Raw genomic sequence first — 144179 nt, forward strand, 5'->3', positions numbered from 1 at the left:
ATGCTTCTCCCGAATAATGTTCTCTCTCATCGAGCAGTCAGGTATGCATAGATGTCCTCCCTTAAACAGCAATTTCTCTTGTAGATTGTAGTCCAACCATGGACTGTTATCTCTCACCAAGGGATTCTGACATGCCTTATAGGCCTCCTTAAAATCTATATCAGTCTGGTATAAGTCTTTTAAGTGCTCAAAACCCAGCACTTGCACCGTGCTTTCCTGCAGAAGTAAAGCTCTCCTACTTAGTGCATCCGCCACCTTGTTGGCCTGCCCGCTAATATGCTTCAATACGAAGTTGAAACTCTGTAAATACTCCACCCATTTGGCGTGTTTGTGGTTCAACTTGTGATGCTACATTATATACTATAGTGCAGAATTATCTGAAAACAACACAAATTTGTTTCCCAACAGATAATGCCTCCAGTGTTTTAATGCCTGTATAACAACATAAAACTCCTTATCATACGATGAATATTTCTGTCGACTTTCATTTAGCTTCTCGCTGAAAAACGCTACAGGCTTATCCTCCTGGCTGAGTACAGCTCCAATAGTCATACCGCTAGCATCACAACGAACCTGAAAAAGCTTCTTGAAATCTGGCAATCTCAGGATCGGCCTCTCAGTGATCTTCCTCTTTAATAACTAGAAACTTCTCTCCACTACATCCGTCCATCGAAAAGGCTAACTGGCCTTTTTAATGGTGTCCAACATAGGTGCACAAATTTCGCTAAAATTCCTTATGAATTTTTGGTAAAAACTCGCTAGTCCATGAAAGCTATGTACCTCGAATAAATTTTTCGGAGATGGCCAATTAACTATCACCGCAACCTTCTCCGGATCCATCTTCAGTTCATTTTCTGCTATTACAAAGCCCAAATAAATCAATTCCTTCTGCAAAAAGGTACATTTCTTCAAGTTTATTAGCAGTTTATTCTACTGTAATTTTTCCAGCACCTTCCGTACATGTTGAAGGTGTTCTTCCCTTGTCCTACTGAAAATTAGTATGTCGTCCAGGTACACTATCACAAATTTCCCGATGTACTCCTTCAGCATCTCATTCATCAACCTCATAAATGTACTGGGCGCATTGCTCAGTCCAAATGGCATGACCAGCCATTCGTACAGCCCCTCATTCGTCTTAAAGGTTGTCTTCCATTCGTCCCCCTCTCGTATCCGAATCTGATGGTACCCGCTCTTCAAGTCTATCTTAGAGAAATATGTTGCCCCGCTTAAACAATCCATCATGTCATCCATCCGTGGCAATGGGAACCTGTACCGGATGGTGATTTTGTTGATAGCCCTTGAGTCTGTGCACATCTGCCACTCTCCTCCCTTCTTGGGGGCGAGAACCGTTGGGACTGCGCAAGGGCTCAAAATTTCCCTTATCAATCCCTTGTCTAACAATTCTTGCACCTGCTTCCTAATCTCTTCATTGTCCTTGGGGTTCATTCGGTATGCCACTTTGTTCGGCAAACTGGCTCTGGGTATGAAGTCAATATGATGACTTATACTCCTTTTGGGGGGTAATTTGTCTGGCAAGTCATCCACCACTATATCTATAAATTCCTGCAACATCTGCTGGATTTCTGTAGGTAAATCTGATACCTCTATATGCAACAACACTATCCTTGCTTTCCTTACAACTGCATAACCCATCTCACTATCCCCAACTTGTTTCAGAAACTGTTTTCCACTAACCAACAATGCTCTTGGTTCACTTGTCCCTGTTGTCCCTTCTTCTTTGATGGGCACAAGCGTATTCTTGATTCCATCCTTAACAAATTTATAACAGTTCGTCAATCCATCGTGTACCACCTTCCTGTCATACTGCTAAGGCCTGCCTAGCAGTATGTGAGATACATCCATCGGCATGATGTCACAAACGACTTTATCCTTATATCTGTCTATTTGAAACTCCACCTCACACTGTTCATCCACCAGCAACTGATGGCCTTTTTGCAGCCATGAAACTCTGTAAGGGTTGGGATGCTTCAAGCACTTCAACTCCAACTTTTCTACCATCTCTATGGACACTAAGTTATCAGTACTACCGTTGTCAATAATTAACTTACAACACTTACCTCGTGACTTACAAACTGTTCTAAACAAAGCCTTCCGTTGGGTCTGTTTGGTGACTTCCTTGACTGGTTTTAACAATACCTTGTGTAGCACCAGGGCTTCCCCTGTCTCTGGAGCATTTTCTGCTTCTTGGGGAGGTGTCGCTGCTTCTTCTGGTTGTGCAACATATGCACCCCACTGTCCAGCTTGATCTACCTCTGGACATTCAAACGATCTGTGTCCCCATTTATGACACCTGTAACATTGATAACCAACCCCTCTTCCTCGGCCATTTCCCCTACCTCACTCGGATGACCTACCGCCTCTCGCATTATCACCTTTGTCTGTTGATCCAGAAGCTCTGGAACTGCTGCCTTCCTCATTACTACTAGCAGTCCGTCCCCTGCCATATGACTGGCCTTTCCCCTACCAGCTCCTCGTCCTCTCCGGGCATTCTACCTTCTAGTAATTTTCTCTTCAGCTTTCATCGCACTCTGATACGCTTCTTCAGTGTTCTTTGGAGATAAAATACTGATTTCATCTAAAATTTCTAATCTTAACCCATTTACATACTTGGTTGTTCTTTCCGCGGTATCCTCTATATACCCGGCTTGTAACTTCACTTGATAGAACTCCTCCGTGTACTCCCTCACCGTCATTCCTTTCTGTTTCAGATTCTGCACTTGCCTATGCAGTGCAATCTAATAGTCTTTCGGTAGAAATCTACGCTTCAACTTGGCCACCATCCTTGACCAGGTTTTAATCGGCAACTTGTTCAATCTCTTTCTCTTCGTCTGGACACTATCCCACCATAGGGCTGCGTGTCCCTTCAATTTCGTCGCAGTGAACCTAACTCTGCGGTCTTCGTTGACTTCCTCACACTCGAAATACTTATCCATCTCGCTGATCCAATCCAATAAAACCTCGATAGACAGGCTACCATCATAGGTTGGGAGTTCTGGTTTGGGTTTACTGCTTGCCACTAAAACAGACCTCAACAATCTCACTTCTGGGGTCTCACCTTTTGGTCCATCTGTTGCTTCTTCAGTTTCCTCTTCGCTGTCATCGCCTATCACCGGGTCTCTTCTTCTCCCTGCCTCCACTGCCTCCAAACAGGCAGCAAGAATTCTGATCTCCTCTCTTAGTCCTTCCTCCGCTATCCTTCGAACACCTCTACCACAACCTTGCCTTCCTCTTTCCATGTCTTCAATCAATTTCACCTACTCTGATACCATTTTGATGGGACCAACCCAACACTTTACAATCGGTTGTAATTAAAATGATTATGTAATGGTTATATGTTTGATTGAATCATTCAGTGGCGATTACATGTGGATGAAACGCATCGTCGGATATTTTGGGTTTTGATTTGTGTGGCATTCAATTACACGATAATGAATGGGTACTTGCCTCGGACTTTGTATTCCCACTCAACCCTATGCTTGATCCCTTTGTTCATCATTCATTTCGGTCATTTGTTGTTGGCTTGTCGAGGGTTTGCTCCACTGTGCTCTACAAGTTTAGGTGGGCAGCTTTGCTGCAAGTGTTGGGTGCGCCTCTGGCCGTTTCTGTAATGGCTCTTTGCTGTGAATGTGTTTGTTCTTAAACCTCGGTTCGTTGGCAGTTGTGGTCTGCCCTGTATCTTCTTGGGTAAGTGACCTCTGTTAAGGTTTGTTTCCCTTCTGTTGTTGATTCAAGAGGCTGCTGTATTTCAACTCATGTGTTGGTATTTCTCATTCTGGTTAGCAACTTAACGATTGGCTTGTCTCCAGGCTCAATTCGATGGCTTTCTTTTGTCCTTGGCTTAATACACAGGTAGTCTTCCTTCTCTGTTTCAATTTATGATTCTTTTTCCAAAGTTTCTGACCGGGTCCGCTCCTTCGTCTTCACAGTCAGTCGGAACTTCAGATGGAATGTCGGTCTTCGGTCTCACTGCAAATTCTCAGGTAAGCCAAATGCAACTTTCATTGTTTTCCTTCCTTTCTAGCTCTGTACTTTCACTTTTGCTACAGTATATGTTCTAACACCTATGTGTCATGGCTGTGCAGGTGTAGAGGGTTTGCGGTTGGAGGGTTTGGCCATATGTATCTCGGTCTTGTTCGGTAGGCTCTGCCTCTTCGAATTTCCTTTTGTGCTCATTCTGGTTTTTAACTTACGCCTTCTGGTCGTATGGGTTTGTCACCCACGTTGCTTGTCGTTTGGCTCACACTGTAAGTGATGTTCTGTTATGTTGGAAATCTGGGTTTCCACTATGTCTTGACTGCAATCTCCTGTTTATGGGTGCAATTTCTTCGAAACCCTCACCTAGGGTTTGTCGTTCAAGGGTCTGCGTGTTTATAGTTGTGTATGAATATGTGGTTGAAACCCTCACCTAGGGTTTGTCATTCACGGTTTGAGCATTCACGGCTTTGTTTTTATAGTACTTTTATGTAATCGTTGTACACTGGAATTTGCAATTTTGAAAGAAAAAAATCCTTCAGGAAAATATAATAAGATTTGGTTTACCTGAATGAAATTTGCTTTTGCTTTGCTCCAAACTCGTAGCCTGAACTACAGTTATGTTCCTTCAGTTTACTTGCGATTATATGAACATGCACGAACGCTGTAGATACGCTGATAATTTGTATGGTTGTCAAGTTAAATGTATGTGGAAGTTTCTGTCCGACCTGTGGGTGCTTGGCCTGTTCTGAATTCTGTTTGTGCCACTCTCTGTCTATTTTCGTTGCTTGATTCACATGAAATATAAACCCTTGTGTTATATCTATTCTTCTGTCTCGCTATGAGTACTGGTTCTTTCTCTCAGGAAAACAAAAAGAATTAATTTCAAGAATTCTGTGTACAGTAGGTTATCTGTTCAAATATTTCTCGATTGGAATACATAATAGAATACAATAAGACATACATATGGACAGAACTTAGTTTCTCTGTTATTGTTATTATTCAAGTGCGAGAGGAACTGAACCCCGTACATGACTTTTGCTTTTACATTTATATGTTTCTTGTTCTAGTTAATGAAACTGTACAGTTTCTTTTCAGTTACAGACTTTACAGTTACATGGTTATTAGTCATTCATTCTATCCTTATAACAAGTTTTTCCTTTTAGACACATTTGTCTTTTTCTTTTTAAAATAATAGGACAATCATTAATCCATGACTTATTAACAACAGACAAACAAAATAACCCTAACTGATCAAACTGCCCTTGACTAATTTAGAAATTAAGATAAAAATAAAAACCCTACCTCCTATTCTGTCAACCAATATAAAGACAAATAAAAAGTAAACTCAACTCTTTGACCTGGCAGAGACCGACACTCGGTCATGGTGCCTGAGCTAGATGCTCCTGCATCATATGGGCAAGACAAGTAATTGAAGAATCAAATAAAGATGCTACAAGAAAAGAAACAAAAGAATTGAAGAAAAATTGCAGAACAAGAACATACAAGTTGAGATTGCAAGGTTTCATGAAGCATTTAAAAGAGGTATGTTAAAAAAATCCCATAAACTTCTCAGAATATATATATATATATATATATATATGTTGAAATTCCTTATACATCCTCTTATAAAGGAAAACCTTGCAAAGTAGACCAATCCCTATGAATTCAAAATATAAAGCTCTGTCTAAAGAAGAAATTAAGGGATTACTTAAAACAGGATTGATAAAAGAATCACAGAACCCTTGGAATTGTTATGGTTTCTATGTAAATAAGCATTATGAGCATATTAGAGGTGTTCCGGGGCTATTTATAAACTATAAACCCCTAAATCAAGCCATAGCATATGACACTTATCCTATACCACATAAATCCAGCCTGGTTAACATAACTGCAGGAGGAAAAAAATTAGTTTGATTTAAAATCTGGATTTTGGCAAGTTGCAGTGAAAGAGGAGGATAAGTTCAAAGTGAATTTAACATTCTTGCATTCCATTATGAATGGAATGTGATGCCATTTGGACTAAAAAATCCACCTGAAATTTTCCAAAGAGTCGTGGATAATGTTCTTAAGTAATATTTTGATTATCTTATTGTATATATTGATGATGCTTTAGTATTTTCTGATTCCATTGAACATCACTTTAAACATTTGAAAATAATTATGCAAGTCATCAAAGATACAAGATTAGTGATATCAAAGAAGAAGATGGAGTTTTTCAAAACAAGCATCAAGTTTTTAGGGAATACTATTTCAAATGGACATATTACACTACAAGCCCATGTTGTTGAATTTGTAAACATTTTTCTAGATAAAATAACTTACAAAACACAACTTCAGAGATTTCTTAGAATTCCCAATTATGTCAATCATTTTTATAAGGATTGTGAAAATATAGGAAGGTCCTAAATGAGAGATTAAGCAAAAAGCATCCTCCTTGGACAAAAGTACACACCAAGGAAGTAAGAAGAATCAAGTCGAAAGTAAAAACCCTCCCTATTCTTCATGTTGCAAATGATGATTTTCCAAAGATAGTATAAACAAATGCAAGTGATATAGGATGGGGTGTAGTCTTGAAGAAAGCCATGAAAGAAGGAAAGAAAAGTGTTACATAAAGAAATTAATATGACAAGTGAGGCTAAATTTGCAAGGTGGCAAGCACTCTCAAATTTTGATTTTGACATCGAGCACATCAAAGGAAATAATAATAGCATCCCTGATTTTCTTAGCAGAGAACACTTGTAGCAAAAAAAAATATAAAAAGTCATCAACGGGTGAGCATTATCAAACTTCAGGTGAGTGTGATCAAAATTCAAGTGGGTTTGTGAAGAAGCCGAGCAAGTAAGAATGAAGTGAGTGTGACAGATCAACACAATGCATGGTCTTTTTCAATAAGTGGAAAGAAGGCCAAGAACAAGTCCATGAAATTCATGACAACATGTGTTGGAAAAGATATAAAGAAAATTTGAGACCTGCATTGCAACTTCGTAGAACCCAAGTGTTAGATATGAATTTATAACTGAGTATTGCATTGATTCAATTAGTACCATACATTCGTGCAAGACCTACATCAATTACAATTGTGCCCGAGATGGTTTATGCGAGATCACTAAAAAATGTGATTCAAGAAGAGTATGATTTGATTTATAAATTTCATGTAATAAATTTGGTTTGGAAGCATATAAATAAGAGACAAGGACTTGTACATCAATACTTTAGTCTAAATCTTCTAGGAACCCATGATTTGTGTCTAGGAAGGAATCAAGTCCTAAATTTTTCCAATACTGACTATGACTATAGGTAGTATACAAATTTGTGATTGTATTTTTTGTAATAAGATAATATGGGAAAAACTTATACCACACTCCTCAAATTTGGATCGATAAACACATCATTGCAAGGCCTTCACCCTAATTGGTTATTGAAGTGGTGGAAAAAATTTGGAATCAATGAGAGGATAGTGGGACCCATACATTATTGAAGATGAACATGAAGCACATGGAGTACCAATTTACAAAATACAATATCTGTGTATATTTGAATTCATGGATGAACACCAAACAATAGGTGCTTTCCTTTAATATCATCATCAATGGCTCGTAAAAATGAAATATCAATACAAAATATGCAAGATCGGCCCATTATAGTACAAGAACTATTCTCAAAGATGTGGGATACTCCACATTATAGTACTAGATTCTCGAGTACTAACATGAATTTTGACTAATGAGAGGTGTATGTCCTCCACAACAAAATCATGAAATTAATTTATTTTTTGTTTTTCCTCCATGAAATATTTGAATGGATTTACTTTAGTGAGATTTTCAGACGAATTCAATGAAAATCGAAGCACTTCTCCAATTTTTGGGGCAATTTAACCCACATTCCAGAGAAACCATGATAAATCTTACAAATATGAAATCCAGTTTTAGGACGATTCTTGCATGTATCGTCAGAAAGGATCCTAATGAGATGCTCTTGAAATTATATAAATAAGGGGGAAATCTTTCATTTGGGACATTCGATTTTGAGTAGATTGAGTCATCTAAGCTCCCCACTCTCTGATCTTTGAGTCATTATGTGTCTAGGAAGACTTCGAGCATATATCTGAGAACCTAAAGTATAAAGACTCTTGTGGGAATTATGTAAGTTAAAGTCTTCCTATTTTCATAGACAGACGAATAAAAAACGTTGGCCTAGTACCAATTTCAAATTTTAAAATTTCAATGATACGCGGATTTTCAAATTAACATTTGATAATTTAAATGCCCATGCATACATTGCATTGTAGTGTATATTGTATATGTATATGTGGTGGAAACCAAGCGAAGGCGAAGCCACAACATGCGTGTCAGTTGTCAAAATCCATGTGTGCTCATGTAGATATGGATTCCTACATGAATCCTCCACTAGAAACATAGTTACTGATCAAACGGGAACTATTACCTCAAAACGGGTACTCTAGCCCGAAAACCTAAAAAAAAAACATGAAAAACAACCCAAAAACGAAAATTGTGTATGCTAGAACGATGTTTTTTTAGGGTAAATTTTCAACATTTTTTTTAAATGGAAGTAAAAACCATTTTTTTCAAAATGGATGAAAAAACACCCTCAAAAAAATAAGTGTTGATGCTGGAACAAAAAAAAATCAGGTTACAATTTTGACACTTTTTAGCAATGGAATTAAAGATAAAATATCAGGACTTTGAAAAACTGTAAAATTCCAACAATTCTCGGACATGATGTTAAAGATAAAATATCATGTCTCAAATCATGATAATTCCAACAATTTCCATCCATTTTATTAAAGATAAAATATCTTGGCTCTAAAAAACCTTGAAATTATAATTATTTTCAACCGTAGCTTTAAAGATAAAATATCATGACTTAGAAAAAACATTAAAATCTTAACAAATTTTAAACCATGCAATTAAATCAAAGATTATGACTACAAAAAAATCTTAAGTTTTCAAAATATTTCAAGCATGACGTTATGGAAAATTTTTATGAAAAACTTTAAAAATGAACACTTGAGTTATTATACCAAGAGTAATTTATTTTTTAAATGTTAAATATATAGTGATTTTAAAATCTTAGTTTAAGACAACTTGATACATTGCGACGATAATTTAAAAATCAACCATCAAATTGACACGCAATGTAGGTGAACTCGACTCAATGTAATGAAAACTTAAAGACCAACCATGAAATTGACACATTGTGGGGGCAGACTTGATTCATTATAACAAAAATTTTAAAATCAACTATCAAGTTGCACATTATCAGATCATGTTGCTAGACGAGCATCGATAAGAACCATGCAAAAAAAAGATAATAATAATAATAATAACAAATAAATATATAAAGAAATAAAAATGAAAAATACAAAAGAAAACAAAATTTCAAATACTGATAATAAACAAAACAATAAAAGAAACACAAAAAATAATACAAAAGAAAAAAAAACAAATATTGAAAACAAAGCAATAAGAGAAACACAAAAAATAATACAAAAGAAAACAAAAATTCAAATATTGAAAAAAAATAAAAACAGTGATAAAAAAACGCACACACAAAAAATAATACAAAAGAAAACAAAAATACAATATTGAAAAAAAAAAAAAAACACATTGAAAAAACACTATTTTTTTTAAATAATAACAAGTAATAAAAAATAATTAAAAACACGACAAAAAATTCAAATATAAAAAAAAAAAGAAAAAAAATCTATAAAAAATGTTAAAAAAAAATCAAAATTAAATTGTTGAATTTAAGCTTTTGTGATCCATATCAAGTTTTTTGAGAAGAATTTTCAGCGTAAATCACATTTGAATGCATTTGTCGACGCGTTTCGAACCAACGAGTGTGGTTCATCGTCAGGACAAGTTGAAGATTCAGATCCAGGTTGCATGTTAAATAGACAGAGCAGAACACCCAACGGCTATATTTGACCAGGCAACAACGATATTGAACTGGTCAACTAGACTAGCTAACGATTATATTTGACTGGGAAACGACTAATCGAACTGGACCAAGGGACAGGGACAGGAGAACATAACTATATTTAAATAAAAATTAATCAATAGGAATTAATTAGTTACAGAAATGACCTATATTTAAGTAATATAAATAAATATTTAGTTAGTTAATTGAAAGTTAGTTTAATACCAAATATAAACTAGGTAATGTATGAACCAAAAGTATTAATATTAAATATATAAATAAGTTATATAATTAAAGTTACATAATTAAATAATTAGTAAACTAATAGTAAGTTAGTTTTACTATTATTAAATTAAAAGGGGTTAATATTAAATTTACATATAATTAAATAGTTAATGGAAAGTTAGTTTAATACCTATATAAATAAGGTAACATATTCAATTAATATGAATCAAAAGGGTTTACATTAAATTTACATAAGAGTTATATAATTAAATATTTAATATTATATTAAAATTATATAATTAAATATTTAGTTAATTAATTGTAAGTTAGTTTTTAATTTATATTTAATCAAAGGGGTTAATAAAAATAAAAAATCTAATTGTAAGTTAATATTGTTATATTTATTACCATAACCACTAATTGTTGTTAAATCTATTAATCGATCTTATTAATGAAGCTATTAAAATAAATATAAACTTAAGCCTTATCTAAAATATAATAAGAATAATTCCTTAAAGCATAACTTATTAAGGTAGTTGAATAAGGAACCAACGATATTAACTAAACCAATGGGGATAAAGATGTTTGTTTTAAAGAAGGTTAGTTCATCATAAAAATCCTTCATCAATAATTAGGAAAAGAACGTTTTTATAAAAGGAATTTTATTTCTTAAGCAAACAATAAAGTTTTCAATATTAATCAAGGGGAAGGGAAAGAGAACAAGTGAACAAAAACAAAAATCAAAGGGGCGATAAAAAAGGAAATACCGACAATCCAGAAAACAAGGGGGAAGAACAACAAAAGGAGAAGGGGCAGGGGGAAACGGCTAGGAAGAGAGGGCGGGGATCCAACAACTGCTAATTTTCCAACCGTCGTCTCTATTGAGATTGTTTAAATTTGTTTCAATCTCAATGGCTTCCCTAAATTTCCGGCGATGAAACTGAGCAACCTTAGCAATAACACGAGCCTTCTCAATACATACATGATGCTTCGTCTTTTCAGAATGCTCTGCTAAGGTGGAAGACTGAGCCCTCCCATGCTTTAAGTCAGTTGAATGCTCATTAATCCTCTGATTAATAGAACGACCAGTCTCACCAATATAAGGGGTCCCATAGGAATAGGAAATAACATAGACACCTCATGTCCTTGGGGTCGACTGGGTCTTTTACCCACCAGAGGGAGCTACGGATTGTGTTAAGGGGTCTAAAGGTAGAGGGAACATTATGCTTCCTAAGAATCCTTGCAATCTTATCAGTAGTCCCTTGGATGAAAGGGAGATGAACCCTTGAGACTCGATCTTTAGGGTTTTTCTTGACCAATGAATTCTTGTTGGCTTTAAGGAAAGCTTTTTGACCGAGGTGCCTACTGTAACCGTTCTTAACAAAGACATTAAGGAGGTGGCCTTCTCTTTATTGAGGCTCTTTTCATCAGATATTTTTAGCGCACGAGTGGCAAGTAAGTTGAGAACGCCCAACTTTTGAGTTGGGAAATGATGGGAACTGGCATGAAGATACTACTCAATGTGTGTTTTCTTCTGAAACACTTGGTGGGAGAAGGAACCATCATTATTCTTTGAAATAAGAACATCGAGGAAAGGAAGGCATCCATCAACTTCCTGTTCCATCGTGAACTTAATGGCGGGGGATTGATTGTTGAGATGCTTGAAGAAAAGATCCAATTCTTCTTGGCCATGAGGCCAGATGACATCAGTGTCGACAAATGCATTCGAATGTGATTTACGCTGAAAATTCTTCTAAAAAAACAAAATTAAATTGTAAAAAAAATAATTTAATATATATATATATATATATACACACACACACGCACACACACACACACACACACACACACATATATATATCTATATATATATATGTACATCTATATATATATATATATATATATATATATATATATATATATATATATATATATATATATATATATATATATATATATATATACATAAACACAATTAAAAAAAAATAAAAATTAAAAATTAAAACAAAACAATTATAAAAAAAGTAAAATAGAAAACAAAACGAAAAAAACCCACCTAGGAGTGACAAGGCCGATTCTTGGAATTGGCCCTGCCACCCCTGGGCAGGTTGGGTTGTGGGGTGGGTGGAGAGGCAGTGGACTGAATGGGCTAGATGCATATTGTTATGCATGCACTATGATGGTTATGGTTATCATACATGTGGTTATTATTGTAGTTTTGTGTTATCATGCATGGTGTTGATATGATGTCAATGTATATATAGATGTGTCGTATTAATCCTAGACTGATGTGTGTAGATGTTATAGACTCCCCTAAACTTCATTGAGGTATGATTTTGATTATGATTTCCATTTGGTTCATCTAACATGACATGTTTGCAGGAAAGAGAAGGTCAAAGATGAAGAGCAAGATGGTAGAGTACAATTTGCATGACTCCCCTTTCAGGACTGATGTGAATTACATGGAATGGGAAATGTTAGTTGAGTAGCAAGGAGAAGAGTATTCTCCTAATCTAGCAGACACATTGAGGAGTTTGAGGGCAAATATCAAAAATTCCAAGGTAGATAATAACAAGTTTTGTGAGGCACAGGAAATGCTTTCCAAAGCTTGGGAAAAGCAGGCTAAGGTTAATGCAGTGATTCTATAGAGTCTTTCATATTTTCAAAGATAGGAACAACCAAGGATCTGTCATGGACAGGAGAAGAAGACTAACGGGGAAGATGGTAGCAGGTCACATAGAGGACACAGGCTGAATAGGGATACAGTGAAGAGTGGCAGATTCTTTGATAAAGCTGACAAGAGGACTGGTATGTATGGGTTTTATTCTATTTCCTCTTCTAGGAGACATTATCATCATCACCGCTAGCACCATAGGAGAAGTGATTACTTTCTAGATTATATGAAATTAAACAAGAATGCAACAACTTACAGATATAATCATAAACACAGAGATGCATCAGAAAATCACTTCATTTCATTAATAGAAAAATATTGAACTATGTTTACAAAAAGGAGGGAAATAAGATAGCTCAGGTGATGGTAGCTTATCTCTAAGAAGAGATGTGGTGACTACATGTAGGTTTTAACCCTGTACAGAAATTACCTGCGTATGAATTCTAAAACATAGAAAATAAACAATGTGAGAGCATAACACATAAAACACATATACACAGAGATTTTCTACTGGATCCCCAAGCCAGGACTACCAGCTTGATTTTTCATTATGTTCCTTTCAATGTTACAACACATATTTATACATGCTAAAGCATCCAATACCATGGATCGAAAACCATCGCGTCCAAAACCATGTGCGAAAAACATGCACAAAACCATAAGTAGGTCCGCCCAACCTAATATAGGGTCCAAAAAACAAAATTTCCTGGGGCGTTGCCCCAGACCCCATAGAGGGGGGTTACTTGCACCCCTTAAATCCCCTGTGACCCCCCGCTACGCAATCAGCGCAACAAAGGGGGCGCTCCGCCCCCCCCTCTAACCCCCTGGTTAACTATGTGGGCTATTCGTGGAAAGAATATAACACATCCCAACATTCTCCCACTTGTTGTTTTCTTTCCACAAGGGGCCACAAGAGAGCTTAGTAATTTATCAACCCCTACAATGCCCATTGTTTCTCTACACCAAGAGAACTTCTCAGAGCTAATAGATTTTGTCAATGCATCTGCAGTATTCTTCAAAGTGTCCACCTTTACCAGTAACACCTTTTTTTCTTCTAACATATCCCTCACAAAGTGATATTGAACATCAATGTGCTTTGTATTTGAATGATATGTAGGGTCCTTTGCCAAGAAAATTGCACTTTGGCTGTCACAGAGTATCCTTATAGCTCCCTGTACTAACCCCATACTTCAACACAATCTCTGCAACCAAATTGCTTCCTTGCTTTCATGAGTGGCTGCCATGCATTCTGCCTCTGTAGTTGATAGTGCCACTACAGATTGTTTCTTACTCATCCAAATGACTGCACCTCCAAATAGGTTAAACTCATACCCATTTGTAGATCTTCTCTGATCCAGATCTCCAGCCTAGTCTGCATCAACAAAGCCATGAATATCCAACATTTTGTCCAATCCTGGTCTTCCTTGGTGGCACAAACCATAATCACTAGTGCCACACAAATACCTGAAAACCCGCTTCATTGTTGTCCAGTGCTCCTTCCCTGGTTTTGACATAAACCTACTCAACACTCCCACTGCATGTGCAATGTCTGGTCTAGTATAGACCATTGCATACATCAGGCTACCGACTGCACTTGCATATGGAACACGGGACATGTCCTCTTCCTCTTCTTATGTCTTGGGACACTATTTAGCAGATAACCTCACACCTACAAGAATAGGAACCTTCACCGTTTTACTATCCCCCATATTAAACCTCTGCGGTATTGTCTCGACATACTTCCTCTAGTTTAACCAGAGCTTCCTCTTTTCCAGGTCTCTTTTAATTTCCATGCCCAAAATATAGTTTGCAGCACAAATATCTTTCATGTTGAATTTGGAGGACAATTGAGTCTTCAAATCCTAGATAATTTCTTTGTCATTTCCAACCAGAAACATATCATCTACATACAAGATCAGATAAATAACACGGTCACCAATTAATTTAAAATACACACAGTGATCTTCTTTGCTTCTGGTGAAGCCAAGTCCCCATATAAATGTATCAAAATTCTGATACCACATCCTTGGTGACTGTTTTAACCCATATAGAGACTTCTTTAACTTGCATACCATTTCTTTCTTACCCTTCACCACAAAACCTTCAGGTTGCTTCATGTAGATTTCCTCTTCTAGATCCCCGTGAAGAAATGTTGTCTTCACATCCATCTATTCTACCTCAAAATCAAAAGCAGCAGCAATAGATAAAAGTAATCTAATAGAAGCTACCTAGGCAACAGGAGAAAAAATATCACCAAAATCAATTCCTGGCACCTGGGAATAACCTTTTGCTACCAATCGAGCTTTGTATTTCTCCACCTTTCCTTCTGCATTTGTCTTCTTCTTGAACACCCATTTGTTGCTAATGGGTTTCCTTCTAGCCGGCAACTCCACCAGATCCCAAACCTCATTTTTGTGCAAAGATGTCATTTCATCAACCATGGCCTCTTTCCAGAGTTTGCCATCATCTAAATCTACTGCTTCCTTCACAGTTCTGGGATCATCATCAGTAACAGATAAAGCAAAATTTGAACAGAAAGTAGATGGACTATACCTTTCCGGTTGCCTTCTTTCTTGAACTAATCTTCTCACACCTGGAGTTTGTGGCTCTTCATCTTCTGATTGCTCCTCTGTTGTATAGTTTGATTCTTCCTCCTTAAGATCAAACTGTATCTTCTCAGGTTCCTTTGGTTGGAATTCATGTTTAATAACATCTTTTACCTCTCTGAACACCACGTCTCGGTTGTACACAACCTTCCTTGTTACTGGGTTCCAAAGCTGATAACCCTTTAAACCATCCTTATACCCAATAAAGATTCACTTTTCAGATTTACTATCCAACTTGGTGCATTTTTCCTTTGGAACATGTACATATGCATCACATCCAAATACCCTCAGATGTGAAAGAGAGGGTTTCTTACTAGTGCATACCTCTTGTGGAGTCTTATCCTCCAATGTTGATGAAGGTGATATATTGACCAGGTAACATGCTGTCTCCACCACCTCTGCCCAGAATTCTTGTCCTAACCCGACACCACTGATCTTGTTTCTTTCCCTTTCCATCAACGTCTTGTTCATTCTTTCTACAACTCCATTTTTCTTGGGTGTGTATGGAGTAGTCTTCTGCCATGTTATACCACACTTCTTACAGAATTCTTCAAATCCTTACTGCAAAACTCTCCATCATTATCTGTCCTCAACAACTTTATCTTCTTCTCTGTCTGGTTTTCCACCAAAACCTTAAATTCTTTAAACCTGTCAAAGACTTCAGATTTCTTCTTAAGGAAATATATCCATGTATTCCTTGAGAAGTCATCTATAAATGATACATAGTACACAGACTTACCCGGTGATGGAACCTTCACAAGTCCAAACACATCACTGTGCACAAGTTCTAATATCTGTTTCACCCTCTTACCACCAGAGGGGAAACTCACCCGATTTTGCTTCCCATATACACAATTTTCACAAAAATCAAAATCTAGAGAGCTCATAACTTCTACCATAGCTTTACCATGAAGTATTCGAAGGCCCTTCTCTCCAATATGTCCAAGCCTTTGATGCCACAACATGGTCTTCTCTCTAGAGACCACTAGATTCCTACTCCACTTTCAAGAACCATAGAGTTGTTGCAACCATCAACAACAGTGCTACCTTGCAGCTTGTACATAGTTCCAATCCGAACTCCCTGCATCAATACTAGTGCTCCCTGAACCATCTTGCAGGTATCCTTCTTGAACACTATTTTTACACCTGCATCATCCAGCTTGCTTACAAAAATCATATTTCTGGCCAATGTAGGAATAAGCAGAACACTCGGAAGTGTTTTAACCCTTCCACCTTGCAACTTCAACTTTAATTTTTCATGACCAATGATTCTAGCCTTCCTATCATCCCCTAAGAAGACATCACCACCATCGTATTTCTTATACTCGCAAAACCACTCTCTATGGGGAGTGAAGTGAAAGGATGCACCTGAGTCAATCAACCATGCCTCATGATCTACATGTGTACTTGAAGAAGCCAAGTACACATCCCCACCTTCATCTGAGGTGGTTTTCACCTTTGCAGAAGGATCATGATCAGATCCCTTTCCTTTATCAGGAGCTTTAGATTTACAGTCCCTTTTGTAGTGCCCTTCCTTTCTGCATTTCCAGCACACCACCTTTACAGGTTTTCTTCGAGATTTAGATCTCCCACTCGATGACTTATTTTTGTTTCTGTTCTAGGATCGTCCTCGTATAGAAAAGGCATCAACGTTCTGGTTCTCCATATTTTCTCGTCTCATCTCCTCCGTCAGCAAGGATGAGACTATTTCATCAAACTGCAAGGCAGTTGTATTGCTACCTATTACAATAACCAGACTATCCTACGAATCTGGTAGAGAACACAACAAACTGATGCACTTATCTTCATCTGAAATTTTAATATCAACAGATAATAACTGACTTACCATAGTATTAAATGTGTTCAGATGCTCTCTCATCGAGTCTCCATCTTTCATCCTCAAGTTATACAACTTTTTCTGCAGGAATAGTTTATTCACCAGAGATTTAGATTGGTACAAATTCCCTAACTTGTCCCACAAAGCCTTCATTGTAGCTTCCCCTAATACATTCAGCAATACTGAATCTGAGACACACAATCGTATTGTGCTCTTTGCCTTCTGATCCAACTTCCTCCATTTTTCATCGGACACTCCCGTTGGTTTAGTGCTCGGATCTACCGCGATCCACTGATCTTTATCCACCAACGGAACCTCCATCTTGAGTTTCCACAACTCAAAACCTTGACCATTAAATTTCTCGATCTCTATCTTTCCACTGCTCGCCATTTTCTTTCACCACCAGAATCGATCTCGCAGATCTCACACTGAATAGGGTCTACCATAGGCTCGAGTGAAACCCCTCAGCAACAAAGGCGTCCCCTTGAAGCCAAAACAACTCTAATACCAAATGTAGGTTTTAACCCTGTATAGAAATTACCTGCATACGAATTCTAAAACACAGAAAATAAACAATGCGAGAGCATAACACATAAAACACATATATATACAGAGATTTTCCCTTGGATCCCAAAACCGAGACTACAAGCTTGATTTTTCATTATGTTCCTTTCAATGTTAGAATACATATTTATACATGCTGAAGAATCCAATACCATGAACCAAAAACCATCACATCCAAAACCATGGACCGAAAACCATCGCATCCAAAACCATGTGCGAAAAACATGCACAAAACCATAGGTAGGTCTGCCCAACCTAATATAAGGTCCAAAAAACAAACTTTTCTAGGGCGTTGCCCCAAACCCCATAGAGGGGGGTTAGCTACACCCCTCAAACCCCTTATGACCCCCCGCTACGCAATCGGCACAACAAAGGGGTGCTCTGCCCCCCCTCTAACCCCTCAGTTAACTACATGGGCTAGTCGTGGAAATAATATAACACAGCCAAACACTACATGCCTCTGAAATGTGTTACAATGAGTCTCAAGGGCTTATTTATTATTGGAAAACATTAGAAAACCTTAAACAACCAAAACCCTAACCCTAGGAGATGTAACACCAAGAGTTTGTGGGCCCCATTGGGGTTAGTTGGGAAGCCAACTTCCCAGGCTTGTAACTTGGTCATATTATCTTTGTTTGGCACATACGATACCTTGTTGGAAAGGTATCTCTAACTACTACAAGTTTTGCTGCATGCTCATACCTACAAATATGGACCTGTCGCGGACTCCAAAAAAATGTCGTTTAGGGGGTTAAAACTTCTCTAGAAGAGCAGGACCGGAAAAAATGCTAAAAATAGTAAATCCTAAAATGAACAAGGAAACAGATGAAACTGACTGGGGGTCTAGGTGGAATAGGCGGGTGGCCACCAATATCCACCTGGATTATTCCTCCCCCATCAGGAAGCAATGGTCCTCATTGCATGTAGAGCCTCCATGAGGTGAGGAAATTTCTGTTGAACCTGGTCCCTAGTGAATCACTTGACTTGGTGAAGGAGTTGGTCTACTTTGACAATTCGATATGGCTGTATCCTATGGTGACGAGTGTTCTTGATCTATGTGTCCATGATCTGATCAGTTGTGGCATGTTCCATGTAGTCCACATTAAGCTTTGTTGGTATGAGTTGTTCTGCAGTATTTTCTGAATCTGCCTCTTGATCTCATCGTTCTCCAGAATAGAGCGTCGATAGATTGGAAAAATTGGGCAGCTGTGCGCTCGGGGTCAGATCGATGGAGTGCTTGACCTGACAATGTAGGGGTACCCCTGTGGGTGAGGCGAAAATATCCCTGTACTCCTCCACGACCTTGTCTATCTACTACTGCTGCACAGAGGAGCCCTGCCTAGAAGCCGTGGCCACAACCTTCTTCTTGCCCTAGGGGCGAATCATTAGGAAAACAAATTTTATGGTCTGGGAAATGATCTTACTGCATTTTTTTGCAATGATCAAAGAGATGACGGTAGATGGGGCTACCTAAGGTATCTTATACAACTTATTAGCCAAAGTAATAATCACAGAGCGAGGTCTAGACTCATATAAAACATGTCGCTTCCACAAGTATGGTTTTCCTAACAATACATCACAAACTTCAAGAGGAGAAATGTCACACAATACCTCATCCATGAAGGGCTTGATGTTGTAGGGAAGGTGACACTGTTGGTTGACACGAAGATCTCATCCTTGGTGAAGCCACCCAATGGTGTACGACTATGGATGTGCTATAATTTAGGCCCAGCCGCTTCATGACCTCTACTGAAATGAGGTTCTTTTGGCTCCCGTTGTCAATAATGAACTGCAGCGAACAACCCTTCCCCCACATCTGTGAGTGGAAGATGCATTCCCCCTCCTCTGGATCTTTAGGCTCAATCTTCTGGATATTGGTGGTGGCCACGGTGGCACTGGGATCCGCATCAATGATCTTCTTCCCTTTGTCAGCTCCCTTATCGGGTTCTGATTCAAATTTGGAACCCGCGTCTGATTCAGAAGCCTTCAACTTGACCTCTAGTGACTGCTTCGCCCGACACTCACTTGTATTGTGAGTGGAGCTCTTATGGAACTCACACAATTTTCCCGTGTCCTTCTTCATCTTCGAGGTGTTTTTCTTTTCTTGCTACTTCAGTGGGTTGTCCAGGGTAGCATCACCTTGCCTTGCTCCTTTGTTCTGTGGTTTGAGGGCACCTTTTCCTCGCTTTGGATTTGCAGATCCAAAGTCCCACTTCTTTTGTTTAAACTTTTGCTCAATCTTGACAGCATACCAATACGTCGTGTCGAGCAAGGAAATGTACAAGAACTCCATCTCGTCTTGGATGTACTTGTTTAGATAGTTGTGATACTTGAGCACCAAATTACACTTAGTATCCTTGATATCCAACTTCTTACGAAGGGTATGGAGAGTAATTGTGAACTCTAGCTCATCTTGGTCCCTTCCCTGCCGTAGCGTGGTCCACTTTACGTATTTGTCTTCATAGCTCCCGACAGGGTAATATTGTTTCTTGACAGTGTCTCAGAAATAATTCCAAGTGGGTGCGCTGAAAACAACGAGGGTTCACTCTCGTCCTTTTGTTCATAGTAGGTTTCCCACCAATCCTTGATGCGTGGGGCGGCTTTAAGAAGTGCAAAAGCAATCTTTTCCCAATTGGAAAAGTCATGAATTGAAAAATATCCTTCCAATATAGTTAACCATTTATCTACGATGTCTACATCTATCAGGCCTTCAAATATGGAATATCAAAGTTAACTTGTACCTTAAAAGGAGTGGCGCCTCCAGAGTGGCTGTTGGATGAAGATGCATCGCCTGTGGGTAGTTGTCAAAGGATGTAAGAAAAGTTATCCATCATCGCATCCCTTTGTCAGTCGAGGGCCTCCTCAAGCAAAATTTTGAAAGGATCTCCTGCCCCCTCATCTTTATTTTCTTCCGCCATGGGAGGTCATTGAGTTTTGCAAGGCTGATCTTGCAATGGTTCAACCAGATTAAGCTCTAACTCCTTACACCCTGACCTCGTTGGGGACATGAAAATAAAAACAGAGAAACAAAAGACCATTCTGATACCACTGATCCAAACTTAAAAAGGAACACAAAAACTTATAGATATAATCATAAACATAGAGATGCAGCAGAAAATCACTTCATTTCATTAATAGAAAAACATTGAACTATGCTTACAAACAGAATGGAAATAAGATAGCTCGGGCAATGGTATCTTATCTATGAGAAGAGATGTGGTGGTTACATGCCTCTAAAATATGTTACAATGAGGCTCAAGGGCCTATTTATTATTGGAAAACATGAGAAAACCCTAAACAACCAAAACCATAGCCCCAGGAGATGTAACACCAAGAGTTTGTGGGCCCCGTTTGGGTTAGTTGGGTAGCGAACTTCCTGAGGTCGTAACTTGGTCATATTATCTATGTTTGGCGCATACAATACCTTGTTGGAAAGGTCTCTCTTTTACTACATGTTTCATCGCAGACCCATGTGTACAAATATGGGCTTGTCGTGGACCCCAAAAAAATGTCGTTTAGGGGGTCAAAATTGCTCTGGAAGTTCAGGACCTGAAAAACTGCTAAAAATTGTAAATGTTGAAATGAACAAGGAAATAGATGAAATTGAATGCGGGGTTTAGGTGGAATAGGTGGGCGGCCACCAATATCTACCTGGATCATCCCTCCCCCCTTAGGAAGCAATGGTCCCCATTGCATGCAAAGACTCCATGAGGTAAGGAAATTTCTGTTGAACTTGGTCCCCAATGAACCACTTGCCCTGGTGAAGGATTTGGCATGCTTTGACAATTGGATATAGCTGTATCCTCTATTGGCAAGTGTTCTTGATCTGTGTGTCTATGATATGATCAGTTGTGGCCTATTCCATGCAGTCCGAGTTGAGCTCTGTTGGTGTGAGTTGTTCTGCAATAGTTCCTGAATCTTCCTCTTGAACTCATCGTTCTCCATAATAGAGCATCGATAGATCGGTCCATTAGGCAGCGGCGCGCCCAGGGTCAGATCGGTGGAGTGCTTGACCTGACAGTGAAGAGGTACCCTTGTGGGTGAGGCAAAAATATCGTTGTGCTCCTCCACAACCTTGTCCATCTGTTACTGTTGTGCAGAGGAGCCTTGCCTGGAAGCTGTGGCCACAACTTTTTTCTTGCCCTAGGGCAAATCATATGGGAAAAAGATTTCCCGGTCTAGGAAATGATATTACTGCATTACTTTGCAGTGATCAAAGAGATGGCGGTAGGCGAGGCAACCTCTGGTATCTTGTACAACTTATTAGCCAAAGTAATAATCACAGAGCCAGGTCTAGACTCATATACAACATGTCGCTTCCACAAGTATGGTTATCCTAACAATACATCACAAACTCCAAGAAGAACAATGTCACATAGTACCACATCCGTGAAGGGCTTGATGCTGTAGGAAAGGTGTCACTGCTGGCTGAAACACAGATCTCGTCCTTGGTGAAGCCACCTGGTGGTGCACAGTTGTGGATGTGCTATAGTCTTTAGGCCCAGCCGCTTCACGACCTCTACCGAAATGAGGTTCCTTTGGATCCCGCTATCGACAATGAAATGCAGCGAAGAACCCTTCACCCACACCTTTGAATGGAAGAGGCGTTCCCCCTCCTCTGGATCTTCAGTATCAATCTTATAGATCTTGTTGGTGGCCACTGTGGCACTGGGCTCAGCACCAATGATCTTCTTCCCTTTGTCAGTTCCCTTATCGGGTTCTGATTCAAATTCGGAACCTGCGTCTGATTCGGAAGCCTTCAACTCGACCAATAGTGACTGCTTCGCCTGAAACTCACTTGTATTGTGAGTGGAGCTCTTATGGAACTCACACAATTTTCTTGTGTCCTTCTTCATCTTCAGGGTGTTGTTATTTTCTTGTGGTTTCAGTGGGCTATCCTGGGTCATGCCGCCTTGGTTTTGTCCTTTGTTCTGTGGTTTGGGGGTGCCTTTTCCTTGCTTTGGATTTGCAGATCCAAAGTATTGCTTCTTCTGTTTAAACTTCTGTTCAATCTTGACAGTGTACCGATACACCGTGGCGAGCGAGGAAATGTCCAGGAACTCCATCTCATCTTGTATGTACTTGTGTAGACAACCGCAGTACTTGAGCACCAAATGCCACTCAATATCCTTGATACCCAGCTTCGTGCGAAGGGTATGGAAAGTATTTGTGGACTCTAGAACATCTTGGTCCCTTTATGTATTTGTCTTCATATCTCCCGACAGGGTAATATTGTTCCTTGATGGCATCTCAGAAAGAATGCAAAATGGGTGCGACTAAAAACAACGAGGGTTCACTCTTGTCATTTTGTTCATAGTAGGTTTCCCATCAATCCTTAATGTGTGGAGCAGCTTTAAGAAGTGAAAAAGTAATCTTTTCCCGATTGGAAAAGCCATGAACAAAAAATATCCTTCCAATATATTTAACCATTTATCTACAACGTCTGTATCTATTAGGCCTTCGAATATGGGAACATCGAAGTTAACTTGTACCTTAAAAGTGGCACCTCCAATGTGGCTATTGGATGAAGATGCATCGCCTATGGGTAGCCGTTGAAGGATCTAGGAAAAGTTATCCATCATCGCGTCCCTTTGTCGGTCGAGGGCTTCCTCGAGCAACATTTTGAAAGGATCTCCTGCCCCCTCGTCTTTCTTTTCTTCTACCATGGAAGGCCATCGGGTTATCGAGGTTGGTCTTGAAATGGTTCAACCAAATCAAACCTTAACTCCTTATACCCTGACCTCGTTGGGGACATGCAAATAAAAATAGAGAAAGAGCAGACCGCTCTAATACCATTGATCTGAACTTAAACAAGAATGCAACAACTTATAGATATAATCATAAACACAGAGATGTAGCAGAAAATCACTTCATTTCATTAATAGAAAAACATTGAACTATTCTTACAAACAGAATGGAAATAAGATAGCTCGGGCGATGGTATCTTATCTTTGAGAAGAGATGTGGCGGATACATGCCTCTGAAGTGTGTCACAATGAGGCTCAAGGGCCTATTTATTATTGAAAAACATGAGAAAACCCTAAGCAACCAAAACCATATCCCCAAGAGATGTAACGCCATGAGTTTGTGGGCCCCGTTGGGGTTAGTTAAGCAGCCAACTTCCTGAGGTCGTAACTTGGTCATATTATCTCCATTTGGCACCTGCGATACCTTGTTGGAAAGGTCTCTCTGAGTACTACAGGTTTTTTCATAGGCCCCTGCCTATGGCTACGGGCCTGCCGCAGACCCCAAAAAAACATTGTTTATGGGGTCAAAACTTCTTTGGAAGATCAAGATCTCAAAAACTACTAAAAATATTAAATGCTAAAATGAATAAAGAAACAAATTAAACTGACTAGGGGTTCTACGTGGAATAGACAGGTGGCCACCAATATCCACCTAGATCACTAGAGGAGTTCAAGAAATTAAAACCTCCTACATTTGATGGAGAGTTGAAGAAATCAAAAGATGCAGAAGAATGGCTACTTGGGATGAAGAAGTTCTTTAGATTACATAACCACTTGGAGAACATGAAACCCAAGATAGCCACTTTCAATCTCAAAGGGAAAGTAGACATATGGTGGGAAGATATGAAGAACGTCAGAAGCATTAGAGAAGAGGAGTTGATTTGGGATGAGTTTGAGAGACTCTTCAAGAGGAAGTACTTGGATATATTTCCGAAGCATCATTCTTCAAGAAATAATTGTCTGAATGATACTATGATGACAGGGCCAAGGAATTCCATGAGCCTAGGACGGGTTCTATGGAAAATGATGACTACACTAGCAGATTCTTGGAGTTGTTGAGGTACGTGCCTTACCTAAAGGATGAGAAAGAGAAGATTCAAATGTTCATTAGTGGGTTTCCATTAGTATTTAGGGACGAGATTGAGTTTGATGAGTCTCGTTCATTGGAGGAAGCCATCGGGAAACTAAAGCATTGTTATGGACCATTGAAGTGCAAGCTTGAGAATAAGCATGATTGGAAAAATAATGAGAAGGCTCAAGGAAAATGGCCTTAGAAGTGGGGAAGACCTCAGGATGCATGTGACAAGGAGAATATGGCACCTTATAAGAACTTTAATGCAACTGAGAAAGGACATGGGTCTTAGCCTAGAGAGTAGTAAAATAAAGGTAACAATAGGGGACTAGTGTAGTGTTGGATTTGTGACAAAGACCACTGCACGAAGGATTGTCCATTGTACGAGGGTGATAAGCCTCAAATTTACAGTGCTAAGGAGGCATAGATAGTTGGGGATGTTGGTCAAAGAATTCCTTGAATCTATGCAGCTCCTAATAACAAATAGGTAGACCATCAGGAATCCATTATTGAGATGGAAGGTAAGCTTTGTGATCAATTTGTTTCCATTTTGAATGATCCTGTATCTAATTAAAGTTATGTTAGTCCTAACCTGGTGGATAAGTGTGGCTTGAGTAAAGAAGTGCATGTTGAATCTTAGTTGGTGTAGTTAGCTACAGGGACCAAGAGAAGAGTTCATCATTGAGTGAAAGCTTGTGCATTTGAGTTGAGTGGTATGCCTACATCATCACATCTAAATTTGATTCCTTTGGGATCATATAGTATGCTTTTGGGTATGGATTGATTGTTTACTCTTAAGACCAAGGTACATTGTTATGAGAAGGCTATTGAGTGCATGGATGATGATGGAGAAATGAGAATCTTGTAGGGAAAGAAGAAGCCTACATCAGTGAGAATGGTTATAGCTATGCAAACAAAACAAAATTATGGGAAAGGGTGTGTATTGTTCGCAGTGCATATTTCTAGTGACAAAGGGAAGGATGTTGAGGATGATGAAGTATTGAAGAAGTACCCTATTTTGCAGTAGTTTTAGGATGTGTTTCCCACACATATTTATTAGTTACCACCTCATAGGGAGGTGGATTTCTCTATTGAATTGGTAATAGGGCTAGCATTAGCATCTAAGGCACCTTACAATATGAATACTCCAGAGTTGGTGGAATTGAAGTTGCAACTTAAGAAAATGCTTGATAAATGGTACATAAGGCTAAGTTTGGTTCCTTGGGGTGCACCAATATTGTTTGTAAAGAAGCAGGATGGCACTCTCAGATTGTGCATTGATTACAGACAGCTGAATAAGGTGATGATAAAAAAAGGGTACCCATTTCTATGGATAGATGACTTGTCTGATCAATTGAAGGGAACAACAATGTTCTCAAATATCAATTTGAGATAAGGATATCATCAGGTGCGCATCAAAGAAGAAGATATTTACAAGACTACATTCCATACTAGATATGGTCATTATGAGTTTGTGGTGGTTCCTTTTGGTCTTACTATTGCTCCAACAACTTTCATGTGTTTGATGAACAATATGTTGTGTCTTTATCTACACAAGTTTGTGATAGTGTTTATTGAAGATATATTGATATACTCAAAGAATGAGGAGGAGCATGCAGAACACTTGGCATCAATATTGAGATTGTTGAGAGAGCATCAGTTGTATGCCAAGATTAGTAAGTGCAGTTTCTTTCAATCTCAAATTCACTACTCGAGACATGTTGTTTCCAAGGAAGGGATAACAATGTATTTGGAAAATATTAAAGCTATCATGGAGTGGCCAAATCCTAGGAATGTGGATGAGATGAGACCATTCATGGGGCTAGCAGGATATTATAAGCGGTTCATCAGGAACTTCTCAAGGATTGGCTATCATATTACATATTTTCAAAGGAAAGGAAAGAAGTTTGAATCGACAGAGTGTGCAACTAGCTTTGAGCAGTTGAAGCATTTTCTTACAAATGCTCTAGTCTTGAAGATTGTAGATCCTGATAAGGAGTTTATGGTTTGTAAAAATGCTTGCAAGAGGCACTTGGTGGACTCCTGATGTAGGAAGGACAGGTGGTATGCTATGAGTCAAGGAAGTTGAATGAGCACAAGCATAACTATGTGACTCATGATCTTAAGTTGGCAATTATAATTCATGCATTGAGGATGTGGAGACATTATCTTCTTAGCAAGAGATTTATTTTGATGAGTGATCGTAGTGGATTGAGGTACTTCTTTGACCAACCTAATATGAATGCTAGGCATGCTAGATGGTTGGCTATCCTTAGTGAGTTTGACTTTGAGATCATATATATTAAAGGCAAGGAGAACTGGGTTGTAGATGCTCTTAGTAGGAGAGTACAAGTAAATCATATTTCAGCTATGAGTTCATATATGACAAATTTGCAGTAGTGGATCTTGCATGTAAGGCAACAAGAGGACAAGTACCAATAATTGAAGTTGAGGTTGCAACAATAGGGTGAAGGTGATAGAGATGAGGAGTATCACCTCACGACAGATGGATTAGTCATATTCAGGGATAGGATTTATGTGCCAAAAAAGGTGAGTTAAAGAATCCTATCTTAAGGGAGTTTCATGTTAAGCCATATTTAGGCCACGCAAGATATCAGAATACTTTGATAGCTTTTAATATGTTCTACTATTGGATGAACTTGAAGAAGGAAGTGGTTGAGTTTGTTACTAGATGTTTGGATTATCAATAGGTAAAAGTTGAGTGTAACCATCGAGCTGGTCTATTACATCCTATTTCGATTCTAGAATGGAAATGGGAGGTCATTTCCCTGGACTTCATTACAGGTTTACTGAGGACATCAAAGCAACATGATTTCATCATGGTTGTGGTTGATAGGTTGAGCAACGTAACTCACTTCGTTCGAGTGAAGTCTATGAATTCATCTAGTGAAGTAGCTCAGATCTTCATCAGGGAGACAGTGAGGTTGCATGGAGTTCCCATGAAGATCATATCAAAGAAAGATGCCAAGTTAACTTCTAGGTTTTTGAAGGAGTTATTTGCAGGCTTGGGGATATAGTTAGCTTTCAGCACAACTTATCATCTACAGAAAGATGGACAGACAGAGAGGGTTAATAAGATTTTTGAGGATATGTTGAGGATGTATGTCATGCATCAACAGAGGAGGTAGGAGGACTATCTTCCATTGGTAGAGTTTGCATATAACAATGGGTATCAAGAATCCTTGAGGATGAGTCCATTTGAGGCTCTTTATGGGCGGAATTGTAATACTCCCATAAGCTAGAGTGATCTGGTGTACATGGTGCTAATTAGACCAGATATGTTGGCTGAGATGGATCATGAGATGCAAGTTATCAAGACGAATATAAAGGCAACATAAGATAGGCAGAATAGTTATGCAAATCAACATAGAGAATTCAAAGTGTTTCAATTTGGGGAGCATGTGTAGTTGTGCATCAATCCCAAGAGGATATCCTTAAGGATTGGGTCATGTACCAAGTTGGAATCTCAGTATTGTGGGGATTTTGAGATCCTTGAGAGGATTGGACTAGTGGTCTACAGACTTGCATTACCATCAACAATGAAAGTCCATGATGTTTTCCATGTTTCATTGCTTAAGAGATATGTATGTTGGCTGAGATGGATCATGAGATGCAAGTTATCAAGACGAATATAAAGGCAACATAAGATAGGCAGAAGAGTTATGCAAATCAACATAGAGAATTCAAAGTGTTTCAATTTGGGGAGCATGTGTAGTTGTGCATCAATCCCAAGAGGAGATCCTTAAGGATTGGGTCATGTACCAAGTTGGAATCTCAGTATTGTGGGGATTTTGAGATCCTTGAGAGGATTGGACTAGTGGTATACAGACTTGCATTACCACCAACAATGAAAGTCCATGATGTTTTCCATGTTTCATTGCTTAAGAGATATGTGCAATATGTTGATCATGTGATTGATTGGTTTTTATTGTAAGTGGAACCAGAGGGAGAGTTCCAACTAGAGCCATAATGCATTCTGCAATAGAAACAACTCATGCTTTGGAACCGTGAAATAGAGTAATTTAAGGTGTAGTGGAAGCACCTTTGGCCTAATGAAGCTACATAGGAGATGGATGATCAGGTGCGGGCTTTGTATCCTTCATTATTTTCTAATAGAGACAAATGAGTTTTTGGTATATACATATAATGGCTATTTTTGTCAATACCACAATGATTTGTGTTATAAAGCTCCAATAAGAGGTATGCTTATTTGTTTTCAACATGATGTCATTGTAAATACTGTATCGAGCTATGTTATAAAGATTCGTAGGAAGTATGTTTTGTTTTCATTGGTTTGTTGGTCAGAGGTGTAATAAAACATCGAGGACGATGTTCTCCCAAGGAGGAGGGGTCTGTAACAACCTCGGGTTAAAGTTTCATGTAATAAAGGATAATAAAGAAAAAAAAGAATAAGACCAAGGTCATAGGACATGTATTCCAAGCTGGATGGTGGGAAAACATATAGTGGGCATCACTTGTGGTTTATTAATGGTTATGGAAATTGGAAAAGTTCACAAAGGTAAAGAGGCAATAATTGACATTTAATTATGAAAATAAAGGAAAATATGGGAAAAGGGAGGTGAAGAGATGCAAGTATGCATGTAAGGGAAATTAAAGGAAAAATGAAGGAAAATGAAAGAAAAAAAGAAGCATCAATGATAAAAAGGAATTAGAGAAACAAATCATATCTTTTGGTCAAATTTGCCTTAGATCAGTTTGAGAGAGAGAGAGAGAGAGAGAGAGAGAGAGAGAGAGAGAGAGCTCCAAGAGGAGAGAACAAGCACACAAGCAAGCAAAGGACAAACAAAGGAAATCAAGGGGACGCAAGGAGAAATTTGGATCAACATCTTTAGCGGGAGGATTTTGCATCTAAAAGGTTGTAGGTGTGATTTCCTCACTAAGGTGTTAATGCATTGTACATTCATTTGTTTATTTGGTTCATTTGTTGATATTGGCATGGATTTTGATTGTATTGACAATGGTTTCAACCTTTCCTTTCCATTTCCTGGATAGTCATGGTGTGATGGTGTTCATTCTTAGTTGAGCTTTCAGTTGCCGGAAGGTTTTGGGACTGGGTGAGGTGGTCTCAAGAAAATCCCAAGGGTTGTGGGCGGAGATGCTTTTCTCTGGGTTTCTCGCTAGGTGGGTGGAGATAGGAAAATTCCTCAAGGTATGGTGAAGGAATTCTGAGGCATCTAAGCTTGGTTTGGTTTTGTGATCTCAGGACTGGTTTAGGTGAGATCACAGTAGCTTGAGGGTGGAGGTGGTTCAACCTCTAGAGTTCTTGTTTGTTTATGTCTTGGTTTATCTCATGAGATCCAACATTCATCCTTGGAATATGGCACGGGGGTGATTGGCTGAAATAAATATTTGGTTCAGCCCAATCTATGGTCGGATGGTACGTGGAAGTCCTTGACTTGGTTGACTTTTGTATATGTTAATCAGAGTTATTTTACTATTGTGATTAACGAGCACATGTACTTATTATTATGATGATTTTATGGTAGCTTGTCGTGGTTTCTATTTTGGTTATATGCATAGTTCTATGATGTTCTCTAGCTATTGCTCTTGCTCATGAATTGATAAGATATTTACTGGTTGATGAATGCATAGGCTAACAAGTGTTTTTGAAGCTAGCATGAGAGGCCATAGAGCCTTCTTTGTGATTCTCAAATGATGTTTAGAAGTTTATGATCAAATATGGATTCATGACCTATAGTTTTCATGTTTACCTTATGTTTGATGAAATGGCTATCACGTACTAGGCATATATTGGTCAATTTCTTGTTCAAACTTTGAATGGGTTGCATTGTTATCATATCGTTTATGTTTTTGGAAAGTTATAGGCATTTCTGCGCAGTGGTCTAGAGGCTAACCTGAAAAGTGGCACTGATCTTGCGACCACTGGCACGTAACTGAGGGATTTGGGTCATATCCGCATGGAGGTAGGTTTATGAGTGAAATTATAGCCTCATAACCTCATGCATAGTGTGTTAAGGGTGAAGTTATGGAGTCAAGTAAGTGAAGAAGATTTATGTATCAATGATTGATCACCAGGGGTGGTTGTCAAGTTCCTAAGTGGTATGTAGTCCCTAAGGGATGTTAGTAAGTTTTTAGTTTGTAGGCCCCACTTCCACAGCGAGAACTCGGAGGTCGGGTCATGTCATAGTGACTCTCAACTCATGTTTGCCCTGGAGGGCTTGTAAAAGTGGGTAAATGTGGGAGGAGGCGTTACACATCTCTTTTCTCTTTCCAACGAATATTAGGAAGAGGAAACTCTTGATGGAATCGACAATGCCATTGACAACTTTGTAAAAATATCAGAGGTTAATAAGAAAGAGAGGTATACATCACATGCTTGGATATGTTTTTATGTGAATATCTCCTAGCCTCTTCCAACCTCCATAGATATTTATCATTAGGATAATGTTTGGAAGTAATATCTAGATTATGAACATGTCCCATTTAGATGCAGGCATTGTCATGGATATAGACATCTTATTAGGCATAGTCTGATGAATACCAAGGAATCGCCTGAAGAACACCCTTGTTATAGAGAACAAGATGTTTTGGGAAAAGTCCCCCAAAGAAGAAGAAATTTGAGTCTTTAGGGTACCTCAAATCCTGACCAAATCCCTAGTCTAAAAATAGGTTCTAGTTTCTCTCATCTCCAAAGGAATTTCTAGAGCAAGACAACATTCAATCAAGCATGTAATTAGAAGAGGGGAAATTTCATAACTCTCTATCAAATCCTACAAATCCAGTGAAAAAGTCTGTTGAAGGGCACCAACAAAATCCATCACCACAGGAAATGGTTAGCTCCCCTTCAGAAGAAGCTAAAGTAGAAGCCCTACCAAAAGAAATGGATCTGGATAACCCACGACTAATTTCTCTTGCAGAAGAATGGCATGAAAAATATTTGAAGGACATACCAGATCATCAAGCTAAGATTTTGTATAACCCTGAAATTCGAAAGAAGGAAAGAAACCAACCAAGATTGAATTTTTCACAGTCCAGTATTGGGGTTCAAACAAAGAATTTTGAAGTGGCCTCTAGGCAAGACAAACAAGCTAAAAAATGAGGTTGCAAGAGAAATACAACATTGATCTAAGAAGATGGTGAACAATTAGTCAACTCAAGGAAATTCATGTCAATCTTAGAGGCATTTGCCCCCTTGAAATCTTGAAATTCAAAAACCTTTTTTAAATAGCCATGATTATCATAGCCAATTTCCGATTGTCTATTATTACTAGGGAATGTGCTAGTATTATTGTCCATAGAGCTTAACTTAACTTTGATTTGTTTGATTTGTTGAACAATTTATTTTCCTAATTATATGGGTTTAAAATCATTTTTTTAATTAATTTTCAATTTGTATTTTGATTAAATATTTTACATACCTTATAAAGTTTTATAATAATAAATATATTTTCATTTATTTTGAATTGTATTATAATTTATTTATTTTAATTAATTGTTAATTAATATCTAATTGTATTTATATTTTATTTTTCTATAAAATTATATAAAAAATAAATTTTAATATATGATAAAGATTAATATTTATTTTTTTATTATTTTTACGTTTATTTTGTAGTAATAATAAATTATAATTTTTATCATGATTTTTTTAAGCATTTTTATTTTTTGTTTCCTTAAAAAAAATAATTAATATATTAAAAATTAAAGAAACTTATTTCACTCATAATTTGCATCTATTATATTATATTTTTTTTTTACCGTGAGGTTTTGGATTAATGGTAAATGACTGAATGGGTGGATTGTCTCTTAAAGCCTAACTTTCAAGATGACAGTTCAGAACGTAGAAAAATCTGTTTTGGGTTTGTCCTTTTTAATAAATATAATAGTTGTTTTATAAACTATTAAGTACAGAGTGGCAGTTTCGTTTTTATCATTGATTATAATACAATGATAAAACATTCAAAGTCAACCATATGTTTATTTCTGGAATTAGTTGATCGAATTTTTTAAATCAATTAAAATCAAATTGGCTAAAATTGTAAATTTATGTTGTAAAAGAATATTTGAACATGAAAGTGATATAAAATATTCAAGATCTTCTAGATGGTATAGAAAAGTAATTTTTTTTTTTTATAAAAACATATTTAACATATTTTAATCTATATATAACATATATAACATTTTGTTGATAAAATTTTAAAAAATTAAATTTTGATTAAATAGATTTAATATTTTATTTGGAAAAATAAAACACATTTATATTTCTAAACATGTATAATAATTTTTCTCATTTTTTAATAATAAAAAGTTAAATCATTATTACATATTTTAAATAAGAAAATATTTTATTTAATTTTTCACTTTTATTTTTTTAATTTTTTATTAACTTTTGTTTTTAAGTAATAGATCTATTATTATTTATTATTATTTAGTATTATTTAGTATTGATGAATATAATTTATAAGGTTTAAATTTGAAAAATAAATATATTTTTTTTCAATATATTATTACAAAAATTATTTTTCAAACATTTGATTAAATCATAAATTTGAAGGTTTTATTGTATTTTTGTGCCATATAGATAATTACCTCAATTTTTTCTGCCATAATTTTTGGATGCAATTGCAATATCTATTTCATGAAATTTATATATTTAAGGAGTGATTTTTCATGGTTAAGTATCATAGGAAAACCAACCAAAATAACATATTCATTTAAATTAAATAAATATACTTACTAGGGTACACAATTATTTATGTGTTCACACTTTAATAATTGTTAGTAAAAATGTAAATGTGCAGATTTAGTAGTAGTTACTACCCACCAAAATTTATGCAACCCTTGCTTTTAGTTGGCAATTAATTTTTCCATTTTATATATCAATTTACAATTTTTATGAAAACATAATTTATACTTATTTGGCAGGACTACATTTCCCCGCGACACTTATTTTACAAATGCATTATGTTATAAATTCAATTTAATCCTAATTATAATTCTTTATTTTATTTGGCATCAAAAAGTGTTAATAGCCATTGGGAATTCCCTAGGGAAATTCCTAAAAATGGATGAAGACAGACACTTATTTTACAAATGCATTATGTTATAAATTCAATTTAATCCTAATTATAATTCTTTATTTTATTTGGCATCAAAAAGTGTTAATAGCCATTGGGAATTCCCTAGGGAAATTCCTAAAAATGGATGAAGACAGAGCTATCAGGGGAATATTTACATTTGCCAGAATATGTGTAGAAGTGGACTTGAGTCAGGGGCTACCTGACCACATCACGCTGAACTTCAATAATACTCAATGGATACAACAGCTTGACTACGAGAACACAGCATTCCGGTGCAGGAGCTGCATGCAAACAGGGCACCTTCAATATGACTGCCCATTTGCTCGAAAGGACCCCAGGAGAACCAAGAAACAACAAAAAAAGCCCAAAGGCTGGCAGCACACCGACCCATTGGAAGAAGAGGACATAAATGTGGAGCCCACAGAGAACCAGACAGAACCAGACTCTCAAATGAGACAGAAACAAACTCAGGAAGTGAATGCCCCATCTACTCATATGGGGCCGCACATTTCAGATCTGCATCAAGAGTTACAAATGGAAGTAAGTGGCATCAAACGAACCCATGGCTCAGAGGGCTCGGAATCTGACAAAGAACTTCAATTGATCCCAATGGAAAACCAGCTAGCTATTATTACACCCACACCTGACTCTGGAGGATGGCGTCGGGTGGAGAAGAAGAAGGGAAGAAAAGTTTAGGCTTGCTGGAACATATTATTTTTTTGTTATTCTATCTCTGTTGGTTCCTGTCATTACAGGAACAATCATCTGTTATTTTGTGTTATTTCTCTGTTTGCTGCCTGTCATTACAGGAACAGCCATCGGCATATGCCTCTGGCATCTACACAATGTAATTTTATCAATATGAATAAAATTATGACTTTTTTTCTACGGGAAAAAAAAAATTCTTTATTTTACGATAATGTTATAAATTCAATTTAATCATAATATTTACAACTTAAGTTAACTTTTAAGGTAGAGAAATTAATTTTAAAAAAATATAATGATATTTTTTTATAAAAAAAATATAAATTTATAATTAAGAATATAAATTTAATGGTTAAAAATATATATTTTTGGTCAAAAATTTTCAAATTTAAATTTAAAAGAAATAAAATATATAAATTTTCATAAATTTTAATAATCAAATTTTTAAATAAAAGAGAGAATAAGATTCTTTGTTTTACTAACAAATTTGATTCTCTTATGTATTTGATGGATTTAAAGTGGTTTATTTTTTTTAATTGTCTTAACCTATACTATGTATGCAATTAGATGTTTTTATATTGTAAGAGTGGCTTGATAAATCTAAAGATTTTTTTTTTTATTATAGATATAACATATATATTTACAATTAAATGTTATTTTATATATATATATATTAAAAGGTATATGATTTTACTAGAAGTTTTAAAAACGATTATAATGGATATTGGTTTTCCTTAAACAATATAACTCATTTTTAAACCTCTAGCAATATCTGAAACTACTTTCAATCCAATTACAAATTAATTTCTCAAAACCAAAAATTATTTAAATCATTTGGTAGGTTTTTAAGTATTTAAATCAAATGTTTTTTTTTCTTGTATGATAGTGATAAGTGTTTTTATTATTTATTAAAAAATAAATTGTATTTTTATTTAAAAAAACAAATAAAAATTAAGTGTAGATTTATTTTAATTTTTAATATACCCAGTGCATAAAGGAATCAAAGTTGTTAATATGCAAACCACATTTTGAGTGTAAAAATTGAGAAAAGGTTTACATCTAGAGAGATTTGGAGATGCAAACCATATTTTGAGTACAAATAAAAAAAAAATACACCTTGAGAGGTTTGATTCCTTTTGGATCTAAGTTGATTCTTGGTAATATTATTTATGTTGATTCTGAAATATAATGGTTATGAATATGAATCATTATTTTAATTTATAGGTGATTTTTTCATACGAAAAATTGTTTGTAATTTTATTAATACCAGGATCAAGATGCAAACTTCTTTTTGAGCATAAAACTTCTTTCAAGATGCAAACCTCTTTTTGAGCACAAAACTTAAAGAAAGGTTTGCACCTTCAAAGATTTGAGTCATTTTGGCTCTTGGTAGATCTAGAGTTAAGATGGATCTATGCTGGTTTGAGCAATACACTAATATCATTTTGGCCCTTGGTAGATCTAGAGTTAAGATGGATCCATGTTGTTTTTGAGAAATACACTAATAAAATGTTTTGACAGTAAGTTTTTTTTTTTTTTTTTTTTCTCAGTGTAAAAAAAATGTTGGCTTTGTAAATTATATAGTATATAACCAATACATAAGTCCAAATTGGATTTGGCATCATGTAAGTGCATATGCCTCCATGAATATAAAAAACATCGAGCATGTAACCCACTTGGCCATAATCCACATATGTACCACATATAAAACACATAACATAAATAAAACAAAATTAATGAGTCCATCATCTAGTCCAAAACAACAAGATAAAGAAATGTCCAAACAACAAGATAAAGAAATGTCCAAACATATGGAAGGAAAAACAAAATAAGGAAACCGTCATTGCAAAAACATAACATATATATAAGTGAAGTCGTGGAAGGTCCCCATTAGGCGAAGGGAAGAAAGTTTGCATCATAGGAACAACCCTCCATCTCCAGTGCAATATGCAGACCATCTTGTGGAGTAGAGATACCAAGCTTGGGCATACCATCAATAATGCAATTGTGTTCCCTGTGAATTGTGTTCCCGAGATAAGATCAGGTAGCATATCTTTATTTCATATTCATCGAGTTGCATTCAATGAGAACATCTGACATATCTTTATTTCATATTCATCGGGTTGGATTCAATGAGAACATCTGACATATCTTTATTTCATATTCGCCGGGTTGGATTCAATGAGAACAGTCGGCATATCTTATTTTCATATTTGTCGGGTTGGATTTATTTCATATTCCAATGAATCCCATGATGTAGGATATTTAAGATCCTTATGTATGCAGTCTAACACAATACCGTGACATAAGACCATCACCATACGTTTGCAACGAAAACTAACAAATCATATCTACAGATCTACATATTTGTATAACAGTAGAGAGAAATCCAGATCTACCTAATCACTGAAGTCAACTGAAGCTAGGATGTCAAACCCTAGATCTGAACTTGGGTCTCTCTCATCCAAACTGTCTGTGTGCGGCCGAAACTCCCAAGTCGCTCTCTCGAATACTATATGAAAGTGATTGTGACTACAAAGTCACTCTCAAGAAGCCTTCATGTGTGTGACTATGGCATAATACTGCGAAAGCCCAAAGTCACTCCCTTACTGTTGCTGTGCGAGCGACCCTGATGTCTTGGTTGTTCCCAGGACTACTCTGTGCGAGCGACCAGGGACCGGAATCTTCCGATCTGCCTCTGAACCTAGAGCTTCTCCCAAAAGCCTATGTGCCAACATCGAAGGGTCTATATTCCCTCTCATAGGCTTATGTTCAAGCAACCATGGACTAGAATGACCTATTCTGTGTTAGCGACCAAGATCTAGAAGATCATAACCGAGAGCGAACCTTTTGCTTATGATTTTGGACCCTTGAGCGAACTCCTTCCGTCGAATCTATGTGAACCATGAGATAAGAGGAGAATATGTGTCCAAATTATCTTGAGGTCTCTCTTATTTATATGCTTTCCTAAGGGTTCACTTGGGGTTAAGACTGGCCCAAGCAGTTAATCATGTAGTCTGGGCCGACCCATTCCATAATACATGTATGAATAAAATAATTTATAACTCAACTTACGATTAACCAAATTGGGTGATCTTTAGGTCGATTTTGGTACTCTTGAAAATAGGAGTCTAATGAAATCATTATATCAGTGATTTGAGCTATCCAAGGAGGAATTTTACCATAATGGAAAAAATTAAAATATCCTTTGGACAAATGACCGAATCTCTTATTCGAGCACTTGAAACATATTGACACTCCAAAAATTAGATCTACCCCACCCTGTGTCACCTTATGATTTGTTCAGTTGTAGGTGTGTTAAGGTTCTTCTACTACGAAGGGAAACTAAGGTGTTGTTCGGATTTAACAACTTGGTAGATATTATGTCAATGCCACTTATTTTAACTTGGAGGAACAAGCATACTAGTCTAGATGTGTTTACTAATCGATTAGATCATTCCTTGATCCATGAAAACCTGATTGAGCTGTTTGGTTCTTTTTCGTTCATAGGTTGCTCCATAGAGGCTTTTTTTTATCATGAACCGATTTTTCTTTAATGGTGTGTGGTTAGTGATGGGAAAGGAATTCCTTACAAATTCAATCACATGGCTTGAAGATAAGGTTTTTAAGAGTATGGTTCAGTCAATGTGGGCGAAGTAGCTCAATTTTCAAGGGGTCTTTCGGATGAATGTCGTAAGACAGAAGTTAATTGGATTAAATAAAATGGTGAGGAAATGGCCAAGGGAAAAAAAGAGATTATGTATTATGTATTAATGAATTAATTGAGATTGATAAAACTTTTGGATATGTTTGTTTTATCTTCTTTGGGTTTCTTCTCTACTGCTAAGAAGGAATTGGATTTAGCTCTTGAGAGGCATAAGAGGATGATCCTAAAATATCAAGAGGAATGGAGGTTAAAAATTTGTGTCAATTAGATTTATGGGGTGATAAAAATACAAAAAAAAAATCACTTTGCTACCAATCAAAGGAGGGAAAATACAATTTGGGAGCTCAAGGATGTCAATGGTAGCATCATTTTTTCGCAAAAGGATCTTCAAAATGAGGTTGTTCGAATTTTTGGAAATCTTTACTAGGCCAAAGAAGTGGTGGATATGGATAATCAGTTAGAGTCATTCATACTTACCCTTAAATGTTCAACAAGGAAGATAATGAGAATATTGGATGATCGATCACATTTGATGAGATGGTGTCTGCCTTAAATTCTTTTGCTAGGGACAAAAGTCCTGGTCCAAATAGTTGGCCGGTGGAATCATTCCTCCATTTCATGGATATCATGGGACATGATCTGCTCTTATTAGATGAGGAATCGAGGACATCCTATTTCATTTCTAGTGTGGTAAATTCTACATTTATTGCTTTGATTGCTAAAGGCTCAAATGCTTCTTCTTTCATGGATTTTAGGCCCATTTCTCTTTGCAACTCAGTGTATAAAAGATCATAGAAAATAGGTTAAAATAATATCAGTCTAAATTTATCTAGTTTGAGAAATTCAGGTTCTTTAAACAACAAAAAATTCAGGATGTGGTGGCTATTACACAAGAATGTTTGCATTCCATTGAGATTAAAAAGAAGGATATTTGTTTATTGAAACTTGACATGGTTAAGGCATATGATTGTGTTGGTTGGGATTTTTAATGTATGGTTCTACATAAGATAAGCCTTTATATGAGGAACGTTGATTGGATAATGGAATGATCCCGTTCGTTAATTTCGTTGTTTTTATCAATCGAGTGCCTTCTTGCATTTTTAAGGCCTCTAGAGGGTTAAGAAAGGGTTTTTCTCTTCCCCCTCTATTATTTTTGTTGGTCATAAATGGCATCAACAGAATGATATATGTGGCTCACTCATGTGGGTTTTTCTCGGGTGTGAGGATTACAAAAAGTCTTTCTATCACTCATCTAATCTTTGTGGATAATGTCCTCCTTTTTGGGAAAGTTTCTATTATTGAATGGAATACTATGCACCAAATTATAATCTCCTTTGGTGATGCTACAAGTCTCTATATGAGAAAATCTATTATCTCTGTCAATTGTTTCATCCTTGGAAGAGGCAGATGTTTTAGAAATTGCTAGTTTTTTGGCTATGTAAAAGGCATCGATGGATCGAGGATTTAAGTATATTGGTTTCATTCTGAAACCAAATAACTATAACATAAAGGATTGGTGTTAGTTGATAAGTAAATTTGAACAAATATTGCTATCACGAGCCCATAAATGATTAGCTATCAGTGATAAGTTGGTTCTCATACAGATGGTTTTACAAAACATACATCTTAAAATATAACTAATTTTATACATTTATATATAAATTTATATATATTGATTTATTTATTATTATATTTAATTTAATTTTTATCTATTTTTTACCTAATATAACTGAATTGGACCTTGCTCCCTTAGTTAGGTAACCGTTGGTGTCTCTGCTCTAGCTATTTAAACAGGCGAAGCTGGATCTGTTTTTCAACTTGTCCTGACGATGAACCACACTAGTTGGTTCGAAACGCGTCGACAAAAGATTGATTATGTGATTTTGCCGAAGATTTTCTAAACAATACATCTTAAAAATTAACATACATGTATATGTCTTAAGAGGAATCTCTACCATACATACTAAAAAAATCAGTTATTAAGATGTATGCTAATATTCCTCTTAAAAAATATGCTAATATACTAAGTCTTAAAATGTTAATATTTAAGTTGATTTCTTAAAATACATCTTAAGAAGAATCTCTAACAAAATTAAATTTATTAAAGGTGAACACTTATGTAATTAGACATATGTTTCCATTCTAAAACATTACATCAAACAAAATCTCTAACCCAATATATTTTGCAACAATAAAATTGATAGTGGATAATTAAAATATTCCAGTCTCTTTTATTTATTTTCCAAAATATAAAGACTAATCATTTTTTTAATAATAATCAAAATATTATTTTTATTTATTTTGAAAAAATATATAATAAAATATAAAAAATTCATAAAATAATCCATTTATTTTTATTTTAAATGAGTTTTATATTCATGTTTTGATTAAATATGTTACCTAACACTACAAAGTTTTATATGAATAAACAGTTTCCTAGGTTCGTCAAGTTACCAAAAGAATCTGGTAGCGCCTTCAGGTTTTCGCATCTTTCAAACCCCAAAACCTTCGGATACCTCATCTGGCAAAATTCTTCTGGCAATTTTTGGAAAGAAACATAGCTGAAGAAAATCCGTTGGAAGTGGGTCAGCTGCCCTATGGATTTTGGGATCTTGCAGAGTTTACCAAAAATCTCCAACTCCCTCAACTGAATAGGTGCCTGCAACATGCGTTCAAACTGCTGTTAAAAATATTGAAGTGGATGATTGTCATCTAGGCATCACATACAAATCCTTCCGAGTCCATTGGTGCAATATTAACTACCAGAAACAAACAAACTCCAGATTAGCTGCGATCTACCTTGCCACAATGAGGCTTAAATCGATTGTAGATTTTCAGAATATTCAGGAATCTCATAGATATAGTCGTGATCAATTTTTTAACGATAACTATTTAATACCCATGTCCATCAAATTTCCAAATATAGAGGGAATCTGCAATTGTCCGGGCATTACAATTCAACGGAAAAAACCCAATATTTCATCTCTTTTATCTTTTTATAATTATATTTCTCATTATTTTACATTTATTATCAAAATAATGCAATTTAAAGTCAACGATTTTATTTTATGAAAAACCTCCACTAAGCCCTCTAATCTCATACAAAATAAAATAATAATTTATCTCATAAAATTTATATATCAAAATAAAATAATAATTTATGTGAATAGAATTATATGACTATTCAATATTATTAATTAAGTTTATTTTCGCGTGTAAATTAGTTGATAATACAATATGTTTCTAAAATATGAATTATTAATTCCATATATATAGGTGTGCAACTTGCCCATATTTTTAAATATTATTAATTAAATTGTTTTGGTGTGTTTAATAATAAAATATGTTTTAAAATATATTTTGAATTATTAATTTTATAATATATTTATATGTATATTTATTGTTGAAGGTTTTTTATTTTAACTTAATGTGGATGGACATTTATTGACTTTTTTTTAATTGAAGGCTCAGATTGATTCTCAAGAGAATATGCTTAGCATATATTTAGTCTTAATGTTTATAGTGTATTATAGAGTTTGTTAGGTTGCATTGACTTTTAATAAATTTAAAAAATTAGATGCCCACCATTTTCCTAGAGATTTTAGATTATTCTAATTCTAATAAGTTACTCATTATTATTTATAACATTCATTTATATACAAGCAAATTTTATTTAGCAAAATGGTCAATTACTTTTAAAAAAAATTAAAAATTAGATTCTTGCCAAGTGATTCCCCACCCCACCAATTTCCTAGAGATTTCATATTATTCCAATTCTAATAAATTCCTCCCTGATAAGTCCATCATTATTATTTATAACATTCATTTATATATAAGCAAATTTTATTTAGCACAATGATGCATTTTACAATAAGATGTGTAATTCCTTTTTTTCTTAAGTTAAAGTTGACACATAATCTTTTTATACATGCTTAATTAGGTAAATGTGTGCATTGGTAAGACATTTTTCTTGTTGGAATAGTTTTTTTGGTTATATTTATGAAGTCTTAGGATATATCAACCACATTAATATTTTTAATGTCGTTGTACTAGTTGATAAGTATGTGTAACTAATTTATTTAAAAAAATTATATATATATATATATATATATATATATATATATATATATCTGTTAGAAAAACAAAGGTACGCACACACTACGAAACAATTCTACTACACACTACAAATCACATGGATACATCACATATTTATGGTGCTTGTGAGATCCAACCAATTCCAAATATGATTAGGGAGCTTGAAATATTCTCTCAACATCCACCTATAAATCTGCAACCAATTCTAAACTGAGCATGGAAGGATTATCTTCCAAGTCTCTCCCTTAATTCTTACATGCACAATTAAAATACATATTATAACAATAAAATTGATCTTTGTCTGACTGGTCTTCATCAAGAACTCTACCCACTCTGCAGTATTATGGACTCTGCTCTTTCTTTCTCCACATCTTTGAGCTTACCTTTCAACTCATTGAAAGTACACCTGCTTCAATGATGAACTTTGCGAGAGCAACAATATTGACAACTCGGCTCGTCAGGGCTTCCTCGACAAGAGCTGAAAAGTAATGAACCATCTTATGGACTAGTCACCATCTGTCAGATATTTCGCTTTCGTCTATCCATCAGTTGCTAGGCAAACGGTCTGAATACTGAATGTGTTCAAAAGCTGATCTAACAGTTTGACTTGTTTCACACACATGGATCTCATACTGTAACCTGTAGTCGTTGTTCAGGAGTTTCCAAGCGCTAAGAACAACAAACCATAACAGTATAAACACAATCAAACTAGTGATGTGTTCAAGGGTTTTCAAGCACCAAGAACCACTAATTTGAATTATGCAACATTGTTCATTAATTGGCTCTGATACCAAGTAGAAAAGCAAAGGTATGCATACACAACGGAACAATTCTATTACATACTACAAATAACATGGATACATCACATATTTATGGTGCTTGTGAGATCCAACTAATTCCAAATATGAATAGGGAGGTTGAGATGTTCTCTCAACATCCACCTACAAATCTGCAACCAATTCTAAACTGATCATGGAAAGATTATCTTCCAAGTTATATATATATAACTTGGAAGATAATCTTTCTTTCCATTATATAACTTGGAAGATAATCTTCTTTCCATGATATAACTTGGAAGATAATCTTTCCATGATATAACTTGGAAGATTATCTTGCAAGTTATATAATGGAAAGATTATCTTCCAAGTTATATAATGGAAAGAAAGATTATCTTCCAAGCTATATATATATAACTTGGAAGATAATCTTCCATGATCAGTTTAGAATTGGTTGCAGATTTGTAGGTGGATGTTGAGAGAACATCTCAACCTCCCTATATATTATTAATTAAGGTTTTAGGTGTGTATAAATTAGTTGATAATAAATTATTCTTTTAAGATATACTTTGAATTACTAATTCTATAATTTATTCAATTTGCCTCAAAAGTGTCTATTTATTAAAAAATGAAATTATAAAGATAGTATATATATAGATAAACTTGTGTGCAGCAACTAAAAATTATTTAGGTAAAGGTTAAATACTTTCCAAAATTTATATGGACGTCAATAAATATAATGCGGCTATTGGGAATCTAAAGTATTGGGAATTTGGAGTATTTAAATATGATTAAGATTATTATGGGAAAATATTCTCGATTCAAAATAGGTCCATTTTATAAAAAATAAAACGACATATGATGTGTTTGATGAGTTGAAAATATGATCATTTTTCTGGTTAATTTTAATCAAAATCTGACAAATTTGACAAATATTTTTAAAAACTTGAGTTTAAATTGTTTAATTTGTACCCAAGGGTTTTCAAGGGTGTTGAATCTATTTATGCATTCAAAAATGTATTTTAAAAAACAAAAAATCTTGAAATTGTATTGACAAATTTTGGTGAATTCCTATGAAAAAAATTATTTCATCTATAAGTTAGACTATATATATAATTTCTTTTTTTTGATGAAGTAAACGCCTTTCAAGCAAGTTGCACATAGTTATTAATAAATATAAATATATTATAAAATTAATAATTCAAAATATATCTTAAAAGCATATTTTGTTATCAACTAATTTACACACACCAAAAAACTTTATATATATATTTCTTTTTTTAATAGAGTAGACACCTTTCAGAAAAATTGCACATACTTATCAAAATATATTTTTAAGGAATATTTTATTATCAACTAATTTAAAAAAAAAAAAAATTAATAATATTCAAAAATATATGCAAGCTATACATTTATATATAGTAATTTTATTCACATAAATTATTATTTATTTTAATAATATAAATACTATTGAGATAAATTATTTTGTGTGTAATTGATAAGAAAGGTTAACTGAGGGTTTCAAATACCAAACCTAACTCTCATGTGAGGAACCTCCTCTAAACCTAGACTTATGTGAGGAACCTCCACTAAGCTCTCACACACAAAATAAAATAATAATTTATCTAGAATTTATATGATCAAAATAAAATAATAATTTATTTGAACGGAATTCATATATAATCATTGAATATTATTAATTAAGTTTATTGGTGCATATAAATAAGTTGATAATAAAATGTGTTTTTAAGATATATTTTGAATTATTAATTTTATTATATCTATATAGGGAAGTGTGTAATTTGTATATATTTTTGAATATTATTAATTAAGTTTTTTTCGTGTGTGTAAATTAGTTGATGATAAAATATGTTTTTAAGATATATTTTAAATTAGTAATTGCATAACATATTTATATTTATTGTTGAAGGTTTTTTATTTCAATTTAAGGTGGATAAAGTTTTGTTGATTTTTTTTAATTGAAGGTTTAGATTGATTCTCAAGGAAATATGCTCAGCATATGCTTAGTCTTAATGGGTATAGTGTATTATAAAGTTTGTTAGGTTGCAATGACTTTTAATAAATTTAAAAAATTATACTTGTGCCATGTGCATTATTAAGTCATTCTTCCTGTTGCATAGTTTCTTTGGTTCTATTTATGAAGCCTTAGGCTATATCAACAACATTAATATTTTTAATGTGATTGTACTAGCTGATAAGTATGTACAACTTCCTTGAAAAATATCTATTATATATATATATATATATAATTTTTTGATGTGTGTAAATTAGTTGATAAATAAAATACGCTGTTAAGATATACTTTGAATTACTAATTCTATAATATATTTTTAATTATTTTAATTTTATTGATAACTATGTGCAACTTTCCTAAAAGGTGTCTACTTTATTAAAAAATAAATTATATTAGGTAAAGGTAAAATACTTTCCAAAATTTATGTGGACATCAATAAATATAATGTGGCTGTTGGGAATCTGAAGTATTAGGAATCTCGAGTATTTAAATATGATAAAGACCATTATGGCAAAAAACTTATCGATTCAAAACAGGTCTCTTTTAACAAAAATAAAACTACATATGTGTTCGATGAGTTGAGAATTAAAATTTTGAAAATTATATATATATATATATATATATAATAAAGATTATTGTAACTCTCATTCATATATATATATATAATTTAAATATTAAAATATGTTTTGATATGAATATATTTACTTATATATTATTGAAATGTTAAATTTTAATTATAATTGTTTATAAATATATAAAATTCAAGTGTATATGACATAAATAAAAAGATTATGTATAAATAACATATCTCAACCATTTGTTTTAATCTATGTATTAATTACTTTCACTATTTATTTTATTGGTCAAAGTTAAATTCTTATAATAATTTCATTTATGATGTGGAGTTGGAAGAACATTATACTTGAGGTTCATTACCATTATGTGACTCTCAATATTTCAGACTTAGAATATATTACTAGTCTATGGTGACAATGTGACATATACACACATGTTGATTTTTTTATTATTTGTGACATAGTCCTTAAAGGAATACAACATGATTTTTATGTCTAATATGGCACACAACCATATACGATAAAATTTTGTGTTTTGACATAACATATGGTCGCATATATTATATGGATTTGAACTTTATGGCATTCGAGTGTCTGAACTATCTTGAATTCATGCCATTGCACCCTCATTTGGCAATTCATTGTCTTGGTATGAGTGGAGGTCAGATCTACGGTTCTCGTAAGCCAAGGTTTCATCAACAACAACATTTGGAGGGGGTTGGTAAGAGGGTAACCAACCTCCAGTCCCAATGTCGCATGCAACTCATTTGTTATGCTCTCTCTGTCGAAGATGGCTTTGCAATCGGTCCATAGAAATTCATATTCTGCTACCCTTGAATTGGTCGACCTAGCACTCAAACGTTTGCTCAGCTAGGTAATTGGTAGTTAGTATTATGTCAAAGATTTTTATTTGAGTATGCACAAGTGTTGTTGCATTTCTTTGAGTTGTTGCTCACTTACTTTGTTTTTCATGTTCTCATTGGAGTCTATGAGCTCAGCACTAGGATATACTATGGATATTCACGTCCTTTATCTTATCTTTCCCTGGGATTTCTGCCACGGAAACAACAGAGTTCAACGAGTTGTGGGAAATTATAAATGTTAGTGTAAATTCTTCTCTATTTTTTTCCCCTGGAAAAAGGTCATAATTTTCATTAATAAGGAAAATTACATTTTGCAGATGCCATGGCATATACTGTACTTTGGGCTAAAAATCCTATCCTGTTTGAGAAATCAAAATTTGAGGTGTACTCCACGCAGGGAGACACTACTCTGTTACTGAGATTTGCAATATAAGATATGTACTTACTCTACGCAGAGAGTATCAAAAAATAACTGTCATGTATAAGTCTGCTTCATTGTGCATATATATAAGATTATATAAACAAATAAACAAAAATATATTTCAAGCTCCTTCAGAGCTAGCTATTCTGATATGTCTATAAAAGGTCGATGATAGTACTAATGGAAGGTTCCATCCTTTTGCTCCAGTATGCTCCATGTTCCTATAGGCCTGTGCGCTGCTTCCTTGGATAGTAAATCGACAACTGTGTTCTGCTCCCTATATATATGTTGACAATTAAATGTGTCAAATAAGTTTATGAGTCTATGGATTTCTTCCATGATGTGTCTCAGAGAAAAAGCATTACAATTTGCATTTTTATTTATCCAATTGCATATTGTTTTTGAATCTCCAAAAAGTTGTAAGTTTCTGCATTGTTTTTCCAGTGCAAAATGTATGGTGTATTTTGCTGTTGTAAGCTCAACAAAATTGTTCGTCCCTCTGCCCAAGCCCATTTGTATTTTGTAATAATGAGTTGTTGTAAGATGTAGGATAACGCCCCCCCCACATCTTGTGTCTTGTGCTGAGCCGTCAAAATATGCCCAGGGATGTGTTTGGTTTATGCTTTCTGGTATGATATGCCTGGGATTGGAACTAGGTTCCTCCTCTGGGATAAGTTGATAGTCAGCTAATATTCGGGCAGTGATGGCCGGCCAGTGGGGGAGGGAGTTCTGAAAAATATATCTATTTCGGGCAATCCATATGGCCCAGCAAGTAAGTATGGGAGGTTCCTATCTTTCGTCGAGGGTACAGTAGACCACCAGAATTCCCAAGCTTCCCAAACAGTCTTGCCCTGCCAATGTGGGAGCGAGGGTATTAGAGAGTGAATAGTAGTCCATAGCTCTTTTATGGTAGGGCACATAAGGAAGAGATGGTCCCTTGTTTCGTTGTCAGATTTGCAAAGGCTGCACCAGAAGGGTCCATGAAAGGATCTTTTGATAAGATTTTCTCCTGTGGGAATTTTATATCTCAGAATGGTCCACATGAGGAGCCTCGTTCTGGGAGGTGCTTTTAGTTTCCATAAACTTCGCCACCAAAGTTCGCACAGTGGAGGTTTCATTGGGTTCATAAGGGTTATATAACCCACTTTTGGTTAGTATTTCCCATGCTTTGCATGTGCCCAGATTAACTCATCCTCCCCTTCCTGTATCTTGATGTGAGATTCCGTGAGGGCCTCCGTGTATTCTTTCCAGTGCTGTTGCCATGGTTGAGGGATCTGCAATACCCTCCCAGATTTCTAGGCTTGTTGAAAAAGTGTAGAGCGTTCATTGTCCACTATATGACTAAGATGTGTGATCCCTTTGGCAGTGAGGTGTGTTCTAAGCTCCTGTGGGAGCCTGTGTGCGTTCCCACATCCAATCCAGGGATCAATCCCTATTCTGATAGCATCTCTCGACTTTATTCTCCATGTGAGGCCTTCCCTGATAAGGGGCATTTCTTGTAGGACTGCTTTCCATATGTTTGATTTTCTAGCTTGTATCCACTGGGGTTGTCGTAGCCAATCCATGAGGTTTAAAGGAGCTATGTATTTAGAGATAGCCACCTTAGTCCATAGGCTATGTGATGTGATTAGCTTCCACCCTAGTTTTGCTGCCAGGGCTGTGGAGAAAGTGCCAAGGCTTTTGATTCCCCATCCTCCCCATTTCTTTGGGAGAGCCAGGGATTCCCAATTGGTCCAAGCAAATATCTTTCTTGATTGCTGCGCTTTCCACAAGAATCTGCAACATAGGTTTTTTATTCTGGCCAATATTCCCCTTGGTATCCATGCTAAAGACATCCAATATACTGGGGTTGCTTCCAGAACTACTTTTATGAGGATCAACCTTCCTGCTCTTGATAAGTATTTGTGGAACCAAATGTTTAGCCTTTTTTCCATTTTGGTTATAAGCCAGATCCAATCGGTGTTCTTATATCCAAGGGGCTTTAATCTATAGCCCAAATATTTGAGTCCCTCATCCAGGTGCTGGAGGGTATAAGGGAATCTTCGCATGGCATACTGAATCTCGTATGGTGAGCACCCTATAGTCGTTATAGTGGACTTTACATCATTCATCATCATTCCAGTGGCTGCTAAGAAGGTAGTGAAAGAGTTAAGAAGAGCAGTCACGTCACCAATACTCCCATTTAGGAAGAGCAGCACATCGTCTACAAAGAGAAAGTGTGTCAATGTGCATCCTTTTGTGATTTGGATCCCCATTAGCCTACCTCATCGGTGCTCCTCCTTTAAGATATGGTTGAGACCTTCCAGGATGAGTAAGAAAAGTAGCGGGGACAGTGGGCATCCTTGCCTGAGACCTCTTTCGGAGTGGAAGAAAGGGGAGGCTGCACCATTTATAAGAAAACTGAATGCTACATTAGTAATACAACACATAATGCATCTTATGAAATCATATGGAAATCCCAAGTGTGTTAATATCATTCTAATGTATAGCCAATTTACTTTGTCAAAGGCTTTCAAAAGATCAACTTTTAGGACCATACCTTTGAGCTTCTGGGTTTGTATAGAGTGTAGGATTTCTTGAGTAGTATCGACCACTTCATGGATCTGTCTATTTTGAAGGAAGGAAAATTGTTCAGCTGAGATGTGGTTTGATAAGATCGGCCGGAGGTGATTGGCTATGATCTTGGAGATGATCTTGTAGATACAGTTACACAAGGAAATGGGCCGGAAGTCATTGAAAGAGGTAGGGTTGTCCGATTTGGGTATGAGGGCGATGAAGGTTGAGTTGAAGGCCTCATACATTCTTCCACGGGATCTGCATTCTTCAATAACTTGTAGGAGGTCCCCTCCCAGAGTATCAAAGAAGGCCAGATAGAATTCCACATTCCAGCCATCCAGGCCTGGGCTTTTGTCCCGCTTAAACCATTTTAGGGTGGTTTCCAGTTCTCCCAGGGTGACTTCCTTTGCCAAATCCAAGGCTTCCTCTTGGTCAAAAAACCTTGGAAATAATTGAGCTGTCCTCATGATTTCAGCAAGGGTGGCATTTTGGGGAGTCTTGTAGATGTTTCTAAAGTGGGCTGTGGCCATAGCTGTTAATCGAGGGAAGGTGTTCACCGGTTCTCCTTGTTCATCAACAAGCTGCCAAAGAGTATTTATAGCTTTGCGCCCATTTGCATATTTATGGTAGAACTTGGTATTATCATCCCCTTCCTTAAGCCAAATGGCTCTGCTTTGCAATCTCCATCTCTCCTCCCTATCCTTAAGAATTTGGCTTCTCTTAGCCAGAAGAGAGGTTATATGATCTTTGTGTTCCCAGGAAGAGAAAATTCCCCCAAATTCATTCTCATAATCCTTTATGGCTTCTTCAGTCATTTTAAGGATATGGTCTTCCTGGATTCTCTTTTTCTGTGCCCATTTTTTAGAGAGATTTTTTAGTTCTCTTAGGTTTTTTGCAAACCCTTCCAAGATAGTCCTATATGTCGCAGGGGGATAGGCCTTCCAGAATTCAGTTACTAGTCAGATATAATCTGCGTCTCCTAGCCATGCAAAGTTGAACTTGAAGGGGCCTTTTGGTTTGTGCATACCCCGTCTGATTTCCAGATAGATTGGCCTATGATCCGATAGCTCCCCTAAGCTAGCCCACTGTCTAAATCCTTGACCCATGTTTAGCAGTTGCTCCTTTATGAGAAACCTATCTAGTCTTCTAGAGAGATTGTCGACCCATGATCCATTGTTTCTACAAGTAGGTAAGATTTTTGAGGAGGAGATATCAATGAGGTTATGATCCTCCAGTTTGTTCTCAAAAAAATCTGAGAGGTTATCTCTTTGTGCATTGTGCCCCCATGATTCCGCAAAGCCAATGGAGAAATTTAGGTCCCCCCCAAAATGAGCTTGTCATTTTGAAGGATGTGAGATTCTAATAGTCTGTTCCAGAATTCTTCCCTATTATGACAGGGGCCATATATGTTGATAATCCTAAGCTCATAATCAAATTCAGAGGAGTATATATCTGCTCCTAGGTGACCAACACTTCCCCAAGTATTACAGATTCTGATGGAACAGTTGTTTACACCCAGAGCGAGGCCCCCAGAACGCCCTGTTGCATCTAGGGTGTGAAATGTCCATCCAGGTAGCCACGATTCAAGAAGGTGGGTAATGACACAACCTTGACCTAGGGTTTCTTGTAAAAAAAAGGATATCAAAGGGTTTAGATAAGAGCAATCTACTCATGGCTAATTTTTTGTTAGGGCTAGCCAACCCTCTACAGTTGAAAGAGAGTATTTTCATGGAGGAGGGTGCTCATGGGTATTCACTGCTCTAAGTACCCAATCGATGGATTGTTGTTTGCTAGCAGCAAGATCTCTTCCCCAGCTTGTTGCTTAGCTTTTGATAGGGAGGAGGGTCTGCCTCGAGTCAGCTTTAGAGGAGGGGGAGAGGTAATCAGATCGATACCCAGGGTATCAGGAGCCTGTGATCGAAGCCGAGAGCGGATGGGGTATCTGTTGGATGGAGGGCTTGGAAGGGGGAGGGGGAGCATGGATGTGGGGGTTGGGAAGAGGTTCCTCGGGAAAAGATGGCGGGGTGCAGGAGATGGTGGGGGAGGAGGGTTTAAAAGGGCATTCCAAGGTTATGGGAGGGTTATAGGTGTGTACATGGGGTTGAACAGATATTGTAGCAAAGCAATGCGATGAAACATTAGAGTAAGCAGAGGAGGAATTTGATTTCAACATACCTGTAGAGAATGCAGCCTCAGCAGTCGCCCTTGCTCTAGTCAGAGGAGGAGAGGGTGGGCCGATAAGTGCTTTCCCCTACTTCTTCTTGATCTCCTTTGTAGGTGCTGGTACTGCATTTGAATGTGCCAAATTTTCTGTTCCTTCAGCCACTCGGGGGCAACCCTGTGCTTGTGAGATTTTCTACGGGGTTTCCTTCCCCTTAGCCCCCTCCCTCGCCTTCTTATTTAGTGGGTAGTACTTGAACAGGTGTCTCACCTTGTGGCATCATCTACAATGGAACGAGACTCCTTTGTAATCTAGAATTTGTTGACGGGAGAAGGTTCTCCATTGTAGAGTGATATGCTCCAGAAGGCCCCCCCGAGTATCCAAATGAACTAGTATCCTAGCATATGCCATCATGCAAGTGGCCAGATCTGATCTATCATGCTCTAGATAGGTTTCCAGAGTGTTGCCGATGCACCAGAGTATATCCTTCAACCAGAATTGGAGGGGTAATCCAGGGAGCCGAACCTAAATAGGCCCAACTCCTATCTGCTCTTTTTCCGGATCAAAAAGAGGGTTCCATCGGCGGAGAAGGACTAGAGCATGCTCAAAATGCCAGAAGGAAGACAAGACCCAATTTGTGTGCTCGGCTCTGGCAAAGCGCAGAGAAAACCAACCCCTAACAAAAGTTTGAACAAAGGGAAGGTCAGCCAGGTGCTGCCCCCATACCTCAGAGGTCCACAGCTTGAGCCTAGCCACTGTGTAGCTCGGCCGCGTATCCTTCCAACCAACACACGATCCGCCGTGTCCATGGTGTCGCCCCACTGAATATCCTCCCCGAGTCTGAGTATTACGTCTTCACCTCTGGCTTTGAAACACTTTCTCTTCTTGACCGGCTGAGCCGCTTCTTCAGGGCCATCCGAACAATCCTCTAGCTGGTTAGGGTTTGTAGGAGGGTTATCAGAACAGAGATGGTTGGCCGCTGGAATTGGTTCCGAAAGCGGGGGTACAACTGCGTAGCTACCAGATGGAGGCACCTCAGGTACTGTAGCTTGTGGGTTACCCAGAGTTGGGTTAAGGTGACCCACGGGGTAGCTTGTAGATCCGACAGGATTGGAGGAAAGGGGGGCTTGTGGGTTTACAGCCTCAGGGTTAGGGTGGTAGTAGGCAGATGCGAAATTAGCAGTGGAGGGTGACTGCGGTGGTGAGGGTGGAATTGGCCAGATTGGAGGGGGCTCGGAGAAGGTCACGGTGGAGCAGGAGGGTCCTGAGATCTAGGGTATACTAGCAATGGTAATCATTAGATCGCAGCAGAAGGGTAGGAGGTCATCTGCGGTGGAGCGAGGAGTTTTCCAGATATTAACGTTCTCCAACGGGTCCTCCGAATAGTCTACTAGGTCTAGCTCCATGCCTGTTCCGAGAAGTTCTCCGCCAGTTGCCTCTAGGATTATGGTAACCGTCGCCACGATAGAATGTCTGAAATCGGAAAGTATGCAGTAATTAGGGTGGAGGACGGGGTAACAACGATATTACAGATGGCCTCGACGTGTTATGGGAACCGCCACGGTGATGGTGGTCGGAGGAAGCAGAAAACGACAGCTAAGGTAGGTAGGTTGGGTAGGGTGCAGTCATGTCGCTCAGCTGCAAAAAGCCCTAACCCTTTTCATACAGGCTCTGCAGCTCCATTCTCACTCTTTAGTTCTGTAAATTCTTCTCTATTGTTTGATTGCATTCCTCTTTATATTGCATATGGTATTCTAACAATTGGGGTTTTCTTTTCTTAGAGGCATCATTGGAAGTTCTAGAGGAAGAGGACACCCATGGAGATAAACCTATTTTTTCACGATTATCAATTTGATTAATTTTCCCAGCTATGACTCACAAGTTTTACCCTATATGATATTGCTTATTTCTACCCTTTACAGGTGAGGCTCTCTCTTGCGGCCTTCTGCGAACAATTCGAGAGTTTAATGGCTTCTTACCAGGTTCTCTTTTTAATAATTTATCCTTATTTTCTCTAGGTGTTGTGGAAACTATATGGCTAGGGTTTTTATAAGAATTATATTATTTTCCCCTTTGTCGAGGGTTTGATGTTTCTAACTTTGTCTTGGATAGGGTTTAACATTTGGTCCTTTCTTGTTTATCAGATAATTTTATTACAGTATAGTCTATATATTTATATAATTTATTTTCATTTAAATTGGCCTGCAACCATTACTCTAGTTGGGAGTTAGGTACACTGTGACTCCATTGTATTCTAATTATTGTAATGCGATGTGTTTTAAAATTTTCATTTATGGAAAAATTTTGACGCTTTATTTATTGTTCTGGAACCCCTTTTTGAAGGAAAACTGGTTGATTGTTATAAATTTGCATTTCTTTACTGGACCGTTACCTCATATCCAACAGAAAGAACAAGGGCAAAATAATCATGTTTACACTTATCCAAATTGGTTGAATTTATGTGAATGTCCATTGTCCACATGCACTCATCAGAAGAGCCTTGCAACCTTTACAACCGCGGATGCCAACCATGATGAAAGAAATGGTATCCAACAATAATGGCCTCGCTTTAATGTCCACTATCATGTATGATGGGACTCCTTTGGAAAACCCCCATCAAGCACAAGCTGCCTGATTAGACTCCCTAGATGCCAACCGTGATGACTATCCACAATAAAATTAAAGTATCACCATGTTATTTATACTTTTTGACTAAATAAATAACTAAATAAAATTAATAATTAAATTTGATTTATTTAAAAAAAATTTAGCAATTCAAGCAATTTAAAAAAATTCACTAACCATTCCTTAAAAGTATTCCAATTGTATTTGTTTGCAGATATAGGAAGCATAAATAAACAACTAATTATGCGTAACAATTTATCTCTTTCACGACACTCTCAACGTTCTTTCCCTTCTCCTTTGGATTCTTAGAAAAAGTGAATGATCCAAACTGTAAGGGTTATCTTAATCTTAATTCCCACATAGGGCCTGCATTATGGGCTCCAATGGTCTTCGTCTGTAAAAACAATGAGCACAAAGAAGAAAGGATGTTTCTATCCTATAAAATCATGTGAATAAAAGGGAAGAGTGAAGTAGAATCCTACAAGTTCATAATCTAATGTTTCACGGGTATTTTGACAAAATGGTGGGGAAACCTAATCTTCATCTTCACTCATTGAGAAAATGGAAAAATAAATAGTCAGAGATGAAGGTGGTGACATTGTACATAATGAAGATAGTACTACACAAGAAAATATGGTTGGTGTATTAACCACCATGATTTTAAAACATTTATGTGGGTTGAGCAAAAAAATGTGAGATAAGTATGCACTCATTCTAATGAACATGGAATGTAAGAAGATGTTGCATTATGAAGACTTCCAAAGAGAATGGGTGCAGAGGATTTACTAAGGGAGACAATAAAAATTTGTTATGGAAACATGTATATCTTGTAGTCCTTCCTAGTACATTTGTTGAATATTTGAAAGTCTGAAATGTTTTTAAGTCTATTTATGAACTATTTACTTGGGCGAAATTTATTACATCATTACAAATGCTCTAGTTGGCTTGTGCACAAACATGAAGGTGAATAAGTCAATACAAAATATTTATAAGCTCCTAGACAACAAGTCTATCAGTGAAAAATATGGATTGCTACTAGATGAAACAATAAGAAGAGAAAAAAGAGCCAAAAATATTTTGCAAAGGATCACAAAAGGAAAATCTACAGCAAAATTTAACAGAAGGCTACCCCAGAGAAGAAAGAAGTATATGAATGTTCATAAAACACATTACTATACTCTTGAAGATATAAAATTGAAAACATTTAAGGCACGGGTCAGACAAAACTTTATATGTTGGCTATCTAAACAAAAAGGTCATACTACTGATAGATACCCGCAAGGAGAAGCCTCTAAGAAACGAAGGGGGAAAGCATCAAAAGAAAGGGCAAGACAAACCAAGGAAACGGATGGAAAATCCCATATCATAGTTGTTCACTACAACATATGTGGATCAAACAAACATGATACAAACCATTGCCCCCATCACCTTTTTAGCATAAAGAGGGAAGAAGTCCATGTCATGAATGAAGGGTATTGTTCATCTAGCACAAATACTTCTGAATTTGAATATGAATCAGAAGATATCTAAGAATTAGGGCAAGAGGCTTTATTTATTGCAAACAATTGTTCTTGTGAAAACCCATAGGAATGTAAATAAATCTCAATAGAAACAACAAGAGCAATGATGAATCAGGAGAAGCAAAAGATGAAGACTATCTATCAGTACAAAAGCTGAAGGTTTGCATGACACAAGGAAGTTCAGATGGAGGTGCAAAAATGTTGGCCTAGATCAAAGCATTGCAAGAAGGTGAGATGAAGATCACACTTCTAGATTCATTCCTCAAAACGATGGTGAAAGCACACAAGACTACAGAAGCCACTAGAGCCTCAGGTAAAAATCCTACTTTCATTGATGAATCTTTTGAAAGAAATAATAGAATTCATTGATAAAGCATGTAACGAGAATGAAAGGACACATCCCTTAAAAATAAATGACTTAGGAAAAGAGATAAATGCTTTGAAGAGAGAAGTTGCAGAGCTAAAATCAAAAGTCTCTAGAATAGAAGAAGAAAATCAAGCACAATATGCATATAGAGCTGATTTATGAGCAAGATAAAGAAATTGAAGAATCAAATAAAGATGCTACAAGCTAAGCCTCCACTATTAGAAGATGCCATGTCTTAACAAGAAAATCCTAATATCAACATGTTTGAAGCCCAACACCTAGGAGGATTGGATACTATGGGGGTAATGGTTATTCAACACCAAAAGTATCAAATCCTCATAAAGTTGAATATTCAAGGCCAGACATTCAAATTGAAAGCTTTGATTGATTCAAGTTCTGATTTGAACATTTTGTATAAAGATATAATTCTTGCAATTTATTAGCACAGATCAAACCATTCAGCAATTGGTTTAGGAAATCAATCCATGCAATTAGATTTTGAAGTTCCAAAAGTAACTTTGTGTTTTGGATATTCTTGTTCAGGAATGAAATTTTCTCTTGTAGAGATCCCAGTCTCGTGCATTCTAGGGATGCCATTTATAACTATAATGGAGTCACATGGATCCATTAGAACTCCATATCAAAAAGAAACTTATTTCATTACAGATCCTAATCTCCAAAATTCAAGAGAAGCAAAACCAGTATGAGAGTCATGTTGCCTTTCATTTTAGTACCCCAAATCTCTACCATGGTACAAGTTGCAAAAGCTATTAAAAGAAAGCAACAAAATGTTGTAGAACTAGAGCAATAAAAGTAAACAAAAGAATTGAAGAAAAGTTGCAGAACAAGAACATACAAGTTGAGATTGCAAGACTTCACGAAGCATTTAAAAGAGGTATGTTCAAAAAATCCCATAAACTTTTGGGAAATTCCTTATACATCCTCTTAAAAATGAAAACCTTGCAAAAGTAGAGCAATCCCTATGAATTCAAAATATAAATCTCTGTCTGAAGAAGAAATTGAGGGATTACTTAAAAGAGGATTGATAAGAGAATCACATAACCCTTGGAATTGTTATGGTTTCTATGTAAATAAGCATTATGAGCATATTAGAGGTGTTCCAAGTCTATTTGTAAACTATAAACCTCTAAATCAAGTAATAGCATATGGCACTTATCCTATACCACATAAATCCAGCCTGGTTAACATAACTGCAAGAGGAAAAATATTTAGTTTGATTTAAAATCAGGATTTTTGCAAGCTGCAGTGAAAGAGGAGGATAAGTTCAAAGTGAATTTATCATTCTTGCATTCCATTATGAATGGAATGTGATGCCATTTGTACTAAAAAATGCACCTGCAAAATTCCAAAGAGTCATGGATAATGTTCTTAAGTAATATTTTGATTGGCATATTGTATATATTGTTGATGCTTTAGTATTTTATGATTCCATTGAACATCACTTTAAACATTTGAAAAAAATTATGCAAATCATCAAAGATGCAAGATTAGTCATATCAAAGAAGAAGACGGAGTTGTTCAAAACAAGCATCAAGTTTTTAGGGAATACTATTTCAAATGGACATATTACACTATAAGCCCATGTTGTTGAATTTGCAAACAATTTTCTAGATAAAATAACTTACGAAACACAACTTCAGAGATTTCTCAGAAGTCCGAATTATTTCAATCATTTTTATAAGGATTGTGAAAAAGATAGGAAGGTCCTAAATGATATATTAAGTAAAAATCATCCTCCTTCGACAAAAGTACTCACCAAGGCAGTAAGAAGAATCAAGTTGAAAGTAAAAACCCTCCCTATTCTTCATGTTGCAAATGATGATTTTCCAAAGATAGTATAAACGAATTCAAGTGATATAGGATGTGTAGTCTTGAAGCAAGCCATGAAAGAAGGAAAGAAGACAAAACAAGAAATCATATAATTTGAGGATCCTAGTTCAAAGCAGAGAAAAGTTATGTTTCCGTAGACAAGGAATTAGAGCAACATTAAATGTTATTAATAAATTTGAGATCTTCCTAATAAACAATAAATTATTGTTAAGGACTGATGTTGTTTTTATGAGAAAAGTGTTACATAAATAAATTAAGATGACAAGTGAGGCTAAATTTGCAAGGTGGCAAGCACTCTCAAATTTTCATTTTAACATCGAGAACATCGAAGGAAACAATAATAGCATCCATGATTTTCTTAGCAGAGAACACTTGCAGCAAAAAAAAGATAACAACTCATCAATAGGTGAGCATTATCAAACTTCAGGTGAGTGTGATCAAAATTCAAGCGGGTTTACGAAGAAGCCAAGCCAGTAATAAATAAGTGAGTGTTACGGATCAACACAATGCATGGTCATTGTCACTAAGTGGAAAGAAAGCCAAGAACAAGTCTGGGAAATTCATGACAACATGTGTTGGAAAAGATATAAAGAGAATTGGAGACCTGCATTGCAGCTTTGTAGAACCCAAGTGTTAGATATGAATTTACAACTAGGTATTGCATTGATTCAATTAGTACCAGACATTTGTGCAAGACCTACATCAATTACAATTGTGCCGGACATGGTTTATGCGAGATCACTAAGAAAAGCGATTCAATCAAAGTATGATTTGATTTATAAATTTCATGTAATAAATTTGGTTTGGCAACATATAAATAAGAGACAAGGACTTGTACATCAATACTTTTGTCTAAATCTTCTAGGAACCCATGATTTGTGTCTAGGAAGGAATCAAGTCCTAAAATTTTCCAATACTGACTATGACTATAGGTAGTATACAAATTTGTCGTTGTATTTTTTTGTAATAAGATAATCTGGGAAAAACTTATACCTCTCTCCTCAAATTTGGATTGATAAACACATAATTGCAAGGCCTTCACCTTGATTGGTTATTGGAGTGGTGGAAAAAATTTGGAATCAATGAGAGCATAGTGGGACCCATACATTACTGAAGATGAATATGAAGCATATGGAGTACCAATTTAAAAAATAGAATATCTGCATATATTCGAAGTCATGGATGAACCCCAAACGATGGGTGCTTTCCTTTAATATCATCATCAATGGCTCGTAAAAATGAAATATCAGTAAAAAAATATGCAAGATCAGTCCATTATAGTACAAGAACTATTCTCAAAGATGTGGGATACTCCACGTTATAGTACTAGATTCTCGAGTACTAACATATATTTTGACTAGTGAGAGGGGTATGTCCTCCACAACAAAATCATGAAATTGATTTATTTTTTGTTTTTCCTCCATGAAATATTTGAATGGATTTACTTTAGTGAGCTTTCGAGACGAATCTATGAAAATCGGAACACTTCTTCGACTTTGGGGCGATTTAACCCACACTCCAGAGAAACCACGATAAATCTTACAAATATGAAATCCAATTTTATTACGATTCTTGCATGTCTCGTCAGAAAGGATTCTAATGAGATGCTATTGAAATTATATAAATAAGGAGGAAGCCTTTCATTTGGGACATTCAAATCTGAGTAGATTGAGTCATCTAAGCTCCCCATTCTATGATCTTTGAGTCATTATGTGTCTAGGAGGACTTCGAGAGTATATCTGAGAACCTAAAGTGGAAAGACTCTTGTAGGAATTATGTAAGTTAAATTCTTCCCATTTTCACAAATAAACGAATAAAAAACGTCGGCCTAGTACCAATTTCAAATTTTAAAATTTCAATGGTACGCGGATTTTCAAATTCAAATTTGATAATTTAAATGCCCATGCATACATTGCATCATATTGTATATTGTATATGTATATGCGGTGGCAACCAGGTAGAGGCTGAGCTACAACATGCACGTCACTATCAAAATCCATGTGTGTTCATCTATATATAAACTCCTACATGAATCCTCCACTAGAAACATAGTCACTGATCAAACGGGAACTATTACCTCAAAACAGGTACTCTAGCCCAAAACCCCCCCCAAAAAATGAAAAAAACCCAAAAACGAAAATTGTGTATGCCAAAACGATGTTTTTTTTAGGGTAAATTTTCAACATTTTTTTTAAACGGGACTAAAAACCAATTTTTATTTTCAAAATGGATGAAAAGACACCCTCGAAAAAATAAGTGTTGATGCTGGAACAAAAAAAAAAAAAACAGTTTACAATTTTGACATTTTTTAGCAATGTAATTAAAGATAAAATATGAGGACTTTGAAAAACTGTAAAATTCCAACAATTCTCAGACATCATGTTAAAGATAAAATATCATATCTCAAATCCTGATAATTCCAACAATTTCCATTCATGTTGTTAAAGATAAAATATCTTGACTCTAAAAAACCTTGAAATTATAATTGTTTTCAACCATAACATTAAAGATAAAATATCATCACTTAGAAAAACATCAAAATCTTGACAAATTTTAAACCATGCAATTAAATCCAAATATTATGACTACAAAAAAATCTTAAGTTTTCAAAATATTTCGAGCATGACATTATGGAAGAAATTTATGAGTGAAAAAACTTTAAAAATGAACACCTCAGTTATTATACCAAGAGTAATTTATTTTTTAAATGTTAAATATATAGTGATTTTAAAATCTTAGCCTAAGACAACTTGATACATTGCGACGATAATTTAAAAATCAACCATCAAATTGACACGCAATGTAGGTGAACTCGACTCATTGTAATGAGAACTTAAAAACCAACCATGAAATTGACACATTGTGGAGGCAGACTCTATTCATTATAACAAAAATTTTAAAATCTGGGCTCCAATGTTCTTCGTATGTAAAAACAATGAGCACAAATAAAAAAGAATGACGGAATAAATTATCGCTCATGCCACTTTCAACAGTTTTAGAAAACGTTGAATGATATCATTCATTGGATATTTATTTAATAAAAATCATGTCTTATAGATTATAACAAAAATTAAAAAAGCTAGTGGTTTTATAGACTATATTAATTTTGTGGATGTTAAAATTATATTTCATTTTTCTCCATATATCTGAGTGGTTTCTTTTTTTGTACAAACATGAAGCATAAACAAACAATTAATCAGATACATCTCCATCATCATTCTCACACAATTCCCATCAATGTACTTATTTGCTTTGTCTAAATAGGTGATAATTTAGATAGAAAAACAATAGAAATTCTAGTATTTTGAGAAAATCTGGTAGAGTCATAATTTAGCCAGTAAAACAATAGAAATTCCAATATAATTTCGAAAAATTTGATAGAATTTTTTGAAAATTCAAATTATAGCTGTCATTTTAGATTGAAATCAATACCACTAAAAAATAAATATTTATAAAAAAGTATTTTCACCAAATTCAAACAAAAAATTATTATAGCCTCGGTAAACAACACCTGACTTATTCACGCGGCATGCACAACTATCACAGCTCCGCAGTTCTATGAGATTTATTTCGGAAATGTTAATCAGACTTCTCCAATAATTTAGAGTGGTAAGTGATATATAGATTGCCCCATACCTCACCTATGCAAATTTAGTTGAAAGGTAAACAACCAGCTTGCTATAGCATTCAATGATACTTAACTGATGGATAGTTTTTGCAAATGAATATGCTTTGCAAAATGATAAATTCAAATTTTATTTACATTCCATATGGTATTAGATAAACATTCAACCAAAAATTACCTATAGATTAAGTGAACTATATATATATGTAGAGGTGTTAAATAACATTTAATTAAAATATAAAGTTAAGTAAATTTTATATTTTTAATTATATGGAAAAGGCAAGCTTCTAGATGCCTAGTTTTTAGCCGTTGATATCCTTAGTGGAATATAGATAGTTTAGTGATTAATAGGATGTTTCTATCCTATAAAATCTGATGTGCATAAAAGGTAAGAGTGAAGTAGAAGGCTATAAGTTCATAATCTAATGTTTCACTGGTTTTTTGGCAAAATGGTGGGGAAATCGAATCTTCACCTGCACTCATTGAGAAAAAGGAAAAAGAAATAGTCGGAGATGAAGTTGGTGACATAACGAAGATAGTACTACACAAAACAATATGATTGGTGTATTAACCACCATGATTTTAAAACATTTATGTGGGTTGAGCAAAAAAATGTGAGATAAGCATGCACTCATTCTAATGAACATGGAATGTAAGAAGATGTTGCATTATGAAGACTTCCATAGAGAATGGGTGTAGAGGATTTACTAAGGGAGACAATAAAAATTTGTTACAGAAACATGTATATCTTGTAGTCCTTCCTAGTACATTTGTTGAATATTTGAAAGTCCAAATTTGTTTTTAAGTCTATTTATGAACTATTTACTTGGGCGAAATTTATTGCATCATTACAAATGCTCTAGTTGGCTTGTGCACAAACATGAAGGTGAATAAGTCACAAAAGCTTTATAGGCTCCTAGACAACAAGTCTATTGGTGAAAAATATGGATTGTTACTAGATGAAACAATAAGAAGAGGAAAAAGAGCCAAAAATATTTTGAAAAGGATCATAAAAGGAAAATCTAGAGCAAAATTTAACATAAGGCTACCCCAGAGAAGAAAGAAGTATATGAATGTTCATAAAACACATTACTATACTCTTGAAGATATAAAATTGAAAACATTTAAGGCACAGGTCAGACAAAACTTTATATGTTGGCTATCTAAACAAAAAGGTCATACTACTGATAGATGCCTGCAAGGAGAAGCCTCTAAGAAACGAAGGGGGAAAGCATCAAAAGAAAGGGCAAGACAAACCAAGGAAATGGATGGAAAATCCCATATCATAGTTGTTCACTGCGACATATGTGGATCAAACAAACATGATACAAACCATTGCCCCCATCACCTTTTTAGCATAAAGAGGGAAGAAGTCCATGTCATGAATGAAGGGTGTTGTTCATCTAGCACAGATACTTCTGAATTTGAATATGAATCAGAAGATATCTAAGAATTAGAGCAAGAGGCTTTATTTATTGCAAACAATTGTTCTTGTGAAAACCCATAGGAATGTAAATGCATCTCAATAGAAACAACAAGAGCAATGATGAATCAGGAGAATCAAAAGATGAAGACTATCTATCAATACAAAAGCTGAAGGTTTGCATGACATAAGGAAGTTCAGATGGAGGTGTAAAAATTTTGGCCTAGATCAAAGCTTAACTAGAAGGTGAGATGAAGATCACACTTCTAGATTCATTCCTCAAAACGATGGTGAAAGCACACAAGACTACAGAAGCCACTATAGCCTCAGATAAAATTCCTACTTTCATTGATGAATCTTTTGAAAGAAATAATAGTAGAAGTCGTTGATAAAGCATGTAACAAGAATGAAAGGACACATCCCTTAACAACAAATGACTTAGGAAAAGAGCTAAATGCTTTGAAGAGAGAAGTAGCAGAGCTAAAATCAAAATTCTCTAGAATCGAAGAAGAAAATCAAGCGCAATATGCATATAGAGCTGATCTATGGGCAAGACAAGAAATTGAAGAATCAAATAAAGATGCTACAAGCTAAGCCTCCACTATTAAAAGATGCCATGTCCGAACAAGAAAATCCTAATATCAAATGTTTGAAGCCCAACACCTAGGAGGATTGGATACTATGGTGGTAATGGTTATTCAACACCAAAAGTATCAAATCCTCATAAAGTTGAATATTCAAGGCCAGACATTCAAATTAAAAGCTTTGATTGATTCAAGTTCTCATCTAAACATTTTGTATAAAGATATAATTCCTGCAATTTATTAGCACAGATCAAACCATTCAGCAATTGGTTTAGGAAATCAATCCATGCAATTAGATTTTGAAGTTCCAAAAGCAACTTTGTGTTTTGGATATTCTTGTCTGGATATGAAATTTTTGCTTGTAGAGATCCTAGTCTCGTGCATTCTAGGGATGCCATTTCTAACTATAGTGGAGTCACATGGATCCATATAAACTCCATATCGAAAAGAAACTTATTTCATTACAGATCCTAATCTCCAAAATTCAAGAGAAGCAAAACCAGTACGAGAGTCATGTTGCTTTTCATTTTAGTACCCCAACTCTCTACCATGGTACAAGTTGAAAAATCTATTAAAAGAAAGCAACAAAAAGTTGAAGAACTAGAGCAATAAAAGTAAACAAAAGAATTGAAGAAAAGTTGCAGAACAAGAACATACAAGTTGAGATTGCAAGACTTCACGAAGCATTTAAAAGAGGCATGTTCAAAAAATCCCATAAACTTCTAGGAAAAAAAAATATATATTTTGTTGAAATTCCTTATACATCCTCTTATAAAGGAAAACCTTACAAAAGTAGAGCAATCCCTATGAATTCAAAATATAAATCTCTGTATGAAGAAGAAATTAAGGGATTACTTAAAAGAGGATTGATAAGAGAATCACATAACCATTGGAATTGTTATGGTTTCTATGTAAATAAACATTATGAGCATATTAGAGATGTTCCAAGTCTATTTATAAACTATATACCTCTAAATCAAGCCATAGCATATGACACTTATCCTATACCACATAAATCCAGTCTGGTTAACATAACTGCAGGAGGAAAAATATTTAGTTTGATTTAAAATGAGGATTTTGGCAAGTTGCAGTGAAAGAGGAGGATAAGTTCAAAGTGAATTTAACGTTATTTCATTCCATTATGAATGGAATGTGATGACATTTGGACTAAAAAATGCACCTGCAAAATTCCAAAGAGTCGTGGATAATGTTCTTAAGTAATATTTTGATTGGCTTATTGTATATATTGATGATGCTTTAGTATTTTCTGATTCCATTGAACATCACTTTAAACATTTGAAAAAAAATATGCAAATCATCAAATATGCGAGTTTAGTCATAGCAAAGAAGAAGATGGAGTTGTTCAAAACAAGCATCAAGTTTTTAGGGAATACTATTTCAAATGGACATATTACACTACAAGCCCATGTTGTTGAATTTGCAAACAATTTTCTAGATAAAATAACTTACAAAACACAACTTCAAAGATTTCTTAAAAGTCCCAATAATGTCAATCATTTTTATAAGGATTTTGAAAAAGATAAGAAGTTCCTAAATGATAGATTAAGCAAAAATCATCCTCCTTCGACAAAAATACACACCAAGGCAATAAGAAGAATCAAGTCAAAAGTAAAAACCCTCCCTATTCTTCATGTTGCAAATGATGATTTTCCAAAGATAGTATAAACAAATGCAAGTGATATAGGATGGGGTGTAGTCTTGAAGTAAGCCATGGAAGAAGGAAAGAAGACAAAACAAGGAATCATATAATTTGCATCAGGATTCTGGTTCAAAGAAGAGAAAAATTTTGCTGCCATAGACTAGGAATTAGAGAAACATTTAATAAATTTGAGATCTTCCTAATAAACAATAAATTCTTGTTAAGGATTGATGTTGTTGTTATGAGAAAAGTGTTACATAAAGAAATTAAGATGACAAGTGAGGCTAAATTTGAAAGGTGGCAAGCACTCTCAAATTTTCATTTTGACATTGAGCACATCAAAGGAAACAATAATAGCATCCTTGATTTTCTTAGCAGAGAACACTTGCAGCAAAAAAAAGATAACATCTCATCAACAGGTGAGCATTATCAAACTTCAGGTGAGTGTGATCAAAATTCAAGTGGGTTTGTGAAGAAGCCAAGTGAGTAATAAAAAAGTGAGTGTGACGGATCAACACAATGAATGGTCATCGTCACTAAGTGGAAAGAAGGCCAAGAACAAGTTTGTGAAATTCATGACAACATGTGTTGGAAAATATATAAAGAAAAATTGGAGACCTGCATTGCAGCTTTGTAGAACCCAAGTGTTAGATATGAATTTACAACTGAGTATTGCATTGATTCAATTGGTACCAGACATTCGTGCAAGACCTACATCAATTACAATTGTGCCCGACATGGTTTATGTGAGATCACTAAGAAAAGCGATTCAAGTAGAGTATGATTTGATTTATAAATTTCATGTAATAAGTTTGGTTTGGCAACACATAAATAAGAGACATGAACTTGTACATCAATACTTTAGTCTAAATCTTCTAGGAACCCATGATTTGTGTCTACGAAGGAATCAAGTCCTAAATTTTTCCAATACTACAAATTTGTGGTTATATTTTTTGTAAGAAGATAACCTGGGAAAAAATTATACGTCACTCCTCAAATTTGGATCGATAAACACATCATTCCAAGGCCTCCACCCTGATTGGTTATTGGAGTGGTGGAAAAAATTTGGAATCAAGAAGAGCATAGTGGGACCCATACATTACTGAAGATGAACATGAAGCACATGGAGTACCAATTTACAAAATAGAATATCTGCATATATTCAAAGTCATGGATGAACAACAAATGATGGGTGCTTTCCTTTAATATCATCATCAATGGCTAATAAAAATGAAATATCAGTACAAAATATGCAAGATTGGCCCATTATAGTATAAGAACTATTCTCAAAGATGTGGGATACTCCACGTTATAGTACTAGATTCTCGAGTACTACATGAATTTTGACTAGTGAGAGGGGTATGTCCTCCACAACCAAATCATGAAATTGATTTATTTTTTGTTTTTCCTCCATGAAATATTTGAATGGATTTACTTTAGTGAGCTTTAGAGACGAATCTATGAAAATCGGAGCACTTCTTCGACTTTGGGGCGATTTAACCCACATTCCAGAGAAACCACGATAAGTCTTACAAATATGAAATCCAATTTAGGACGATTCTTGCATGTCTTGTCAGAAAGGATCCTAATGAGATGCTCTTGAAATTCTATAAATAAGGAGGAAGCCTTTCATTTGGGACATTCGAGTCTGAGTAGATTAGTAACCTAAGCTCCCCACTCTCTAATCTTTGAGTCATTATGTGTCTAGGAAGACTTCGAGAGTATATATGAGAACCTAAAGTGGAAAGACTCTTGTAGGAATTATGTAAGTTAAAGTCTTCCCATTTTCACAGACAAACGAATAAAAAACGTCAGCCTAGTACCAATTTCAAATTTTAAAATTTCAATGATACGCGGATTTTCAAATTCAAATTTGATAATTTAAATTCCCATGCATACATTGCATCGTAGTGTATATTGTATATGTATATGCGATGGCAACCAGGCAGAGGCGGAGCCACAACATGCGCTTCGGCTATCAAAATCCATGTGTGCTCATGTATGTATGAATTCCTACATGAATCCTCTGCTAGAAACATAGTTACTGATCAAACGGGAACTATTACCTCAAAACGGGCACTCTAGGCCAAAACCCCCAAAAAAACATGAAAAACATCCCAAAAACGAAAATTGTGTATGCCATAACGATGTTTTTTTTAGGGTAAATTTTCAACATTTTTTTAAATGGAAGTAAAAACCATTTTTTTTTGCAAAATGCATGAAAAAACACCCTCTAAAAAATAATTGTTGATGCTGGAACAAAAAAAAAATCAGGTTACAATTTTGACACTTTTTAGTAATGGAATTAAAGATCAAATATGAGGACTTTGAAAAACTGTAAAATTCTAACAATTCTCTGACATGATGTTACAGATAAAATATCATGTCTCAAATCTTGATAATTCCAACAATTTCCATCCATGTTGTTAAAGATAAAATATCTTAACTCTAAACAACCTCGAAATTATAATTGTTTTCAACCATAGCATTAAAGATAAAATATCATGACTTAGAAAAACATTAAAATCTTGACAAATTTTAAACCATGCAATTAAATCCAAAGATTATGACTACAAAAAAATCTTAATTTTTCAAAATATTTCAAGCATGACATTATGGAAAAATTTTATGACTAAAAAAAACCTGAGTTATTATAGCAAGAGTAATTTACTTTTTAAATGTTAAATATATAGTGAGTTTAAAATCTTAGCCTAAGACAACTTGATATATTGCGACGATAATTTAAAAATCAACCATCAAATTGACACGCAATGTCGGTGAACTCGACTCAATGTGATAAAAACTTAAAGACCAACCATGAAATTGACACATTGTGGGGGCAGACTCTATTCATTATAACGAAAATTTTAAAAGCAACTATCAAGTTTCACATTATCAGATTGGGTTGCTAGATGAGCATTGACACGAACCATGCAAAATAATAATAATAATAATAATAAATAAATAAATATATAAAGAAATAAAAATGAAAAATATAAAACAAAACAAAAATTCAAATATTGAAAAAAAACAATAAAAAAAAACCACAAAAAGTAATACCAAAGAAAACAAAAATTCAAATGATAATAAATAAAACAATAAAAGAAACACAAAAGTTAATACAAAAGAAAAAAAAAATCAAATATTGAAAAAATAAATAAAAACAATAAAAAAACACAATAATTAATACAAAAGAAAAAAAATCAAACATTGAAAACAAAACAATAAAAGAAACACAAAAAATAATACAAAAGAAAACAAAAATTCAAATATTGAGAAAACAAAAAAAAAAACCACAAAAAATAATACAAAAGAAAATAAAAATTCAAATATTGAAAAAAAAATAAAACACAATGAAAAAAAACACAATTAAAAAAAAATAAAAATTAAAACACGACAAAAAAATCAAATATAAAAAAGACAAAAAAAATCTATAAAAATGTTAAAAAAAATCAATATTAAATTGTAATATATATATATATATATATATATATATATATATAAGGAAATATTTTCAAAAATAAACATAATTTAATATAAAAAAAAATTAACAAAAAAACAAAAAGAAAAAGTTTTTTTATAAGTTCAAAAAGAAAATAAAATAAAAACTATATAATTAAAGAATTATATATAAAAAAAAACACAATTAAAAAAAAGAATAAAAAAAAAAAAAGTAAAATGAAAAATAAAACGAAAAAAACCCACCTAGGAGTGGCAAGGCGGATTTCCGAATTGGCCCTGCCACCCCTGGGTTGGTTGCGTTGTGGGGTGGATGGGCAGACAGCTGACTAAATGGGCTAGATGCATATTGTTATGCATGCACTATGATGATTATGGTTATCATGCATGTGGTTATTATTACAGTTTTGTGTTATCATGCATGGTGTTGAGATGATGTCACTATATATGTATATATATATGTATCGTGTTAATCCTAGATTGATGTGTGCAAATGTTATAGGCTCCCCTAAAATTCATTGAGGTATGATTTTGATTATGATTTCCATTTGTTTCATCTAACATGACATGTTTGCAAGAAAGAGAAGGTCAAAGATGAAGAGAAAGATGGTAGAGTACAATTTGCATGACTCTCCTTTGAAGACTGATGTGAATTCCATGGAATGAGAAATATTAGTTGAGTAGCAAGGAGAAGAGTATTCTCCTAATCTAGCAGACACATTTAGGAGTTTGAGGGTAGAGATCAGAAATTGCAAGGTAGATAATAACAAGTTTCTTGAGGCACAAGAAATGCTTTCCGGAGGTTAGGAAACGCAGGCTAAGGTTAATGCAGTGATTCTACAGAGTCTTTCAGATTTTCAGAGATAGGAACAACTGAGGATTTGTCATGTACAGGAGGAGAAGACTAATGAGACAGATGGTAGCAAGTCTCATAGAGGACACAAGCTGAATAGGAATACAGTGAAGAGTGGTAGATTCTTCGATAAAGCTAACAAGAGGACTGGTATGTATGGGTTTTATTCTAGTTCCTCTTCCAGGAGACATTATCATCATCACCGCCAACACCATAGGAGGAGTGAGTACTTTATAGATGCTATGAACTTAAATAAGAACGCAACAACTTACAGATATAATCATAAACACAGAGATGCCGCAAAAAATCACTTCATTTCATTAATAGAAAAATATTGAACTATGCTTACAAACAGAATGGAAATAAGATAGCTCGGGCGATGGTAGCTTATCTCTGAGAAGAGATGTGGCGACTACATGTCTCTGAAATGTGTTACAATGAGGCTCAAGGGCCTATTTATTATTGGAAAACATGAGAAATCCCTAAACAACCAAAACCCTAACCCCAGGAGATGTAACACCAAGAGTTTGTGGGCTCCATTGGGGTTAGTTGGGAAGCCAACTTCCGAGGGTCGTAACTTGGTCATATTATCTCTGTTTGGCGCATAAAATACCTTGTTGGAAAGGTCTCTCTAACTACCACAGGTTTCGTCGCATGCCCATACTTACAAATATGGGCATGCTGCGGACCCCAAAAAACATCATTTAGCGGGTCTAAACTTCTCCGGAAGTATGCTAAAAATAGTAAATCCTGAAATGAACAAGGAAATAGATGAAACTGACTGGGGGGTCTAGCTAAAATAGGCGGGTGGCCACCAATATCCACCTGGATCATTCCTTCCCCCTTAGGAAGCAATGGTCCTCATTGCGTGTAGAGCCTCCATGAGGTGGGGAACTTTCTGTTGAACTTGGTCCCTAATGAACTTGCCTTGGTGAAGGAGTTGGCCTGCTTTGAAAACTTTATATAGTTGTATCCTCTGTTGGTGAGTGTTCTTGATCTGCGTGTCCATGATCTGATCAGTTGTGGCATGTTCCATGTAGTCCGGGTTGAGCTCTGTTGGTATGAGTTGTTCTGCAGCAGTTCCTGAATCTGCCTCTTGTTCTCATTGTTCTCCAAAACAGAGCGTCGGTAGATCGGTCCATTGGGAAGCTGTGTGCTCAAAGTCATATCGATGGAGTGCTTAACCTGACAGTGCAAATGTACCCCTGTGGGTGAGGCGAAAATATCCCTGTACTCCTCCACGACCTTTTCTATCTGTCGCTACTGCAGAGAGGAGCCCTGCCTGGAAGCCATGGCCATAACCTTCTTCTTGCCCTAGGGGTGAATCATTAGGAAAACAAATTTTCTAGTTTGGGAAATGATCTTACTGCATTGCTTTGTAGTGATCAAAGAGATGGCTGTAGGCGGGGCTACCTACAGTATCCTGTACAACTTGTTAGCCAAATTAATAATCACAGAGCTGAGTCTAGACTCATATACAACATGTTGCTTCCACAAGTATGGTTTTCCTAACAATACATCACAAAATTCAAGAGGAGAAATGTCACATAATACCTCATCCGTGAAGGGCTTGATGTTGTAGGGAAGGTGACACTGCTGGCTAACACGAAGATCTCATCCTTGGTGAAGCCACCCGATGGTGTACAACTATGGATGTGATATACTTTAGGCCCAGCCGCTTCACGACCTCTACTGAAATGATGTTCTTTTGACTACCACTGTCGACAATGAACTGCAGCGGAGAACCCTTCACCCACATCTGTGAGTGGAAGAGGCGTTCACCCTCCTCTCGATCTTAGGCTCAATATTGTGTATCTTGGTGGTGGCCATGGTGGCACTGGGATCCGCATCAATGATCTGCTTCCCTTTGTTAGTTCCCTTATCGAGTTCTGATTCAGAGTCAGAACCTACATCTCATTCAGAAGCCTTCAGCCCAGCCACCAATGACTATTTGGCTTGACACTCACTTGTATTTTGAGTGGAGCTCTTATGGAACTCACACAATTTTACCGTGTCCTTCTTCATCTTCGGGGTGTTTTTCTTTTCTTTCTACTTCGGTGGGTTGTCTTGGGTAGCACCTCCTTGGCTTGGTCCTTTGTTCTGTGGTTTGGGGGAACCTTTTCCTTGCTTTCGATTCACAGATCCAAAGTCCCACTTATTTTGTTTTAACTTCTGCTAAATCTTGATAGCGTACCGATACACCGTGCCGAGCGAGGAAATGTCCAAGAACTCCATCTCGTCTTGGATGTACTTGTCTAGAAAACCGCAGTACTTGAGCACAAAATTCCGCTCAGTATCCTTGATACCCAGCTTGTTGCGAAGGGTATGTAAAGTATTTGTGAACTCTAGCACATCTTGGTCCCTTCCCTGCCGTAGCGTGGTCCACTTTACGTATTTGTCTTCATAGCTCCCGACAGGGTAATATTGTTCCTTGACGGCATCTCTGAAAGAATTCCAAGTGGGTGCGGCTGAAAACAACGAGGGTTCACTTTCATCCTTTTCTTCACAGTAGGTTTCCCACCAATCCTTGACACGTGGGGTGGCTTTAAGAAGTGCAAAAAAAATCTTTTCCTGATTGGAAAATTCATGAACTGAAAAATATCCTTCCAATATATTTAATCATTTATCTACGATGTCTACATCTATCAGGCCTTCAAATATGGAATATCGAAGTTAACTTGTACCTTAAAGGAGTGGCGCCTCCAGAGTGGCTACTTGATGAAGATGCATCGCCTGTGGGTAGCCGTCAAAGGATCTAAGCAAAGTTATCCATCATCGCATCCATTTGTTAGTCGAGGGCTTCCTTGAGCAAAATTTTGAAAGGATATTTTGTCCCCTCGTCTTTCTTTTCTTCCACCGTGGGAGGTCGTCGGGTTTTGCGAGGCTGATCTTGTAATGGTTCAACCAGATCAAGCTCTAACTCCTTACACCCTGACCTCGTTTGGGACATGAAAATAAAAACAGAGAAACAAAAAACCGCTATGATACCACTGATTCGAACTTAAATAGGAACGCAACAAGTTATAGATATAATCATAAACACAGAGATACAGCAGAAAATCACTTCATTTCATTAATAGAAAAATATTGAACTATGCTTACAAACAAAATGGAAATAAGATAGCTCGGGCAATGGTAGCTTATCTCTGAGAAGTGATGTGGCAGCTACATGCCTCTGAACTATGTTACAATGAGGCTCAATGGCCTATTTATTATTGGAAAACATGAGAAAACCTTAAAAAAACCAAAACCCTAACCCTAGGAGATGTAACACCAAGAGTTTGTGGGCCCCATTGGGGTTAGTTGGGCAACCAACTTCCAGAGGTTGTAACTTGGTCATATTATCTCTATTCAGCACGTACGATACCTCGTTGGAAAGGTATCTCTAAATACTACAGGTTTCGTCGCAAGCCCATGCGTATAGCTATGGGCTTGTCGTGGACCCCAAAAAAATGTCGTTTAGGGGGTCAAAATTGCTCCGGAAGTTCAAGACCCAAAAAACTGCTAAAAATTGTAAATGCTGAAATGAAAAAGGAAACAGATGAAACTGACTAGGGTGTCTAGGTGGAATAGGTGGGCGGCCACCAATATCCACCTGGATCATTCCTCCCCCATTAGGAAGAAATGGTCCCCATTACGTGTAGAGACTCGATGAGGTGAGGAAATTTCTATTGAACCTGGTCCCTGGTGAACCACTTGCCCTGGTGAAGGATTTGGCATGCTTTGACAACTCGATATAGCTGTATCCTTCGTTAGCAAGTGTTCTTGATCTGTGAGTCCATGATATGATCAGTTGTGGCTTATTCCATGTAGTCCGAGTTGAGCTATGTTGGTGTGAGCTGTTCTGCAATAGTTCCTGAATCTGCCTCTTGAACTCATCATTCTCTAGAACAAAGCATCGATAGATCGGTCCATTAGACAGCGACGCGCCCAGGGTCGGATCGATGGAGTGCTTTACCTGACAGTGCAGAGGTACCCCTGTGGGTGAGGCAAAAATATCCTTGTGCTCCTCCACGACCTTGTCCATCTATTGCTGTTGTGCAAAGGAGCCCTGCCTGGAAGCCATGGCCACAACCTTTTTCTTGCCCTGGGGGCAAATCATAAGGAAAAAAAATTCCTGGTCTGGGAAATGGTATTACTGCATTTCTTTGTAGTGATCAAAGAGATGGCGATAGGCGGGGCTACCTCTGGTATCTTGTACAACTTATTAGCCAAAGTAATAATCACATAGTTAGGTCTAGAGTCATATACAACATGTTTCTTCCATAAGTATGGTTATCCTAACAATACATCACAAACTCCAAGAGGAGAAATGTCACATAGTACCCCATCCATGAAGGGCTTGATGCTGTAGGAAAGGCGTCACTGCTCGCTAACACGAAGATCTCATCCTTGGTGAAGCCACCTGATGGTGTACAACTGTGGATGTGCTATAGTCTTTAGGCCCAACCTCTTCATGAACTCTATTGAAATGAGGTTCTTTTGGATCCCGCTATCGACAATGAACTGCAGCGGAGAACCCTTCACCTACATCTTTGAGTGGAAGAGGCGTTCTCCCTCCTCTGGATCTTCAGTCTCAATCGTCTAGATCATGCTGGTGGCAACAATGGCACTGGACTTAGCATCAATGATCTTCTTCCCTTTGTTAGTTCCCTTATCGGGTTCTGATTCAAATTCAGAACCTGCATCTGATTTGGAAGCCTTTAGCTCGACCACTAGTGACTGCTTCGTCGTCGCTCACTTGTATGATGAGTGGATCTCTTATGGAACTCACACCATTTTCCTATGTCCTTCTTCGTCTTCGGGGTGTTGTTCGTTTCTTGCGGCTTGGTGGGATATCGTGGGTAGCGTCACCTTGGCTTGGTCCTTTCTTTTGTGGATTGGGGATGCCTTTTCCTTGCTTTCGATTCGTAGATCCAAAGTATTGCTTCTTCTGTTTAAACTTATGCTCAATCTTGACAGTGTACCGATACACTATGGCAAGCGAGGAAATGTCCAGGAACTCCATCTCATCCTAGATGTACTTGTGTAGACAGTCGCAGTACTTGAGAACCAAATTCCGCTCAGTATCGTTGATACCCGGCTTTGTGTGAAGGGTATGGAAAGTATTTGTGAACTCTGGCACATCTTGGTCCTTTCCCTGTTGTAGTGTGGTCCACTTTGTGTATTTGTCTTCATAGCTCCCAACAAGGTAATATTGTTCCCTGATGGCATCTGAGAAAGAATTCAAAATGGGTGTGAAAAAAAATAACGAGGGTTCACTCTCGTCCTTTTGTTCACAGTAGGTTTCCCACCAATCCTTGACATGTGGAGCGACTTTAAGAAGTGCAAAAGTAATCTTTTCCTGATTGGAAAAGCCATGAACTGAAAAGTATCCTTTCAATATATTTAACCATTTATCTACGATGTTTGTATATATCATGCCTTCGAATATGGGAACATCGAAGTTAACTTGTACCTTAAAAGTGGCGCCTCCAGAGTGGCTGCTGGATGAAGATGCATCGCTTGTGGGTAGCCGTTGAAGTATTTGGGTAAATTTATCCATCATCGCGTCCCTCTGTCGGTCGAGGGCTTCCTCGAGCAACATTTTGAAAGGATCTCCTACCCCCTCATCTTTCGTTTCTTCCACCATGGGAGGCCATTGGGTTATCGAGGCTGATCTTGCAATGATTCAACCAAATCAAGCCTTAACTCCTTATACCCTAACCTCGTTGGGGACATGCAAATAAAAACAGAGAAAGGGCAGACCACTCTGATACCACCGATCCGAACTTAAACAGGAATGCAACAACTTACAGATATAATCATAAACAAAGAGATGTCGCAGAAAATCACTTCATTTCATTAATAGAAAAACATTGAACTATGCTTACAAACATAATGGAAATAAGATAGCTTGGGCAATGGCAACTTATCTCTGAGAATAGATGTGGTAGATACATGCCTCTGAACTGTGTCACGATGAGGCTCAAGGGCCTATTTATTATTGGAAAACATGAGAAAACCCTAAGCAACCAAAACTCTATCCCCAAGAGATGTAATGCCAAGCGTTTGTGGGCCCCGTTGGGGTTAGTTAGGCAGCCAACTTCCCGAGGTTGTAACTTGGTCATATTATCTCCCTTTGGCACCTACGATACCTTGTTGGAAAGGTCTCTCTGAGTACTACAAGTTTTTTTGTAGGCCATTGCCTATGGCTACAGGCCTACCGTAGACCCCAAAAAAATGTCGTTTATGGGGTCAAAATTGCTCTGGAAGTTCAAGACCTGAAAAACTACTAAAAATAGTAAATGCTAAAATGAATAAGGAAACAAATTAAACTAACTAGGAGATCTAGGTGGATTAGACAGGTGGCCACCAATATCCACCTGGATCACTATATGAGTTCAAGAAAGTAAAACCTCCTACATTTGATGGAGAGTGAAGAAATCAAAAGATGCAGAAGCATGGCTACTTGGGATGAAGAAGTTCTTTAGATTACATAACCACTTAGAGAACATGAAAGCCAAGATAGCCACTTTCAGTCTCAAAGGGAAAGTAGACCTATGGTGGGAAGATATGAAGAATGTCAGAAGCATTAGAGAAGAGGAGTTGATTTGGGATGAGTTTGAGATACTCTTCAAGAGGAAGTACTTGGATATATTTCCAAAGCATCATTCTTCAAGAATTAATTGTCTGAATGATACTATGATGACAGGGCCAAGGAATTCCATGAGCCTAGGACGAGTTCTATGGAAAATGAGGACTACACTAGCAAATTCTTGAAGTTGTTGAGGTACGTGCCTTACCTCAAGGATGAGAAAGATAAGATTCAAATGTTCATCAGTGGGTTTCCATTAGTATTCAGAGACCAGATTCAGTTTGATGAGCCTCGTTCATTGGAGGAAGCCATCAGGAAACTGAACCATTGTTATGGACATTTGAAGTGCAAGCTTGAGAATAAGCGTGATTGGAAAAAGAATGAGAAGGCTAAAGGAAAATGGCCTTAGAAGTGGGGAAGACCTCAGGATGCATGTGACAAGGATAATATGACACCTTATAAGAAGTTTAATGCAATTGAGAAAGGACATGGGTCTTAGCCTAGAGAGCAGTAAAATAAATGTAACAATAGGGGACTAGTGTAGTGTTGGATTTGTGGCAAAGACCATCGCAAGAAGGATTGTCCATTGTACGAGGGTGGAAAGCATCAAATTTACAGTGCTCAGGAGGTGCGAATAGTTGGGGATGTTGGTCAGAGCATTCCATGAATCTATGCAGCACTTGATAACAAACATGCAGACCATCAGGAATCCATTATTGAGATGGAAGGTAAGCTTTGTGATCAATTTGTTTCCATTTTGATTGATCCTGGATCTAATTAAAGTTATGTTAGTCCTAACTTGGTGGATAAGTGTGGCTTGAGTGAAGAAGTGCATGTTGAATCTTAGTTGGTGTAGTTAGCTATAGGGACTAAGAGGAGTTCATCATTGAGTGAGAGCTTGTGCATTTGAGTTGAGTGGTATACCTACATCATCACGTCTAAATTTGCTTCCTTTGGGATCATATAGTATGCTTTTGGGTATGGATTGATTGTTCACTCACAGGACCAAGGTACATTGCTATGAGAAGGCTATTGAGTGCATGGATGATGATGGAGAAACGAGGATCTTGCAAGGAAAGAAGAAGCCTACATCAGTGAGAATGGTTATACCTATGCAAACAAAACACAATTAAGGGAAAGGGTGTGTATTGTTCGCAGTGCATATTTCTAGTGACAAAGGGAAGGATGTTGAGGATGATGAAGTCTTGAAGAAGTACCCTATTTTGTAGTAGTTTTAGGATGTGTTTCCCACATATATTTATGAGTTACCGCCTCATAGGGAGGTGGATTTCTCTATTGAATTGGTACTAGGGCTAGCACTAGAATCTAAGGCACCTTACAAGATGAGTACTCCAAAGTTGGTGGAATTGAAGTTGCAACTTAAGCAAATGCTTGATAAATGGTACATAAGGTCAAGTTTGGTTCCTTGGGGTGCACCAATATTGTTTGTAAAGAAGCATGATGGCACTCTCAGATTGTGCATTGATTACAGATAGCTGAATAAGGTGAAGATAAAAAAAAAGGTACCCATTTCTATGGATAGATGACTTGTTTGATCAGTTGAAGGGAACAACAATGTTCTCAAAGATCGATTTGAGATCAGGACATCATCAGGTGCACATCAAAGAATAATATATTTACAAGACTACATTCCATACCAGATATGTTCATTATGAGTTTGTGGTGGTTCCTTTTGGTCTTAGTAATGCTCCAACCACTTTCATGTGTTTCATGAACAATATGTTGTGTCTTTATCTACACAAGTTTGTGATAATGTTTATTGATGATATATTGATATACTCCAAGAATGAGGAGGAGCATGCAGAACACTTGGCATCAGTATTGATATTGTTGAGAGAGCATCAGTTGTATGCCAAGATGAGTAAGTGCAGTTTCTTTCAATCTCAATTTCACTACCCGGGACATGTTGTTTCCAAGGAAGGGATAACAATATATCTGGAAAATATTAAATCTGTCATGGAATGGCCAACTCCTAGGAATGTGGATGAGGTGAGATCATTCATGGGACTAGCAGGATATTATAGGTGGTTCATCAGGAACTTTATCATATTACATATTTGCAGAGGAAAGGAAATAAGTTTGAATGGACAGAGTGTGCAACTAGCTTTGAGCAGTTGAAGCATTTTCGTACAAATTCTCCAGTCTTGAAGATTATAGATCCTGATAAGGAGTTTATGGTTTGTACAAATGCTTGCAAGAGGCACTTAGTGGAGTCCTGATGTAGGAAGGACAAGTGGTATGATATGAGTTAATGAAGTTGAATGGGCACTCGCATAACTATGTGACTCGTGATCTTAAGTTGGCAGTTATGATTCATGCATTGAGGATGTGGAGACATTATCTTCTTGGCAAGAAATTTATTTTGATGAGTGATCATAGTGGATTGAGGTACCTGTTTGACCAACCTAATAGGAATGTCAGGCATGCTAGATCGTTGGCTATCCTTAGTGAGTTTGACTTTGAGATCATATATATTGAAGGCAAGGAGAATTGAGTTGTAGATGCTCTTAGTAGGAGAGTACAGGTAAATCATATTTCAGCTATAAGTTCATATGTGACAAATTTGCAGTAGTGGATCTTGCATGTAAGGCAACAGGATGACAAGTACCAATAATTGAAGTTGAGGTTGCAACAATAGGGTGAAGGTGATAAAGATGAGGAGTATCACCTCACAACAGATGGCTTAGTCATATTCAGGGATAGGATTAATGTGCCAAAAAAGGTGAATTAAAGAAGCCTATCTTAAGGGAGTTTCATGTCAAACCATATTCAAGCCACACAAGATATCAGAACACTTTGACAACTTTTAATATGTTATATTATTGGATGAACTTGAAGAAGCAAGTGGTTTAGTTTATTACTAGATGTTTGGATTGCCAGTAGGTAAAAGTTGAGTGTAACCATTGAGCTGGTCTATTACATCCTATTCCGATTCTAGAATGGAAATGGGGGGTCATTTCCATGGACTTCATTACAGGTTTAGCGAGGACATTGAAGCAACATGATTCGATCATGGTTGTGGTTGATAGGTTGAGCAAGGTAAGTCACTTCGTTCCAGTGAAGTCTATGAATTCATCTAGTGAAGTAGCTCAGATCTTCATCAGGGAGACAGTGAGGTTGCATGGAGTTCCCAAGTAGATCATATCAGACAAAGATGCCAAGTTCACGTCTACGATTTTGAAGGTGTTGTTTGCAGTCTTGGGGATAGAGTTAGCTTTCAGCACAACTTATCATCTACAGAAAGATGGACAAACAAAGAGGGTTAATAAGATTCTTTATGATATGTTGAGGATGTATGTCATGCATCAACAGAGGAGGTAGGAGGACTATATTCCACTGATATAATTTGCATTTAACAATGGGTATCAAGATTCCTTGAGGATGAGTCCATTTGAGGCTCTTTATGCGTAGAGTTGTAATACTCCCATCAACTAGAGTGATCTAGTGTACATGGTGCTAATTAGACCAGATATGTTAGTTGAGATGGATCATGAGATGCAAGTTATCAAGAGGAATATAAAGGCAACACGGGATAGGGAAAATATTTATGCAAATCAACATAGAGCATTCAACGTGTTTCAATTTGGGGAGCATGTGTAGTTGTGCATCAATCCCAAGAGGAGATCCTTGAGGATTGGGTCATGTGCCAAGTTGGAATCTCAGTATTGTGCGGATTTTAAGATCCTTGGGAGGATTGGACTAGTGGCCTACAGACTTTCATTGCCACCAACAATGAAAGTCCATGATGTTTTCCATGTTTCATTTCTTAAGAGATATGTGCAAGATATTGATCATGTGATTGATTGGTTTTTATTGTAGGTGGAACCATAGGAAGTGTTCCAACTAGAGTCACAGTGCATTCTGCAGCAGAAACAACTCATGCTTTGGAACCGAGAAATAGAGTAATTTAAGGTGTAGTGGAAGCACCTTTGGCCTAATGAGGCTACATAGGAGATGGATGATCAGATGCGGGCTTTGTATCCCTCGTTATTTTTTGATAGAGACAAATGAGTTTTTGGTATAAACATATAATGGCTATTGTTGTAAATACCACAATGATTTGTGTTATAAAGCTCCAATAAGAGGTATGTTTATTTGTTTTCAGCGTGATGTCATTGTAAATATTGCATCGAGCTATGTTATAAAGATTCGTAGGAAGTATGTTTTGTTTTCATCGGTTTGTTGGTCAAAGGTGTAATAAAACATCGAGGACGATGTTCTCCCAAGGAGAAGCGGTCTGTAACAACCCTGGGTTAAAGTTTCATGTAATAAAGGATAATAAAGGAAAAAAAGAATAAGACCAAGGTCATAAGACATGTATTCCAAGCTGGATGGTGGGAAAACATATAGTGTGCATCACTTGTGGTTTATTAATGGTTATGGAAATTGGAAAAGTTGGCAAAGGTAAAGAGGCAATAATTGACATTTATTTATTTTAAATAAAGGAAACTATGGGAAAAGGGAGCTGAAGAGATGCAAATATGCATGTAAGGGAAATTAAAGCTAAAATGAAAGAAAAAAAGAGGCATCAGAGAAACAAATCATATATTTTGGTCAATTTTGGCTTCGATCAGTTTCAGAGAGAGACAAGGAGAACTCCAAGAGGAGAGAACAAGCAAGCAAGCAAGCAAAGGAAAGTGAAGGCCAAACAAAGGAAATCATGGGGACGCAAGGAGAAAGTTGGATCAACATCTTCAGCAGGAGGATTTTGCATCTAAAAGGTTGTATGTGTGATTTCCTTACAAAGGCGTGAATGCATTGTACATGCATTTGTTTATTTGGTTCATTTGTTGATATTGGCATGGATTTTGCTTGTATTGACAGTGGTTTCAGCCTTTTCTTTCCATTTCCTGGATAGCCATGGTGTGATGGTGTTCATTCTTGGTTGAGCTTTCGGTTGCCGAAAGGTTTTGGGACCAGGTGAGGTGGTCTCAAAAAAATCCCAAGGGTTGGGGGTGGAGATGGTTTTCTCCGGGAAGCCCTCGACAGGTGGGTGGAGATAGGAAAATTCCTCAAGGTATGGTGAAGGAATTCTGAAGCATCTAAGCTTGGTTTGGTTTTGTGATCTTGGGATCAATTTAGGTGAGATCACGGTAGCTTGAGGGTGGAGGTGGTTTAACCTCCAAGTTCCTGTTTGTTTATGTCTTGGTTTATCTCATGAGATCCAACATTCATGCTTGGAAGATGGCATGGGGGTGATTGGTTGAAAAAAATATTTGTTTCAGCCCAATCTATGGTCGGGTGGTACATGGAAGTACTTGACTTGGTTGACTTTTGTATATGTTAATCAGAGTTATTTTCCTATTGTGATTAATGAGCACGTGTACTTGTTATTATGATGACTTTATGGTAGATTTGTCATGGTTTCTATTTTGGTTATATGCATGGTTCTATGATGTGCTCTAGTTATGGCTTTTACTCATGAATTGATAAGATATTTAATGGTTGATGAATGCATGGGTTAACAAGTGTTTTTGAAGCTAGCATGAGAGGTCATAGAGCCTTCTTGGTGATTCTCAAATGATGTTTAGAAGTTTATGATCAAATATGGATTCATGACTTATAGTTTTCATGTTTACCATATGTTTGATGAAATGGCTATCACGTACTAGGCATATCTTGGTCAATTTCTTGTTCAAACTTTGAATGGATTACATTGTTATCATATTGTTTATGTTTTTGGAAAGTTATAGGTAGTTCTGGGCAGTGGTCTAGAGGCTAACCTGAAAAGTGGCACTGATCTTGCAACCACTGGCATAGAACTAAGCGATTTGGGTCATATCCGCATGGAGGCAGGCTTATAAGTGCAATTATAGCCTCATAACCTCATGCATAGTGTGTTAAGAGTGCATTTATGGAGTCAAGTAACTGAAGAAGAGTTCTATATCAATGATTGATCATCGCGGGTGGTTTTCAAGCTCTTGAGTGGTATGTAGTCCCTAAGGGATGTTAGTAAGTTTTCAGTTTGTAGGCCCCACTTCCACAACTAGAACTTGGAGGTCGGGTCATATCATAGTGACACTCAACTCATGTTTACCCTGGAGGGCTTGTAAAAGTGGGTAAATGTGGGAGGAGGCGTTACACCTCTTTTCTCTTCCCAGCGAATATTAAGAGGAGGAAACTCTTGATGGCATCGACAATGCCATTGACAACTTTGTAAAAATATCAGAGGTTGATAAGAGAGGGAGGTATACATCACATGCTTGGATATTTTTTATGTGAATATCTCTTAGCCTCTTCCAACCTTCATAGATATTCATCATCAGGATAGTGTTTGGAAGTAATATCTAGATTATGAACATGTCCCCTTTAGACACAGGCATTGTCATGGATACAGAGATCTTATTAGGCATAGTCTGATGAATACTAAGGAATCACCTGAAGAACACCCTTGTTATAGAGAACAAGATGATTTGGGAAAAGTCCCCCAAAGAAGAAGAAATTTGAGTCTTTAGGGTACTTCAAACCCTGACGAGATCCCTAGTCTAAAAATAGGTTCTAGTCTTTCTCATCTTCGAAGGAATTTCTAGAGCAAGACAACATTCAATCAAGCATGTAATTAGGAGAGGGAAAATATCATAACTCTCTATCAAATCCTACAAATCCAATGAAAAAGTCTCTTGAAGGAGACCAACAAAATCCATCACCACAGGGAATGGTTAGCTCCCTTTCAAAAGAAGCAAAAGTAGAAGCCCTACTAAAAGAAATGAATCTAGGTAAAATTATATAAAAATTAAATTTTAATATATGATAAAAATTAATATCTATTTTTATTATTTTTATGTTTATTTAGGTTTATTATTACTTAATTAATTATTATTTTTATTATGATTTTGTTTTTTAAAATCATTTTTAACGCCTACCTTCCCAACTTTCAAGATGCCAGTTCAGCGGTAGAAAAAATCGGTTTTGGGTTGTTCCTTTTATAAATATAATAGTTGTTTATTAAACTATGAAGTAGAGTGGCAGTTTCGTTTTTATCATTGATCATAATACACAGAACATTCAAAGTCAACCATATGTTTATTTCTGGAATCAATTGATCTAATTTTTTAAAACAATTAAAATCAAATTGGCTAAAATTGTAAATTTCTGTTGTAAAAGAATATTTGAACATTTTTCAAAATCTATAGAACATTAAAGTGATGTAAAATATTCAACATCTTCCGGATGTTTATTATAAAAATATATTTACCATATATTAATCTCTATAACATTTAGTTGATAAAATTTAAAAAAAATAAATTTTGATTAAATAGATTTAATATTTTATTGGAAAAATAACACACATTTATATTTCCAAACCTGTAGGAATAACTTTTCTCATTTTCTAATAATTAAAAGTTAGATCATTGTTACACATTTTAAATAAAAAAATATTTTATTTAATTTTTCACTTTTATTTTATAACTTTTTATTAGTTTTTTTTTTAAGTAATAGATTTATCTGTTGATCACTATTACTTTAGTATTGACCAATATAATTTATAATGTTTAATTTTGAAAATAAATATTTCTTTTCAATATTATTATAAAAATTATTTTTCAAACATTTGATTGAACCATAAATTTGAAAGTTTTATTGTAGCTTTTGTGCCATATAGATAACTACCTCAATTTTTTGTGCCATAATTTTTTGATACAATTGCAATATCTATTTTCATGAAATTTATATATTTATGGAGTAATTTTTCATTGTTAAGTTTCATAGGAAAACCAACCAAAATAACATTCTCATTTAAATTAAATAAATATACTTACTAGGGTACACCATTATTTATATGTTTACACTTTAATAAGTGTTAGTAAAAATGTAAATGTACAGACTTAGTAGTAGTTACTACCCACCAAAATTTATGCAGTCCTTGCTTTTAGTTGACAATTAATTTTTCCATTTTATATATCAATTTATAGTTTTTATGAAAACATAATCTATACTTATGTCGCAGTGACTACATTGTCTTGCGACACTTATTTTACAAAATACATTATGTTATAAATTCAATTTAATCCTAATTATAATTCTTTATTTTAAGAATGTTATAAATTCAATTTAATAATAATATTTACACTTAAGTTAATTTTTTATGTAGAGAAATTAATTTTTAAAAAATATAATTATAATTTTTTTATAAAAAATAGAAATTTATAATTAAGAATATAAAATTAATGATTAAAAATATATATTTTTGATCAAAATCTTTAAAATTTAAATTTAAAAGAAATAAAATATATAAATTTTCATAAATTATAATAATCAATTTTTAAATAAAGGAGAGAATAAGATTCTGTCTTACTGACTAATTTGATTCTCCTATGTATTTGATGGATTTAAAGTGGTTTATTTCTTTTAATGGTCTTAACCTATATTATGTATGCAATTAGATGTTTTTATATTGTAAGAGTGGCTTGATAAATCTAGAGGGTTTTTATTTTTTTTATTTATTAGATATAACATATATATGTACAATTAAATGTTATCACATATAGATATATATTATATTTTTTTTATTCACATATATATATATATAATCATATATTTTTATAGATGAGAGATTAAATTAGTATGATGATAATGACAATGGTTAACATCCACTGAGACCAAACTTTGGTATATTGGACCTAAAGAAACAAATTATTTAGTTTGATTTAAGATTTTATTCCTATGCTCAAAAAGCTTGGAGAGAAGTCTCCCGAGCTCACTGTAATTTTGACATCGTAAAAGGCTAGGAAGGTCAATATTGCAACAAAGATTTTGAAACCGAGATCTGATGTAGTTGTACGCGGGGCACTCTAAGAGGAAGTGATTTTCATCCTCGATGTTCATATTCTCACAGAGATGGCAGAACCTTTCCATCCATGGTGTTTTAGGCACTGCCCAACAACCTGTTTCACTATGGAGCTCATGAGAGTTCATTATAATCTTGGCTATATTAATTTTCTTCTTTGAGCTAGTTAAAATAGAGAGATACTTTTGATCTTCTAAGGTGGGGTTGATGACCTCCTTATAATATCTTAATTTTCTTTTAGCTACTAAATCTTTCTCACACCACATTTTTTCTTTAAAATTAGAAGTAACAATATTTTTAATGTTATTAATGTTTTGCAATGCAACATTCTCACTTTCAAGCCATATGCTCAACTCCCTTTCCAAAATAATACCATATAACTTGGCTAAGAAAGGGCTGATCATAGTTGTCCAATAATTAAATGGGTTATTTGTATCCCCACTTTTAAAAATAGGGATAATGAGGCTTTGAGTCAATGGTTGAGGGAACCCTTGCTTGACTGCTTGATTGAAAAGGTTGTAAATGTGGGGGATGAGGACAGGACCTCCAATTTTTAAGGTTTCCGCCTGGTAACCTTCAATGTCCTTAGCTTTCCCATTAGCCAAGCGATTAATCCCAAAATCAATGTCTTCTAATGAGAAAACTTCTTTCGTTGTGACCAGGGTTTCAAAGTTATCCATGACATATGAAGATTCAAAAATCTTTTTAAGATAGGAATTCCAATCGTGTAAAGAAATTTTATTATTATCTTTAGTTTTCCTAGTTAGAATCTACCCCCAGAATTTCTTAGGAGCTACCTTAGAGAGGTGTAAGAGATTCTCTTGTCTCTTACGAATATACTGCCTTTTTTTCCTTTTAGTTAGGGCTTTGTATATTTTTATCTTGCCAATTTTAAGAGATTCATCAACAACTTCCTTAATGTCTCTCCTTGCACTTTTACAATCTTTGTCATACCATGGGTTGGTTTTGCACTTTATTTTATTACTTGAAATTTCAATTGAGAACTTGTTAATAGAATATGAGAGGGTTGTAGTGAAATTATGATAGAGATATTCTATCTTGTCTATACTAGATAAAGGAAGCAAATTAGTTTTTAATTCATTTAGAAAGAGATCTTTTTTATTTCTATCAAAGATTAACTTCTTTTGGCTATAAGGATTATCTTCTATGGGATCTCTAAGCATGACAAAATTGAGAGTTATAAGTAAAGGCCTATGATCAGAGTCAGGCTCATGGTCATTTAAGATGCCAATATTAAAAAGAATATGATTTTATTAGAAGTTTTAAGAATGAGTATAATGGATATTGGTATTTTGTAAAAAATATAACTATTTTTTAAACCTCTAGCAATATATGAAACTAGTTTCTGAGCATCTATGGATGGACTATGGAAGGTATGCAATCGAAGCTAGGGTTGAAGTTGGCGCTAGGGTTTTGACTTTGGGAACCATGGCGGGACGCGCAGGGGGGAGTGCTTCTCCCTCCTACAGTCAGGTAGTTACAGGGAAAAATTAGGAAGCAGGAAAGCAACACTTTAAAAAACCTCTGGAGAAGGTAGCAGAAGCAAGAGGCAAAGGAACATTGGAAAGAAATGGACTTCAGGAACAAGAAGGGGATCAGCCAGAAACAAATAAGGAGAAGGAGAATGAAGGCAACTATGGAAAACATACTTCCATAAGGACAACGGGGGCCTGCAAACCCAAGTCGAGCACCATTCCCCGGGTCATATTGAGCGATCCTACGCTTCAAACACATAGGGATCATATGACGGAACATGCGATCATATGCAAATTTATAGGGTTATGGCCGATGGAGAGGGCGCTACACGTTTGGATAAGGAGTCATTGGAAGCCAAAGGGGGAAATACACCTACATCTAGGTTCTAAGGGCTTCTTCACAGTGGTGTTCATGAGCCTAGAGGATAAGGATAGAGTGTTCGAAGGAGGTCCATATTTCTATGCTGCAGGACTCTACATGCGGCCATGGATAATGAACTTTGTCCTGGAGCATGAAAATTTCACATCGGTACTGGTATGGATTAGACTTTACTCCCTTCCTCTGGATTATTGGCTACCAGAATCTCTGAAAACAATAGGCAACAAGCTGGGGCATTTTCTAAAGATCTCAGAGGCGACTCTGAAAGGAAAACATACCTCCTTTGCCCGAATCTGTGTGGAAATGAACTTATCTAGAGCTCTTCCGGAAGCGATAATTTTAGAGGTGTATGATGAAGAATGGGTGCAGACTGTGGACTATGAGCACATCCCATTTAGGTGCCGCAAATGCCATGAACATGGGCATTTATTTAGAGATTGCCCAACAAACAATATGGAAGGAAATGCAAAAACTGTTGAGGATAATAATCATGAGGGTTTCACCAAGGTTGGGAGAAAAGGGAAAGGTGGTAAACATCCATAAAAGAATATGAATGAGGATAGACTTTCAAGACACAATCAGTTCAAAATCTTAGAGGAAGAAGAGGGGAATAAGGAAAAAGTCCAGGACATGGAGAATATAATCAATGAAAAGGAAAAGGAAACTGACATGGAGGACATCACAGTAGACAACCAGAAAAAGGATGATCTACCAAGCTGCATGGAGATAAGTAGGGACTAGGAGATGACTCCAAGTGAAGTGGGAACGGAGGACTATGAACTACAGGAGATTCTAAATAAGGAAAATCTGGATCTAGAAAAATTTTTGGAACAAGGGACAACCATAGGAGTGGACTCCCTGCCAAAAGAGGACTATGATAGGGTACAACAGCTCTTTATGTGGAGATCAAAAGCGAAGGGAGCTAGAGTCAAAATAAATCATGAAAGTCAAGAGCATAGTGGGGTCATAATGATGGAAAATGTACAGGCACAATCTTCAAAGAACTCGGGAAGGAAAAGAGGAAGGAAAAGACAGAATGAGCTGCCCAACGAATGTGGGAAACTACTGATTAACTCAGGTAAGATGAAAGATATTACCAGTTACTCCTTTACTAACCTTTCTTAATGAATCTCACAACCTGGAATATCAGAGGCATAGGAAATAAAAGGAAACAAAGGACTCTCAGTAATAGAATTAAAGAAGAAAAACCAAATATGATTTTTATTCAGGAGACAAAATGTTCGATGGAAAAGATTAGATAAATTCATAATAAGTGGCTAATTAGATATGAGTATCTAGAGGTTAAAGCAAACAACTTGGCTGGGGGGATTCTCACGCTGTGGGATCCACAGAAATTTGGGATCCTGGATGCTAAAGCATCCAGGAACTATCTTTCTATGGTTTGTCAACCTATAGGTGATAAGGAAGTATACATGATTACAAATGTTTATGGACCACAAAAGCAAGTAGACAAACTCAAGCTTCTCATCTCCCTTGAGGATCTTAGAGCAAGACACCCCAATATGCCCTGGATTGTTGCAAGAGATTTCAATATGATAAGATCTCTCTCAGAGAAAAAAGGAGGTATTAGATAGCTAGGAAGAGATTCCTTGGCCTTCCAAAATTTTATAATGAACATGGGGCTAGTGGACACTGAAACAATAAATGGAACCTTCACCTGGAACAACAAGAGGGGAGGAGCTTCTCAAGTTGCCTCCAAACTTGATAGATTTATTATTTCATAGGACCTCCTTCTCACAGGCCCAACCATGACAGCTTCTATTCTGCCCTTTGGAGGATTGGATCACTAGCCTGTACAGCTGGAAGCCACCTTTATGGGCATGCCCAGAAACATACCTTTCAGGTTTGAAAATACCTGGCTATCTCACCCTGAATTCATCAGTAATATTGAAAAATGGTGGAGAGAAGATTTGAACATTCAAGGCACTAAAATGTTCATGCTCCATCAGAGACTCAAATACATCAAATCCAAACTTAAAGAATGGAACAAAAAGGAATTTGGTGATATCTTCAAAGCCAAAAAAGAAGTTGAGTAGAAGCTCCAAGAGATCAATCAGATAAACATCACAGATGGATTTACTGAGGAGCGGCTAAAGCTTACTGACTCTTTGCAGGAAGAATGGGAAGAGCGATGCTTGCAAGAGGAAATTTTCTGGTGGCAGAAATCAAGGATACAGTGGATTAGGGAGGGAGAAAGGAATACAATTTTTTTTCATAAATCCACCATGGCTCACAGGGCACACAAAAGAATCACAAAGCTCAAAGATTCTCAAGGAATAGAGCTTGTCTCTCACAACGATATGGAATCAATCCTTGTACAACACTTTCTCAGTATAGCAGAGGAACCTTTGGAGGACAGATCTAGCTTCATTAACCAATTCACTCAATATATCCCTCAGCTGGTCACTAGAGAAGATAACCACAATCTTAAAAGGCCGGTGTCGGAAGAGGAGGTCAGTGGAGTGATCAATGAAATGCAAAATGGAAAAGCACCAGGCCCGGATGGGTTCAATGTAGACTTTTTCAAATCCTGCTGGGAAACAATCAAACAGGATATCCTTGAGGTTGTGGAAGACTTAAGAAAATCTAAAAAGGTTATGAAGGCTCTTGATGCTTCCTTCATAACTCTGATCCCAAAATAGGAAAATTCCATAACTCCGGATGGTTTCAGACCCATAGCCTTATGTAATGTGGTGTAAAAAATCATTTCCAAAGTGATAACCAATAGATTCAAGCCCCTTCTACCATCTCTCGTCTCGGAGGAGCAAACAGGCTATGTGGAAGGAAGACAAATCCTCAACAACATCATCCAAGCACATGAGGTGGTACACTCTCAAAAGCAACAAACAAGCTGGTATGATCATACAGTTGGATCTAGCGAAAGCCTATGACAAGCTAAGTTGGTCTTATATAAGAGAAATTCTAAGGGCATATGGCTTCGACCAAAATTGGATAAGATGGGTTATGGCACTCATCACCATGAACAGTTTTTCTATACTGCTCAATGGAGCTCCATCAAGAACCTTCACACCATCCAGAGGTCTCAGACAGGGAAATCCGCTCTCACCTTTCCTCTTTGTTCTCATGATGGAAGGGCTAGGTAGAGCATTCAAAATGGCAAATGCTAAAGGACGAATCCAGGGTATCAAACTCACCTTATATGGAGCGGCAAACACCCATCAACAATTTGTGGATGATACTATGCTACAGGGCATTTTCATGATTATGTTCAAGGAGATTTTGGACAGGTTCAATTAGGTGATGATAAACCCTGTAAAATCGTTGGAATGGGTACAATTTCATAAAACAACAAAATGGAAATCAGTGGCTATTAAAGGAGGTAAGGCATGTTCCAGATCTGAAGAAAAATCTGATTTCAACAGGGCAGTTGGGAGGTGAAGGTTGCGTAACTACTTTCACGGATAAAACCTGGAAGGTCACTAAAGGATCCCTGGTAATAGCGAAAGGAGGAAAGGTTGGTACATTGTATTTATGCAAAGGTATTTCTAATTCTATTAATGCTTTAACCTCTATAGGAGAAGATACAACATCGTGGCATCATAGGCTCAGGCACATGAGGGAGAAGGGGATGCAGATTCTTCACTCAAGAAATTTGTTGCCAGGTTTGAAGCATGTTGATTTAAAATTCTATGAGAATTTTGTTATGGAAAATAGAAGAGAGTCAGATTCCTTAGAGTTGCGAAAGAAAAGAAGAGCGAAAAATTAGAGCTTGTGCATACAGATGTATGGGGACCTGCTTAGGTATCATCTCTTGGTGGGTCTCATTATTATGTTGCTTTTATTGATGATGCAACCAGAAAAACCTGGATTTATTGTATTCGAAATAAATCTGATGTATTTGATACTTTCAAGAAATGGAAAGCTTTGGTTGAAAATGAGACAGGAAAAAGGTTGAAGTGTCTCAGATTAGATAATGGAGGTGAATATTGCAGCGAAAACTTTGATAGGTATTGTTTTGAGAATGGAATTCGCAGAAAGAAGACAGTGCCAGGAACACCACAAGAAAATGGTGTGTCAGAAAGGATGAACAAAAAAATCATGGAGCGTGCAAGGTGCATGAGATTGCATGCAGGATTGCCTTTACAATTTTGGGCAGATGCTGTAGATACTATTGTTTATCTAATAAAAAGAGGGCCTTCAAGTTCCTTGGATGGTGGTATTCTAGAGGAGGCATGGACAGGTAAAAAGGTAAACTACTATTTTTTAAAGACTTTTGATTGTGAAGCCTTTGTCTACATTAACAAAGAAAATAGAACAAAGCTTGAGGCAAAATAAAAGAAATGTACCTTTATTGGATATGGTGTTAATGATTTTGGTTATTGCTTTTATGATTATGAAAAACATAAAATCATTAGGAGCAGAGATGTCATATTCAATGAAAAGGTTTTGTATAAGGATCAGCTGCAGGAAAAGAAATAGGAAAAAGAAAATAGAGAATACACAGTGCTTGACGAGATCACAGAAAAAGTGATGGTGCCTAAAAATCATAATGATCAACAACCAGAACAACAACCACAATAGCAACAAGCACTTCAAACACTTGAAAGTGGTGTTAGAAGATCTACCAGGATAAGTAAACCCCCTGAATGATACTCTCCTTCATTATATTATGTATTGTTGACTGATTCTGGTGAACTAGAATGTTATGAAGAAGTAGTGCAGGTAGAAACCAGGAAGAAGTGGGAGCAAGCCATGAAAGAAGAGATGGACTCCTTAGCACATAACCAGACTTGGGACTTAGTTAGGTTGCCTGCAGGTAAAACAACATTGCAGAATAAATGGGTTTACAAGTTGAAGGAAGAAGATGGAGGTAGAAAAAGGTATAAAGCTAGACTTGTGGTGAAAGGGTTTACACAGAAAAAGGGTATAGACTTTGATGAGATATTTTCTCCTGTTGTTAAAATGACTTCAATCAGAACTATTCTAAGTCTAGTAGCAGCTAAAGATTTTCATCTTGAGCAGTTAGATGTAAAGACAACCTTTATCAATGGGGATTTGGAGGAAGAGATATATATATGCAGCAGCCACAAGGATATGAGGTAAAAGGGAAGAAGAAACTAGTGTGCAAGTTGAAGAAGAGCTTGTATGGCTTAAAACAGGCTCAAAGGCAGTGGTATCTAAAATTTGACAGGTTTATGTTTGAACAAGGTTATACTAGATGTCAATCTGATCATTGTGTTTATCTCAAAAGGAAAAATGATGGCAGCTATATTATATTGTTATTGTATGTAGATAACATGCTTGTTGTAGGTTCTAACATGCAGGAGATAAATGCGCTCAAAAGAAAATTGGAAAACTCATTTGCAATGAAGGATTTGGGGGCTGCAAAACAAATCCTTGGTATGAGAATAACCAGAGATAAAGAGAATCGCAAATTAACATTGTCTCAAAGTGAGTACATAGAAAAGGTGTTGAAAAGGTTTAATATGCATAATGCAAAACTAGTTAGTATACCTTTGGCGAGCCATTTCAAATTAAGTAAGGAGACGTGTCCCAAGACTCAGGAAGAAATGGCTCATATGTCTAAAGTTCCATATGCATCAGCAGTTGGAAGCTTAATGTATGCAATGGTCCGCACAAGGCCTAGTATTGTATTGCATCTATGTATCTCTATATTCTAAGTGAGGAAGAAAGAGGAGATTGAGAGCGAAGAGGGTGTTACAGCGGATCTACTGTAGGTTGTATCTCTTTAAAGTTTGTTAGATAATATAAAAGGAAGGACTGGTTGTTTCTTTGTGGACGTAGCCCAAATTGGGTGAACCACGTATATCTGTCTCTCTTGTTTTATGCGTTTTCTGTGTTTATTTTTCTATAATATTTTATGTGTTCCATTGCTCTATAATATATTATTTTCTAACACCCACTTGGCCATAATCCACATATGTACCACATATAAAACATATAACATAAATAAAACAAAATTAATGAGTCCATCATCAGTCCAAAACAAAAAGATAAAGAAATGTCCAAACATATGGAAGGAAAAACAAAATAAGGAAACCATCATTGTAGAAACATAACATATATATAAGTGAAGTCGTCGAAGGTCCCCATCAGGGGAAGGGAAGAAAGTCTGCATCATAGGAACAACCCTCCATCTCCAATGCAATAAGAAGACCATCTTGTGGAGCAGAGATACCAAGCTTGGACATAACATCAGCAATGGAATTGTGTTCCCTGTGAATTTTGTTCCCCAGATAAGATCAAGCGGCGTATATTTATTTCATATTCGTCAAGTTGCATTCAATGAGAACATCCGACATATCTTTATTTCATATTCGTCGGGTTGGATTAAATGAGAATAGTCGGCATATCTTTATTTCATATTCTTCGGGGTGGATTTATCTCATGTTCCAATAAATCCCATGCTATAGGATATTTAAGACCCTTATGTATGTAGTCTGACACAATACCGTGACATAAGACCATCACCATACGTTTGCAGTGGAAACTAACAAATTAGTTCTACAGATCTACATATCTGTATAACTGTAGAGAGAAACCCAAATCTACTTGATCACTGAAGTCAACTGAAGCTAGGATGTCAAACCCTAGATCTAAACTTGGGTCGCTCTCATCCAAAATGTCTGTGTGCGACCAAAACTCCTAGGTCGCTCTCTCGAATACTGTAGAAATTCTCACTGTAGATTAACTTGATTATGCAATATAACTAAAACAAAATATTTAATCTACTTCTACAATCAAACTTGCGAAAGCTTAATCGATTTGAGCAAGATCAAATAGAACACATATAACAGAGAAGAAGAATCAATACACATGAAACACAAAAGAATACTCTGGGAAAAGCCTCAGCTAAAACCCACGCTATCTGTATTATCATACAAGGTGGAAATACATCAAGATTACATAAAGCTTTAGCTCTCATAGCTAGCCTGCTCTCAGTTCAATCCTCCTAGATGCTCACAGGCTAACAAGGCTTCTCACAAACCTTATCCTCTGCCCTCCAAGACTCCTATTTCCTTGCGCAGCTTCTCCTGGGTGATCATTTTGTTACCAAGTGTAACACTGATCACTCACACTGATCTCACACCCTGTAAAACTGCGCAATCCTCAAGGAACCTTGTTCCCTCTGCATGGATGAGTTTCCTTTTTAGAAAAACTCCTCCAACTGATAGGACATTGTCCCTGTCTTTAATCTCAACTGAGTCTTTGTCTGAACTGACAAGCATGAGTTATTTATGAGAGAATCCTCAATTATCTGGAGTACACTAGTTTCATGCATGCATGCATTAACTAAATGAACTCACAATTAGTTCCTCAAACTATTTGGAACTAATTTAACTGGACTTAACTCAATTAACTGAGCTAACTAATTACAACTCAAAAACAACAAATCCTTGTCTCCTTAATTAAGGGATAATCTCCTTAATTCAAGGGATAATTGTTGCATGACTTCACAAAGACTTCTAGCTTGAATTTCTCCAACTAATTAACTCAAGATGAATTAATTAATTATTTTTCAAGTAGCTGGTGAGACTAAATTTGAGTTTGAATTCTCAATTTTAATTTAAGGACAAATCAAAATTGGAATACTCTAAATGCTATTTTTAGCATTTCTTGTTGCTATTTTCAACAAATACTATATGAAAGTAACTGTGACTACAAAGTCACTCTCAAGAAGCCTTCATGTATGTGACTGTGGCATAATACTGCTAAAACACAGAGTCACTCCCTTACTGTCGCTGTGTGAGTGACCCTAATGTCCTGGTCGCTCCCAGGACTACTCTGTGCGAGCAACCGGGGACCAGAACCTTCTGATCTGCCTCTGAACCTAGATTTTCTCCCAAAAGCCTATGTGCTAGCATCCAAGGGTATATATTCACTTTCATAGGCTTATGTTCCAGTGACTAGAGACCAGAATGCCCTATTCTGTGTCAGCGACCAAGATCTAGAAGATCCTAACTAAGAGCGAACCTTTTGCCTATGATTTCGGACCCTTGAGCGAACTCCTTCTGTAGAACCTGTCCAAACCAAGAGAAAAGAGGAGAATATGTGTCCAAATTATCTTGAATTCTCTTCTATTTATATGCTTTCCTAAGGGTTTTCTTGGGGGTAATACTGGCCTAAGCAGTTACTCATGTGGTCTGGGTTGACCCATTCCATAATACATGTATGAATAAAATAATTCATAACTCAACTTATGATTAACCAAATTGGGTGACCTTTAGGTCGATTTCGGTACTCTCGAAAAGAGGATTCTAATGAAATCATTATATCAGTGATTTGAGCTGTCCAAGGTGGAATTTTACCGTAGTTGCAAAAGTTAACACATCCTTTGGAGGATCTCGTGCTAGTAAGGCCGAATGCTTGAATAACTTGAAACATATTGACACTCCACAAATCAGATCTACCCCACCTTGTGTCATGATTTGTTCAACTGTAGGTGTGTCAAGGTTCTTCTACTACAAAGGGAAACTAAGGAGTTGTTAGGATTTAACAACTTGGTAGATATTATGTTGATGCCACTTATTCTAACTTGGAGGAACGAGCATACTAGTCTAGATGTGGTTGCTAATCGATTAGATCATTCCTTGATCCATGAAAACCTGATTAAGTTGTTTGGTTCTTTTTCGTTCATAGGTTGCTCCATAGAGGCTTTTTTTTTTATCATGAACCGATTTTTCTTTAATGATGTATGGTTAGTGATTAGTGATGGGAAAGGAATTCCTTAAAAATTAAATCACATGGCTTGAAGATAAGGATATTAAGAGTATGGTTCAGTCCATGTGGGTGAAGCACGAGCGAAGTAGCTCAATTTTCAAGGGGTCTTTCAGATGAATGTCATAAGTCGGAAGTTAATTGGATTAAAGAAGATGGTGAGGCAATGGACAAGGGAAAAAAAGAGATTATGTATTATGTATTAATGAATTAATTGAGATCGATAAAACTTTTGGATATGTTTGTTTTATCTTCTTTGGGTTTCTTCTCTACTGCTAAGAAGGAATTGGATTTAGCTCTTGAGAGGCATAAGAGGATGATCCTAAAATATCAAGAGGAATGGAGGTTAAAAAGTTGTGTCATCTAGATTTCTGGGGTGATAAAAATACAAAAAATATTCACCTCTGCTACCAATCAAAGGAGGGAAAATGCAATTTGGGAGCTCAAGGATGTTAATGGTAGCAATGTTTTTTCACAAAAGGATCTTCAAAATGAGGTTGTTTGAATTTTTGGAAATCTTTACTAGGCCAAAGAAGTGGTGGATATGGATAATCAATTAGAGATCATTCATACTTACCCTTAAATGTTCAACAAGGAAGATAATGAGAATATTGGAAGGTCGATCACATTTGATGAGATGGTGTCTGCCTTAAAGTCTTTTGCTAGGGGCAAAAGTCCTGGTTCGAATAGTTGGCCGGTGGAATTATTCCTCCATTTCATGGATATCGTGGGACATGATCTGCTCTTATTAGATGAGGAATCGAGGACATCCTATTTCATTTCTAGTGCGGTAAATTCTACATTTATTGCTTTGATTTCTAAAGGCTCAAATGCTTCTTCTTTCATGGATTGTAGGTCCATTTCTCATTGTAACTCAGTGTATAAAAGATCATAGAAAATATGTTAAAAGACTATCAGTCTAAATTTATCGATTTTGAGCAATTTGAGTTCTTTAAACAACAAAAAATTCAGGATGCGGTGGCTATTACACAAGAATGTTTGCATTCCATTGAGATTAAAAAGAATGATGTTTGTTTATTGAAACTTGACTTGGTTAAGGCATATGATTGTGTTGGTTGGGATTTTTTATGTATGGTTCTACATAAGATAAGCCTTTATATGAGGAATGTTGATTGGATAATGGCATACATCTCATCTGTTTATTTCGTTGTTTTTATTAATCGAGTGCCTTCTTTCTTTTTTAAGGCCTCTAGAGGGTTAAGAAAGTGTAGTTCTCTTCCCCCTCTATTATTTTTGTTGGTCATAAATGGCATCAATAGAATGATATATGTGGCTCACTCATGTGGGTCTTTCTCGAGTGTGAGGATTACAAAAAATCTTTCTATCGCTCATCTAATCTCTATGGATGATGTCCTTTTTGAGAAAGTTTCTATTATTGGATGGAATACTATGCACCAAATTATATTCTCCTTTGGTGATGCTACAAGTCTCAATATGAGAAAATCTAAATCTTTGTCAATTGCTTCATCCTTGGAAGAGGCAGATGTTTTAGAAATTGCTAGCCTTTTAGCTATGTAAAAGGCTTCGATGGACCGAGGATTCAAGTATCTTGGTTTTTTAAGTAATTAATTTGCAAGAAAAACACAAATTAATTACTTTAAAAACAATTAATATATATATTCATTATAATTAAAAGGAAAATATATTCTCTTTTGGAAAAACGCCCATTTATATATATATAGATATTCATGGTTCTGAAAAAGACAAATTACAATATAATAAAATATCATTATATTATATTATATATAAAAGAAAACATTACTCAAAATATTTATATTAAGATGACCTACAATTTCCCAAGGATTTTTGTTCACATTTATAATATGAGAACATGCATATCTATATTTTATCCATACCACCCTTTAACCTTTCGTTGACGGAGTTTCTTTACAACACCTTCACTCCACTTCATGTTTGGGCAAAGTGACGCATAAAGATTCAGCAATGACATACACTGTTCAACACCATCCAACTCTTCTAGTCCAGGGCAAACATCGACATCTAGTGATTCCAGCCTTGTGATTCCAGCCTTGTTAGGTGGGCCAGATCGGGTATGCTCTTCAACTTGTCACACTTGCTTGCTGTCAACCCTTTCAACGATACCAATGCCTTCATGCTCGGTAGACTCTCTAAACCGCTGCACATCGTCAAATCCATCTGTTGGAGGTTTGTCAAATTACCGAGGGACTCTGGCAGCCTCTTTAAACTTTCACATTTACACAGCTTCAGGAATTCGAGGTTTGTCAAATTACCGAGGGACTCTGGCAGGCTCTCTAAACTTACACATACAGGCAGCTTCAGGAATTCGAGGTTTGCCAAATTACCGAGGGACTCTGGCAGCCTCTCTAACATGCGGCACTTAGACAGCTCCATGCTTTGGAGGTTTGTCAAATTACCGAGGGACTCTGGCAGCCTCTCTAAACTTCCACATTCAGACAGCTTCAGGATTTCGAGGTTTGTCAAATTACCGAGGGACTCTGGCAGCCTCTCTAACATGCGGCACTTAGACAGCTCCATGCTTTGGAGGTTTGTCAAATTACCGAGGGACTCTGGCAGCTTCTCTAAGCTGAGGCACTCAGACAGCTCGATGTGTTTGAGCTTCGTCAAGTTGCCGATGGAATCAGGCAGCCTTTCCATTATCGTGAACAGCAGCACGTTCATGCATTGGAGGTTCATCAAGTTACCGAAGGACTCCGGCAACCTCCGCAAACTGAAGCCCCAAAACAGCTTGATGTGTTCGAGCTTCGTCAAGTTGCCAAGGACTCCGGCAACCTCTGCAAATTAAAGCACTCAGACAGCTCGATGTGTTCGAGGTTCGTCAAGTTACCAAAAGAATCTGGTAGCGCCTTCAGCTTTTTGCATCTTTTAAACCCCAAAACCTTCAGACACCTCATCTGGCAAAATTCTTCTGGCAATTTTTGGAAAGAAACATCGCTGAAGAAAATCCGTTCCAGGCGGGTCAGCTGCCCTATGGATTTTGGAATCTTCGAGAGCTCACCAAAAATCTCCAACTCACTCAACTGAATAGGTGCCTGCAACATGCGTTCAAACTGCTGTTAAAAATATTGAAGTGGATGATTGTCATCTACACACCACTTATAAATCCTTCCGAGTCTTGTGGTGCAATATTAACAACCAGAAACAAACAAACTCCAGATTACCTGCGATCTACCTTGCCACAATGCTTTGAATACTGTCCCATACACCTTCAAAACCCTTAAATTCTTGACTGGAATCCAGGAAGGCAGGTAAGAGTATGGGCAGTCATACCAAGAAAGCCATAGGAGATTTGGGGAGTGCGCCCTCCTCAAAATGTGCCCCAAGAGATGCCCTCGAGTCTGAATAAGTTGCAAATGGGTGATACCAATACCAAGAAAACGATAACATGTGTTTTGCAATGTATTGTGAAGCTTCATCACGCGGTTCCCGGAAGAGGTCTCGACGCCTTTGGCTCCATGAGTCCGTGTCATTATTAAAAAAGATCCTAATTCCCCGCACTTTGGTTCCTCCCTGTTCATTCTCCATAAACGATAAAAACAATTGACACTCTATACATACATTTTTACAGAAAAAAATTAAAAACAATAAATGATAAACACTTACAGATGGTTGTTGCAGCAAATCATGAATGTTTTCTGCTGGATCTGAAAAAACGGCGAGGCAATTCACCCCGCGCAATGTCCCGTCCCAAATCGCGGAGCTGATCATGCATCTCTATACAATTAGCACTATCCACATCAACCAAACATGTGCTCTCTAGATTTTGAAACCCCAGCGAGCATTTCCAGTACGGATCGTCCCATATTCGCAGGCTGATATCCCTCCTTTCTCCTATGAAAAAGCAGGCAATATCTAAAAACATTTCTTGTTCCTTTGTATTGAGTGCATCATAACTGATTTTTAATTGCTTCTGTATATCATCTGGCAGTTGATGTACTCCGGAAAGTGTATCCCGCCAAAAAGATATATTGTCATTTCTTCCTAATAGAAGTGCCCCGAACACTTTTAAAGACAACGGCAATCCCTGCACGCCTCTATAAACTCTTTTACCAGAGTTTCAAATCCTTTGAGGGGATAGGGTTTACAGAAGGCGTAAGAGCAAAATAGCTCTCGCGAGTGCTTTGTAGAAAGACCTTTTAACTTATAAATGGAAGACTCTTCCACTCCTGACTTTCTGAGGACCTCTCCGTCCCGAGATGTAATTAAAACTAAGCTATCAAAACGCAAGACATCTTTAACTAGTAAAAATGCATCTAGCTGATCCTCATGATCTACGTCATCCAAAATTAATAGGACATGACAATCTCAGAGTTACCTTTTCAGAATCCCTGTACCTTGATTAGTGTTCTCTATATTCACATCCTGTTGAGTTAATCCTTTCAAAACTTTACTCTGCAACGAATGTAATGAGCTTTTTCTAGCATTTTCTCTTACATCTAACAAACAATAGGATTTATTGTAACCTGAATTCTTCCTATTGAAAAATTCTACAGCCAACGTTGTCTTCCCCATTCCACCCATCGCAACTATCCCAAGGACCTGGACTTTTCGGCTGTGTTGAGGCTGCTTCAATACCTCTCTTTCAAAATCCTTGACTTTCTCATTTAAACCAGTGGGATATTTGGCCACATGCCACTTTGTCTTTTTAACCCTTTTCAGCACAGATTCCACGACCTCATCTAACATGCGAATCTCGTCCCTAGTTATTCATTAAAAAACCATAAATATAAATAACTGAAACCATAGCCAAGGCAAAGCATCATACATGTATATAAATAACTGAAACCAGAGGCAAAGCATGATACATGTTTACATATTATATATTGTATTCATTGAAAGAAGTTGGAGGTCTTACCCATGAAACTTGCCCTCCAGATCAAACCCACTTATATCTGCAACAATAGAGAGAGCATTTCTCCAATTTTGAATGGTGGCAGAGTCATATCGTGGCCGAGTCATACCAGTTTCAGGGTCGGAGGTCGTCTTCATCTCGAGTGCGTGCAGCGCCTTACCATACCTCAGCTCAGCAGGATTGATCTTGTAGAATACAGGTATAATGGGACACCCCGATTCCAGCATGAGGAGGAGCTCGTTCAAACACCATGTCGATTCCGTGTATCTCGGCGAAAAGATGGCCACATGGACCGAGGCAGCTCGAATAGCACGCACTATTTGAGAAGGGAAATCAAATCCCGCTTCCAGCTCCTGCTCGTGTAAAAAGGCTCTGAATCCATGTGAAAGAAGACGACGGTACAGAGGGCTTGCGAAGGTGGCCTTCGTGTCCGGACCTCGATGGTTTATGAACACGTCATAAACCATGGGATCAGTAGCGTTGGACGACGAGGCGAGGGAAGATTCAGTCGTGGTTGCAGGAGAAGAACGTTGAATTTCCATTTCAATTTCAGAGTTCGTTTGGGGAAAGGAGGATGCAGACATTGGGTATGCCATTGAGATGGGAAGCACTGAATGTTGCAACCTTTACTACCGCGGATGCCAACCATGATGAAAGCAAAGGGGATTCCTATTTCCACTACAGTTTTTTAATTAATGCCCCCTGACATATGGGGCGATAGGGAAATATAAGGCTCGCAGTTTTTTTTCTCCTCCAGACATGATGGGCGGGTTATATTTCCTTATCACCCCCGCATGTCAGGGAGCATTAATTAAAAAATTGTGGTGGAAATAAGAATCGCGGAAAGCAAAGGTATCCAACAGTAATGGGTTGACTTTAATGTCCACCACCATGTGCGTCCATTGGACAGAACCCCAAGGATGACTGTGTACATCAAAAGCAAAGATACCCAACAGCAATAGCTTGGCTTTAATTAATGTCCACTACCATGTATGATGGGACTCCTTTGGAAAAGCCCCATCAAGGACAGGCTGCCCGATTAGACTCCCCACCTGCCAACCATGATGACTGTCCACAATTAAAGCAAAGTATCACCACGTTATTTATACACTTTGACTAAATAAATAACTAGATTAAATTATTAATTATTAATAAATAAATTAAATTTATTTAAAAAAATTTATTAATCACTTACCGCCACCAAATTATTAAAATTTGCGTTTTGCATTATGTCGAGCAGCGTGCACGGTACAGTCACTGATAATGATATCATACTTTATAATAGTGGGTAATGGAGCGTGAAATAAACGCATGTGAAGACAGCTTTGATTATCGTAAAGAAACGTTGAGGAGAGCCATCCAAAAGAGTGGCCATTGACCAACATAAATTAATGTTGTGAGAGCGCTCAAACAGTATCGGACAACATAAATAAATGTAACCATAAGAGTTGTCATGGACGAACATAAAAATATATATTTATTTGTTCGAGACAAAATATATATATATATATATATATTTGTATTGCAAAACGTATTGAGCCTTTAATCTCACAGTATTCACAACAATAAAATTTGCGTTTTCATATCTTATGTTTTTACCGGCATTGTTTTATTGCAGCCGTCTTGAATGATATGAGGTGTGGGGAGGAGTCTCATTCCCGTAAAGGTACCATCCCTTTCAAAGTATACCAATTGTATTTGTTTGCAGTAAATAAACAAGTAATTATGCGTAACAATTTATCTCTTTCACGGCACTCTCAACGATCTTTCCCTTCTCCTTCGGATTCTTAGAAAAAGTGAATTCCCACATAGGGCCTGCTTTCTGGGCTCGAATGGTCTTCATCTGTAGAAACAATGCGCACAAAGAAAAAAGAATAACGGAATAACTTATCGCTCACGCCACTGTCAACATTCTTAGAAAAAGTTGAATGATATCATGGGATATTTTATGCAATGGTTAAGCAAAAATCAGAGAAGTTAGTCGTTCTATAGATTATATCTGGTATAGTATTTAAAATTTTATTTTATTTTTTCTCAATATATTCTATTGGGTGTTTTTTACAAACATGAAGCTTAAACAAATAAATAATCAGATACATCTCTATCATTATTCTCACACAATTCCCATCAATGTACTACTCTTCCCTGCATGTGCATAAATTGAGATTGACTTATTTGCTTAGTCTAAATAGGTGATAATTTAGCCATGAAAACAATAATAGAAATTTAGTATGATTTTGAGAAAATCTGGTAAGTCACAATTTAACTCTTAAAACAATGATAGAATTTTTAAAAAATTCAAATAATAGTTGTACTTTTGAATGTTCCAAAATCATTAATAATAATAAATCTAATACCATTATAGAAAATTAAATATTTATTAAAAAAAAACAAAAAACTTTTCACCAAATTCAAACAAAAAAATTATTATGGCCTCAGTGAACAACTCCTGACTTATTCAGGGGGCGTACACAACTGTCACAAATGCGCAGTTCTATGAGATTTATTTTAGAAATGTTAATCGGACTTCTCCAATCATTTAGAGTGGTAAGTGATATATAGAGTGTCCCATACATCACCTATGCAAATTTAATTGAATGGTAAACAACCAGCGTGCTACAGCATTCCATGATATTGCTAATGAATATGCTTTGCAAAAATGTTAAATTCAAATTTTATTTACATTCCATATGGTATTAGATAAACATTTAACTAAAATATACTTATAGATTACGTGAGTTATATATATATATATATATATTTGGTATTAAATAACATTTAACTAATTAGATTACTTACAAGATAATTCGAGATTGGTGAGTTTTGGCTGTGGGGAAAGCACAGAACAAGGGTTTAGAACAACAGGGGATTGCTAGTTACTAGTTACCATGGAAGGGCGAGGAGGGGGGAGTTCTACTCCCTCCTACAGCCACGTAGTGGTGAACAAAAACAAGGAAGCGGGCTTGAATCGCTTCAAAAAGCCAATGGAGGCAGGAACGGAGAGGATCAGCACGGAAAAGCTGAAAAACAACAGTTCTCATGAGTAGGAAAAGAATCATGAGGAAGTTAGAGGAGAGAAGAGAACAGAAAGCAGCAGTCAAAAAGCTGAGAACAGGAGTGTGACAAGACTCTGCAAACCCAGGTCAGCCATTAAACCCCGGGTTGTTTTAAATAATCCGGCGCTATAGGAGCATAGGGATCACATGGCGACATATGCAGTTATATGTAAATTTATGGGGATATGGCCAACGGAGAAGGCATTGCAGGTGTGGATAAGAAACCAATGGAAACCTAAGGGGGAAATAACCCTCCACCTTGGGTCCAAGGGTTTCTTCACAGTGGTATTCACAAACCTAGAGGACAAAGACAGAGTGTTCGAAGGAGGACCATACTTCTATGCGGCGGCTGGCCTCTACATGCGACCATGGGTGATGAATTTTGTCCTAGAACAAGAAACATTCACATCAGTACCGGTATGGATACAACTCTACTCCCTACCTTTAGATTACTGGCTGCCTGAATCCTTAAAGGCCATAGGCAATAAATTAGGTCATTTTTTAAAAATTTCAGAGGCGACTCTGCGAGGAAAATACACCTCCTTTGCGCGCATATGTGTAGAAATGGACCTATCAGGAGCACTTCCAGATGAAATCATTCTAGAAGTTTATGATGAAGAATGGGTGCAGGCAGTGGACTATGAACATGTCCCATTCAGATGCCGCAAATGTCATGAGCATAGGCACCTCATCATAGATTTCCCTTTAAACAAACTGGAGGACAATATGAAAACCAACAAAGGCAAAGACCTTGAAGGCTTTACCAAGACGGAAGGCAAAGGGAAAGGAGGGAAAAAGTTCCAAAGGAAAACTAGCGAGGATAAACACCCAAGTCATAACAGTTTCAAGATTTTAGAAGAAGAAGATGAGAACAATGTGTTGAACCAAGCATCGGAGGATAACCCTGCAAAGAAGGAAAAAGATGCCAGCATGGAGGATGTACCTGGGAACATAAAACTAAAGGGAGATATGCTAAACATCATGGAACTTGGCAGGGACCATGAGATGACCCCAAGTGAAGTGGGAACAGAGGACCACGAACTACAGGAGATTCTTGAGAGGGAGAACCTCGATCTAGAAAAGTTCTTGGAGCAGGGAACCACCAAAGGGGTTGATTCTCTACCACAAGAGGAGTTTGACAGAGTACAACAGCTCTTCCTCTGGAGATCTCAAGCAAAGGGTTCTGGAATCAAAAGAAACCATGACAACCAGGAAAATAGAGGGGTTAAAACGATGGAGGCAACATCAAGACACACTTCCAAGAACCCAGGCAGGAAAAGAGGAAGGAAAAGACAGAATGAGCTGCTAACAGAGTGTGGGACACTCATGATTAACTCAAGTAAGATGAAAGATCTTACTAGTTACTCATTTACAAATCTTTCATAATGAAGCTCACAACCTAAAACATCAGGGGTCTAGGAAGTAAAAGGAAACAACGAAATCTTTGCAATAGAATAAAAGAAGAAAAACCAGACATGGTGTTTATCCAAGAGACAAAATGTTCAATAGATAAAATCAAAGAGATACATAGCAAATGGCTCATTAATTATGAGTATCTAGAAGTTAAAGCCAACAACACGACAGGCGGAATTCTAACTCTCTGGAATCCCCAGAAACTTGAAATCATGGATGCTGAGGCATCCAGGAACTACCTTTCAATGGTGATCCAACCTTTGGGAGATAAGGAAATATATATGATCACAAATGTCTATGGTCCTCAAAAACTAGAGGACAAACTAATGCTTCTCACCTCACTAGAGAAGTTGAGAGGGAGACATCCTATTATGCCCTGGATTCTGGGAGGGGATTTTAATATGCTCAGATTTCTTACAGAAAAAAGGCGGGACCAGAACACTAGGTAGAGACTCCATTGCCTTCCAAAACTTCCTAATCGACATGAGGCTATTGGATACGGAGACAATAAATGGTACTTTCACATGGAACAATAAGAGGGGAGGGGATTCTCAAGTTGTCTCTAAACTAGATAGATTTATAATCTCTGAGGACCTCTTTCTCACTGGCCCTGTGTTATGAAACCAGCTCAAGAAAAGATAGATCAACGCCTTAGAATTCAGCCTCTTCGAGGGGGCAACCTCCTTTATATTACATAAATGAACAATTCTTGGATGATACAAATGAAAAGACCTCCTTTATATATATAGGAGTCTAAGGGGTCATAACATAACCAGAGCCGACATAACAATAATAATGTAAGGGCACAATAATAACAATACTGGGCTTCTATGGGGCACATTAGTAACAATATGGGCACTACATGGGTACATCAATATAATAAGTGGGTTGTACTAATAACAATAAGGGGTTACACTAGTAGTATAGGGGCCTAACATGCCCCTCTCCTTCAAAAAGCGTTGTCCTCAACACTTGAGTAGTTCTTGATGCTTCTGTATAAAATTCTTGTCCTCCCATGTGGAATCTTCAGCGGGTAAGTTCTTCCACTTGATGAGATACTCTGAAATTGATCGATTTCGTAGCTGTCCGGTTCTTGTTTCTGTTACTGCTCCAGGTTCCAATATGATTTTTCCTTCCTCTCCAATTTCTGGCAATGTTGTTTGAATTGGGATCTTTTGCAACTTTTGAATAAGTGGCCATACTTCTTCGTCCTTCTTCCATTCATCCCTTGCTTCGTTTATCCAACTGGTTGGATAATAGAAATAACACAAAAGAATGCTTCTACATCCTCATCCTTGAAGAGTCTTCCCATTCGGTAAGGTTGCCATTTTTTAAGTGCATGTAGTATTGCCAATGTTTCCTTCTCATAAATAGCTTGCTTTAGATGTAGCAGTAAAAATACCCAATCGCCTACATCAAAACATTTTTCACTATGATGTTGATCTACTTGTTGTTTCATTTGATTTTGCACCGAAGTGGCGCTATCCTTTAAAAGTTGGAGAACTTGTTGTTGATGCTCGATGTGATCTTTCACTGCTTGAACCTTTTTCTTCTTGATATGTCCTTCTATCTTTAGATTTTGAGGAGTGGTAATTTCTTCCAATCCTTTACAAGATATGGTCGGATTCATTTCTTGACGCTCGATGTGATCTTTCACTTCTTGAACATTTTTCTTCTTGATATGTCCTTCTGTCTCGCTAGTTTGAGGAGTGGTAATTCCGACCAGTGAATTACAAGATATGGTTGGATTCATTTCTTCTTTCTTGATGTGATCTTTCACTTCTTGCACCTTTTTCTTCTTGATATTTCTTTCTATCTTGAGAGTTTGAGGAGTGGTCATTCTTGCCAATAGTTTAGAATATATGTTCTGATTCATTTCTTCTTTCTCTGGGGTCGGGTCCTGGCATATATCCTCTTCTTTTGATGTTTCTTGATCCTTTTCTTCCTCCTCTTCATACTCTATGTAAAATAATTTCTTCTCAGCACACTTATGACCTTTAGTGCATTTTCTATCACAATTGTAACAAAGCCCTTTTTCTCTTTTTTCTTCCAATTGTTGTGGTGTAACCCTTGTAGGTTGTGGAAGGCTAGGAGGAACAACACGTCCATCTTTATAGTTGTGAGGGGTAGACTTCCTTTTTGCCATAATTTTACTTTCAAATATGTCACAAAGCCCTTTTACTCTTTCCAATTGTTGTGGTGTTGCTCTAAAGAAGGTGTTGCTCTTTGTATCCTCATAATGTGCTATCATTTCCTCCGTGAGAATTGACCATGTAACAAGTTTTTTACGAGAACAAAGCCCTTTATACCATAAAAATTGATCCGGTTCTAAATATGAAGATGCAATACATACCTTTTGTAACAGTGGTACACCATGTAGATCAAAATATTGCTCCATCTGAAGTATCCAATTTACCGGATCCTTGCCATCAAACTTCCTCATCTTGCTTTTTCTTGATTTTAGGACCTCGAACTTGAAACGACTGTAACTCTGTACTTGCAGATATTTAAGTTCTGAAATTGCTACTTGTAGTAGCCCTCTGTGTCCTCTTTCCAATGCCACCAGTCTGATCCAAATTGGATTCCCCAAAAAAGAGTTATGCACAATCTCCCAAGATGACCTGATTATAGACCTTTCCAGAAGAACGAACTTGTATGAAGTGCCACGTGTCAATTTTTCGACCTATGGATCTGAAAAATTTCTACAAGAAACTACAGTCCTTCCTCTTTCTGTACTTTCTTACGAAATTTCAATCCAATGCTCAGAGAGAAAGTTATGACTATTTTCCCCAGGTCACCTGTTTTGAATGTAATTCAGGAGTCTGCAAAAATACCAACTTCCTCAGATCATATTTCCGCAAATATTGCGCCAAAAGCTCTGAAATTCGGACCCAAGGTTCAGCGTGATTTCTTCTCAAATGGGTGTTTTTTGCGACTTCTTAAACGTCACAAAAAAAAAGTTATAGCGAACATGCCACGATGACCTGTTTGGAGCAGTGAAACCCTAGAATCCAAAGCTCCGATACCAAATGTTATGAAACCAGCTCAAGAAAAGATAGATCAATGCCTTAGAATTCAGCCTCTTCGAGGGGGCAACCTCCTTTACATTACATAAATGAACAATTCTTGGATGATACAAATGAAAAGACCTCCTTTATATATATAGGAGTCTAAGGGGTCATAACATAACCAGAGCCGACATAACAATAATAATGTAAGGGCACAATCATAACAATACTGGGCTTCTATGGGGCACATTAGTAACAATATGGGCACTACATGGGTACATCAATATAATAAGTGGGTTGTACTAATAACAATAAGGGGTTACACTAGTAGTATAGGGGTCTAACACCCTGACTTGACTGCATCAATCTTTCCTTTTCGAGGCTCAGATCACTAACCTATCTAACTTGAAGCTTCTTTTTAAGGTACTCCGAGGAACAGAACTTTCAGGTTTGAAAATGTCTGGCTCACTCACCCTGACTTCATTAGTAATATTGGTAAATAGTGGATGGAAAATTTGCACGTTCAAGGCACTAATATGTTTCTCCTATAACAGAGACTGAAAGACATTAAACTCGGGCTTAAAGAATGGAACAAAAAGGAGTTTGGAAATATTTTCAAAGCTAAAAGAGAGGTTGAACAGAAACTACAAGGAATCAATCAGATCCTTATCATAGATGGCTTTACCGAGGAAAGAAAAAAGCAAGCTGACACTCTGCAACAGGAATGGGATGATAGATGCCAGCAAGAGGAGATCTTCTGGAGGCAAAAATCGAGAGTGCAATGGCTTAAAGAAGGGGACCGAAACACCAAGTTTTTTCACAAGTCAACCATGGATCACAGGGCACATAACAAGATTTCAAAACTTAGAGACACTCAAGGGAAAGAGCTCAACACCCACAAAGAAATGGAATGTGCTCTGGTACAACATTTCCAAAGCATTGCAGAGGAGCCGCTCATAGACAGATCACAATTTATCAACAAATTCACAAAGTATATTCCAAAGCTTGTAACCAGGGAAGACAATTACAATCTTAACAGGCCAGTGACTGAAGAGGAAGTTACTGAAGTTATTAAAGAAATGCAAAATGGGAAAGCTCCAGGACCGGATGGGTTCAATGTTGACTTCTTCAAAGCATGCTGGGAAATAGTCAAACAAGATATCCTTGAAGTTGTGGAGGACTCGAGAAGATCCAAAACCGTTTTGAGGGCGCTTAATACTTCTTTCATAGCTTTGATTCCAAAGGAGGAAAAAGTTATGACACCAGATAGATTTAGACCCATAACTTTATGCAATGTGGTGTACAAAATTATTTCCAAAGTAATTGCAAACAGACTCAAGCCCCTACTTCCAATGCTTGTGTCTGAGGAGAAAACTGGTTATGTGGAAGGAAGGCAGATTCTAAACAACATAATTCAAGCTCACGAGGTGGTTCATTCTCTTAAGAGCAATAAGCAAGCGGGGATGATCATACAACTTGACCTAGCGAAAGCTTATGACAAGCTCAACTGGTCGTACATAAGGGAAGTACTAATAGCATATGGCTTTGACCACAACTGGATAAGATGGATAATGGCCCTGGTTACTACAGCTAATTTCTCAATCCTGCTTAATGGATCTCCATCTAGAACCTTTAGGCCTTTGAGAGGCCTCCGACAAGGAGATCTGCTCTCCCACTTCATCTTTATTCTCATGATGGAAGGATTAGGCAGAGCCATTAAATCCACCAACATAGAAGGAAGAATCCAGGGTCTCAAGCTCACCCCAAATGGGGATGCTTGGACTCATCAACAATTTGTGGATGACACTATGCTGTAGGGTACACCCACGGTCAAGGAAGCTAAAGCGTTCAAACAAATCCTGAACGAATTTGCTATGGCCGCTGGTACAGAGGTAAGCCTCACCAAATCAAAAATTTTCTTTTTTAATACTGACATTGTATTTAGAGAAACCTCTCCAGAATTCTCGGCTTTCAAAGAGATCATCTACCATCCAAATATCTGGGAATACCTCTCACTGATAAACCTCTGAGCAAGGAAGTTTGGGAGCCAGTGACTAATAGACTGCAGGATAAAATCAGGAAATGGACAAGCAGGTCTTTGAATTTAGTTGGATGACTAGTGCTTACAAAGGCTGTCCTGCAAACTATTCCCACCTTCATGTTTTCAGCTCTTCCTGCTCCTAAAGGAGTTTTGCAACTCATTAGAAATATTCAAAGAGATTTTCTTTGGGGCAAAGGGGAAGAGAAAAAGAAATGGGCTTTGGTAGCTTGGGAAAAGCTATGTAAACCTAAGAACCATGGGGGTCTGGGACTTCATGACCCTGAAACCCTTAGCAAAGTCTTGGGGGAAAAACTTTGGTGGAGATGGCTAAAGGAGTCAGCAACCCCATGGGCCAAGCTCTGGAAATAGAAGTATGCAAACAATTGGCAAGAAAGGGATCATATTCGGATGTCTGGGCACATCAAAGGCTCCCACATTTGGAACAATGCTTGGGAGAATAGATTCATAGTTCAGAAGCACAATTTTTGGGAGATCAGAGATGGAAACCTAGCATGGTTTTGGGAGGATAACTGGCAGCAGGAACCTAACTTGTGTAGAGAAGAATTAGCCAATCTTAAGGATGACACTGACAATAAAGGTTTACTCAGGGTAAGTGATTTCTAGGATCAAACAAGATATAAGGATAAATGGAGAACATGGAAGAACCTGGGATATAGTGAAGAAACCCTTTGAAGGCCCAAGCAGAAGATCTTGCAATCATCTTGGAACAAAGAAAGATATTAACATCTACATTGTCTGACCAACTAAGATGGGGAAGAAACAATGAAGGCAACTTCAACCTCAAAGAAGCCAAAAGAATTGCCATTGGGCTCGACTTTTCAAACCCTGATAAGATATGGAAGGACCTATGGCAGAACTTGCACTGGATGAAAATTAAACTGTTCATGTGGTTGGTGCATCATAAAAAAATTCTTACTTGGGAGAATCTTCGGAAAAGAGGTCTAGTTGGTCCATCTAGATGCCAGTTGTGTGGTCTACAAGAAGAAACGATGGATCGTCTACTCAACATCTGCTCATTCACCTCTACCTTGTGGAATTGGGTAGCCTCAATCTTCAGGCAAACTAATAGGGATGAATCCAGCATTACTGGCACTTTAAAGAATTTGCAGAAAGATTTCTCAGAAAATGAAATAGTCAACAAAGCATGGACTTTAATCCCAGGTTTCTTGATCTAGGATGTCTGGAAAGAACACAATAATAGGATTTTCAAGAACAGAATTGGCTCGACACAGAGCATCATAGATCAGATTATAAGATAACTCAAAGAAATTGTAAGTACCTATCTTAAGCAACCCCCCAAAAACCCTCCTCTAAACAAGGATGCACATATACTTGTGCAATTGGGTCTCTAGTTGCTGATGCCCCAGGGAATAAGCAAGAACATAAGCTATACAACAGCGGATAAGGATTTCTGGCAACCTCCTCCACATGGTTTTCTGAAATTCAATAAAGATGGAGCCTCTAAAGGAAACCATAGAGTGGCTGGTTATGGGGGAGTCATAAGAGATGAGAAGGGATACATACAAATCATCTCTCACAGTCATTTGGGGGATGCCACTAACAATATGGCAGAACTCATGGCCTTATAGCAATGCCTAGAAATATTGATTAAGTCAGATTTACACAACGCCATTGTAGAAGCGGACTCTGAACTGATAATTAACTCGGTCAAGAAGATATGCAATGGTACGGCACTAGAAAAAGTGTCAAAACACTGGCGGTTATTGCAGGTCTATCAGCGCATTCAATCCCACTTTAGAGCCTTGAGAACACTCCAATTTGTTCAAGTTCATAGAACAACTAACAGGTTAGTGGATCATCTGGCGAATGAAGGAGTACTATGTTCAAAACACAATAGAAGATATGCCTGGATGAGGATGCCATTATGGGAATTGCATGAGGACTACCATAGGCAGGCTATTGAAGACAGGGAGCACTTTCTAAGAATGAGAAAGGAACAGGTAGTGGACCAATCACATGGCAGAAGAAAGTGATAAATTGCGGGCAGGTTGGCAGGCGCTAACCAAAGATTGCCCTGAAATCCTTCATCCTATGCATTTCGGGCGAAAAAATGCACGAAGGATAATCTTCCAAATGGACCCAAACTATTATAAAGCGGAGGCCTATTTAATTTTCGAGTTCATAGGAAACGGTTAAAAGTGTGCAAGTTGACGAGATCTTGTAAGATATCCTTCATCCCATGGATTTCGGGCAGAAATTTGCACGAGAAATAATTCCCCAAACGGACCCGAAAAATTATTTTGTGGTGGCTTATAAACTTTTCGGGTTCGTAAGACAGGTTAAAAAGTGGGCTTGTTGGCGGGATCACTTTGGTAATCCCCCATCCTATGGATTTCGGGTGGAGAAAATGATCAACGGTTAATTCGTCATTCGGACCCGAAATAGTTTAGTGCGGCGGCTTATATTCTCTTCAGGTCCACAAGAAAGGTTAAAGTGCAGGTGAGGTTTAGGCCCGAAATCAAATCAAGGACGTTAGATCTTCAAGGGCGGGATCGCACGGTCATTGAGTTTGATAGTTAATCGAAAGTTAAGGATGTTTCTTGGGTCCATTGTGGCATAGTTTTGGGCCTTCGGTTCAGTGGGCCTGCCTTCAAGGGTCGATAAGCAGGTTTTTTAGTCCGATGGTCATACAAAGCGAACTATTTGGGTTTAGTTTGGATTCTTTGCACTCTTTGTAGGGCAGATTGTCTTGTCCTCGTTTCTTTTGTAGTCTTGAGTGGATTTTAGTTCGAGGTTCTGCCATCCCAGTTGTCTGTTGAAGTGTCATAAAGTTGGGTTTTGCCTTGCTCAGCTCTGGTTAAGAAGTGTACAATATGTATTTTGTTTAGATTAATGGAAGGTTCCACACTTACAAAAAAAAAAAAACATTTAATTAAAATATAAAGTTATAAATTAAGTAAATTTTATATTTTTAGCAGTTGATATTCTTAGTGGAATATAGATGGTTTAGTGATTAATAAGATGTTTCTATTTTATGAAAGCATGTGCATAAAAGGGAAGTAGAAGCCTACAAGTTCATAATCTAATGTTTCACTGGTTTTTTGGCAAAATGGTGAGGAAATCTAATCTTCATCTGCACTCATTGAGAAAATGGAAAAATAAATAGTCAAAGAGGAAGGTGGTGACATTGTACATAATGAAGATAGTACTACACAAAAAAATATGATTGGTGTATTAACCACCCTGATTTTAAAACATTTATGTGGGTTGAGAAAAAAAATGTGAGATAAGAATGCACTCATTCTAATGAACATGGAATGTAAGAAGATGTTGCATTATGAAGACTTCCATAGAGAATGGGTGTAGAGGATTTACTAAGGGAGACAATAAAATTTTTCTATGGAAACATGTAATCTTGTAGTCCTTCCTAGTACATTTGTTGAATATTTGAAAGTTTGAAATGTTTTTAAGTCTATTTGTGAACTATTTATTGGGCGAAATGTATTGCATCATTACAAATGCTCTAGTTGGCTTATGTACAAACATGAAAGTGAATAAGTCAATACAAAAGCTTTATAGGCTCCTAGACAACAAGTTTATGGGTGAAAAGTATGGATTGTTACTAGATGAAACAATAAGAAGAGAAAAAAGAGCCAAAAATATTTTGAAAAGGATCATAAAAGGAAAATCTAGAGGAGAATTTAATAGAAGGCTACCCCAGAGAAGAAAGAAGTATATGAATGTTCATAAAACACATTACTATACTCTTGAAGATATAAAATTGAAAACGTTTAAGGCACGAGTCAGACAAAACTTTATATGCTGGCTATCTAAACAAAAAGGTCATACTACTAATAGATGCCCGCAAGGAGAAGCCTCTAAGAAACGAAGGGGGGGAAGCATCAAAAGAAAGGGCAAGACAAACCAAGGAAATGGATGGAAAATCCCATATCATAGTTTTTCACTGCAACATATGTGGATCAAACAAACATGATACAAACCATTGCCCCTGTCACCCTTTTAGCATAAAGAGGGAAGAAGTCCATGTCATGAATGAAGGGTGTTGCTCATCTAGCACAGGTACTTCTGAATTTGAATATGAATCATAAGATATCTAAGAATTAGAGCAAGAGGCTTTATTTATTGCAAACAATTGTTCTGTGAAAACCCATAGCAATGTAAATGCATCTCAATCGAAACAACAAGAGCAATGATGAATCAGGAGAATCAAAAGATGAATATTATCTATCAGTACAAAAGCTGAAGGTTTTCATGACACAAGGAAGTTCAGATGGAGGTGCAAAAATGTTGGCCTAGATCAAAGCTTTCCTAGAAGGTGAGATGAAGAGCACACTTCTAGATTCATTCCTCAAAACGATGGTGAAAGAACACAAGACTGCAGAAGCCACTAGAGCCTCAGGTAAAAATCCTACTTTCATTGATGAATCTTTTGAAAGAAATAATAGAAGTCACTGATAAAGCATGTAACAAGAATGAAAGGACACATCCCTTAACAATAAATGACTTAGGAAAAGAGATAAATGCTTTGAAGAGAGAAGTTGCAGAGCTTGTTGAAAATGCAACAAGATGATGGAGCTTAGTGAAAAGAATTCACCTTCACTAAGTGTGCCCTCAGGCTATTTTTGGCGCAAAGTCTATTTTTAGACATATGGATCATGGTCTATGAGTTGCAGGATGCTATTTGTGGATGATTGGTCATGTTGGTAAAAATAGATGGACTTCTATTTTTAGACATATGGGCGGAGTCTATTTTTAGAATGCCAGTCTAAATATAGAACAGTCAAATATTATTAGCTCTTAATAATATTTGGACTATAAACATTATCTTATCCTCTTGCAGCACTTCAGTTCGAGCTACAAATGTGGCACATGCAACTGCCAGAAGGAAATACATGTTTCTTATGGGTTACTTGAGCTATTGCATGAAGGACTTCAGTTAGAACTTCAGTGATTGAGTTCTGTGGAGTTGAATGAGGAGTTGATGGAGTTGTGTTCAGTTTGACTTAGTTGAACTAGTTGTATTTAGTCTAACTGACAAATAGACTAATGATGAGTGATGTGAATTAGTTATTAATTAATTCACTAATTATTAACTCATGAATCAACTGAGGAATACATCAGTTAACTCACTGCATGGACAATTCAGTGGAGACAAGTGTTAGAGATGAGTGAAAGGGCAAGATAGCTGTCAGTTGTGACTATAGTTGTGCATGAGATTTGCACAATCAATGGATTGAGTATTTCCAATGAGGATTGCGTGGTATAGACAAGGGAAATACGAGTTTGGATCAACCATTCTCATCTATTCTCATGCAGGATTGCGCAATGGAGGCAGGGAAGCAGCGGAGGAGATTTGAACTTGTGATTGATTCAGATCTGAGCTAGTTTGTGTGTAACAGGTGGAGATAGTACTGAGTACTTGCGAGGAGTATTGTACTATGTATTGTTACATGTTCTCAATCAATATAATATAAATATAGTTGAGGGGTTTTCAGCTTTATGCTTTCCCCAGTACATACTGTGTTGATATGTGTGATTGATGCTTCAATGTGCGCATGCGATTGTTTCTTTAATACTGCAAATTGATGATCAACGTAGAGGAGGTTATGTATTATGCATGCATTCCGCAAATAGTGTATAATCAGGATAATCTCTGTGAATAAGTGTCATATTATTCAAAATTTCTACAGAGCTAAAAGCAAAAGACTCTGGAATAGAAGAAGAAAATCAAGAGCAATATGCATATAGAACTGATCTATGGGCAAGACAAGAAATTGAATAATCAAATAAAGATGCTACAAGCTAAGCCTCCACTATTAGAAGATGCCATGTCTGAATAAGAAAATCCTTATATCAACATGTTTGAACCCCAACACCTAGGAGGATTGGACACAATGGGGATAATGGTTATTCAACACCAAAAGTATCAAATCCTCATAAAGTTGAATATTCAAGGCCAGACATTCAAATTGAAAGCTTTGATTGATTCAAGTTCTGATCTGAACATTTTGCATAAAGATATAATTCCTGCAATTTATTAGCACAGATCAAACCGTTCAAAAATTGGTTTTGGATATCAATCCATGCAACTAGATTTTGAAGTTCCAAAAGCAACTTCGTGTTTTGGATATTCTTGTTTGGATATGAATTTTTTGCTTGTAGAGATCTGTTGGGCAGCGGATCCCCCGCATAACGGTTTTGGGGCTTAAAGCCCACAATTTTGGGTGAAAGTATGGTAAAGGTTCCGCGAAGTGTGCAGAGCGCGAATTGTAATGAGTCAAGTCAAAGGGTTGTCCACCCGAGAATAATGTAAGATAATAGAAAGCAAGTATAAATAGAGCAGGGCTCTAGGTTTAGAAGGCAGTTTTTTTAGAATCTTTGGTTAAGATCTAAAATGTATGGGTTTGTAAAAGCAAGAGTGCTCTGATTCTGTAAGTCCGAGTTGTGGTTGGTAGTAGTTAGAGTAGGCTCTGCAGTTGTGTGCCTAGAGGCCCGGTAGAGTCCGCAGCTGTGTGCGCGGACCCTTGCAGTTGAGTGCGTAGGGTGGAACTGATTGTACTGAACTGAAGCTTAATAAAGATAAGTGTTTCTAAATTATTGTGCGTTTGGTCATAAATCTATATGTTTATGCTTATGTTATGATTTTATGCATATCTATATGTTACGTGCGCTGGTTATAACTGTTGAATGCTTGATTAAAGACCTTAAAGAACTAGATCTAATCTATACTAATCACAATAATAATAAGAATCTAAGAAGCACCTCATCGCCAAGCTACGTGAAGGCCTGACAGCTGTGCAGAGTAGTGCGAGTGTGCAGGTTGGTTCGCGACCCCTCCAGACCCCATCAAGACATCCCTAGGGTGTGGAAACCTGGTTCCAACACCTTCCCATACTACCTCGGGTGAGACTTCAGTCCGCGCTTTGCGGATTGATGCCGAAAGGGCCGGTAGTGTGGGATTTGCTTAGCTAAAACACTTCTGAACCTAGGTTAGGCCCCAATAAGCCAACAAATGGTTCCGTTGCCGGGACCGGGATCTGCCTAAGGGATGTCTGATGTCGGAACTCTGGAACCCTACGAAGAAATAGATTGAATATTGGTTGGATCAGAAGATTCACGAGTTCGTGGTACAGGAAAACAAAAATCCACGGATATCCGAGAAGAGGTGGTTGGATCACTACGTATACACCAAAATCCACGAGATCTTCTTCGTTTCCTTCTCATTAGAACTGTATGAGTGGATCGCAAGGCTAGCCAACAGTCAGGAAAGGTGCAAACTCGATCAACCGTTAGTGTGGACCCTAGAGTTGGTGCGCCGACTAGAGGCATCTAAAGATAAAATCGCATGGGCAGTAGATCATTGGCTGGATCGGATAATAGGAGGGTTTATCACTGAGTTCGCGATAGACACAACCGTGAGCTGCAGCGAAGCTAAGCGACATTTTCTCAAGGGAATGTGAGGTAAGTACATCAAATCGTTGAATACCTAGATTAAAATACGCTTTAACCTTTCGTTGATGGAGTTTCTTTACAACACCTTTACTCCACTTCAGGTTTGTGCAACCTTGTGCATAAATTAACCGCAATGGCATACAATGTTCAACACCATTCAACTCTTCCAGTTCAAGACACCCACTGACGTATAGAAATTCAAGCCTTGTTAGGTGGCCCAAATCCTGTATGCTCTTCAACTTGGAACAATATGATGCTTTAAACTCTTTCAACGATACCAATGCCTTCATACTCGGTAGAATCTCTAAACTCATGCACTTCAACAAATCCATCTGTTGGAGGTTCGTCAAGCTACCCAAGGATTCTGGCAGCCTCTCCAAACACTTGCACCCAGACAGATCCATATGTTGAAGTTTCGTCAAGTCGCCTACAGACTCTGGCAGTCTCTCCAAACTCTCGCACTCATACAGCACCATGTACTGGAGGTTTGACAAGTTACCCAGGGACTCTGGTAACCTCCATAAACTCTCGCACTCATACAACACCATGTACCAGAGGTTTGACAAGTTACCCAGGGACTCAAATAGCCTCTCCAAACTTTTGCACCTAATCTTCATGTACTCGAGGTTCGACAAGTTACCCAGGGACTCTAGTAGCCTCTCCAAACTTTTGCAGCTAATCAACTTCATGTGGCTTAGGTTTTTCAAGTTACCAAGTGACTCTGGTAGCCTCGCCAAACTTGCACAGCTAGACAGCTCCATGTGTCTGAGGTTCATCAAGTTGCCTAGGGACTCTGGCAGCCTCACCAAACTCCTTAACCCTAAAAGCTTCATGCTTTCGAGGTTCGTCGAGTTAACGAGGGACTCTGGCAGAGTTTCCCAACACTCGCACTTATCCAGCTCCATTCTTTGAAGGTTCGTCAAGTTACAAAGGGACTCGAGCAGTCTGTGTAAACTCTTGCACTGAGAGACCCTCATGCTTTGAAGGAGTCCCAAGTTACCGAGGGACTCTAGCAGCCTCGCCAAACCATCCAAACAATGCAGATCGATGTGTTGGAGGTTCTTTAAGTTGCCGAGGGACTTTGGCAGCCTCACCAAACCATCCAAACAATGCAGATCGATGTGTTGGAGGTTCTTTAAGTTACCTAGGGACTCAGGCAGCCCCTGTAATCTTGGACACTCACATAGCTTCAGGGATTCGAGTTTCTTCAAGTTACCTAGGGACTCTGGCAGCCTCTGCAAATGCCACCACGAAATCATTTCCAGGTGCCTGAGGTTTTCCAAGTTACCGAGGGACTCTGGTAGCCTCTCCAACCTGAAGCACTCAAATAGCACAATGCCTGAGAGGTTCTTCAAGTTACCGAAGGACTCCAGCAACCTCTACAAACGTCTGCACCTAGACAGCTCGATGTGTTCGAGCTTGGTCAAGTTGCCTAGGGCCTCAGGCAGCCTTTCCATCTTCGAGCACCCCAGAAGCTTCATGCATCGGAGGTTCATCAAGTTACCGAAGGACTCTGACAACCTCTCCAATGCTAAGTAGCCAGAGAGCTCCACGTGATGGAGGTTCGCCAAGTTACCAAAAGAATATGATAACCTTTCCAACGACCAGCACCAAGACAACTACACGTGTTGAAGGTTCGTCAAGTTACCAAAAGAATCTGGTAGCGGTACGAGGTTTGGAAAACTTTGAAACACCAAAACCTTTACACACCACATCTGGCAAAATTCTTCTAGCAATTTTTCGAAAGATACATCACTGAAGAAAATCCATTCGAGGTGGGTCAGCTGCCCTATGGATTTTGGAATCTTCGAGAGCTTACCAAAAATCTCCAACTCCCTCAACTAAATAGGTGCCTGCAACATGCGTTCAAACTACTGTTAAAAATATTGAAGTGGACGATTGTCATCTAGGCATCACTTACAAATCCTTCCGAGTCCTTTGGTGCAATATTAACTACCAGAAACAAACAAACTCTAGATTACCTGCAATCTACCTTGGCACAATGCTTTGAATACTCTCCCATCCACCTTCAAAACCCTTAAATTCTTCACTGGAATCCAGGAAGGCAGGTAAGATTATGGGCAGTCATGCCAAGAAAGCCATAGGAGATTTGGGGAGTGCGCCCCCCTCAAAATGTGCTCCAAGAGATGCCCTCGAGTCTGAATAAGTTGCAAATGCGTGATACCAATACCAAGAATGTTGAATTTCCATTTGGATTTTACAGTTGGTTTGGGGAAAGGAGGGTGCAGACATTGGGTATGCCATTGCCAACTGTTTTTGAAAAGAATAGAGATAAATATGGGAAGCACTAAATGTTAGATGCGAGATAGAAGATGAAAGATTAGTTTCAGAGGCGCGGAAGCTACACTCATCTAAACATCCTGGGACTGTTACCTCATGTATCCAAAGGAAAGAGCAAGGGCAAAATAATCATGTTTACACTTATCCAAATTGGTTGGATTTATGTGAGTCCATTGTTCACATGCACTCATCAGAACAGTCTTGCAACCTTTACTACCGTTGATGCCAACCATGATGAAAGCAAAGGTATCCAACAGTGATGGCTTGGCTTTAATGTCCACCACTATGTGCGTCCATTGGACAGAACCCCAAGGATGATTGTCTACATCAAAAGCAAAGATACCCAACAGCAATGGCTTGGCTTTAATGTCCACTAACATGTATGATGGGACTCCTTTAGAAAAGACCCATCAAGGACAGGCTGCCCAATTAGACTCCCCAGATGCTAACCATGATGACTATCCACAATAAAAATAAAGCATCACCATGTTATTGATTACATTTGATTTATTTAAAAAAAAATCAACAATTCAAGCCATTTAAAAAAATTCGCTAACCATTTAAGAAATTTCATTTGTATGGAGATTTGATAAATTAAAATAAATCTAAAATAATTTATATAATTTAATAAATATGACAAAAACTGAATACTATTTTTCAAAATTTACGCGAAATGATTGATATATGCATGTAAATCATAGTAATACATCTAAATAAATAATATCAAAACTTATTTACTATTTTTCAAATTTTCCAAGAGATGGTTAGTATATGCTTAAACCATAGTAATACATGTGAATAAATAACATAAAGTTCCATGTTATTAATAGTGAAAATTGATGAAAATGATAAATTTGAATTATTATTAAATGCCAGCCTTTAATCTCGCATTATTCACAACAATAAAATTTGCGTTGTCATATCTTATGTTTTTACCGGCATTGTTTTATTGCAGCCGTCTTGAATGATACGAGGCGTGGGGAGGAATCTCATTCCCGTAAGGTACCATCCCTTTCAAAGTATTCCAATTGTATTTGTGTGCAGTAAATAAACAAAGTAATTATGCGTAACAATTTATCTCTTTAACCACCATGATTTTAAAACATTTATTTGGGTTGAGCAAAAAAAATGTGAGATAAGCATGCACTCATTCTAATCCACATGGAATGTAAGAAGATGTTGCATTATGAAGACTTCCATAGAGAATGGGTGTAGAAAAAATGTGTTATGGAAACACGTATATCTTGTAGTCCTTCCTAGTACATTTGTTGAATATTCGAAAGTCCAAAATGTTTTTAAGTCTATTTATGAACTATTTACTTGGGCGAAATTTATTGTATCATTACAAATGCTATAGTTGGCTTGTGCACAAACATGAAGGTGAATAAGTCAATACAAAAGCTTTATAGGCTCCTAGACAACAAGTCTATTGGTGAAAAATATGGATTGTTACTAGATGAAACAATAAGAAGACAAGGAAAATAGAGATGAAGTCGGGAATGTAGCGCTCGAACGAGAGGGCGGAGGCAGCGGGAAGGAGAACGGAATATCGCGCAGAGTTTCTGAGAGACGCAGAGTCTGACCCCAATGGAGGCCCGCAAAGGAGGGAGCTCCACTCCCTCCTACAAAGATGCGGTGGCCAGCAAAGGCAAGTCACATCTAGGTAATGTTAGAGGTTCAGTGGAGGAAGAAAGCAGAAATAAGGAAAACGAGACAGATGGGGCAGAGTCCAAGGAAAAGAGCAACACAAAGGACAAAGAAGAAGAAGACAAAAACCAGGAAAAAAAAGACGACAAACAAAAGGGACCGTGTAGACCCAGAGCGAAAATCACACCGAGAGTAGTTTTAAATAATCTGGCACTGCAGGAGCACAGGGAACATATGGAGACTTACGCCATCATTTGCAAATTCATGGGAGTATGGCCCACTGAAAAAGCTTTGCAGACATGGATCAAATATCACTGGAAACCTAAGGGTAGTATCGATCTGCACCTTGGGTCAAAGGGTTTCTTCACAATGGTGTTTACAAACATCGAAGACAAAGATAGAATATTCGAAGGAGGGCCCTACTTTTTTGCAGCTGCGGGCCTCTATATGCGGCCTTGGGTGATGAACTTTGTTCCAGAGCGGGAAACTTTCACTTCAGTTCCTGTCTGGGTAAGGCTTTTTTCTCTACCTCTGGATTATTGGCAAAATGAATCACTTGCGGCTATAGGCAATAAACTAGGTCGTTTTGTCAAAGCCTCGGAAGCCACTAGAAGGGGTAAATATACTTCCTATGCAAGGATTTGTGTGGAAATGGATCTTTCAGGAGCTCTTCCGGACGAAGTTATCTTGGAAGTTTTAGATGAGGAATGGGTGCAAACGGTGGACTATGAGCATATTCTGTTCAGATGCCATAAATGCCACGAACATGGACACTTGATCAGACACTGTCCTCTCAGTAAAGCATAAGACAAAAGTAAAATGAAAGCAAATAAGGACACAGAAAACTTCCAGAAAGTAGCAAGCAGAGGAAAAGGAGTTAAAAAAGAACCTAAGCAACAACATAATGAGGGGCAAAGGGCCAATCAGAATAAATTCCAAGCTCTGGTAGAGATTGATGACTTGCCAAACGAAGACCAATCTATGGAGGAAGACCCTAGGAAAAGGAGAAACGAGAAAACTACACTCCAGTACAAAATACTAATGACAAGGAAGAAACCACGATAAATGAAACAGAGCTAGAGATGGACCAGGAAATGACCAGAGTGAAACAGATCTAGAGGATCATGAACTTCAGGAAATTCTAGATAAAGAACACCTAGATTTGGAAGGATTTCTGCAGCAGGGAACCACGGTGGGGATAGATTCATTACCTCAAGATGAGTGTAATAGAATACAGCAGTTGTTTTTGTGGAAAACTCAGGAAAAGGGGCAGTTAGAGGAAAAAATATCGACGTGCAGGAGTGCAGAGGTGTGAAAACAATGAAATCAAATCCAGGATTAGCAACCAGAAATGCAGGCAAGAAAAGGGGCAGAAAAAAGCAGAAGGAGCTATTAATGGAGTGTGGAAAGCTGATGATAGACTCAGGTAAGATGAAAGACTTGACTAGTTACTCCTTCACAAATATTTAATTATGAAGTTCACATCTTGGAATAAAAGAGGTCTAGGTAGTAAAATAAAGCAAAGAATGCTCAGTTTTAGAATGAAACAAGATATGCCGGATATGATCTTCATTCAGGAAATGAAGTGTTTAATCCAGAAAATAAAATTATTCCATAGTAAATGGCTCCATAGATTTGAGTTTTTAGAAGTTAAAGTAGATAATATAGCAGGGGGCATTCTCACTCTCTGGAACCCCGAAAAAGTCAGAGTATTAGACGCAGAGGCATCCAGGAACTACTTATCAGTAGTCATTCAACCAGTAGGGGTTTTTGAAACCTTCCTAGTCACTAATGTTTATGGTCCTCAAAGAATAGAGGATAAGCTCAAATTGCTAGAATCCCTTAAGGATCTCAGGGACAGACAGATTGGTATCCCTTGGATCATGGGAAGGGATTTTAATATGATTAAATCTCTTTTGGAAAAGAAAGGAGGAACCAGAGTGCTAAACAAAGACTCATTAGCATTTCAATCGTTCACAGAGAACTTGAAACTGGTTGACTCAGACTCAGACAATGGCCTTTTTACTTGGAATAACAAGAGAGGAGGGGAAGCTCAGGTGGCCTCTAGGTTAGATAGGTTCACGATTTCAGAGGAACTGATGCTTATAAATAATGAAATTACAACAAAAATTCTCCCCTTTGGAGGCTCGGATCACTGGCCGATTCAACTGGAAATCAAAAGTTTGGATGCTCCAAGGAATAGACCCTTCAGATTCGAAAATATCTAGCTCTCCCACCCGGATTTCTTGAGGAACATCAAAAAATGGTGGATTGAGGACTTGCAGATCCAAGGATCTAAAATGTTTCTCCTGCATAAAAGACTAAAGCATATTAAGTTTAGACTCAAAGAATGGAACAAGAAGGATTTCGGTAACATTTTTGGGAACAAAAAATCAGTGGAGGCCAAAATTCAGGAACTCAATCAGGAGTTGATCCAAGATGGCTTTAACAAAGACAAAAATGAATGGTCTGACAAACTTAACCAAGAATGGGAAAACTTATGCAAACAAGAGGAAATATTCTGGAGACAAAAATCCATAGTGCAATGGCTCAAAGAAGGAGAGCGCAACACGTGATTTTTCCATAGATCCACTATGGCCAATAGAGCATTCAACAAAATCTTAGCAATAAAGGATAAGAAGGGAGAGACCCAGAACACACATAAAAATATTGAAAAGGTGCTTGTCCAGCATTTTCGAGACATTTCACGAGAAAACAATCCAGACAGGGAAGAATCAATAAAGGAAATCACAAGATATATCCCTAAGCTGGTGTCTAGAGAGGACAATATTAACCTAAACAGACCAGTAACTGAAGAGGAGGTTAACGAAGTACTCAAAGAAATGCAGAATGGTAAAGCACTAGGCCCAGATGGTTTTAATGTGGATTTCTTCAAAGCTTGTTGGGATATAGTTAAACTGGATATTTTAAATGTTGTTGAGGATTCAAGGGGTAGTAAAACTATCCTAAAAGCCCTCAATACCTCCTTCATCTCCCTGATACCCAAGCAGGACTCGGCGCAAAAAGCAGATAAGTTTAGACCCATAGCTTTATGCAATGTAGTATACAAGATAATATCCAAAGTAGTGGCTAACAGACTCAAACCTCTCCTCCCTACATTAGTGTCAGAGGAGCAATCTGGTTATGTGGAGGGCAGGCAAATTTTGAACAACATTATTCAAGCCCATGAAGTGGTTCACTCTCTCACAAGCAAAAAGCAGGCAGGGATGATCATGCAACTGGATATTGCCAAAGCTTATGATAAGGTCAATTGGGTGTATATCAAAAAGATACTCACAGCCTTTGGGTTTGATCACAATTGGGTAAGATGGGTAATAGCGCTGGTAACTACATCCAGCGTTTCAATTTTAGTTAATGGATCTCCCTCTGAGATCTTCATTCCTTCTAGAGGCCTTAGACAGGGAGACCCGCTCTCTCCCTTTCTCTTCATCCTCATGATGGAAGGACTTGGGAGGGCTATCAAGCAGGCCAAAGACATGGGAAAAATTAAGGGTCTTCAAGTAACCGAGAATGGTCAGACACTTACTCACCAACAATTTGTAGATGACACCATGTTGCAAGGAATTCCCACAGTCAAAGAAGCTTCCGCCTACAATCAAATCCTCAAAGTTTTTGCAATGGCAACAGGTATGGAAGTTAATCTTTCTAAATCAAAAATTTTCTTCTTTAATACTAACATTGCTATTCAAAGAAATATCTCAAGGATCCTTGGTTTCCAAAGGGACGCCCTACCCTCAAAATACCTGGGAGTGCCTCTCACAGACAGACCAATGCTTAAAAGAATTTGGGAACCTGTACTAAACAAGTTGCAGGATAAAGTTAAAAAATGGACCTTCAGAGCCTTGAACTTGGCTGGCAGGCTTGTTCTGACAAAGGCAGTTCTACAATCCATCCCGGTTTTCATGATATCAGCCCTTCCAGCTCCCAAAGGAGTCTTAGAGCAGATCAGGAATATTCAAAGAGATTTCCTATGGGGCAAGGAGGAAACCAGGAAGAAATGGGCCCTGGTTTCCTGGGACAAAATCTGCAAACCCAAAAGCCATGGGGGTCTAGGCTTAGATGATCAGGAGATTCTTAGTAAAGTGCTAGGGGCCAAGCTTTGGTGGCGATGGGTGCAAGAGCCAAAATCCCATTGGGCAAGGATCTGGAAAGAAAAATATGCCAGCTCTTGGCACACTAATGATCTCATAAGAATGTCTGGAAACATAAAGGGCTCTCACATCTGGAACAGGGCTTGGGATAATAGAAGCATAGTGCAACAACACAGTTTCTGGGAAATCAGAGAAGGTGATCAAGCACTCTTTTGGGAGGACAAATGGCAACAAGAACCAGTGCTGTTAAAAGAGGACTTTTTAAGTCTCAAACAGGAAACAGATTCCCAAGGGTTAAACAAAGTAAGGGATTTCTGGGATATCTCACAGGTGCAGGGAAAGTGGAGAAACTGGAGTAACATTGACTGCAGAAATAACAACCTCATAACAATAGAAGCAGAAGCACTGAGAAGCATACTAAAACAAAGGATGATCTTGGTCACAGAGGGGCAGGATCAATTGAGATGGGGTAACAACAACAAAGGTACCTTTAATCTCAAGGAGGCAAAGAATATTCTCCTTGGGCTGGAGTCAAGTGTTCCAGAAAAATCCTGGCAGCAACTCTGGATTTACCAAGGTTGGATGAAGATCAAGCTTTTTATGTGGTTGGTTCACCACAGGAAAATCTTGACATGGGACAATATTAGAAAAAGGGGTGTTTTGGGTCCTTCCAGATGTCAGCTTTGTGAAGAGCAAGAGGAGACTATGGAGCACATTCTCAACTGCTGCTCTTACACCACCTGGCTATGGGATTCCTTTTCCAACATTTTCCAACAAACAGATAGGGACAAAGGGAGTATCACTAATACCCTAAATAAATGGAGAAGGATCTATTCGGAGAATGAGGCTCTTAATTTGGCCTGGGCTTTCACGCCAGGATTCATTATCTGGAATGTGTGGAAAGAAAGAAACAAAAGAATCTTCAAGAATGAAAAGTCCAACCCTCAGAAGCTTTATGATTTGATTTTGAAGCAGATCAGGGAAACAATCAATACCACAGTGTGCAATATCCCAGAGAATCCTCTCTCAAAAATGGAGCTGAGAACTCTCAGACTTCTGGGATTGCTAGAGATCATTCCCCAAGGGCTTGGAAAAAAGGATACGGCAATGTATATAGAGAAAGATTTCTGGAACCCTCCTCCGAAAAACTATCTGAAATTCAATATTGATGGCGCCTCAAAAGGCAATCCGGGAATAGCTGGTTTTGGAGGAGTTTTAAGAAATGAAGAGGGCAGAATCATCTTAATCTTCCACAGCCATTTAGGTAAAGAAACCAATAACATGGCAGAATTAATGGCTCTAGAGCAATGCCTCGAGATCCTGACTCAAAATCGCAGCCCAAATGTCATTATAGAGGCAGACTCCGAAATAACTATCAACTCAGTAAAAAGAATTAGCTGTGGTTCTAAACCGGAGAAAGTCTCAAATCATTGGAGATTAATCCAGGTTTATCAACGGATTCAAGCACACCTTCAGGGACTTTGTACTGTTAGTTTCAATCATGTATGCCGAAATGCTAATAAGCTTGCGGACATTCTGGCCAACCAAGGGGTGGAAATGTGGATTGCAGGATGGAGAAGAAGTGGCAAGAAATGCCCCAGAACCGTTTAAAGGTGCTCTGCAATGAGCAAGCGGCAGAGGACATTGAAGTGGTCCAATATCGAGGGAGGGTGTCATGCAGGAATGAAGTTCCCCCAGCCAATGCATCCTCTGCCTCTTAGTTTAGCTTTTCTCCTGCAGTTTTTCCTTTGGGCACCCCTGATTCTCGAATGGATTCGAGTCAGAGCTTTTTTCTTCATCAGGGCAGTCTCGGATTCTGGGTCCATGGTAAGATCGGAAGCGGCGGGAGGTTCGTTCCTACAGTCACCAGAACTGTTTTCCTTGCCGGGTTCGAGTGGAATATTGCGCCACGGTGGTTTTTCGATGATCGCGCGAAGCTTACATGGTAAGTGGTTTTACTTTTTTGGCCGCGATTCCATTAAGTATTCAACACGTGGCATAGGCTTGTTTTGTTTACCACCCTTCATCGCGGATTAAAGTTCGGTTGTGTGGGGGGAGCGATATGGCTCCTGGCCGTTGGATCCAGGCGCCCGGATCAACGGTTGGGAAAGAGACGGTAGTTTGGTGGGGTCAGGAGGATATGCAAACCCTTTGGCGCGGTTTTTGAGGCTATGGATTTATGAAATCAACTCTTAAATTGGAACCCATTGGTTGAGTTGACTGGAGGACGGTTGTGAGGTTTTTGTGTTTAGTAATGAATTGTTGGTCCAAAGCTCCTGGCTTCGGATGGCTTATGTACACTATGTAACCATATTTTGATTTAATGATATAGAAGGTTTTGCTCTTGCTACAGCAAAAAAAAGAAAAGAAACAATAACAAGAGAAAAAAGAGCCAAAAATATTTTGAAAAGGATCATAAAAGGAAAATCTAGAGAAAAATTTAATAGAAGGCTACCCCAGAGAAGAAAGAAGTATATGAATGTTCATAAAACACATTATTATACTCTTGAAGATATAAAATTGAAAACATTTAAGGCACGGGTCAGACAAAACTTTATATGTTGGCTATCTAAACAAAAAGGTCATACTACTGATAGATGCCCGCAAGGAGAAGCCTCTAAGAAACGAAGGGGGAAAGCATCAAAAGAAAGGGAAAGACAAACCAAGGAAATAGATGGAAAATCCCATGTCATAGTTGTTCACTGCAACATATGTGGATCAAACAAACATGATACAAACCATTGCCCCCTTAACCTTTTTAGCATAAAGAGGGAAGAAATCCATGTCATGAATGAAGGGTGTTGTTCATCTAGCACAGATACTTCTGAATTTGAATATGAATCAAAAGATATCTAAGAATTAGAGCAAGAGGCTTTATTTATTGCAAACAACTGTTCTTGTGAAAACCCATAGGAATGTAAATGCATCTCAATAGAAACAACAAGAGCAATGATGAATCAAGGGAATCAAAAGATGAAGACTATCTATGAGTACAAAAGTTGAAGGTTTGCATGACACAAGGAAGTTCAAATGGAGGTGCAAAAATGTTGGCCTAGGTCAAAGCTTTACTAGACGGTGAGATGAAGATCACACTTCTAGATTCATTCCTTAAAACAATGGTGAAAGCACACAAGACAACATAAGCCACTAGAGCCTCAAGTAAAAATCCTAATTTCATTGATGAATCTTTTGAAAGAAATAATAGAATTCATTGATAAAGCATGTAACAAGAATGAAAGGACACATCCATTAACAATAAATGACTTAGGAAAAGAGATAAATGCTTTGAAGAGAGAAGTTGCAGAGCTAAAATCAAAAGTCTCTAGAATAGAAGAAGAAAATCAAGCACAATATGCATATAGAGCTGATCTATGGGCAAGACAAGAAATTGAAGAATCAAATAAAGATCCTACAAGCTAAGCCTCCACTATTAGAAGATGTCATGTCTGAACAAGAAAATCCTAATATCAACATGTTTGAAGCCCAACACCTAGGAGGATTGGATACTATGGGGGTAATGGTTATTCAACACCAAAAATATCAAATCCACATAAAGTTGAATTTCAAGGCCAGACATTCAAATTGAAAGCTTTGATTGATTCAAGTTTTGATCTAAACATTTTGTATAAAGATATAATTCCTACAATTTATTAGCACAGATCAAACCATTCAGCAATTGGTTTAGGAAATCAATCCATGCAACTAGATTTTGAACTTCCAAAAGCAACTTTGTGTTTTGGATATTCTTGTTCGGATATGAAATTTTTGCTTGTAGAGATTCCAGTCTCATGCATTCTAGGGATGCCATTTCCAACTATAGTGGAGTCACATGGATCCATTAGAACTCCATATCAAAAAGAAACTTATTTCATTATAGATCCTAATCTCCAAAATTCAAGAGAAGCAAAACTAGTACGAGAGTCATGTTGTCTTTCATTTTAGTACCCCGACTCTCTACCATGGTACAAGTTGCAAAAGCTATTAAAAGAAATCAACAAAAAGTTGTAGAACTAGAACAATAAAAGTAAACAAAAGAATTGAAGAAAAGTAGCAGAACAAGAACATACAAGTTGAGATTGCAAGGCTTCACGAAGCATTTAAAAGAGGTATGTTCAAAAAATCCCATAAACTTCTGGAAAAAAAAATATATTTTGTTGAAATTCCTTATACATCCTCTTATAAATGAAAACCTTGCAAAAGTAGAGAAATCCCTATGAATTCAAAATATAAATCTCTGTCTGGAGAAGAAATTAAGGAATTACTTAAAAGAGGATTGATAAGAGAATCACATAACCCTTGGAATTGTTATGGTTTCTATGTAAATAAGCATTATGAGAATATTAGAGGTGTTCCATGTCTATTTATAAACTATAAACCTCTAAATCAAGCCATAGCATATGACACTTATCCTATACCACATAAATCCAGCCTGTTAACATAACTCCAGGAGGAAAAATATTTAGTTTGATTTAAAATCAGGATTTTGGCAAGTTGCAATGAAAGAGGCGGATAAGTTCAAAGTGAATTTAGCGTTCTTGCATTCCATTATGAATGGAATGTGATGCCATTTGGACTAAAAAATGCACCTGCAAAATTCCAAAGAGTCGTGGATAATGTTCTTAAGTAAAATTTTGATTGGCTTATTGTATATATTGATGATGCTTTAGTATTTTTTGATTCCATTGAACATCACTTTAAACATTTGAAAAAAATTATGCAAATCATCAAAGATGCAAGATTAGTCATATCAAATAAGAAGATGGAGTTTCTCAAAACAAGCATCAAGTTTTTAGGGAATACTGTTTCAAATTGACATATTACACTACAAGCCCATGTTGTTGAATTTGCAAACAATTTTCTAGATAAAATAACTTACAAAACACAACTTCAAAGATTTCTTAGAAGTCCCAATTATGTCAAATATTTTATAAGGATTGTGAAAAAGATAGGAAGGTCCTAAATGATAGATTAAGCAAAAATCATCCTCCTTTGACAAAATTACACACCAAGGCAATAAGAAGAATCAAGTCTAAAGTAAAAACCCTCCCTGTTCTTCATGTTACAAATGATGATTTTCCAAATATAGTATAAAAAAATTCAAGTGATATAGGATGGGTTGTAGTCTTGAAGCAAGCCATGAAATAAGGAAAGAAGACAAAACAAGAAACCATATAATTTGCATCAGGATCCTAGTTCAAAGCAGAGAAAAATTATGCCGCCTTAGACAAGGAATTAAAGCAACATTAAATGTTATTAATAAATTTGAGATCTTCCTAATAAACAATAAATTCTTGTTAAGGATTGATGTTGCTGTTATGAGAAAAGTGTTACATAAAGAAATTAAGATGACAAGTGAGGCTAAATTTGCAAGGTGGCAAGCATTCTTAAATTTTCATTTTGACATCGAGCACATCAAAGGAAATAATAATACCATCCTTGATTTTCTTAACAGAGAACACGTGCAGCGAAAAAAAGATAACAAGTCATCAACAGGTGAGGATTATCAAACTTCAGGTGAGTGTCATCAAAATTCAAGCGGGTTTGCGAAGAAGCCAAGCGAGTAAGAAATAAGTGAGTGTGACAGATCAACACAATGCATGGTCATTGTCACTAAGTGGAAAGAAGGCCAAGAACAAGTCCGTGAAATTCATGACAACATGTGTTGGAAAAGATATAAATAAAATTGGAGACATGCATTGCATCTTTGTAGAACCCAAGTGTTAGATATGAATTTACAACTGAGTATTGCATTGATTCAATTAGTACCAGACATTCGTGCAAGACCTACATCAATTACAATTGTGCCCGACATGGTTTATGTTAGATCACTAAGAAAAGCGATTCAAGCAGAGTATGATTTGATTTATAAATTTCATGTAATAAATTTGGTTTGGCAGCATATAAATAAGAGACAAGAACTTGTACATCAATACTTGAGTCTAAATCTTCTAGGAACCCATGATTTGTGTCTAGGAAGGAATCAAGTCCTAAATTGTTCCAATATTGACTATGACTATAGGTAGTATACAAATTTGTCATTGTGTTTTTTGTAATAAGATAATCTGGGAAAAACTTATACCTCACTCCTCAAATTTGGATCGATAAACACATCATTCCAAAGCCTTCACCCTGATTGGTTATTGGAGTGGTGGAAATTTTTTTGAATCAACGAGAGCATAGTGGGACCCATACATTACTAAAGATGAACATGAAGCACATGGAGTACCAATTTAAAAAATAGAATATCTGCATATATTCGAAGCCATGGATGAACACTAAACGATGGGTGCTTTCCTTTAATATCATCATCAATGGCTCGTAAAAATGAAATATCAATACAAAATATGCAAGATTAGCCCATTATAGTACAAGAACTATTCTCAAAGATGTGGGATACTCCATGTTATAGTACTAGATTCTCGAGTACTAACATGAATTTTGACTAGTGAGAGGGGTATGTCCTCCACAACAAAATCATGAAATTGATTTATTTTTTGTTTTTCCGATATTTGAATGGATTTACTTTAGTGAGCTTTCCAGACAAATCTATGAAAATCGGAGCACTTCTCCGACTTTGGGGCAATTTAACCCACATTCCAGAGAAACCACGATAAATCTTACAAATATGAAATCCAATTTTAGGACGATTCTTGCATGTCTCGTCAAAAAGGATCTTAATGAGATGCTCTTGAAATTCTATAAATAAGGAGGAAGCCTTTCATTTGGGACATTCAATCTAAGTAGATTGAGTCATCTAAGCTCCCCATTCTCTGATCTTTGAGTCATTATGTGTCTAGGAAGACTTCGAGAGTATATCTAAGAACCTAAAGTGGAAAGACTCTTGTAGGAATTATGTAAGTTAAAGTCTTCCCATTTTCACAGACAAACGAATAAAAAACGTCGGCCTAGTACCAATTTCAAATTTTAAAATTTCAGTGATACGCGTATTTTCAAATTCAAATTTGATAATTTAAATGCCCATGCATACATTGCATCGTAGTGTATATTGTATATGTATATGTGGTGGCAACCAGGCAGAGGCGGAGCTACAACATGCATGTTGGCTGTCAAAATCCATGTGTGCTCATCTATGTATGAATTCCTACATGAATCCTCCACTAGAAACATAGTTACTGATCAAACGGGAACTATTACCTCAAAATGGGTACTCTAGCCCAAAACCCCCCAAAAAATTGAAAAAAAAAACCCAAAAACGAAAATTGTGTATGCCAAAACGATGTTTCTTTTTAGGGTAAATTTTCAACATTTTTTTTAAATGGAAGTAAAAACCAATTTTTTTTTTCAAAATGGATGAAAAAACACCCTCCAAAAAATACATGTTGATGCTGGAACAAAAAAAAACAGTTTACAATTTTAACACTTTTTAGCAATGGAATTAAAGATAAAATATGTGGACTTCGAAAAAATGTAAAATTCCAACAACTTTCGGACATGATGTTAAAGATAAAATATCATGTTTCAAATCCTTATAATTCCAACAATTTCCATCCATGTTGTTAAAGATAAAATATCTTGACTCTAAAAAACCTTGGAATTATAATTGTTTTCAACCATAGCATTAAAGATAAAATATCATGACTAAGAAAAACATTAAAATCTTGACAAATTTTAAACCATGCAATTTTATCCAAAGATTATGACTACAAAAAAACTTTAAAAATGAACACTTGAGTTATTATACCAAGAGTAATTTATTTTTTAAATGTTAAATATTTAGTGATTTTAAAATCTTAGCTTAAGACAACTTGATACATTGCGACGATAATTTAAAAATCAACCATCAAATTGACACGCAATGTAGGTGAACTCGACTCAATGTAATGAAAACTAAAAGACCAACCATGAAATTGACACATTGTGGGGGCAGACTTGATTCATTATAACAAAAATTTTAAAATCAACTATCAAGTTGCGCATTATAAGATTGGGTTGCTAGACGAGCATTGACATGAACCATGCAAAAAAATAAAATAAAATAATAATAAATAAATATATAAACAAATAAAAATTAAAAATACAAAAGAAAACAAAAATTTAAATATTGATAATAAATAAAACAATAAAAGAAACACAAAAATTAATACAAAAGAAAAAAAAAATTCAAATATTGAAAAAAGAAATAAAAACAATAATAAAACACAAAAATTAATACAAAAGAAAAAAAATCAAATATTGAAAACAAAACAATAAAAGAAACACAAAAATTAATACAAAAGAAAACAAAAATTCAAATATTGAAAAAAAATAAAAACAGTGATAAAAAAAACCACAAAAAATAATACAAAAGAAAACAAAAATTCAAATATTGAAAAAAATAAAACACAATGAAAAAAACACAATTTAACAAAAAAAAAAATCAAATGTAAAACTGACAAAAAAAATCTATAAAAATGTTTAAAAAATTAAAATTAAATTGCAATATATATATATATATATATATATAGATATGGGGGAAATATTTTCAAAAATAGACATAATTTAATAATAATAAAAAATTAACAAAAAAAAAAAAAAACCTATATAATTAAAGAATTTTATTTAAAAAAAAAAAAAAACAGCCCAGGAGTGGCAAGGCCGATTCCCAAATTGGCCTTGCCACCCCTGGGCAGGTTGGGCTGTGGGGTAGATGGGGAGGCAACTGACTGAATGGGATAGATGCATATTGTTATGCATGCACTATGATGGTTATGGTTATCATGCATGTGGTTATTATCGCAGTTTTGTGTTATCATGCATGGTGTTGATATGATATATATATATATATATATATATATATATATATATTGTGTTAATCCTAGACTGATGTGTGCGGATGTTATAAACTCCCCTAAACTTCATTGAGGTATGATTTTGATTATGATTTCCATTTGGTTCATCTAACATGACATGTTTGCAAGAAAGAGAGCGTCAAAGATGAAGAGCAAGATGGTAGAGTACAATTTGCATGACTCCCCTTTCAAGACTGATGTGAATTCCATGGAATGGAAAATGTTAGTTGAGTAGCAAGGAGAAGATTATTCTCCTAATCTAGTAGACACATTGAGGAGTTTGAGGGCAGAGATCAGAAATTGCAAGGTACATAATAACAAGTTTCTTGAGGCAGAGAAAATGTTTTCTAGAGCTTAGGAAAAGAAGGCTAAGGTTAATGCAGTGATTCTACAGAGTCTTTCAGATTTTCAAAGATAGGAACAATCGAGGATTTGTCATGGACAAGAGGAGAAGACTAATGGCGCATATGGTAGCAGGTCTCATAGAGGACACAGGCTGAATAGGGATACAATGAAGAGTGTCAAATTCTTCGATAAAACTGATAGGAGGACTGGTATGTATGGGTTTTATTCTAGTTCCTCTTCCAGGAGACACTATCATCATCACCATCAGCACCATAGGAGGAGTGAGTACTTTATATATGATATGAACTTAAACATAGAGATGCAGCAAAAAGTCACTTCATTTCATTAATATAATAATATTGAACTATGCTTACAAATAGAATGGAAATAAGATAGCTCGGGCGATGGTAGCTTATCTCTAAGAAGAGATGTGGTGACTACGTGCCTCTAAAATGTGTTACAATGAGGCTCAAGGGCCTATTTATTATTGGAAAACATGAGAAAACCATAAACAACCAAAACCCTAACCCTAGGAGATGCAACACCAAGAGTTTGTGGGCCTCGTTGGGGTTAGTTGGGAAGCCAACTTCCGAGGGTCGTAACTTGGTCATATTATCTGTGTTTGGCACATACGATACCTTGTTGGAAAGGTCTCTCTAACTGCTACAAGTTTCGCCACATGCCCATACTTACAAATATGGGCCTGCCACGGACCCCAAAAAAACGTCATTTAGGGGGTCTAAACTTCTCCGGAAGTTCAGGACCCGAAAAATGTTAAAAATAGTAAATCCTGAAATGAGAAAGGAAATAGATGAAACTAACTGGGGGGTCTAGGTGGAATAGGCTGGTAGCCACCAATATCCACCTAGATCATTCTTCCCCCCTTAGGAAGCAATGGTTTTCATTGCGTGCAGAGCCTCCATGAGGTGATGAACTTTTTGTTGAACATGGTCCCTAGCGAACCACTTGCCTTAGTGAAGGAGATGGCCTGCTTTGACAACTCGATATAGTTGTATCCTCTGTTGGTGAGTGTTCTTGATCTTTGTGTCCATGATCTGATCAGTTGTGGCATGTTCCATGTAGTTCAGGTTGAGATTTGTTGGTATGAGTTGTTCTGCAGTAGTTCCTGAATCTGCCTCTTGATCTCATTGTTCTCCAAAACAGAACGTCGGTAGATCGTTCCATTGGGCAGCTGCGTGCTCAAGGTCATATCAATGGAGTGCTTGACCTGAGAGTGTAAAGGTACCCCTGTGGGTGAGGCGAAAATATCCTTGTACTCCTCCACGACCTTGTCTATATGCTACTGCTGTGCAGAGGAGCCCTGCCTGGAAGCCGTGGCCACAACCTTCTTCTTTCCTCAGGGGTGAATCATTAGGAAAACAAATTTTCTAGTTTGGGAAATGATCTTACAACATTGCTTTATAGTGATCAAAGAGATGGCGGTAGGCAGGGCTACCTATGTATCATGTACAACTTATTAGCCAAAGTAATAATCACAGAGTCGGGTCTAGACTCATATACAACATGTCGCTTCCACAAGTATGGTTGTCCTAACAATACATCAAAAACTTCAAGAGGAGAAATGTCACACAACACCTCATCCATGAAGGGCTTGATGTTGTAGGGAAGGTAACACTGTTGGCTAACTCGAAGATCTCATCCTTGGTGAAGCCACCCGATGGTGTACGACTATGGATGTTCTATACTTTAGGCCCAACCGCTTCACGACCTCTACTGAAATGAGGTTCTTTTGGCTACTACTGTCGACCATGAACTGCAGTGGAGAACCCTTCACCCACATCTATGAGTGAAAGAGGCATTCCCTCTCCTCTGGATCTCAGGCTCAATCATTTTGTATCTTGGTGTTGGCCACGGTGGCACAGGGATCTGCATCAATGATCTACTTTCCTTTGTCAATTCCCTTATCAGGTTCTGATTTAGAGTCGGAACCTAAATCTAATTCAGAAGCCTTCATCTCAGCCACCAGTGGCTGTTTGGCCCAACACTCACTTGTATTTTGAGTGGAGATCTTATGTAACTCACACAATTTTATCATGTCCGTCTTCGTCTTTGGGGTGTTTTTCTTTTCTTGCTACTTCGGTGGGTTGTCCTGGGTAGCGCCCCCTTGGCTTGGTCCTTTGTTCTGTGGTTTGGGGGCACCTTTTCCTTGCTTTGGATTCACAGATCCAAAGTCCCACTACTTTTTTTTAAACTTCCGCTCAATCTTAACAACGCACTGATATGTCGTGCCGAGCGAGGAAATGTCCAAGAACTCCATCTTGTCCTGGATGTACTTGTCTAGACAACCGCGATACTAGAGCACCAAATTCCACTCAGTATCCTTGATACCCAGCTTCTTGCAAAGGGTATGGAATGTATTTGTGAACTCTAGCACATCTTGGTCCCTTCCCTGCCTTAGCGTGGTCCACTTTACATATTTGTCTTCATAGCTCCTGATAGGGTAATACTGTTCCTTGACAACGTCTCCAAAAGAATTCCAAGTGGATGCACCTGAAAACAGTGAGGGTTCACTCTCATCCTTTTGTTCACAGTAGGTTTCCCACCAATCCTTGATGCGTGGGGCAGCTTTAAGAAGTGAAAAAGCAACCTTTTCCCGATTGGAAAATTCATGAACTGAAAAATGTCCTTCCAATATATTTAACCATTTGTCTACGATGTCTACATCTATCAGGCCTTCAAAAATGGAATATCAAAGTTAACTTGTACCTTAAAAGGAGTGGTGCCTCCAGAGTGGCTTCTCGTTGAAGATGCATCGCCTGTGGGTAGCCGTAAAAGGATCTAAGCAAAGTTATCCATCATTGCATCTCTTTGTCAGTCGAGGGCTTCCTTGAGCAACATTTTGAAAGGATCTCCTATCCCCTTGTCTTTCTTTTCTTCCACCATGGGAGGTCATCAGGTTTTGCGAGGCTGATCTTGCAATGGTTCAACCAGATCAAGCTCTAACTCCTTACACCCTGACCTCATTGGGGACATGAAAATAAAAATAGAGAAACAAAAAACCGCTCTGATACCACTGATCCGAACTTAAACATGAACGCAACAACTTACAAATATAATCATAAACACAGAGATGTAGCAGAAAATCACTTCATTTAATTAATAGAAAAATACTGAAATATGCTTACAAATAGGATGGAAATAAGATAGCTCGGGGAATGGTAGCTTATCTCTGAGAAGAGATGTGGTGGTTACATGCCTCTAAACTATGTTACAATGAGGCTCAAGGGCTTATTTATTATTGGAAAACATGAGAAAACCATAAACAACCAAAACCCTAACCCCAAGAGATGTAACACCAAGAGTTTGTGGGCCTCGTTGGGGTTAGTTGGGCAACCAACTTCCAGAGGTCGTAACTTGGTCATATTATCTTGTTTGGCACGTACGATACCTTGTTGGAAAGGTTTCTTTAACTACTACAATTTTTGCCACAGGCCCATTCGTACAGAAGTGGGATTATCGCGGACCCCAAAAAAATGTCATTTAGGGGGTCAAAATTGCTCCAGAAGTTCAGGACCAGAAAAAATGCTAAAAACTGTAAATGCTGAAATGAAAAGGAAACAGATGAAACTGATTGGGGGGTCTAGGTGGAATAGGTGAGTAGCCACCAATATCCACCTGGATCATTCCTCCCCCCTCGGGAAGCAATGGTCCCCATTGTGTGCAGAGACTCGATGAGGTGAGGAAATTTCTGTTGAACCTGGTCCCTAGTGAACCACTCGCCCTAGTGAAGGATTTGGCATGCTTTGACAACTCGATATATCTGTATCCTCTGTTGGCAAGTGTTCTTGATCTGTGTGTCCATGATATGATCAGTTGTGTCCTATTCCATGCAATCCGAGTTGAGCTATGTTGGTGTGAGTTTTTCTACAATAGTTCCTAAATCTGCCTCTTGAACTCATCGTTCTCTAGAGCAGACAATTGATAGATCGGTCCATTAGGCAGTGACACGCCCAAGGTCGGATCGATGGAGTTCTTGACCTGACAGTGTAGAGGTACCCCTGTGGGTGAGGCAAAAATATGCTTCTGCTCCTCCATGACCTTGTCCATTTGTTGCTACTGTGCAGAGGAGCCCTGCTTGGAAGCTATGGCCACAACCTTTTTCTTGCCCTGGGGGTGAATCATAAGGAAAAAAAATTCCTAGTCTAGGAAATGATATTACTGCATTGCTTTGCAGTGATCAAAGAGATGGTGATAGGCAATGCTACCTCTAGTATCTTGTACAACTTATTAGCCGAAGTAATAATCACATAGTCAGGTCTAGAGTCATATACAACATGTTTCTTCAACAAGTATGGTTATCCTAACAATACATCACAAACTCCAAGAGGACAAACGTCACATAGTACCTCATCTGTGAAGGGCTTGATGTTGTAGGAAAGGCATCACTGCTGGTTGACACAAAGATCTCGTCCTTGGTAAAGCTGCTCGATGATGTATAGTTGTGGATGTGCTATAGTCTTTAGGCCTAGCCTCTTCACGAACTTTACTGAAATGAGGTTCTTTTGGATTCCGCTATCGACAATGAACTACAACAGAGAACCCTTCACCCACATCTTTGAGGGGAAGAGGCGTTCCCCCTCCTTTGGATCTCCAGACTCAATCTTCTGGATCTTGGTGGTGCTAATAGTGGCATTAGGCTTAGCATCAATTATCTTCTTCCCTTTGTTAGCTCCCTTATTAGGTTTTGATTCAAATTCGGAACCTGCATCTGATTCGAAAGCCTTTAGCTCGACCACTAGTGACTTCTTTGCCCAACACTTACTTGTATTGTGAGTGGATCTCTTATGGAACTCACACCATTTTCCTATGTCCTTCTTCGTCTTCGGGGTGTTGTTCCTTTCTTGCGGCTTTGATGGGATATCGTGGGTAGCGTCGCCTTGGCTTGGTCCTTTGTTCTATGGCTTGGGGGCACCTTTTCCTTGTTTTGGATTCGCAGATCCAAATTATTGCTTCTTCTGTTTAAAATTATGCTCAATCTTGAAAGTGTACCGATACACCGTGGCGAGCAAGGAAATGTCCAGGAACTCCATCTCGTCCTGGATGTACTTGTGTAGACAACCGCAGTACTTGAGCACCAGTATCGTTGATACCTAGCTTCGTGCGAAGGGTATGGAAAGTATTTGTGAACTCTGGAACATGTTGGTCCCTTCCCTATCATAGTGTGGTCCACTTTATGTATTTGTTTTCATAGCTCCTGACAGGGTAATATTGTTGATTGATGACATCTCAGAAAGAATTCAAAATGGGTGCGACTAAAAACAATGAGGGTTCACTCTCATCCTTTTGTTCACAGTAGGTTTCCCACCAATCCTTGACATGTGGAGAGGCTTTAAGAAGTGAAAAAAGTAATATATTTCCGATTGGAAAAGCCATGAACTGAAAAATATCCTTCCAATATATTTAACCATTTATCTACAACATTTATATCTATCAGCCTTCGAATATGGGAGCATCGAAGTTAACTTGTACCTTAAAAATGGCACCTCCGGAGTGGTTGTTGGATGAAGATGCATCGCTTGTGGGTAGTCATCGAAGGATCTGGGCAAATTTATCCATCATCGCGTCCCTCTGTCGATTGATGGCTTCCTCAAGCAACATTTTGAAACGATCTCCTGCCCCCTCTTCTTTCTTTTCTTTCGCCATGGGAAGCCATCGGGTTATCGAGGCCGATCCTGCGATGGTTCAACTAGATCAAGCCTTAACTCCTTATACCCTGACCTCGTTGGGGACATGCAAAGAAAAATAGAGAAAGAGCAGACTGCTTTGATACCAATGATCTGAACTTAAACAGGAACGCAACAACTTACAAATATACTCATAAACACAGAGATGCAGCAGAAAATCACTTCATTTCGTTAATAGAAAAACATTGAACTATGCTTACAAACATAATGGAAATAAGATAGCTCGGACGATGGTAGCTTATCTCTGAGAAGAGATGTGGAAAATACATGCCTCTGAACCGTGTCACAATGAGGCTCAAGGGCCTATTTATTATTGGAAAACATGAGAAAACCCTAAGCAAACAAAACCCTATCCCCAGGAGATGTAACGCCAAGAGTTTGTGGGCCCCATTGGGGTTATTTAGGCAGCCAACTTCTCGGGGTTGTAACTTGGTCATATTATCTCCATTTAGCACCTACGATACCTTGTTGGAAAGGTCTCTCTGAGTACTACAAGTTTTTTTGCAGGCCCCTGACTATGGCTATGGGCCTGCCGCAGACCCCAAAAAAGGTCGTTTATGGGGTTAAAATTGCTCCGGAAGTTCAAGACCTGAAAAACTACTAAAAATAGTAAATGCTGAAATGAATAAGGAAACAAATTAAACTGACTGGGGGGTCTAGGTGGAATGGACGGGTGGCCACCAATATCCACCTGGATCACTATAGGAATTTAAGAAAGTCAAACCTCCTACATTTGATGGAGAGTTGAAGAAATCAAAAGATGCAGAAGCATGGCTACTTGGGATGAAGTTCTTTAGATTACGTAACCACTTAGAGAACATGAAAGCCAAGATAGCCACTTTCAGTCTCAAAGGGAAAGTAGACATATTGTGGGAAGATATGAAGAATGTCAGAAGCATTAGTGAAGAGTAGTTGATTTGGGATGAGTTTAAGAGACTCTTCAAGAGGAAGTACTTGGATATATTTCCGAAGCATCATTCTTCAATAAGTAATTGTCTGTGTGGTACTATGATGACAGGGCCAAGGAATTCCTTGAGCCTAGGACGGGTTCTATGGAAAATGATGACTACACTGGCAGATTCTTGGAGTTGTTGAGGTATGTGCCTTACCTCAAGGATGAGAAAGAGAAGATTCAAATGTTCATCAGTGGGTTTCCATTAGTATTCAGAGACTAGATTGAGTTTGATGAGCCTCGTTCATTGGAGGAAGCCATCAGAAAACTGAACCACTTTTATGGACAGATGAAGTTCAAGCTTGAGAATAAGCGTGATTGGAAAAATAATGAGAAGGCTAAAGGAAAATGGCCTTAGAAGTGGGGAAGACCTCAGGATGCATGTGACAAGGAGAATATGGCACCTTATAAGAATTTTAATGCAACTGAGAAACGACATGGGTCTTAACCTAGAGAGCAATAAAATAAATGTAACAATAGGGGACTAGTGTAGTGTTGGATTTGTAGCAAAGACCATCGCAAGAAGGATTGTCCATTGTACGAGGATGGAAAGCATCAAATTTACAATGCTCAGGAGGTGCAGATAGTTGGGGATGTTGGTTAGAGCATTCCTTGAATCTATGCCGCACTTGATAACAGACAGGCACACCATCAGAAATCCATTATTGAGATGGAAGGTAAGCTTTTTGATCAGTTTGTTTCCATTTTGATTGATCCTGGATCTAATTAAATTTATGTTAGTCCTAACCTTGTGGATAAGTGTGGCTTGAGTAAAGAAGTGAATTTTGAATCTTAGTTGGTGTAGTTAGCTACAAGGACCAAGAGAAGAGTTCATCTGTTATGAAACCAGCTCACAAAAAGATAGAAAAGAGAGATCCACGACTTAGAATTCAGCCTCTTCGAGGGGGCAACCTCCTTTACATTACATAAATGAACAATTCTTCGATGATACAAATGAAAATACCTCCTTTCTATATATAGGAGTCTAAGTGGTCCCAATACAATCAAGGCCTACATAACAATAATATTGTAGGGCACAACAATAACAATAGTGGGCTTCTATGTGGCACAATAGTAACAATATGGGCACTACATGGGTACAACAATATAAATAAGGGGTATAACTACAATAGTAATGGGGTAATCACTAGTATTATAGGGACCCAACATGCCCCTCTCCTTCAAAAAAGTGTTGTCCTCAACGCTTGAGTAGTTCAGGATACTTCTGCATAAAATTCTCATCCTCCCATGTGGAATCTTCAGCGGATAAGTTCTTCCACTTGATAAGGTACTCTGAAATTGATCGATTTCGTAGCTGTCGAGTTCTTGTTTCTATAACTGCTTCTGGTTCCAATATAATTTTTCCTTCTTCGTCAAGTTCTGGCAATATTGTTTGAATTGGGAGCTTGTCGCCTATAACCTTCTTTAAACATGAAACATGGAAAACTGGGTGCAATCGAGAAGCTGCAGGAAGCTCCAATTTGTATGCCATAGTACCAATCTTTTGCAACACCTTGTACGGACCATAATACTTTGGTGATAATTTATTATCCTTCTTAGCTTGCTTGAGGGACATTTGCTTATATGGTTGTAGCCGTAGGAATACCCAATCACCTACATCAAAACTTCTTTCACTGCGATGTTGATCTGCCTGTTGTTTCATTCTATTCTGTGCCAACACAAGGTTATCCTTTAAGAGTTGGAGGACTTGTTGTTGATGTTCGATGTGATGTTCCACTGCCTGAACCTTAGAATTTTCTCTTAAATATGATGTGATGGATGGTGGTTGATACCCATAAAGTGCCATAAATGGGGTCATTTTTGTTGCTGTATGGAAGGAAGTGTTATACCACCATTCAGCCAGAGGCAACCATTTGACCCATTGTGTCTGTTTATCAGATACAAAGCAACGAAGATATCCTTCCAAACATTTGTTTACTATCTCAGTTTGCCCATCAGATTGAGGATGATAAGATGAGCTATGAGCTAACTGAGTACCAAGACAAGAAAATAATTTGTCCAAAAATTTCCAGTGAAAATGGGATCTCTGTCACTTACAATAATCTTTGGGTTTCCATGTAGCTTTTGAATTGTTTCCATAAATGCAGTAGAAACTGTACTGGCTTTAAATGGATGTGATAATGCACAAAAGTGTGCATACTTGGTAAGTCTGTCAACTACCACCATGATGACACTCTTTCCCTCAGACTTGGGTAAACCTGTGATAAAATCCATTGAAACCTCCTCCCAACGTTGGCTTGGAATGGATAAAGGTTGTAATAGACCCGGTGTCTTAATTGTTTCAACTTTATTTTGCTGGCAAACCAAACATTCTGCCACAAACTTTTGAATATCTGATTTAAGGCCATCCCAAAAAAATTCCTTCTTAACCCTGTGGTAAGTTTTTAAAAATCCTGAGTGCCCTCCTAAGGGAGAAGTGTGCAATTCCATAAGAATCTTTTGTTTTAGCTGGGAATTCTTACAGAGGTATAAGCGATCTTTGTACCATAACGAATCATTTTTCCAGCTAAATGTATCAGACGTACTGGAATCTTGTTGTAGCTTTCGAATAAGTGCCCACACTTCTTCGTCATTCTTCCATTCCTCCCTTGCTTCATTTATCCAATCTGGTTGGATAATAGAAATGGCGCACAACAATGCTTCCACATCCTCATCCTTTCTTGAGAGTGCATCTGCCACCACATTTTGCTTCCCCTTTTTGTAGATGATTTCAAAGTCATAACCCAACATCTTTGTGACCCACTTTTGTTGCTCTTCAGAGGATAATCTTTGTTCTAAAAAGTATTTAAGGCTATCATGATCTGTTTTTACCTTGAAGTGTCTTCCCATTAGGTAGGGTCGCCATTTCTTAAGTGCATGGAGTATTGCCAACATTTCCTTCTCATAAATAGCTTTTCTTAAAAACTTTCCCTTG

At 37.1% G+C, this 144179-nt stretch overlaps 1 protein-coding gene across 3 annotated transcripts; it reads right to left on the minus strand.

Annotated features, from left to right (window-relative positions):
- Positions 1-40560: 40560 nt before the first annotated feature.
- On the minus strand, positions 40561-101000 carry LOC149183771 (toll/interleukin-1 receptor-like protein). 3 transcript variants are annotated; one of them, XM_089418797.1, is made up of 4 exons: positions 100424-101000; positions 99172-100267; positions 98730-99078; positions 40561-40775 (listed from the first exon to the last, which is right to left on the minus strand). In XM_089418797.1, the coding sequence occupies exons 1-2, from the start codon at positions 100960-100962 to the stop codon at positions 99880-99882; spliced, it is 927 nt and encodes a 308-aa protein (XP_089274923.1). In that variant the 5' UTR covers positions 100963-101000; the 3' UTR covers positions 40561-40775; positions 98730-99078; positions 99172-99879. The 3 variants fall into 3 exon arrangements, with proteins under 3 accessions (XP_089274923.1, XP_089274921.1, XP_089274922.1); XM_089418795.1 differs by lacking the exon at positions 40561-40775 and adding an exon at positions 97358-98600; XM_089418796.1 differs by lacking the exon at positions 40561-40775 and adding an exon at positions 97358-98600 and having other exon boundaries at positions 98730-99087.
- Between the last annotated feature and the right edge of the window lie 43179 nt (positions 101001-144179).

This window comes from Pinus tabuliformis, chromosome 3_2, assembly GCF_031772625.1.
Source record: "Pinus tabuliformis cultivar Carrire ecotype Pingquan chromosome 3_2, CPIR1, whole genome shotgun sequence".
In the NCBI taxonomy this organism is placed as follows: domain Eukaryota; kingdom Viridiplantae; phylum Streptophyta; class Pinopsida; order Pinales; family Pinaceae; genus Pinus; species Pinus tabuliformis.

Bases quoted from the DNA above. Each gene is read 5' to 3' on its own strand.
- LOC149183771 (XM_089418797.1), bottom strand. From the start codon at position 100,962: ATGGAAATTCAACGTTCTTCTCCTGCAACCACGACTGAATCTTCCCTC. The intron at 100,268-100,423 runs GTAAGACCTCCA...ATGAATAACTAG, and splicing joins CTGGAGGGCAAGTTTCATGG to GGACGAGATTCGCATGTTAG.